The 144179-nt window shown below is 35.4% G+C and overlaps 5 protein-coding genes across 10 annotated transcripts; 2 read left to right on the top strand and 3 right to left on the bottom strand.

Moving 5' to 3' along the window:
• Positions 1–62378: 62378 nt before the first annotated feature.
• On the bottom strand, positions 62379–99314 carry cfap221 (cilia and flagella associated protein 221). The gene is made up of 24 exons (XM_030156432.1): positions 99163–99314; positions 98914–99014; positions 97570–97656; positions 97358–97453; positions 95769–95869; positions 95474–95577; positions 94706–94865; positions 90381–90510; positions 90199–90286; positions 89799–89910; positions 89620–89707; positions 87546–87635; positions 87152–87247; positions 83891–83978; positions 83517–83611; positions 80709–80792; positions 75536–75643; positions 75273–75455; positions 75093–75178; positions 74958–75024; positions 74698–74798; positions 68224–68316; positions 67979–68115; positions 62379–63541 (listed from the first exon to the last, which is right to left on the bottom strand). Exons 1-23 carry the CDS (start codon positions 99290–99292, stop codon positions 67986–67988), a joined length of 2418 nt encoding a protein of 805 aa, XP_030012292.1. The 5' UTR covers positions 99293–99314; the 3' UTR covers positions 62379–63541; positions 67979–67985.
• Positions 99315–100504: 1190 nt separating this feature from the next.
• LOC115436526 (secretin receptor-like) lies at positions 100505–110738 on the top strand. The gene is made up of 13 exons (XM_030159391.1): positions 100505–100546; positions 100629–100728; positions 101051–101146; positions 103187–103293; positions 104535–104644; positions 104744–104876; positions 106732–106885; positions 106971–107031; positions 107123–107192; positions 107282–107373; positions 110103–110241; positions 110335–110376; positions 110468–110738. The coding sequence occupies exons 1-13, from the start codon at positions 100505–100507 to the stop codon at positions 110648–110650; spliced, it is 1329 nt and encodes a 442-aa protein (XP_030015251.1). The 3' UTR covers positions 110651–110738.
• Positions 110739–112220: 1482 nt separating this feature from the next.
• On the bottom strand, positions 112221–114544 carry LOC115435001 (acyl-CoA-binding protein-like). Its single transcript, XM_030157170.1, has 4 exons — positions 114370–114544; positions 113949–114066; positions 113477–113539; positions 112221–112462 (listed from the first exon to the last, which is right to left on the bottom strand). Exons 1-4 carry the CDS (start codon positions 114373–114375, stop codon positions 112389–112391), a joined length of 261 nt encoding a protein of 86 aa, XP_030013030.1. The 5' UTR covers positions 114376–114544; the 3' UTR covers positions 112221–112388.
• Positions 114545–114899: 355 nt separating this feature from the next.
• LOC115434604 (metalloreductase STEAP3) lies at positions 114900–127618 on the bottom strand. 6 transcript variants are annotated; one of them, XM_030156643.1, is made up of 7 exons: positions 127540–127618; positions 126814–126876; positions 126414–126697; positions 125010–125276; positions 123315–123842; positions 121510–121674; positions 115851–116138 (listed from the first exon to the last, which is right to left on the bottom strand). In XM_030156643.1, the coding sequence occupies exons 3-7, from the start codon at positions 126639–126641 to the stop codon at positions 115851–115853; spliced, it is 1476 nt and encodes a 491-aa protein (XP_030012503.1). In that variant the 5' UTR covers positions 126642–126697; positions 126814–126876; positions 127540–127618. The 6 variants fall into 6 exon arrangements, with proteins under 6 accessions (XP_030012539.1, XP_030012503.1, XP_030012511.1 ...); XM_030156651.1 differs by having other exon boundaries at positions 126831–126876; positions 127540–127585; XM_030156658.1 differs by lacking the exon at positions 126814–126876 and having other exon boundaries at positions 127540–127598.
• Positions 127619–137610: 9992 nt separating this feature from the next.
• Positions 137611–140609, top strand: LOC115434940 (complement C1q-like protein 2). Its single transcript, XM_030157079.1, has 2 exons — positions 137611–138509; positions 140358–140609. The coding sequence occupies exons 1-2, from the start codon at positions 137910–137912 to the stop codon at positions 140535–140537; spliced, it is 780 nt and encodes a 259-aa protein (XP_030012939.1). The 5' UTR covers positions 137611–137909; the 3' UTR covers positions 140538–140609.
• The last annotated feature ends 3570 nt before the right edge of the window (positions 140610–144179 follow it).

Below are 144179 nucleotides of genomic sequence, written 5' to 3'. Positions count from 1 at the left end.
AAACCTACAGGTCAGTGCAACTGTAAAATACTGTAAAAACACAAACAGGCCATTTGATAGTGGTTTGTAATGAACAGCTACAACCTTTAACTGTGCTGCTGTTTATTGGACAAATCATGTTTAACCCTTTGATGCAAGAATTATGAGAACCTTAGTCAATTTTTTTTTTTTTTTTTTTCCTGAGTCTTTTTATTCCTCTTTTGGCATGAAAAAAAAAACAAAAAAACAATGTGATTGAAATTTCTTTAATGAACCTACCATAGCAGAAAATATCCAAAGTTCTATATACACTACAAACAGAAAGTTAAGGATATTTTACATTTTTGGGCTATTTTTTTCAGTTGGGATTCTTGCACAATGCTTTTTACTTTTTTGTGTGTGAACTGAAACACATTTTTTCAATGACCAGACATAGTTTTATTTACAAATGGCAAAAAAGACAAAAAAAAAAAAGACAAAAAAATAAAATAAAATAAAATAAATAAATAAAATATATATATATATATGAATCCTTAACTTTTTGTTTGTAGTGTATATGTATCCTGTCAACCATGGTGCACTGGGGTTCATCTCCAGCTTTAAAGCCTTCGCTAATCACAGCTTGTTTTATACTCGTGTTGAACTTGGCAGCTGCAAAATATGGGCATTTCTCTTTATGATAACTAATAAAGAGTCCTTCTGGTACTAATATCTGTGCTAATAACCAAGTGCAGAATGGTGAATAAGTGTACTTGTATAAAAAGTGTAACCAAAATGGTAATGATTTCGTCGATATCCACATCATAAAAGCTTTTGCGGCACGTTTGAAAACCCCCGTCAGCTCTGTTTTTACTTGGGAAATGTCCTCTCTTTTACAGGAAGTGATGCATTTTACATTTGGAGCTTGTTGGGAATAAATAAAACATAGAATAAAATGAAGCGTAACAGCAGCCAACACAAACAAGTACACAGATAAAGAGAAGCGGCCATCTGTTTACACTGATATCAGCAGTGATTTTTTTATTTTATTTTATTATTATTTTTTTATAAAGGCGTTCCTCTTTTTTTATCAGCTGGGATTTACTTTTGAAAGTATGCTGGAGTTGACAGGTTATAACTGTCTACTATGCCCTCACAGATAACATTTGTACAATGTTCCTCCTCTGTACTGTAGAGTCATACACATACACCCACAGGCTGAACCGCTGAGTAAATAACTAAATAAAAGAGACTGTTGAGCTGCTGATGATGTGCTTACTCAGTTTAGGCAAGAACTGCATCATAAAAAAACATCATCTGTTGCGTTTCGTTCGCTCATTCTGATTCCAACCAGTTCCAAGCTGCTGATCTATAGCCAAAGAACAACGCTGAACAGTCATCGCTTACATCTGAGCCTCGCATCTGCCCTTACAATCCAGTCAAAACTCAACATAGTACTCACACAATCAAAGTCTGCATTGTCTGAGTGTGTGTGTGTGTGTGTGTGTGTGTGCGTGTGTGTGTGTGTGTGTGTGTGTGTGTGTGTGTGTGTGTGTGTGTGTGTGAGAGAGAGAGACCCTGAAATGCAGCCAAAGCAAAAACTAACTTCGCAAAATATGTTCATCTATTTCTGGTGTCAAGTTATGGAACAATCCAAGTGAGGAATTCAAGCAAAGTCCAAATATTAACCAGTTGAAGAAAATGAACAAAAATATTTTATTCAGCAGTTATAATTGATCATTCTCATTACTGACTTTGTCATTTACTCATTGATATGGCATAGGGATTAGAGGCAGAGAAGCCGATGTGACTGTATATGTGTTTGTATGTAACAGTGTGTATATGTATTTGTACATGTATATGTAAGTGTATGTGCATGGGTATGTATATATGTACAGGGTGGGGAAGCAAAATTTACAATATTTTGAGGCAGGGATTGAAAGACAGTGTATGACCAATTAGTTTATTGAAAGTCATGAGAATTTAAATCTTCAAATCATATTTTACTGCATTTCTAACGGTCTTGTTGTCTACCTCAAGTTCAATTGCCATTTTTCTCATGGATTTGGTTGGATCCTTTAGGATTTTGGATTTGAGAGCTTTAATAAAAGCTTTGGTACGTTTTTTGTTGCTTCCTCCACTTCCAGACTTTCTCGTAATAGTTTTGCTCATAGTCATTCTCTTCTTTCCATTATAAACAGTCTTTATGGACACTCCAACTATTTTTGAAATCTCCTTTGGTGTGACGAGTGCATTCAGCAAATCACACACTCTTTGACGTTTGCTTTCCTGATTACTCATATGGGCAAAAGTTTCTGAAAAGGTATGGATAATAGTGTTAGGTATGATTATGACATCAATACATGTTTGGTTTCAAAACAACTGACGTAGTGCCTGCTGACAAAAAACAACTAAATGTTCATTGTAAATTTTGCTTCCCCACCCTGTATATATATGTATATGATGGTATACGTATACGTGTGTGTGTGTGTGTGTGTGTGTATATGTATGCGTAAACACGCAGCAAGCAGTAAATCTCAAAAACCACAATTTATTACGGTTAATGAACTACTGCCCCAGTTTCTTTAAACTACAAACCACCTCGGTATCAAAAATCTCTGGTTATCTGGACAAAAGGCTGCATGTTCTAAAGATTTTTAGACCAACGATGGCTCTGGACTACTCCATTTAGGCTGCTCACCAGAGGGGGGTTGTGTAAGTTAAATTAACTCACCAGTTACGTTTCGGATGGATGGACCAAACCAGGAGAAAATGAAGAACTCACCAAAAAAGAAGGTTTGAGGTTTTAAAACTTATAACAATAGCTTGATTTATTGCGTCAGGCAAAAATAGCAAAAGTTCCAAAAAGAATCTAGCATCAAACACACATTTCATCACAGAGAAAAAGAAAAAGCCCGCCAAAAAGAGCTTCCTTTATTACCTTTTTATAGTCTTTAATGACTGTTGGAGACTCCCATTATTCAATGACATCATTCATCGTTCACTTATTATTGGTTAATGGTAGTTACTGGGCAGAACATGTCAGTCACTCCATAAGCCAGTTCTAAAAAAAGCACATGCTTTTACATGTGCACAGCTTTTGCTTAACATTTACACTATTAGGCTAGCATTTCTTGACCACAAAATTTCCCCAGGCTCAAAATCTGTTTTTTCTGCTCGACTCTCTTTACCACAACTACTTTCTACAGCTATAAAATTAGATCTTTTAAGTAGAATATGACCTTTCCTCCAAGTTCAGCACAGACCGGTGTGAGTTCATCAAAACCACAAACACACACGAATCAAACCTGACACTGACTGTTCCGTGCAAACATGGATACATCTGCAAAAATAAAAGATTCTTCAAGCAAAACAACTTTGTAATGTGAAGATTAAGCAGACAACTTATAACATTACACTTCCTCTTCTTCTTTTCCATTTTGGTTCATGATGTATGATATTCATCCGACATTCTAGAACTAGTCAGAGTCACATTCATTCATCTTCCATTCAACACGATCCGTACCACATATGTATACATGTACAGTACATATGGTTGGTTTAGACAAAGGGGTCAGAGCTAATGAGCTATGCTTCTTCTCACTCCTTTTCGAACATGACTTCTTTTTTCTTTTTCTTTTTTGTGTGTATTATTATTTGTTGCTTCCTTGAATTTTCAGTTCTATATTACATTGTGCAAAGAAGTCAGTCAGTAGCAATCAGGAAGCTTGTATCATTACCATATTCGAAATAAATTAATAAAAAAAAAAATAACCAAAATAAAAATGAACGATTGTAAGAAAAACAGTTGCAATGCAAGGAATGGTTTGTTTTTTTGTCTAGAAGCAGCTTTCGGGCTGAACTCCCATCTATTCCCAGGTATATTTAGTAGATAAACAATATCACAGTACTGTGCACCTACAATGACACACTGATCATTCATAAAACAAGGAGGCAATAACTGTAGTGCTGTTTATCCAAAGCAGCTGCAATACTATCATATAAAGACTCACTGTCAGGTCCACTTGAAGATAATTGAGTAGGTGCTGCTGAATCCTCCGAACAATAATGTAGTATTGAAAAAAGCACGATGGCACGCAACTGTCGACTGGACAACATCTGTGTGGAAATAAATACGATGCAAACGGGGACGGTGTCTGAGAAAACACCAAACCAGGGACTAGTGTTGGGAATAAAGTGTTACAAAAGTAATGCATTACAGTAACTGATTACTTTTTGCTGTAATGCAGTGGTGCAAGGCATTACCAGTCAGTTTTCAGTAATATTTTACTCTGTACATGTTCAATAGCGCTTGCGTTACAACACACTTTTCACTCATGATTTAATGGCTCCAATGAAAAAAACAAAAACAGCAAGACCACGAGACCTTAAGCTTTTGTCGGACAAGTGACTATTTTTGGTAATTTCCACACACATTACAAGACAGTGACTGCAACAGTTCCAGTGAGGACAGTGAGTCAACAAACTCAGGTCCAAAGTGGTTTACAGGGTCTGTAAGGTCCACCTCTGTATGAAGTAATGGTACTAATGTAAGGAATGAAGTTCAAAAGGGTACTGTGGATGTGGACAGGGGTCTGGATCAGCACACATGTTGGTCTAATGTTCTAAAATACATCTTCCTTTCTCATTACATCTGTTTTTCTTGTATTTTTTTTTATATTTACTTCTTGGATTTTTTGTTTCTTTGTTTGCCACTTTCGGGCAAGGAACCAAATACGGTAACTTCAATAACCTTGATTTTCTACATGACAACAAAAAATTTAGGACAATTTCACAAAACTTATAGAGTCTTGTTATGTCCTGCAATAACACACTAAAAATGTAATTTTCAATTGTACAGTATTTCTAGGAGTACTCTATAAAGGGTTAAGGAATCAAAAATGCGTCTGTAAACTTCTGTTTCCTGTTGGTGTGCAGCCAATGGGTGAAGACGACAGAAGACAGTCCATTGTCCACATGGACGTATGTTCATTACTAACACTAACCCTGCTTTACAGAAGATAGTTAGCATGATCCCTGTGATCAGCAATGACAAGGTAAGCTAACGTTTCCATGATTAGTTAGAATTTTATTGATTGAATCGGGTTCTGCTGTGAGGTGCCTTTAAGGAACATTGTTTTTATACTTTTAGTACCTTTTTAAAATAATAATGTTTTATATGGATGTTCTTATCTAGTGTTTTATGGTTTTTGTTCTGACTTTAATCGTATTTTATGTATACTTTTTATGTATATTTTTAATATGGATGTATGGCTGTGATTTCTATTTTGTTTAACTTCTGCTGCTGCTGTCTTAGCCAGGACACTCTTTAAAAACAGATTTTTAATCTCAATGAGCTTTTTTCCTGGTTCAGTAAAGGTTATAATTCTTTTGCTATTGCAGATTTATCCACTGGCGTCCTCAGCACCACACCCCCTGGTCGAATGCATAAAACATTGAAAAAAATGTAAGCGTTCCTGCTGGGATTCAAACATCGTAAAGCGTAGCGTTACTTACTGAGCTATTTGTCTACATGTACTTTGGGGCGCAAATTTATGCGTCCCAAGGCTCTCCTATCTCTTGTATGGGGGGGGGGGGGGCGGGGGTCTGTTTGTAACTCTGTCCCTTTCATGCATGAATTTTGAGAACCTTAGTCAATATTTTTTTCTTGAGTGATTTTATTCCTCTTTAGGCATGAAAAAAACAGTGCAAATGATTTTTTTTTTTTTTTTAACCTATTTTTGATGGAGTTACAAAATGTATGCAAGTGTAAAATGTATGTAACTCTAAAGTCATACAGGAGTCATGTAATGCATTACAATTCTGAGATGGTAATATTGTAAGGTAAGATTTTTTTTTTTTTTTTTTTTTTTACAATTTTTTATTTATTTCTCATTTTTATTCCTGGTTAAATAAAAGTTATAATTCTTTATCGATTGCAGATTCATCTACCGGCAATTTTTATTTATTTATTTATTTATTTTTTTTAATACAAATTTTATTTACTTCTCATTTTTATCAGTATAACACAACCCAATTTCCTCGGGTTAAGGAGCAAGAAAAGAAACAAAAGAACAGAAAAACAAATGAAAAGAACAGCCTGTGTTTATGTTAGAACGTGTTTAGGTTCCTTAATAGACACATTTTCCCCTGAATGTCAGCCATTTCCCCCAGTTTTTTATAAAGACATTTTCTTAAGGTGAGGAAATACTTTTAAATAACAGTAATAAGTAACCTGTAATGTATTACAGTTTGGAAGTAACTTGCACAACACTGGCACGGACACACAGTCCAGTTCCTCTACTCTTCCTACTCGACTGCAGCGGACATGTATTGTCAGTTCTTGTCAAAAAAAAAATAATAATAAAATAGCATGAGGCCTGTTCCACTTCAGCCACCAGAAAAGCAAAATGTGGGAAGTAGTTTCTCAGCTCATTACGGAGCAACAGCCTGTCGTATAGGTGTCACAAAGCAACACCTTAACCCTTCACAGGGCACTAGAGAAATTCAACATTTCAACCTTAGTGTGTTACTGGAGGACACGATAAGACGTTATTACTTTCGTGAATTTTTTTTTTATTGTTATGTAGAAAATCAAAGTCAATGAAGTTACCATATTTGGTTCTATACCTTTATGTGGCAAAAAAATACAAGTAAATATAAAAAAATACAAGAAAGACACATGTGAGGTTAGTGTAGTTTTATTTTGAGCACATGTCAAAGAAATGTCAAAGAAAAGAAAACCGGACAGAAGACATGTCCTTAGGAGTCAAAGTGTAAGTTACTTCAACGGTATAGAACCGTAGAGGCTCAACAACACAGATACTGAATAAAAGACAATATTTAATGCCAAACAGGTACATTTTTTAAAAGTTATTTTACTTATTATTTTCATGTATTTCTATGGAAGAGAGCAACTGTTAAGAAAACACAAATAAAGAAAATTTGTGGGAAAAACACAATAAAACCTCTGATTCTAGATGTGATTTTATTCATATTTTTTTGGAATAAATTACATGTAATAGTTGGACGTAAAAGCCTTTTTTGCTCAGGCAGTAACTGTACCATCAAACTCTATGATCTTTTCTTTTTCTTTTTCTTTTTTTCTTTTTTTTTTTTTTACATTAAATCTTTATTAAGTGAGGTAGAGTATACAGACAATGTACACAACAAGAAAATAACAAGTTTGCCATGGGGAATACAATGTCCAAGTTGGAGCAAATACTGATGGTTTTTATAGCCTTTTGTTTCCAGATTTATTTAATAGTTTTAGATGAAGTTCAACATCTTTCAAAAAATAAATATTTGGTTTTGTGTTACAGAACTTGCATTTGTGAATGAAAAATTTAGCAAGTAAGAGAAATAAATTAATTATAAAAATGAATTTTTTTCCCTCCTTTTTAGGGTATCTTTAATAACAAAATAATACATTTTTCCACGATATGACAAAGTCTAAAACAGTTTGTCTTTTTTTGAATTTCAGCATGTAGTGGTGAAATTCAGACAAGACATAAACATAAACTGTTCTTTTTGTGGGGACCAACTTTAAGATCATTGTATCCTTTATCTGTTCATGTGTCATGCATCAACGTATTTATGTCTAGTGACAGACAGTAGAGAGGCAGGAGGAGGAAGAGGAGGAGGAGGAGGAAGAGGAGGAGGAAGAGGAGGAGGAAGAGGAGGAAAGGCTGGAAATCCACAGGTGAGGTTAAATAATGATGGTTATGTTCGTCATGAGAATAACTTTGCAGAATGCATTAAATTCTTGTATTCTCTTTAGATATTCAGATATGCATTATAAACATGTCAATTATTGAATTTTTTTTTCCTGACTATGTTTGCTTGTTTGATCAGCTCTACATGATGTGAAATCATGATTGCAAATGAAAAAAAAAAACCAAAAACAGGTAACACTTTACTTGAAGGTGTAGTTTATAATGCATTAAGTGCACATTCATAAGACATTATAACACACTTATAATGCATTATAAACGTCATTACAACAGTTTATGATCTTGTACAACAACTTATACCAAGGTTAATAAAGTATTACCAGTGTAGGCATAATGTGTTATAAATTCTGCTTTCATAATGTTTTACACCTCCATACCAAAGCAGTGTGAAGGAATTTATTTAGGTGGAGAACTTTTTTGAGGTTTTGTCACTGGTCCCTATACCCATCTATTTTAGGGATTTCATATTTATTAAAAAAAAAAAAAAAAGTATGTGTTTGAATTAACAAAGATTTAGAGCTGCCTCTTTATTTTTTATGTATGTATAAAGCAACATGTAACACTTCGATTTACTGTCTCTGTTCTTTTAATGTTTTGTTTTTGCAAAATAAAGAGTTATTAAGAACACTTGGATGTATAATTTTTGACCTTCACTTTACTTAAAGCCAAAACATACTGCTCATACGTCATCATACTTGTGTAATAATATCATACAATTGATAATGTGTTCTGTAACCCAGGACTTGAGATTCTTCCTACAAACACTTGTCACTTTGGTATGGATGTATAAAACATTATGAAAGCTGAATTTATAATACATTATGCCTACACTTATTATACTTTATTAACCTTGGTAAAAGCTGTTGTACATGATCATAAACTGTTGTAATGACTTTTGTAATGCATTATAAACGTATTATAATGTCTTATGAATGTGCGCTTAATGCATTATAAACTAGACCTTCAAGTAAAGTGTTACCCAAAAACATCAACTTTCAGGAGTGTGCCTTGGAGCCCTGTTGTGTCCCCACCAATGTCAAAATCAAACCCACTCCCTCGAGCGTGTCTCTGTGTGCAGCCTCAGTACAGTATTTGCGTAACCCAGTGTGTTTTCTTCTCTGCAGTTTATTTTCCCCCACACACAAATTGAGAACATTTAGTTTTGCTGCAATTAATTTTGCACCCGGCATGTGAGCGCACGAGCTCTAAATGTACACGTAACACAGCGCAAGGTCTCAGCAGGGTCTGTAAGGCGCAGAACAATTTGCAGCATTCTGACTAATACTGGTGCGCTATTAAAAAAAAAAAAAAAAGGTAATAATGTTGGTCCAAGTTTTAGCACTTGTTAACCAAAAATCTGGGGAAAGATCACAGTTCCAGTAATTAGAATGAAGTTCAGTGAGTCATGTCTGCGAGCGGTGACGTACTTTGTGGGTGTCGAGTAAACAGCACGTGGATAAACAACTCGTCTGTGGAATAAAAAAAGCAATAATGTGCTGACCGGTGTGAGCGGTTTACGTGGACGGGAATAGAATTGCTCGACACAACATGGCTGTTTTCATCAACAGTGGGTTTATAGATCATATTCTGAATCATGCATTTTTTTATTCTAGTTTTTAAGCTTCTATAATTTAAGGCTTTCCTCATAAAACATGAAAAAACTACATGTAAACTACACTTAAACTGATCCATTCATGAAAATAAAATTAAAATTATGAATGATAAAAAAGAAAGAATACACTGAGACTACAAACTACTGAGAATATTAAACTGAGTCGGTACTGACTAGTTGCCAAAAACTTAATATATGTTGTAAATATCTTCTATTTCTACTAGTTCTGTGGAATTTTACTTTTTTGTGGGCAGTACCTTGTGTCAGTGTTACCCATGATGCCCTTAAGCTCTATTTTTTTTTTTTTTTTTTTTCACAATTTTGCTGCTTTTTCCAATTTTTAATGCCATTTAAAATTTACATTTAACTAACTACACTTAAAATAACCCATTCATCAAAATATTATTTCATTTATGAGTGATAAAAAAGAAAGAATCCACTGAAATAAAACTACTGAGGATATTAAACTGAGTTAGCATAAAGTGGCAGTACTGACTAGCTGCTAAAAACATGCTAATATATGTTGTACACATCTTCTGTTTCTACTATTTCTGTGTATTTGTACTTTTTTGTGGAAGTTAGCCCCTGTCAATGTTAAACATAATGCCCTTAACCTCTATTTTTTTTGTTGTTGTTGTTGTTTTTTTACCTCCGCCAAGGAGGTTATGTTTTTGCCAGGGTTTGTTTGTTTGTCTGTCTGTCTGTCTGTTTGTTTGTTTGTTTGTCTGTCCGTTAGTGTGCAACATAACTCAAAAAGTTATGGACAGATTTGGATGAAATTTTCAGGGTTTGTTGGAAATGGGATAAGGAAGAAATGATTAAATTTTGGTGGTGATCGGGGGTAGGGGGGCCCACGGGGGGGGGGGGGGGGGGCACTGATCAGCCTTGGCGGAGGTCTGCGCTCTCCGAGTGCTTCTAGTTACTATTTTGCTGCTTCTACCATTTTTAATGCCATTTAAAATTATAAAACAAGAAAAAAACTGAATGTAAACTACACTTAAACTTATCCTTTTATCAAAATATAATTACATTAATGAATGATAAAAGAAAGAATCCACTGAAATAAAACTACTGAGAATATTAACCCTTTCATGCACGAATTATGAGAACCTTTTTTTTTTTTTTTCCCAGAGTGTTTTTATTCCTCTTTAGGCATGAAAAAAACAATGCGATTGAAAATTTTCTTATGAAAAAAAGAAAAAAAAAAAAAAGTCAAATACAATTTAAAAAAATCGTACTAATAATTTAAAAAAAAATCTTATGAACCTATTTTTCATGAAGTTGCAAAAATATCCACTCAGCTGGACACCATGCGTTTAATTTTTGAAGCGTAGAAACATGTATTTACTGATAAATTGCGTGAAAACTATAACTATTACACTCAGGGGAGATCTACACAATGTTACCAATTCATGTCAGAAAAAATATGTAATGTACTAAAACTTTAATAAAGATATGTGTTAAAACAAAAAAAAAAAAAAAAAAAAACATGTATATGCAAGAGAACAGCTGTAGAATAACTGCCCACTGTAGTGACCAGTATACATGAAAGGGTAAAACTGAGTTAGCATAAAGTGGCAGGACTGACTAGTTGCAAAAAACATGCTAATATATGTTGTACACAACTTCTCTTTCTACTATTTCTGTGTATTTGTACTTTTTTATGGGAGTTACCACTATGTCAGTGTTAGATACAATGGCCTTAACCTATTTATTTATTTATTTATTTTCATTTTGCTGCTCTTACCTTTTTATAATACCATTTAAGATGGATGCATGGAAAATTATGCTTCATTTTTGTCAATTTATTCATTTTAATGTGTTTTTCTGCTGCGTATTTTGAGTAAAATTATTCATTTTAATGTTTTTTTCTGCTGTAACATTGTTTTTTCTCCTCTTATTTGCTTTACCGACTTGTAGCCTATTGTTTGGTGTAAGGGGATGCAGGGCTATTTAAAGATAATATTTCATATAATAAAATGAAATAATAATTAATAGATTATCATGAATACATTATTAATTATTATGCTACAAATGTTCATAGAATAAAATGAAAATAATAGTTAATAGGTTATCATAATTATTATTCTACAAATCTCTCTCTCTCTCTCTCTCTCTCTCTCTCTCTCTCTCTCTCTCTCTCTCTCTCTCTCTCTCTCTCTCTCTCTCTCTCTCTCTCTCTCTCTCTCTCTCTCTCTCTCTCTCTCTCTCTCTCTCTCTCTCCTCTCTCTCTCTCTCTCTCTCTCTCTCTCTCTCTCTCTCTCTCTCTCTCTCTCTCTCTCTCTCTCTCTCTCTCTCGAAGCATGTAGATGAGTTATTTAGCTTAAACACAGAGCTTATTGAACAGGAAACGTGTCCCTGTGTCATCACCTGATCTGGCCCTATAGTCTGTAGAACAACTATTGATTACACTGGGTTACAAAAAAATGTTTTTTGCAAGTTGTCTAGGTTTTTTCAACTGAATTAGGACCATTTTGCACCGCTAAATCCAAAAATGACATCTGTTTTTCTCAATCAGGTCAGGTTTTTTGGCTAATTTGATTTAAAACAATTTGATCTTCTCACAAACTATAATAATTAATACCAAAATAAGATTGGTAAGCACACTTGATGAAACTTGTGACTTGATTCCTGTTAGGTACAATAGTGTATTCACCGCAGATGTAGCAGAATACGTCAGGCTTATTTTTACAAGATCTTCTAGTCGAAGCCATTTCATTCACCTGTAATATTAAAAAAAACCATTAATCATAAATTGGCAAAAGTAAAATCTTCAGAACTCGTTTATTGCAAGAAATATGAAAGAATTTTGTATCATATGATGTGAAAATGCCCATAAATGTAAGCAAAAATGTTAAAAAGCCAATATGTAGCATAGTTCAGAAAGTTGACCTGATTGAGCAAAATTAATGTGATTTTTGGATTCAGCACACCAAAATTATCCTAAATCAGCTCAAAAAACTTAATAAATTTGTTGTTGACCAGTGTTATTAAAGAGATGAGGACTCATTTGTAGTGGTAGAATACACAAATAAATGTTCGATTCTAACAAATATTCTGTCTACAAACATATACGCATGCATATTAAAACCTGTTTCGTTTGTGGTTCTGTGCTCGATATGTCTGATAATCCGTGAGAGCTGACGCCAACTTTAACGCTGCCAAATGACTCACTTATCTGGGTGAGTTTTCAGGTGGCGTTGTGTGAATTTCTTAGAGCTAAAGGTTATGATAAATGGCAGCTGCAGGTGTGCTCACCGGGGTGTTACTGCAGCGGCTTATAGTCGTCTGTAGACACAAGCAGGCGGAAGGTTCCACACGGTTATAAGGGAAGGAAATGTTCCATTTATCAGGCAGCTCCTTATGTTCATTTATAGTTCCTTATGTAGTTTATGTCACATCCGCATGACAACAACTTATAAAGACGTTGATGATAAATCAATCTTGTCGTATTTACCCGAAGAGATCAATATCCCTGTTGTGTAATGAATGGAAGTATTGAATTTGAGTTCTTAGGTTTGTGTTTTGTGTAAAGGGGCACGATTTATAACATGTTTCATCTATTTATTTATTATTTTATGGATTTTATTTTATCCCGGAAGAGGCTATTAAGGTAAAATCCATCTTTTTCCATTGATTTCGAGTTAAAGTAGCAACTAATAGTGTTGAATATGAGCTCTTACTTTTGTGTTTTGTGTAAAGGGGCAGGATTTATAACATGTTTTGTCTATTTATTTATTATTTTATGGATTTTATTTTATCCAGAAAGGGGTTGTTAAGGTAAAATACCTCTTTTTCCATTGATTTCAGGTTAAAGTAGCAACTAATAGTATTGAATTTGAGTTCTTAGGTTTTGTTTTGTGTAAAGGGGCAGGATTTATAACATGTTTTGTCTATTTATGTATTATTTTATGGATTTTATTGTATCCAGAAAGAGGCTTTTAAGGTAAAATACCTCTTTTTCCATTGATTTCTGGTTAAAGTAGCAACTAATAGTGTTGAATGTGAGCTCTTACTTTTGTGTTTTGTGTAAAGGGGCAGGATTTATAACATGCTTTGTCTATTTATTTATTATTTTATGGATTTTATTTTATCCAGAAAGAGGCTGTTAAGGTAAAATGCCTCTTTTTCCATTGATTTCAGGTTAAAGTAGCAACTAATAGTGTTGAATAGGAGCTCTTACTTTTGTGTTTTGTGTAAAGGGGCAGGATTTATAACATGTTTTGTCTATTTATTTATAATTTTATGTATCTTATTTTATCCCGGAAGAGGCTATTAAGGTAAAATACCTCTTTTTCCATTGATTTCAGGTTAAAGTAGCAGTAACTTATAGTTTCACATCAAAAATATCATCATTGTCGTCTCTGAATGGCTCAAGTTCTGCACAATTACCAGTTCACATCTGAATTTCAGGTTCTCGGTTTAGCTTACTTACAGAACTGGGTGAGTCTCAGCACAGCAGCAGGTTTGTTGTTCAAGTTCATGGAGGGTTCTTGAGCCAGATGCAGTGTCCAGCCTTTCTCCAGTGGCCTCATCTAGAAAACATAAGGAACATATGGAATTTAATAATGTTACTTGAGCATGTTGCCATCATTGTTGCAGGCCTAAAACCATTCTTACATAATCTATCTTTTAAAAAAGTGCAGCTAATACACAATTAAAAACTCAATTTTAAAAAACGTAAGATCATAAGCTATGATTTGCAGCCTTTTTGCTAAAATAAAATTGCATTGTTAGAAATAGTACTACCCAAATGCACCAAATGTTGCATTAGAGTAACAAAATGTGAAGTTCCTGTACAAATAATCATAAATGTTACACTACTGTAGCTACCTCATGGTAAAGTCAATATAGAGGGGCTCAAAACTAATATTTTTTTTTCTATTTTGGGTCAAAAAAGGCTAAATGTAAACATTTCCGACCACCGTTTTTTGTTTAATACCTGCTGATCCAGTAATTCTATCAATACATGTAAATAATTGGTGTAAAATACAGTTTGTCATCTTTTCACGGTGATCAGATATGACTCATTTGGACGTTCAGAGGCTCCGTAGTTACCATGGAAACACAGTCATCTTCTACAACATTGATTCACCAGTAAAACCCATGGAGTTGGATCAATGACAGTGGATGAGACATTTGGTTTATGTTCAATTAATGACAGATTTGCTGGAAAACTCACTTTTTCTTCAGTTTTCTCTGTTTTGCTATAATAACCTTTGAATTTACCAAGCTTTCATGAACATTTAAACAAAATATGGAAAATTGACTACAGGAAAATACATGATTTACAGTGAATATAAATATGAAAAATATGGAGTTTTTTTTTTAAACTACAACTTTATTTTCATTAAATAATGACTTTATTCTCAAAATATAATGACTTTATTCTCGTAGTGACAAGCATTTTTATTTTCTTATGTGGCCCTAATACGCCGTCGTAAATGTCAATAAAAAGAGTTTAACAAAAAAAAAAAAAACTAACACACTGAAGAGGAAGCCTGGCAGTGAATGCTAAAGTCCACTGTCTGTTGAGCTTATTTGGACCCAGGTTGCAGTGTTAACAGGGTTACTAGTCCAGGCATGATTGTCTGTCTGTCAGCTACCACCTCTAGCTAACCTCAGGGGGTTCCTAGATGCCCCGAGGCCAGATGGGAAATCCACCGGCAAACTTCGAATCAATAGCGTGCACAACACCTCCGACAGGTACCTGCTCTCCTAAGCGCAGGAATAATCTGGGCTGAAGCAGCGTTGGCTCAGCTCTCTCTGCTCACCGGTCTAGTCCAGTCCAGTGCAACATCCACATTAATGCAGACAATCCAACACAGAAGAAAAAAAAAAAAAAACAGAGGTGAAGGAACCTTAACTTCTGCCATATTTCTCCATATATTCTCAAACCTCTAGCCTGAAGGTGCAGGTCCACTTCACCTGCTCCAGTGCACATGGACGTTCATAACTTATCAGGCTAATGTCAATGAACTGGACTCTATCCAGACCTTTATACCGCAAAATGTCACAAACAGAAAGTAAGCTTCAGCTTTGCCAAGAAGAAAATACCCGGCTCCAGTAGGACACATGGAGCCAGTACTTTCACCTTTAACCCTATAACACCAAATGTCTCATATAAGATTCATGAGTTTTGAAGCCCTCTATATCAGTGGTGTCGAACTCATTTTAGTTCAAGGGCCCAATATGATCTCCAGTGGGCCGGACCAGTAAAATAATACCAGTGAAAAAAGTAAAATTACATTATGATAATATTTACATCTACATCATTTCCTTAAAAAATTGAATAACGTCAACAACTTGAAATGTCTTAAGAAAAACAAGTGCAGTTTTACCAATATTCAGCCTCAGTTAATCAGTTTAGCATTTACACATGTGCATTACAACTTACATTACAATTACAAATACACAAAGCATTCAGTAACAGGTGGAAAATTGATAAAATTACAGTTACTTTTCTCAAGACATTTCACGTTGTTCATATTTCTTCAGGTTATTCGCATTTTTTGTAAAAGGATTGTTTGTTAATGTAAACATTTTCATGTAATTTTACTTTTTTTCCACAACAAAGATACAAAGAGAAAGAAAGAAACAAAGATAAAATCTGCAATTTTCATTATTTATAGGTTATTATGACAGTATTTTTCTGGTCTGACCCAAATGAGATCAAATTAGTTTGTATGTGTATGTATGGAACCTGAAATAACATGATTTTTACACTATTGATTGTTATTATCTTCAGTGTAATTTTTGCATTTCACAAATTCATCGTATGGGCCAGATTGGACCCTTTGGCGGGCTGAATTTGGCCTGTTTGACACCTGTGCTCTACATGATCAGTGTGATTTTTTTTTCTTGAAAAACCTGATGTATACAATTAGATACATGCAATACACAGATAATCCACCAGGGGGGAGGAATTCGTTTACCAGAGGCCTTTCCAGTGACACTACAAAAAAACAAAATGAACCTGTGATAAATCACCAGCAGGGCTGAAAGATATATCGTTATCGTATCTATATCTAGATATGAACATTCAAGATATTAATATCGAAAAAGCAACGATATATCGAGATATCGATCCCACTGCTGCCATAGAAGCTGAGCTGAGCGCTTACATGCAGTCCTCCACAACTGACAACGAAGAGGACCCCCTCCTGTGGTGGACAACTCACAAAGTCAACTTTCCCCGGCTTAGCAACATGGCAAGAAAATCCTTGTGCATGCAGGCCACCAGCTCTCCCTCAGACAGAATCTTTAGCGCATCAGGACACAGTGTGAGTTGTAGGAGGTCCTGTCTGAAGCCAGACACGGTTAACAAGCTAGTGTTTCTGGCAAAGAATCTGTAGAAGTTGTGCTGTAACTACCTCTGTTCTGTGAGTAGCAAATGCATTTTCTGCAAACAGTTATGTTGTCTTTAGAAGAATAGAACATGTTGCATTTCAATGCACATTCAATGTTTCACCTTCCACCAGCTGCTGCATATATTTGATGACTGGCAGTGAGTTTGTATAAATAAAACTGCACTTTCCACATTCTTTTGTATTATGATGTTTGTATTTTTCCAAAAAATGCTTGGTTTTTATCAAACCCGTAGTCGTATCGTATCGATATCGAGATACAGGGTGGGGAAGCAAAATTTACAATATTTTGAGGCAGGATTGAAAGACAGTGTATGACTAATTAGTTTATTGAAAGTCATGAGAATTTATTTGCCACAAGAAAATTGACATAATAGAAAATGTTTGTATTCTATGTGTCCTCCTTCTTTCTCAATAACTGCCTTCACACGCTTCCTGAAACTTGCGCAAGTGTTCCTCAAATATTGGGGTGACAACTTCTCCCATTCTTCTTTAATAGTATCTTCCAGACTTTCTCGTAATAGTTTTGCTCATAGTCATTCTCTTCTTTCCATTATAAACAGTCTTTATGGACACTCCAACTATTTTTGAAATCTCCTTTGGTGTGACGAGTGCATTCAGCAAATCACACACTCTTTGACGTTTGCTTTCCTGATTACTCATATGGGCAAAAGTTTCTGAAAAGGTATGGATAATAGTGTTAGGTATGATTATGACATCAATATATGTTTGGTTTCAAAACAATTGACGTAGAGCCTGCTGAGAAAAAACAACTAAATGTTCATTGTAAATTTTGCTTCCCCACCCTGTATCTGGCATGAATTTCGAGATATGAAATTTTGTCCATGTCGTTCAGCCCTAGTCACCAGGAAGTGAATCATTTTAACTACGCGCTCCGTGTCTGTAAAGTACATAGTAGCTGTGATTTAGGTCTGTAAGGTCACACTTTTATTAGATGGGAGGGCAGTGTGTGTTGCCGTATGTGAATGTGTGCATCAGCGTGTGTGTGTTTGCGGCGGCGAAATCAATATTTCATCTCATCAGGTGTTTATCTGACTGAGCCGGGGCGTGCGGTAAATATGACTGATGGATGGGAGGGAAGATGCACATTACACTGGCAGGTCAAGGTCTTTCACACATATTATGTACCGACACATTCAGAGGAGAAGTGTGAGGAGAGGAAAGAGGAAGTGAGACCTGGAAAATGCACTAACTGGCAGGGTTTCTATTCTTGTGAGGACATGTGGATCCACTGCAGACACACACATGCATAGTGTAATAGTGGTGGGTAAAACCTAGTAATCCCCCAGCCTCCTCTGTCCCTCCCAAGCAGCTGGGGCACTCATCCCCTCTGCCTCCGAGTGATCGTGAGAGTGAGATCCCGAGGGATTCAACAGCAGCATAACTGACGGTGATGATAGCGGACGGATTATTACCAGTCACACACACACACACACACACACACACACACACACACACACACACACACAAGAGCTAAAGCAAATGACTGTGTGTAACCTCACTCCACTCAGATACAGAGGGTTCGCCTCAGTCTACACATCAGGGCTAGAATTCATTTTATGTGGTTTTCTGGCTGATTTGCCAATATTTCTGATGCATTAATGCTTTCAAGATAGTGGAAAAAAAAAAAAAAAAAAAAACACTTTACGAATTCACCCACAAAGACCCAGTGTGACTTTTGAGGTAGTTCCCAAATTACACTGAACAAAAATATAAACGCACCACTTTTGTTTTTGCTCCCATTTTTCATGAGCTGAACTCAAAGATCTAAAACTTTTTCTATGTACACAAAAGGCCTATTTCTCTCAAATATTGTTCATAAATTTGTCTAAATCTGTGTTAGTGAGCACTTCTCCTTTGTCCTTTGCTGAGATAATCCATCCACCTCACAGGTGTGGCATATCAAGATGCTGATTAGACAGCAGGATTATTGCACAGGTGTGACTTAGGCTGGCCACAATAAAAGGCCACTCTAAAATGTGCAGTTTTACTGTATTGGGTGGTCCAGGGGGGTCAGAAAACCAGTCAGTATTTGGTGTGACCACCATTTTCCTCGCACAGTCTTCTTCATGAATTCTCTGAAACAGCTTTGGAGATGGCTTATGGTAGAGAAATGAACATTCAATTCACAGGCAAAAGCTCTGGTGGAGATTCCTGAAGTCAGCATGCCCATTTCATATTCCCTCAAAACTTGTGACATCTGTGGTATTGTGCTGTGTGATAAAACTGCACATTTTGGAGTGGCTTTTTATTGTGGCCAGCCTAAGTCACACCTGTGCAATAATCCTGCTGTCTAATCAGCATCTTGATATGCCACACCTGTGAGGTGGATGGATTATCTCAGCAAAGAAGAAGTGTTCACTAACACAAATTTAGACAGATTTGTGAACAATATTTGAGAGAAATAAACCTTGTGTGTACACAGAAAAAGTTTTAGATCTTTGAGTTCAGCTCATGAAAAATGGGAGCAAAAACAAAAGTGGTGCATTTATATTTTTGTTCAGTGTAATATTTCTCTTTATTTAATCCAGTGGTTCCCAACTGTTTTTGGCTCGTGACCCCATTTTAACATAAATTTCTGGTGACCCCCGACATTCAAAACACAGACTTTTTTTTTCATAAAATTAATTTGTTTTTGATCATGTAATGTTTGCTCTACTATGTTGCAAATAAACGTTAATTTTAGATGACATTTAGTCTCTATAATTGTTAGAGCCATTTTTTGTGCTTCAGTTTAAAAACTCATATTTATATTTATATTTGATCTATTATTAATAATTTATGTATATTATATGAATGTTGAGTAATAATAGTATAAGTCTTGATGTCATTGTGTGATGCTATCCTATTGGCTGCTAAAATTATAAAAACGTAAAGAAAGAAAAGCGGAACTGGAAGCCTGAAGCCTGGAGCATCACAGTCTTTTGACCGTCATGTAATTTAATTTAGAAATTCGTCTTTTGTTTGTATCAATCTAAGTTTTAAGTAAAGACCGCAAACAGAAAAGTTGGATTCCAGACCCTTTGTTTTCCGATACATGTCGCGTACACAAGAACTCAGAGGTTCATGGCTAGTGAGTTATACGCCGCACTCACAATAATGTATATTATTATGGACGGAGGCAGAAAAGCCAGGTGTAGATTACTGCACAAAGTGAGAATTTGATTTTCCTTGGTCAGGATATGTACAGTCAGTCCAGCTTGGATTTACAAGGCTGAGAATTAATACTGAACAAACAAGAACTCAAACTATGAATTATGAAAGAGCTGCAGCATCTGAAACCGACCACAATGAACATTTGACAGATAAACAGAACCACAGTGCTTCAGTTTCAGCTTCAGAGTTTGTCATGTCTTTTTATTCGTAAGTTGTTGTTTTTTTTAATCAATTACTAGAAATTTCAGATGACCCCATTTGATTTCCAGGCGACCCCTCTTGAGGTCCCGAGCCCAAGGTTGAAAACCACTGACTTAACCTTTCCTAAGTGATTTTACACTGTTTATTATAATAAATGGTAGTTTGTGAATTGTCAGTGAAAACCAAGTATTTTATTAAATTTAACTCACTGTTCATGTAGGTGTTCATAAAATCTCAGATTAAAGTTGAGGGTTATTACATCTGAAACAAAGAAAATTGAAGAAAAACTGACTTTTCAGCAAAGACATCAATAACTTGACATAAACCGAGGCTACGTTCAGACTGCAGGCAACTGAGGCCCAAATCTGATTTTTTTTACCCATATGTGACCTGTATCCGATCTGTTAAAGACAGTTTGAACAACACAAATCTGACCCGGGCTATTTTCATATGTGGTCCCAAATCCAATACATATCTGATATTTTATGTACGACTTCAGTCTGAACAGCCAGGTCTCATTTATCCGACCTTTACGTCATTGAAATGCGACAAATGTCACAATTCTGCATCCCAGGAGCGTTACTTCCATAAACATATATGTATTACATCAGGACCTCTTTTGCGCATGTGGGTCACTTCAGGGTCGCATTCAGTTCATACTCAAAACTGATAGAAGTCGTATTTAATGTGTATTATGAATGAGCACACTAAAAATCGGATTTCACTAAAAAATCTGAATTGTGCGTAGAGACCTTCTGTCTGAATGTAGTACAAGTGTCTCCATCCTCTGTCATTTTAACCTCTGTTAAAGTAATTTATCACCATTTATTGTAATATTATCCTCTTTATTTTAAGTTTTCTCAGTGTAAATTATGTATTTTCCTATATTTGATTCACTGAACATATAGATCAGGGGTGTCAAACTCATTTTAGTTCAGGGGCCACATTCAGTCCAATTTGATCTCAAATGGGCCTGACCAGTAAAATAATAACAGTAAAAAAAGTAAAATTCTACTATGATCAGGTTTACGTCTAGAAAGTTTCCGTAAAAATCTGAATAACATGAACAACTTGAATTGTCTTAAGAAAAACAAGTGCAATTTTAACAATATTATGCCTCGGTTTATCAGTTTATCATTTACACATGTGCATTACAATCGCACAAAACATTTAGTAACAGGCAGACTATTGGTAAAATTGCATTTACTTTTCTTAAGACATTTCCGTTTGTTCATATTTGTTCAGGTTATTCACATTTTTTGTAAATGTATAGTTTGGTAATGTAAACATTTTCATGTAACTACTTTTTTTACACCAAAAAACAAAGAGAAAATTTGGGGTTGTCATTATTTATAGGTTATTATGATAATATTTTACTGATCTGACCCACTTGAAATCTAATTGGACTGTATGTGTCTGTATGCGGAACTTGAATTAAAATGATTTTGACACCTTTCATTGTTAATATCTTCAGTGTAATTTTTGCAGTTTTTCACAAATTCATACCACGGGCCGGATTGGACCCTTTGGCAGGCCGGATTTGGCCCCCGGGCCGCATGTTTGACACCTGTGATGTAGATATTCATTAAAGCTCAGGGTCAATTCAAATCTGACTCGATCAAATCAGAGAAAAAAAATTGGAAAAAGTGACTTTTTCAGCAAAAATATCATTAACTAAACAAAAAACGAAAAGTTTCCATCCACTGTCACTGATTAACCTCCATGGGTTTTACTGGTGAGTCAATGTTGTAGAAGATGACGGTTTTTCCACGCTAACTACGAAGCGTCTAAACGTCCAAATGGGTCATATCTGATGACCACGAAAAGACGACAAACTGTAATTATTTACATGTATTAATAGGATTAGTGGATGAACGGGTGTTGAACAGTTTAGATCAGTAGATGTTATTGGTCGACAGTGGATGTTTGGGTCTTCATGGGTTAAAATGAAACAGACTCAAACTGCAGCACTGCAATACATAATCTGTTTGTGAAAGAGTGCATGTGGATACGTCTAAGAACCAGCAACAGGATGTGGGTGGAATAAGAAAATGTGTCACAATGCAATATATACAGCATAGAATGTGTGGACATGTAGTGTAAGTGTTTAAGTGGGTCTGTGTACACACATCGAATATTTGTCTGAAGAATGCGTTAAAGGTCGGGTAAGGTCAACGGGTAAAAAGCTTGGTTTACAGAAAAATCATAGTTTCATATATAAAATGACAACTTTCCAAATGACCTTCAGCATTTAAGTCCCTTTCAAATGTTTCTGTGTCTGTGCAGAGAGTTTAAAAGCTTTCATTAGCTGAATTCACTTGCTATAAACGGAGTTTGGCTTTTTATTCAACTCAGAAAAGTAGTTTAAACGGCAGATCTACTAACGGGATTTACAACGATGCAAGTCTTTGTCAACTGTGATCGAGTGCAACACCTTAACAAGAGTAATCAGGAAATCTACATCATCAGTGCATGAAGATAAGGAAGAAATATCAGGTGTCCGACTGCATATTTTGAGTTTTTTTTTTTTTTACAGAAAGATAGAGGTGATGATGTCAATTTCATAATTTTTAATCTTGTAAGTTAATAAGATTTGTGGAAAAACCATATTAAACTCAAATTATTCATCAATGGAGGCTTTTTTTTATCATATCTCACTGAATGATTGAAGTGGCTTTTAAGTGTAAATCCCAATACATAATAATAACATTAAACACTAGAATATGCCATAAATTAATCCAACATGTGTTTCTAAGGACAAACTGTTTGAAGTTTTTAATTTTTTTTGAGTATCCTTTTTTTGTTTTTACACAAGGATCGAACAGAAGATGTCAGTTTAACTAATTTTAATCTTGTAAGTTAATGAGATTTGTGGAGAAAAAAAACATATTTAACTCAAATTAGTCATCAATGGAGGCTTTTTTTTTATCATATCTCATTGAATGATTGAAGGGGCTTTTTAACTGTAAATCCCAATACTCAATAACAACATTAAACACTAGAATATGATATAAATTAATCCAATATGTGTTTCTAAGGACAAACTGTTTAAAGTTTTTAATCTATTTTGAGTTTCCTTTTTTTGTTTTTACACAAGGATAGAAAAGATGTCAATTTAACAAGTTTTAATCTTGTAAATTAATGAGATTTGTGGAAAAAACATATTAAACTCAAATTATTCATCAATGGAAGCTATTCTTTTAAATTTTATTTCACTGAATGACTGAAGGGGCTCTTTAACTGTAAATCCCAATACATAATAATAATGCTAAACACTAGAATATGCCATAAATTAATCCAATATGTGTTTCTAAGGACAAACTGTTTAAAGTTTTAAATTTGTCTGTGAGAAAAATGGAAATTCAGAGGGGCAACATCTCAGTAATCACAGCTGAATTCATATCACTTACGCGTGACGTCATTACGTGCAACTTCCGGGAAGACTCCATCCACTGTCATTTGTTGAACTCCATGGGTTTTACTGGTGAATCAATGTTGTAGAAGATGACTGTGTTTCCACGGTAACTACGGAGCCTCTGAACGTCCAAATGAGTCATATCTGATGATCATGAAAAGATGACAAAGTGTATTTAACACCAATTATTGACATGGACTGGTAGGATTAGTGGATTAACAAGTATTTAACAGTTTATATCAGTAGATGGTTTGTGTCACTGGTGGCTGTTTGGGTCTTTATGGGTGAAACTTGGCCAAAAGTAAAAAATAAACTAAATTATATTTGTTCATATCTCACACACCAAAAAAGTTTTATTCCAATTCAATCTGAACAATGACAAATGACAGACAAAAAAAATCTTTCTTTTTCTATCTAAAACCCTGAACTTTAGACTCAAATGTCAGTAGAACTATACACATATAAACCAACAGGATAAAATTATTATAATAATTAATATAATTTAATGACAGAGATCATTTGCCCCCTGACTCGTTTGTGTCCCTTCCTTAGAAAGGAAGTTGAACTCTATTTAACCTTTCTGAAGCAATTTATTATAATATTATCTTTTATATTTTGTATTTTTCACTGCAAATCATTTATTTTCCTCTATTTAATTCCACATATTTAATTTAGATGTTCATGAAAGCTCAGTGAATTCAAAGGTTATTATATAAAAACACAGAAAACTGAAGAAAAAAATGAGTTTTCCAGCAAATATATCATTCATTGAACATAAACTAAGGTTATGTATTTTCCTATGTTTGATTCACTAATCATGTAGATGTTCAGTAAAGCTCAGGGTTAATTCAAAGGTTATTAGATCAAATCGGAAAAAAAAAAAAAAGAGAAAAAAAGTGACTTTTTCAGCAAAAATATCATTAACCAAACCTAAAACGACAAGTCTCCATCCACTGTCATTGATCCAACTCTGTGGGTTTTACCGATGAATCAATGTTGTAGAAGATGACGGTGTTTCCATGGTAACTACAGAGCCTCTGGACGTCCAAATGACTCATATCTGATGATCATAAAAAGATGACAAACTGCATTTTATACCAATCATTTACATGGATTGATAGAATTAGTGGATCAAAAGTTATTCAATATTTCAGATCAGTAAATGGGTTCATATTAAAAGTTGAAAAATGAGGCCATTTTGTAAAAGCTACACGACAAAGAAACAAAAATGCTCAAATCTATACACTTGACATGACATGAACCTATTGTGTTCTGAATATAGTTAATTTTCAGTCATATATGCGCATTTCAAAACAACAGAAGAAGAAAGAAATAATACAATTTGACTGAAAAAGGCTCAGGCAGAGGTAAAGCTGATTAATCCCAGCCTACTTTACAGCTTAAGCTACACAATACAAGGTGTCAAGTACAAAGAAATTATATTTATTTATTTATTTCCAATTACAAACTAACCTTTAACAACTTCTAGGAGAATCCCTGAACATATCATCCAAGCCTGGACTTTACAAACACACCATTAGCAAAGGTTTCCTCCACATGCAATAAAAGCCACCAGGTTATCCTGCACTGGAAGCCTGTTGAGTTCACATCCATCCAACCAGCAAATCTGTATAAGCTGCCAGGAAGTAGACCGTGACTAGGGAGCCAGAGGGTTCGAAAAAGTAGGCTTGTGACAAGACAATTGTTGGTCTAAAGCCCCAAGAGTGGCAGGGAGAACCTCTGCAGGTGAAGTGAATAAATAACAAAATGCAGACTGGGCAGCGGAGCATTACTGAGGTGCCTTTGAGCAAGGCAAACATTGGTTTAAGTTGGTAGCTTGTTTGGAACTTGGAAAAGAAAATAGAAATAAAACTTGTAATAAAGCTCTAAATCAAGGGTGCCAAACATGCGGCCCGGGGACCAAATCCGGCCCGTGGGATGAATTTGTGAAATACAAAAATGACACTGAAAATATTAACAATGAAGGATGTTAAAATAATTTTAGGTCAGTTAATTCTAAAGTGGATCAGAACAGTAAAATTCTATCATAATAAACTGTAAATAATGAAAACTGCAAATTTGTCTCTTTGTTTTAGTGTAAAAAAATGTTAAATTACACAAAAATGTTCACATTTTACCAAAAAAAATGTGAATATCTGAAATGTCTTAAGAGAAGTATGTGGAATTTTAATAATATTCTCCTGTTATTTAATGTTTTGTGTATTTGTAGATCCACTGTGATCTCTAAGTTGTGATTCACGTGTATAAATGATAAACTAAGGCTTAATATTGGTAACATTGCACTTATTTTACCAACAGATTTTCAGGTTGTTCATATTTGTTCATGTTATGTTTAAGTACAATTCGTAGATGTAAACATTTTAATTATAGAATTTTAAGTGTATTGTAGGATATTTAAGCATATTTAAGTGTATTTTTGCGTAGATTATAGGATTTTTGAACATAATTAAGTGTATTTTTGCGTGTATTGTAGGATATTTAAGCATAATTAAGTGTATTTTTGTGTGGATTGTAGGATTTTTGAGCATAATTATGTGCATTTTTGCGTGTATCGTAGGATAATTGAGCATATTTAAGTGTATTTTTTATTTTATGGAATTTACTTTTTTCACTCAAAAGTTCTTATCCTATTGTTTATATTATTTTACTGGTCCGGCCCACTTTAGATCATATTAGGCTGGATGTGGCCCCTGAACTGAAATGAGTTTGACACCCCTGCTCTAAATGATGAAAAAAGAATGCAAAGAAATTAAAGTTGACTTAAAACAACTACTTGCAGTGATGACAAAAAAAAAAAAAAAAAAAAACACAAAACTGACACTTTTTAAAGTATAAAAGCAGTTTTGTACTCACATTTGTCGTCCACTTTCCCAAAACAGACAGAAGAAAACATGAAGTTGCAGAGGTGATGTTGATCTGACCACTTGGATCCAAACCTGGAACACCTGAATCAGATAATCCCTTGATGGTGTTCCTTCTCAGAATTGACAGATGCAATACTGCCCCAAGTGGTTGGACCATAGAACTACAACCAATCAGATGAGTTACTGTTGAGATCTGATGGGGGAGGATTATGTGTAAAATGTATGTACTGAATGTTCGAAGTGGCTGAGTTATAAGGTGGTCTCACTGTCGTTACTATAGTTTTATTATATCTTTTGGTGTAAAAATCAATCAGTGCATGCAAACTGTATGATATATTTGACTCCAGTGCTTCTAATGCAGCTGCTTGGAAAGTTAAGAGCGAAAAAATTAATTTCATTATAAATTCTCCATCCTGTGTGCGAGTGTATTTTGGTCTGGGTCAAGGTTTGTTTTTGGTTGTTTTTTTGTTTTGTTTTTTTCTTTTGGTTCATTAATTTCCAGAACCAGGGCTGTACACTCCACAGTGCACACAAAGAACAGACAGTGAAACAGATTTGTGGTGAATTTGATAAAAAAAAAAAAAAAAAAAGTCAAATGCATTATAACCCCATTACTTTAGCTTTAATCAAGTTTTTTTTTTTTTTTTTTTTTTTTTTTCTATCCTTCTGTTCTAGTGGATTCTCCAGATTTGGTACATCATGACCTTACACGAATTTATGCACCTGTTATGTAAAAAAAAAAAAAAAAAAAAAAGTGACATTTTATATCCAAAAATTCAGCATAAAAGGTCAAATTTATTATGACATTATGTTTTATAAAACATTTTTCTGACCATTACTTAATACCAGACTCTTTGACATGTAGATTCATACATGACCTTTTATCCATTTTCCACTAAATATAGAAGGAAATTCTACCAGTTCTTGCTTATTTTGCAAATAAAAAGTTATGTAACGTGATATTTATTTTTAGTTTTGTTAGTTCTTCTGGAATTAAAAGTGTTATGTCATATTTAATTTTAGGTTTGATGCTACTGTAACGCTTCCAGCTGTGAGTGAGTGAATGTGTGAATCCCCCCCTGATGTTTCTGCACAAGCAGGAAGGAGAACGTGTTAATAAGGGTTAAATAAAGAGTCAGAGTTGACACCGTCTGAACTCTCAGTCACTTTAACTCCTCTCCTGTTTGTCAGTCAGTCAGTGTGAGAGAAAAGACGATGCTGTAAATCCTCACTTTTATCTTTTTCTGAATATGTTTCCTGTTACAGTATGTGATGGATGAAAGATGAGGATGATGATGATGATGATGATGAAATTCTTTATTTAGTCTTCACATAATACAACTACTGTCTACACTACAAACATTACCAATAGGTTAGTGACTGAAAAGGCACAGGCAGAAGTGTAATTTAATAACATACTGCATGTATTTGGATGAAAGTGATGTTGTTTTACATTGCATTTGTATATATAAGTTATTTATTACAAAAAGTGTTTGCTATAACTGTGTAACAGCACAACAGGAAAGAGGAAAACAAAGGATCAGGCTCTCAGGTTGTGTGACCCAATGCTCTGATTGGCTGATGTTCTGTGATTCTGTGCTCTCATTGGCTGGCGTTACGTGACGCTTTACTCTGATTGACTGACGTTCTGTGACGCTACGTTCTCATTGGCTGATGTTCTGTGACATTGCGCTCTCACTGGCTGGCGTTCCATGACACTGCGCTATGATTGGTTGACGTTCTGTGACGGTCCGCTCTGATTGGCTGACTTTCCGTGACGCTGCGCTCTGACTGGCTGGCGTTCCGTGATGCTGCGCTCTCATTGGCTGCTCAAAACAAATAAATGAATGTATGAAAAAAAGCCTGTTTTGTTTAAAATCATGGCTTCCTGGTGCTTTTTAAGGCTAAAAACTCAAAAAAGACTGTTCTAGGTAATTTGCAAATGCCCATCTTCCTGTGACTTTAATAAAAGGAGCCTCAAATCATCAAAACTTTCACCGCAATTTTTTGAAAAAGCTGCTGCCACAATAATTTTTTAAAAATCCTGCGAAATCCTGGAGGGACTGCATAATGCTTATATTTATGCCTGTCCTATAGAACAAACAAGTGTTCAGAGAACGCAAACCTCCGCCCAGCACCCCGAATGGTGTGCATGCGTGGATAGACTATTTCTTTTTAAATTAAACAGTTTCAACGTTGTTCCATACAGCAGAAACAGTTGAAGCTTGGTACCAGTCATGTGTATGTCAAATTATATTAAATTCCAATCAATATTTTTTTAGTTACAATGAAAAATGTGTGGTAAATGGGATTTTCAATGTTAAATGTAAATGTCCACAGAGTCCACATTCCACAGTGGATGTGGACAATTTTGTGTCACATACAAGATATTGTTATAAGCTATGGGTGGATCAAATTGGAGGCTAATCGGAGTCGGTTTGAATTTTTTACTAATTTTTGAAAATTGCTCAATGATGACAAATAGGAAAATTGGAGATTTTGTGACCTTGCTGTGACCTTGAACTTTGGCCTACTCGGCCCAAAATTTAATGGGTTGGTCCCAGGGTCTAGGCCTATCTGTGGGTAAAATTTGGTAAAGATGGTTGTAATAGTTTTCCGTAAAGTTACAAACAAACAAACACACACACAAAGCAAAGTGATCACAATACCTCCTGGCACAGGTAATTAAACTACCCAGTGTTCAATAAAGGAAAAAGACAAAACAAAAATGCAAACAACCAAACAAGCAAAAACATAAAAAAAGTGAAACTAAACCAGAAAACCAGAAAATATAATTTAACATAGAGTCGAAAATAAATTATTTACTTATTACTTATTAGATCTTAACAACTGTATCCTTCAAAAATTGCCCTATGTACCATTTTTTAAAGGATGTAAATTCTTTCATCGTGTAATTTTACTTTTTTCAGACTAAAACCAAGAGAAAATTTCAGAATTGACATTATTTCCATATTCTTATGTTGTTATTTTACTGGTCCGACCCACTTGAGATCATATTGGGAGGATGTGGCTCCTAAACTAAAATGAGTCTGACACCCCTGCAGTAGAATCTTGAATCACTGATATGCACCCATACTGTGAAGCCTTTCGTAGAAGTCCTAATCTGTATCTGAGATTAAAACTGTGCGATGGGCTTTAATCCCTCCCGGAGCAGACGCACACATGATGAAGCCTCGCTGCATAAATCCCACTTATGCAGCTCTAAAGCGGGCTTTAATTAAAGGCAATCCGTATATTTAAAAGGTGGCTGTCACACCGCAGCCTCCATCAGTGCAGTGTTTCCTTGGAGTTCTTTGCTCTTTATCCTGCTGTTTTTCTTTAGATCCACTCCGCCTCGCCCGAGGTCACCCCCTCTGCGCCCGAAGCGTCCACCCCGGCAGCGAAATGTACCATTAAGTGCGTAGCTTTACAAGACTGAGCTCGCCATCATCACCTGACGCCGCAGATTAGATGATAGTGAAATTGAGTGCCAGGGTTAAATCAAGTTGTAGGCTGGTTTGCCTTGTTTGTAGCCAGGCGACATCTGCCTCAGGACACCGAGATGGAGCTAGCGAGGAACAGCGGCTGTATCTTTAAATAAATCAGAAAACCGCCGAGAGCAGAGTAGGATTTAATAACAGATACACAACACGAAAATGGGCGTCACCGCTGGAAAAACAGCCTGACAGCAGAGATAGGTGTGTCATATTAGCATGAGTAGCATTTAGCGGCATGTGATAGTCCTATAAGAGGTGTGACAATCACGATCAACCAAGATAACACATTTATAATTAGTATAAACCGCAGCAAACCGATGTAATTAACACTGCTGGCGACTTCTTTTTTTCTGTTTTGACATGTAACTCTCCTATTAAACTTGTTTTGTTCATTTACTGCATGTTTGTATTGTGGCTACAGTACACATCAAAATAGATGCATTTTAAGGTACCATAGCATTTGCTGAATGTATAATTTCTGCCACTACGGGTCTCTGAGTCGTAAAAAAAAAAAAAAAAAAAAAAAATGTGATATTGTAAATTAGCATGGAAGTTTTTGCTGAAAATCTTTTAAAGTCAAACAGAATTCATGTTTACAAGTGAGAAAAAGTATGAAAGTTTATCCACTTTTCATTTAGTGACATATATTTACATTATGTCAGGCTCCGTAGTTACCATGGAAACACTGTCATCTTCTACAACAATGATCCACCAGTAAAATCCACTGAAAAAGTCACATTTTCTTCAATTTTTCTGTTATTGATATAATAATCCTCAACTTTAATCCGAGCTTTTATGAACATCTACATGATCAGTCAATTAATTATAAGAAAATACGATTTTTCACATAAAAATGCAAAATACAGAGGATAGTATTATAGTAAATAGAGATAAATTAATTTAGAAAAACAGCCTGACAGCAGAGATAGGTGTGTCATATTAGCATGAGTAGCATTTAGCGGCACGTGATAGTCCTATAAGAGGTGTGACAATCACGATCAACCAAGATAACGCATTTATAATTAGTATAAACCGCAGCAAACCGATGTAATTAACACTGCTGGCGACTTCTTTTTTTCTGTTTTGACATGTAACTCTCCTATTAAACTTGTTTTGTTCGTTTACTGCATGTTTGTATTGTAGCTACAGTACACATCAAAATAGATGCATTTTAAGGTACCATAGCATTTGCTGAATGTATAATTTCTGCCACTACGGGTCTCTGAGTTGTAAAAAAAAAAAAAAAAAAAAAAAATCCTATATTGTAAATTAGCATGGACGTTTTTGCTGAAAATCTTTTAAAGTCAAACAGAATTCATGTTTACAGGTGAGAAAAAGTATGAAAGTTTATCCGCTTTTCATTTAGTGAAATATATTTGCATTATGTCAGGCTCCGTAGTTACCGTGGAAACACTGTCATCTTCTACAACACTGATCCACCAGTAAAACCCACTGAAAAAGTCACATTTTCTTCAATTTTTCTGTTATTGATATAATAATCATCAACTTTAATCCGAGCTTTTATGAACATCTACACGATCAGTCAATTAAGTATCGGAAAATACCAGATTTTCACTTAAAAATGCAAAATACAGAGGATAATTTTATAATAAATAATGATAAATTCATTTAGAAAAACAGCCCGACAGCAGAGATAGGTGTGTTATATTAGCATGAGTAGCATTTAGCGACGTGATAGTCCTATAAGAGGTGTGACAATCACGATCAATCAAAGATAACACATTTATAATTAGTATAAACCGCAGCAAACGGATGTAATTAACACTGCTGGCGACTTCTTTTTTTCTGTTTTGACATATAACTCTCTGATCAAGCTTGTTTTGTTAATTTACTGTGTGTTTGTATTGTAGCTACACATCAAATTAGATCCATTTTAAAGCTGGGGGAGACTTTCGTCACCAATTTTTTTATCAAATCTGTAAAACCCCAGTCAGATATCACGAATCTGTAAGTCTTTTCGTGATTACTCATCTGAATCTCTTCCCTCATGGTGAATCATTTCGAAGTGTAAACAAACCATTTGCTTACAAACAGAGCCAGTAGGTAACTCGGACATCTTCGGAATTTTGTCGCGACGTGCACTGTGGGAAGCGGAGGTTCGCACAGGCACCTGGCAGCAGCAGCGGCAGTGACACCATTTAATAACATATGGCTGCAAAAAACACGATGCGGAAATGGCTGGAGCCTCGTGATTTTCTCTTGTTCGTTGCTTATTTTTCAATGTTGTTACCGGCGACTCACTCCAAACTGATTAAGAACGATTGTGATTGGTGGATCGCAGCGTGCAGTGTGTGTTAGGTACCCTTGAAATACGATGAGAACACGATGAGTTCATTTACCTCCTACATTGCAGGACCTGCGATGTGACTATTGCACACACGTACATCGTGATGTCGATGCTCAGACGATATATTGTGCAGCTCTAGGAAAGATAAAAACATGCTGATAGAATAGACTTGTACCTTCCATAGACATCTGAGCATGCTCAGTGCACTCCGCATTTCCTGAGTAATGAGGGGGCAAACCACAGAGTAGTGACTGAGACTGACTCGCTTTATAAATGGACGATTTGGGCTTCTTCTTCTTTTTTTTTTTTTTTTTTACACTATTTTTCTTGTCATTTTTTGTTTTTACCATCCTTTGAAGTGTTTTTGTAATTTTCCTTTATTTTTTTATTGTGTTTTTACTAAGTTTTGACCATGTAACTGCTTTTTGGAGTTCAACCAGGTGTCAAAAAGCAGCTGGACTGATTTAGAAAAAAAAAAAATACTGCGCCAAAATTCAAATACTTGTTCATGTTCTGTGTGTTCCAGTTCACAGTTCATGTTCAACATCCTAAATCTCTTATTGATGTACATTCTTGAGTGCCATCTTTAGTAAAAACCTGTCAAACTTCAATTCCCCTCTGTCTTTTTTCTGTTATTCCACCCTGTTTTGACCCTAAAACCCACAGTAAAGCTTTTATAACACTTCTACAGATGCAAATTCCCAACAGTCCGTTTCATTGAAATAATGTCTCAGGGGTTAAAGGGTTAAATAAGTTTCTCAAGAGCGAAATGTTACTATTGTGTCTCATTGTACTGTAAGATGGAGATGAGATCCATGTAGGCTTTTCTGCAGGGTTGGAGTGGATCTCAGGTGGTGCTATATACCAGGGGTGTCAAACTCATTTTGGTTCAGGGGTCATATTTAGCCCAATTTGATCTCAAGCAGGCCAGACCAGTAAAATAATGACTTAATAACCTATAAATAATGACAAATCCAGGTTTTTCCATTTTGTTTTATTTAAAAAAAAACAAACAAAAAAAAAAACTATTAAATTATGAAAATATTTACATTTTACAAAAAAGATGTGAATAATCTGAAAAAACAGAAATTTCATTTGAAAAATTAGTGCAATTTTAACAATGTTATGCCTCAACTTATTATTTATACATATACATTTACACACAGTGTTCCATAAATATTTGGTAACAGGCATAATATTGTTAAAATTTTGTAGTTTGGAACTAAAATTTGAACAGTTTCTACAATATTCCATCTCTTATTATTAACACAACTACAGATCACAGTGGATCCATGAATGCACAAAACATTTAGTAACAGGCAGATTATTGTTAAAATTGCACATTTCGGGTTGTTCATCTTTGTTTTTATTTTTGTATTTATTTGCATTTTATTGCGAAAGAATAATTTTGTAAATGTAAATATTGTCAGTGTAATGTTATTTTTTTCACTTCAATTTTTTCTACATAATTTTTCACAAATAACATGTGTAGTTGTCATTATTTATGGGTTATTGTGTTGTTATTTTTACTGGAGATCACATTGGTCTGTATGTGGAACCTGAACCAAAAGGATTCTTGACAACCTGGACTGTTCAGGTTAATTTTTGCACTTTCATCCTGCAGGGCCGGAACGGAACCTTTGGCGGGCCAGATTTGGCCCCCGGGCCGCATGTTTGACACCTGTGCTATACTGTAGACATGTAGAGTTTACCTGCTGTGGCACCATATGTGAAATGTCACAGCACAGGAGAGAGCTGCCATAATTTCAGTGACTTGGTAACCTTTTGGTATCTTCCTGTGAAAATGCACAAAGCGTAATTGTCACATAATTGTCCTTCATGATGGAATCAGTCAGACTGTAAAGGTTGGGTTATTCATTCACACCTCTGTCCTCTGCTCTGTTGTATTTCACACCTCTGTGGATTAGGTTTGACCACAGTGAGGATGTGATTTATAGAACTTCCTCCATGGGCTTTCCTTTAGCCCATAAGGACTGTGGCTTTTCCATTGGATATCTGCGCAAAACTTTACCGATATTTACTAAATGTCGAAAAAACAGAAGTGCGTAATGTCAGTTTTTCCCTTAAATCACAAAAGCAATGATTTGTTTATTTATTATCGCAAGATAACACTATAAGTCATTCTGTAAACATGGCGACGAACGTAAATATGGTGTTGATTTACACATATATTCGTTATTATCACATATTACCCCTCTATCTTGTACTAAATTCAAAAATGATTCGGTTTCCTTCTATGTCCACACATACCGTGCCATATTTGTTTTAAAAACTCTTCTTCGCTTGTTGTAACATCCATCAACAGCCGTTTTTTTTTTTTTTTGTTCACGTGACTTTTGTTGCACAAAAAGGTCTTTCCATTGCAGTTTTGCGTAATATACCATTTGTGCTATATGAATGCATTTCATATGTGTATGTGTGCGTTTTCATATGTGTATGTGTGCATTTTCATATGTGTGCATGAATGCATTTCATATGTGTGTGTGAATGGTAATTCTGAATAATGTCCCATATGGCCCCTCATACCTAAGGGTTAAAAAGGTTTATTTCTTTGAGTTCTGAAAAAACATCTCGAACTACTTGATCGACGGCACAAAGAGACAGTGAAATTGCTTCTGTGTGGAATTCCCATTCCCATAATGCACTTTGCGACAAAATTTCCGAAAAAGGCCCGAGTGACGTTTCGGTTTGTTATGATAACAAACAGCCTGTGCTTATGATGGAGTCATTTTCGAAGTTGTTCACCGTGAGGGAAGTGATTCAGGTACGTAACCACAGAAAGACTAACAGATTAGTGAGAATTAGGCTGTCACTGGGGTTTTAAAAATGTGGGAAAAAAAATTTGTGATGAAAGTCATACGCTGCTTTAACGTCCACACACTGGGTTTAATGAGAGTGGACGTGGAACAGACCTGATGAACTCAACACTGACGTTTGAATCAAGTGACTCATTGACTGTTTGATGATAAAAGCTGCTCTTAAACACAAGCCTTTCAACACACTCTTGTTTTGACAGCGCTCATTATTCCCATTGTTCTGATAATTGCACTTATTTAGCATCTAGTATGAAAGGATAGCGCACGCTGTTTAATGGACGAAGAGTAAACACAACAGCCTGTTAACTCCACCTCCATGCACTTATTATTTTGTCTCATTCAGAAAGTGTTTAGAGTAGATACTGCACGTTTACTGATGGGAAATAAAAAAAAAACAACACCACAATGGCCTGTTAACTCTGCGTAAAAGCCCTATTATTTAGTCTAATTTAGAGCATTTAAATGAGTATATACTGTTTTACTGATGAAGAAATCAAATTAGACAGTTGCACTTATTTGATCTCTTATTTTGATTTTTAGCATATGCATATTGTTTTCAACAACACAAACTAAAAAAGAATGGATAGTTTAAGATTATACTAGAAGGATGCCTTTGCTAAACTTCAGTTACAATAATACAGTCTGTGAATTAATCTTACCATATGACATGTAGATTAGGTTAGGTTAGGTTAGGTTAGATTAGTTTGATTACATTAGTTTAGGGTTATATTAGATTACATTACATTACATTGCATTACATTCGGTTAGATTGGATTAGATTAGATTAGATTAGATTAGAGTTATATTATATTATATTATATTATATTATATTATATTATATTATATTATATTATATTAGATAAGGGTTATATTAGATTAGATTAGATTAGATTAGATTAGATTAGGGTTATATTATATTATATTATATTATATTAGATAAGGGTTAGATTAGATTAGATTAGATTAGATTAGATTAGATTAGATTAGATTAGATTAGATTAAGGTTACATTATATTACATTACATTCGGTGAGGTTAGATTAAATTAGATTATATTAGTTTAGGATTAGATTAGATTAGATTAGATTAGATTAGATTAGATTAGTGTTATGTTATATTACATTACATAGGTTAGGTTGGGTTAGTTTAGGGTTAGATTAGATTACATTAGATTATATTAGGGTTAGATTAGATAGAATTTTATTGATCCTTTGAGAAATGAATGAGCTAATAATGAGAGGAGAGGCCACAGCCATACATAACATAATATGACATAATGACCAAAAAAAGATGCATAAAGACAAAAAAAAAAGAGCAAATGATGTAAGACACAACAAGATAAAAACATCTTCAGACATGTCACTCAGTCATGTGTCAGCTGGTGACGGTGTGTTCCTGTAGCTAACATTACTTGTGAGTGTTAAGGCGTCGACACACCCAGTGTGTTTTTTCGTACGTCAGGTTTTTATTCTTCAAACAGCTGTGAAAGTCGTGAATACTTAAACACATGTTGCAAATAAGGTCTGTTTTTCTGAGCTTTGGCTGCAAGAATAAGGCATCACTATCTTACTGTATTAGGATAGAGAATAGTGTGTGTAATGTGAACTTCATGGATCAGATACAGTTTGCAGTGTGTGTGTTTTTACCTGGACAGCAGATGTAGACCCAGAGGACCTGTGGACGGACGATCTGCAGACACAGCTCAGGGTGATGTTGAATCCATTGCTATTTCTAGCCTGAACGATGTTGACTCTTCTCTGCCTGGTTTTATAACAACAGTAAAGACATTCTTTTCTTTTACTGTAGATGCACAACTTGCAGATCTGAACATTTTTGATGTGAAATATTTGACAATTTTTGACAAAAATGTAGGTCCCAAGGTGAATAAGTTTAGGAACCCCTGCTGCAGATTGCTTCATTTAAGGTCTAGATTTCATACACTAGTTTTAATAATGCTGTACTTTAGAGATCATAATATGCGGGGCAGTGGAATGCTGGCATCTTCTAATTGCAGTGTAAGTCAGACAATAGTGTTATTGGAGAATAACCCATAAGGTGTGTTTACTGTACCCTTGGAATGACTAAAAAATGAGGACACTATGTTTGTTATTCTGCAAACTTTAGAATAGTCCACCACAGGGAGTCAGCAAAAACCCTTTAGAGTTTTAAAAAAAGGTGAAAAGTTATGTTTTTCCACTCTGTTTTTGGTTGAATTTGAAGAGTTCTGTTAAGTATGCTTTGGGATGTTTTCTTTTTTGTGTTTTTTCGTCTTAAGCACTTTGTAACATGGGTTGTAAAAGGTGCTATATAAATATACAAACTTTTAACTGATATCTTTCCTCTTTTAGATTCAGTTTAATGTCATCTTGGGAAGAATCCTGAACCTGGTCCATAACATAAAACATGTAGAGTGCACATAAGCGACCAATTTTCAGCAGTAATGTAAGTAATGGGTTATAAAAGTAATGCATTACTGGGAAAAGTAGCGGCATATGAAAGAATGTCATATAGGATGCAGGACAAGACAGAAAAATATCTTTTGAAATGGCAATGATCACATACCTTATGTATGTATGTATGTATGTGTGTATATTAAGATTAGATGCCTCTGTGTAGATACTTATAGTGTATGTATATATTATATCATGGATACTCAGAGTTGATGTGAATGGGATAAAAAGCCACTATATCGATCTGAAGACCCCTTCTGGTTATGGGTGGGTAATTTACCAATGGTTTAATGTTAGTATCTGATGTGTGATGATGCGATATGTTTGGAAAAAAGAAATAAAAAATGCAAGTCATAAAAAAAAGTAATGCATTACAGTAACAGATTACTTTTTGCTGTAACACAGTAGTGTAAGGCATTACTAATCAATTTTCAGTGATATTGTACTTGTTACTTGTTCAATAGCGCTTGTGTTCGCATGAAAAACAAAACAAAACAAAACAAAACAGCATGACCGTGAGACCTTAAGGAATCAAAAGTGCATCTGTCAAGTTCTATTTCCTGTTGGTGTTCAGCCAATGAGTGAAGACGACAGAAGACAGTCCATTGTCTACATGGACATATGCTGATTACTCACCCTAACCCTGCTTTACAGAAGATAGTTAGTGTGATCCCTGTGATCAGCAATGACAAGGTAAGCTAACGTTTCTATGACTAGTTACAATTCTGTATCGATTTATCTACCGGCATCCATGAAGATATAAAATGTTGAAAAAAATGCAAGCGTTCCTGCTGGGATTCAAACATCAGAGACGGTAGTGTAACTTACCGAGCTATGCATCAACATGTACTTCAGGGTGAACACGTACCATTTATGATGAGTCTGTATGTAACTCAAAAGTACAGGAGACATGTAACAGATTACATTTCTGAGACAGTAATATACAGTATGTAAGGTAAAGAATTACTTTTAAATAACAGTAACAAGTAATCTGTGATACATTAGAGTATGGAAGTAACTTGCACAACACTGCTTTTCAGAGGTGGAGTCATTCATGCCATTTCTACATGCCTGCATACAGGTAAGACCCCCACCCTTCACTGGCCCAGGTCAGTCCACGCTACCATTCAACAGAAGTATTAAGAGTCTGCACATAAACCACTGTCCACAAACTCCACTACATGTCCTTGCTTTCTTCTCGCCTACGCCGAACCTTGTGTATGAGAACATATTTCATTTAGAGTACGGGAGAAGTGATTAATCCTGGGTACAATAAATGGATATGTACCAAGGTATGGATGGATGCTTATAGCATTTGTGTGATCATGAAAGTGTTTATGGGAATCTATTGAGCAAGAACTGCAGCCTGTTGAGTCATCCATTGGAGTCCTATGTTCATTTTCTTCTACAGAAAGCCTGAAGGACGTTAAACTGAACTGCTATTGCAATAGAACTCTATTTAGTAGATTTTATATATTGTAGGCCTGGTGTGTAAATCATACAAAGTGGCTGAAATGTAACCGAAACATATCGTATCGTATTGTATCATCAGGATGTTTAGTCCAAATTTGTGTGTACTGTTTATGTGTATGATCATATTTTTTCATTTATTTTAGGTCTAGTGAAAACAGCCTTTACATTCTTATATACCATATATATACTATTTTAGCAAACATGCCACAAATGTACCATACTTGCATATAATACTGAAATAATTGACTTAACAGTAAGATTCTAAACTGTGTATCATTGGCCTCATGACATAATTGTCGAAGTCATACACTATGTGGACAAAAGTATTGGGACAAGTTGAATTCAGGTGTTTCTTTTCTAACAGGAGTCTGGGATACAAAACAATAATTACAAATGTCCTAATATAGTTTACAATGTGATAAATATCATTGCATTGGTTATTTATTACTACTCTTATTATTATTTTTAACCCTTTCATGCATGAATTATGAGAACCTTAGTTGAGTTTTTTGTTTTTTGTTTTTTTTCCTGAGTGTTTTTATTCCTCTTTAGGCATGAAAAAAACAATGCGATTGAAATTTTTTTATGAACCTATTTTTCATGGACTTACAAAAATGTCCACTCAGATGGACACCAATTTTTGAAGCAAAAAAAAAAAAAACATATTTAAAACCCATCATCAGAAAGTGATAAACTGTGTGAAAACTATGAAAAAAAAGCTAATCTGATGTTTTCTCACATTTTAACATACTCTAATACTAGTTGTTACTAACTTCATGCAGACAATATGCAAAAAAAATCCTTTTTGATTAAGAAAACTGTTGATTACAGTCTAATAACAATTACCAATTGATTTAACACGTCACTGCAGATCAGGTTTATCAACCTGATCTGCAAAGTTACAGTAATGGTATGAATTACAAGTATTATGGGATGATGCATAAGTGCCCACTGTGTTGGCTGATATGGAACTAAAACAGCAAAACCCATGAATATATAAGAGTAGAGCTGGAGAATAACTGTCCACTGTAGTGACCAGTATGCATGAAAAGGGCAATTATCTTTGCTTCCAAAATGCCTCAAAAATGGATTTTACTGAACTTCTCTCAACCTCGAGTTAGTTTTTTTTTTTTTTTTTTTAATCCATGACTATGATTTTAAATGTTATACCTCTAAATTTCAAAAACATTTTTCATGCTCTGACTGTAAATAATAATTTTCTACCTCAACGAACCATCAACTTTGTTCACGTCTCATTTAGCGAGAAAAACTCCAATTAAACTTAAAAAAAAAATTATTGATGTTTATAAACTATGTAGACAAAAATATTAGGACACATCATGGCTACAGCTCATAAGATCTCCTGTTCATGCTGATTTGAGATATAAACATCAATATTAATAATCAATATGATATTTATCACAATATAAAACTATATTATGACATTTGTAATTAGTGTTTTGTATTCTAGACCCGTTAGAAAAGAAATACCTAAATTCAATGTGCCAATACTTTTGTCCATATAGTGTGTGACTTATATGAATAATACTATGAAGCTAACGATATGTAAGTCCAGAAAAGAGAAGAATAACAGTAAGATATAATAGTTTCAGAGAGCTCCAGTCTGATGATTTTAGAACAAATGTTTCTACACTTGTTGTTGTACTTGTTGTTAAGAGTCAAAGCCAACCTTCTCACACATAGGTACAATAATGGTACAAAAATGATACTGTGATCTGAGATTACAGCAGGACGCCCAGCGCATAACAGGATCCAAATAGAATATGGCTGTAGAAAGAAAAAAAAAGTGTGACACCGTGGAAAAAGCCAGACAAAATCGACAACAGACAGCTAATAGCCATTTTAGAAGCAGAATGACTACTGGGCCTGGGTCGACAAGGGTTTATTTTCACATAATCATTATAAGGTTCAGTGATCGCAATGACATCTATCACTGCGAGGGATTTGACCTTGTGTATTCTCGACAATGGTGCATTGAATTAATTTGGGGAATCTGACTGTTTCACACAGGTTGGGGGAATATATTAGCATCATAATACTTTAATAAAACTTCAGCAAAACGTGTAGTTTTCATCAATATTCTATGTGTGTTGCACGGGTACTGAAGCATATAAACAGAACTATTTTGTGCATGTTGATCACTAAATGACTTGTTTTCTATCAAACACTTGGCCTTAATTTCCTTTTTCAATTTGGAAAGAAAAAAAGGCAGTCAAACAAATAAAGAAATGTTTAAATAATTCACTGTGAATGATTAATATGATTGTGTATGGGTCTGTGGGTAATCCTGAAATTACATTTATAAGCAGCCTAATTCCATGTCCTGTTGCATTTTGTAATAAACAAACTGCTGCCAGGTATGAACATCATTTGTGCCTTTAATCCAACAGAGTGAAAGTGCTGCTGGGTCTTTTTCTTGGTGATTATTCACAGGTGCTCTTTGGAAACTTGTGGTGTGTTTGGCTATTCAGAGTCAAAAAAAGATCCGCATTAGCATGCTAGATTTAAAAAAATATTCCCAAGGCACACTGTAGGATTTGTGTAAAAATAAAATGCCTTTATGGCAATCTTTTAAAATACAGCCAACGCATTGTGACCTCTGGTCTTCATGATGAAGGCATTTTATTTTTACACAAATCCTACAGTGTGCCTTGGGAATATTTTTTTGAAATCTAGCATGCTAATGCAGATTTTTTTTTGTTTTTGTTTTTATCTCTAAATAGCCAAATCATTTGTACCTTTGTTGATTTTCTGTTTCATCAGTGGGAAAAAAAAGTTTGGATTGCATCGCCACCAAAGAAAACTGTAGATTAAACACAACTAAAGATAATGTGAGTAATTTTTCAATACATTGTTCAATTATATCAAACCAAGCTGTGACATAGTTGCATAACTCATGCAGTGCATTCATTACCTATTCCTGTCTGTCCATCCGTCCGTCCGTCCGTCCAACCAACCTGCAAACTCCACATGCTAGACATTCGATGAAATGAAACATCCTCCCTATGGAACTGACATTTATCATCATCTGTTCATCATTATGATTAACTTTTACTTTAGTTCACAATATGTAAATGTATTTAAGGCTCTTCTTGAGTTGGGTCCATCATACCTATCTTCTCTTCTTCAAAGAACCATTATGCCCTACGGGCTTGTGATATTTATTATCTGTACATTCCCCAGGATTCAAACTGAAATGGGGAAGCAAGTCTTCAGTTTTGACCCCCCCCTTCTGCCTGGAATACTCTTCAGCTGAAGCTGAAAACACCAGATCTCATTTCACTACAAGCTTTTTGTTCTGTCTTACACAGCGAGATTCCTTTAGACAGTGCCTGTGTTTTTAATTGTTTTTTATTACCTCCGCCAAGGAGGTTATGTTATTGCCAGCGTTGGTCTGTCTGTCTGTCCATCCATCCATTTTCTTCCGCTTATCTGGGGCCGGGTCACGGGGGTAACAGTCTAAGCAGGGATGCCCAGACTTCCCTCTCCCCAGACACCTCTTCCAGCTCTTCCGGGGGGACCCCGAGGCGTTCCCAGGCCAGCCGAGAGACATAGTCTCTCCAACTTGTCCTGGGTCTTCCCCGAGGTCTCCTCCCGGGGAAGACCCTGTCTGTCCATGTGCAAGATAACTCAAAAAGTTATGGACGGATTTGGATGAAAATTTCAGGAAATGTTGATACTGGGACAAGGAACAAATGATAAAATTTTGGTGGTGATCGGGGGTGGGTGGGGCACTGATCTGCCTTGGCGGAGGTCCGCGCTCTCCAAGTGCTTTTCTAGTTTTATTTTATTGGTTTATTTAATAGGGACCATGCACATTTATGAACATTGCTGTGTAAAAAAATACACCTATGGGTCAAAACATGGTATTCGAAATCTCTCTGATGGGACATTTTAGAGACAATTTGACAGATTAGTGTTGCTAAATCACCCATATTTTTATTTTTAAATTCATTTTTGCTTTACCATAAGGGATTATCCAAAACAAGGAGCTACTTTATATTGAAATAAATATTGGAATGGCAATCAATTAAAGTTCGGTCTCTGACAGGACATTTTTGGCCCCTGGTATTTTAGGCTAAAACTGTAAATATGCCAGAATTAGTAAAAATAACTACTTTTCATCTGCATTCCCTAGGCAGGTGACGGAAACAAAACATAAAACAGCCAACATTAATACATCACTCATTCACTATAAATTAAAAAATACAAATAATGATGACATAGGCATCATCAAAACAAACAAACAAATAAACAAAAAACAAATAGACATAGTATGATCACAAAAACATTAGCACATACATTCACCTCTATACTTACATACAACTAAACTTGTTTGCAGACCTCGATCAAATCTCACACTTTAAAAATTTGCCGGCAACCTAAACTACACCACACTTTAAAAATGTTGTCAAACTTCTGTTATTACCAAATTATCATCTGTTTTTAATTTATCTTTTAACCTGTTTTTCATGATGGTGTATGCTGCAGACCTCTTGGCCCCTTGTAAAACAGATCTCGATCTATACATAAATATATAGATTTAGATTGAAGAAAACTCCACATTAAACTCCTGCTGTGGTTTACATAATCCACACGTGTCACGCCTCTTGTCCATGTCACCGGTTGGATCACTGACAGCACGGCAACAAGGCTATAGGCTATGTCCTCGATGTGCATTTTAGGGAATGGAGACATCCTTCAAGATGGTGCCTCAAGACTGATTTCCTGGTCATAATTTAACGTCGTGGAATCAAGGAGGTGAAAAATAGGGAAATGAGAAGAGCCTCAGGTGGCGTCCAAAGTGAATCTGACTTGCGGTCGCTAAGCAGAGCTGTCAGTCATGTATTTAACACCCCTACTTGTCTTAAACTGACTGTGATGAGATAAAAATCTACGTCCCAGGGTAGATCTTCTACAGCTTGAAAACACAAGCAAGAGGTAGATATAGAAGTGTCATGTCCTCACAGAACACTTAAATTCTATTCCAATAATATGTTATAACATCAGTATGAATTGTGTGTCCAGTAATGTTAAAAAACGATCCAAGATTTAATGTAAGACAAACAAAAATTCCATATTAGATGGAAAACAATGAGGAAAATTAAAGTGTTAGATAATGGCTAGATGATCCAGAGCAATGGTTCATCTGGGATGCAATGTCTTTTGGACTAAATACCTCTTATGTCTGTCAGCTTCTTAATCCACAACTCAAAACAGAGCATGATTTTATTAACTCCTTAAACCCTTAGCCTAAAATGATCTGTCTGGAGTTTTTTTCTTATTTTGACTATAAAAAGGTTAGTCCTTGTAGTGCCGCATCATGTAATAATGGTGCAATATGTAATAATGTAATAATTTTTCACCTCATTATGTAACACGCCGCATTTTGAAATAAAATTCTTGAATGCATTTTGTTATAAAATTTGGCGCATTTTATAGTAACTTATACATATCGTGTCTTCCAAAATTTCAGTGTACCTTTAAGTGTCTTGTCAGTAATACTTAATTAGTGCTGCTTTTGTCTGTAGCTTCTCCATTATAATGAATACAGTTACATTTGATTTAGATTTTAACCAATGAAACATCTTATTAGTTTTTAAAAATGAATTCTAATTAAGCTGGAATGCTTACTGTTGTTTTGCTGATATGATGGTTTTTCCAATCAAAGCATCGATCTTGATGGTTTATTTCATAATGTACAAAATTATTGCATTTTCTTTTAGAAAAAAAAGTACTACACTCGTGTTTTGTAATAACTGTTGCAATATGTAATAAGTAGGGATGCACCAATACCAATTTTTTCCAGACCAAGTACAAGTACTTACATTTGAGTACTTGCTGATACCGGGTACCGATATGAGTACTTAATAATACCATTACAGTTCTTAGTTACTTTTGAAAATGTGCTTTATTGACGTTGTCATTAGTCTGACTGGAACAAAGTGCTGCTACTGGCACTTAATGTGTTGGAATGAGCGTTTCTCAATCAATCCACCAGAGGGCGCCGCTCTAAATTACCAATAGTGGCCGAATAGCATGAAGAAAAGTAAAGTTTTTTGAGAAGAAAAAAGTCAGTAATACTAAACATGGAGACGACAGAGGTAACACTAATGTAGATATTGATGAGGGTAGTTGTCATAAATTTGTCAGTAGTTTTTCTCTAACTCACAGTCGCTCTTTGAACAGATCCTCTACCTCCACAGTTCCCAGTGGTATTCTCCATCTGGGTATGCATTCGCCAGCACCTGGAAAACGGATGGAATGTACGCAGAGGACGGACAGAACGCTCTGTCCGTATCTGTGTCTTTAACGTTACTTGCAGTCAGTGTTACTTTGTCACCGTCATTTATTTAGTTAAATCTCCACACTGCTGACATCACTCCTCAGCCATGTCCCTGTTGCACTTAACTGTGAATGTCATGCTGCCATAAGTGGTATCGGTGCGGTTGTATCGGAGTAGTTTTATGAGCATGAGTACACACACTGAGTATTGGACCCGATACCCGATACTGGTATCAGTATCGGTGCATCCCTAGTAATAAATTATTATAAAATGTGTCCAAGCATTTTATTATAAAATGCAGAATGTTATTATAAAATGTGGTGTTATTACATAATGAGGTGAAAAATTATTACATTATTACACAATTCACCGTTATTACATAATGTGGCTCTATACTCCTTTTGCCCATTTTTCTAGAGCACTTAGATCTTTCAAAATCTAGCAGTCATTTACAATTTACTGAATTTACTGAATTCTGCTAAAACAGCTTCTTCTCCAGCTTCTAGTACAGGCATGAGTGAAATGACCATGACGACCCAATAAAACCTATGAAGTGCAACATCTCACGTTTCAGAAACCACTGGAATTTTTCCAATCGTACAAACAGTGAAAGAGTTACAGCCATCCAAACTGCATATGTACAGGGTGTGTCAGCAATGACACGTCAGGTTTTAAAGAGTTAAATACTAAATCTAACATGTAATCTTTAAACCATGTCAATGACAATGGGTGCATAACACAAAGCGGATGTAAAAAAGCATCGATTTGCATTTTCAGATGATCTATAAACCCACTTATTGGCTCTGTCCTTGAAACTGGACCATTCAGCTTTTCATATACTGAAAAGTAGCTGAGATTCATCTACTTGTCTTCATCATTCATGTCAGTATGTACTATTTCGTAATATCTGGCTCCAATCACATGCAAAAAAAAAAGTTCTATCTTTTGTTGTTGCTTTTACAACAGACAGTATGTGTAACCTAGTGTAGCCTCCTTCATTTATAATGGTTCAGACCATAATGGCTACTTAAGGCAGACTTGCAGAGCCCCATTTAAAACATCTACACAATGATTACTCTCAAATGGAAACTGAAGATGAATAAACACTATGGCAGTATAAGCTGTAAAGCACAATTTAATTGAAAGGATTCCACAGATAACACGGCAATATTTATGTTAAGAAGAGAAAAGACGCTGGAATGGGAAGGACACGCAACCTTCATACAACATAATAGAAGTAAAATGAAAATGAAGTGTACATACAATACAAGTGTACATACACTACAATGTTCTTTACTTTCTCAGCAATCGGAAAGATTGCTTAAAGCCTGCGCTGCCTAGTTGATGGTTTTTCCAGGGGTTACGAAACTAATTAGTGGTGAAAAAGCGGTGGGTAACTATCGTTCAGATTTATTTTTCCTTCTGCCGTTTAGCGTTTTACATAAAGAGCATGTTCTACAGCGCTCATCCAATGGTAACCAAAGCAATGCTCCTTTGTAGAGGCTTTAAACAGGGAATAATATGAGTCCTTAAGTGATGGTAACTCTTCAGGATATTGACGTCAACATGTGCGAACATTCATGTCTTACTCCCCACCCGTGTTCAGTTACTGTGGTTTTGCTTTAATTGAAAGAACTCCTCTAATGTTGAGACCACTTAGTGCTTTTAATTATCTTCCACTGAAAGTAACATTTTCACACCACATGTAATAGTAGCAATATATATATATATATATATATATATATATATATATATTTTTTTTTTTTTTTTTTATTTCTCCTGTCATTATTTAAAGGATTAAAGTTTGCCAGTGGGGCATGTTTTGTGGCGAGATGCTGGCGTTCAAGCCTTTCTAATGACCCTAATTAAATAAGAACTACGAAGGATTTACAGAACTATGACACTCTACCACCGAAGGACAAAAACAGACTACACTGTATCCTTTTAGCTGTGTTTTTCAAAGTGGATTATTATTACAAGGCCTATTTTTTTCAGGATATTACTTGTGCTTTGTTTTATTGTTCATCTGCATTTTCTCATTTCTACATTGAACATAAAAGCCATTACTTTATTTTCTCCTTCTTATTATTATTTCTTATAATTTACAATAGAACACTGCAAAAATCAAAATCTTACCAAGTGTATTTTTCTCACTTCTAGTCAAAATATCTCTTCACACTTAAAATAAAACATAATCACCTAAAGAGTAACGTTTCAGTGAGATATAAGAACTTATTTTTAGACACTAGATCTTGAAAATCTTATTTCAAGAAATCTCACCAAGATAATTTTCACTTGTTCCATTGACAGATTTTTTGCTTAATTCAAGATTTTTTTTGCTTAATTCAAGCTATACTGTATACTTATACTCTAAAATTGCTTATAAAAAAAAAACAAAACATGTTTCTTTACCTAAAATCTATGTCCTATGTTTTATCATAATCATAATTGACTAATTAAAGGCAAAATCACAAAATTATCAATGATCATGACATTTCAAGTAAAAAGTATCAGTATCAGTATCGGTACCTGCAATACTTATACATGATGTTTTGAAATAGCTAGCAGTGAAAATTCACTACAGGTACCCTTTAAAATAGATCGACTCTGCAGTGTTTCTTGACAATACAATGATGTGAAGGCTTCGTAGGGTTCATAGGTAAACTGAAATCTACACCTAAATGCAAAGCATCGGCCTCAGGGGATGAAAAATCTGCAGTAAGTCTGTAATATCTTGAATGTCCACTAGGGGGCTAGCTCCAAAAGCGACTCTAATGTTATTATGACCAATGAACATGTTAATAACTTGAAACAAAAACAGTTTTGGTCTCTATAGTTAATTTCAGTCCATATTAGTAGTCAATCTTGGTATAAATCACTGGTTTAGATTATCTATGTTTTCCACGCTGTTAGTACTTTGCTCCCAAAAGGTCGGCTACGTTTGCACATTCAGATTTCTTGTTTACTGAATAAAACATTTTTCCTGAAGTTGTGTTTAGGGGCTCCATGTTTTCAGTATATTTCAGTTTTATCCCTCACTCTTCCCGATCTCCATGCGCTTGTTTCAATGAAATAATATATAAATATATATTATTTATATATTATAAATATAACATGCGCATAAATATTTGCCTAATGAAAGAATTTTGCCAATTTCGCCAAAACTCTCATTTTTCGATGAAAAGTTTTAGCGCTGGCAAGAGGTGGTTTTTCAGGCGTAGCAAAATTGGCATAACACGCAAAACTGCAATGGAAAGACTTTTTCCCGCAACTAGAGTCACATGAATGAAAAAAAAAAAAAACAGATGTTGACGGATGTCACAACAAGCGAACAAGAAGAGTTTTAAAGGAACCATGGTGCGGTATGTGTGAAAATACCAGAAAACCAAATGATTTTTTACATTATTTACTGGATAGAGGGGTAATATATAGTAATAATAATGAATATACCTGTAAATCAACACGATAATTATGTTCGTCACCATGTTTATAGAAGGACTTCTCATGTCATCTCGCAATAATAAATAAACAAATCATCGCATTTGTGATTTAATGGAAAAACCGACATTATGCACTTCTGTTTTTTTGACATTTAGTAAATATCGGTAAAGTTTTGCGCAGATGTCCAATGGAAAAGCGACTAATGTAGCATTGGTTTTTTAACTTATTCAGTCAAAGTTACTCTCTTCTTTTAATTCACACATGCAATTTTTCATCAAATCTCACTTATTTCAATTTTCTTTTTATCGGTGTACTATAAACCTCACCCATCTGAAACATTTTTGAGTGCCATTGTCCCTCCTATTGTTTATTTATATGCACAAACTGAAAATGTGAATAAAAACTGTTTTTTTCCACATTTAGTAAATATCGGTTAAGTTTTGCGCAGATATCCAATGGAAAAGCGACTAATGTAGCATTTGCTTTTTAACTTATTCAGTCAAAGTTACTCTCTCCTTTGAATCCACACATGCAATTTTTCATCAAATCTCACTGATTTCAATTTTCTTTTTATCAGTGCACTAAAAACCTCACCTATCTGAAGCCTTTTTCTGAGTGTCATTGTCCCTACTATTGTTTTTCATATGCACATACTGAAAATGTGAAGAAAAACTGTTTTTTTTTTTTTTCCGACATTTAGTAAATATCGGTAAAGTTTTGCGCAGATGTCCAATGGAAAAGCCACTATTGAGGCTACAGATGTACAGTGCACAACCACACTTTGGTTTGTTGACTTTCCTGCTGAAATGAACTTGTATTCATTTTTCGGCACCTATTTACTTGTTTTTATGGTGTTTATGCTTTGTTTTTTCCTTTACACACTCTATGTAACCAACTGCAAAGCAATTACATAAAGTTAGTTCTAAATCTACTGTTGTACTGTGTGTAGCTGCTGCCTTTTTTCCTTATTCTCCTCCTCTCTTCATCCTTGTCCCTCTCCTCACTGTCTTAATAATGTGTTTACAGGCCAGTACAAGGCTGACTCTGCATCACAATCACTTCATTTGTCAAGTATAAGAAATGGATTGTAAATTTTCTCAGAAGCGTGAAGAGCACATTTAATGGCAAAAAAAAAAAAGCATATTGCAAGGCTACAGACACATATGATACAAAAGGGACCAGACATCCGATAAACAAGGTTACGAGACCTTCTCCACATACCTGCAAGTAGCTCTGATTTGGGTCCTGACCCCAAATCTTATAAAGCTCCACCTTAAATAGAAAGTATGCAGGAAAATACACTCGCAATGAAATAGCTCCTCCAACATATGCTTTGATGCACACGTAGCTGAGATGAGGCTGACAGATGTTTAATGAACGTCCTATCTTTGACCATGAGGGACAGACAGAGCTTGAGTGTTCAGAAATATGAACATGAATTGAAAGAGGGCCATTTTTAACCGTGAAATCAAGTGCTACAACCTTGAGAGCTGCAGCCATCCTCAACTCAGTCGCTGTTTTGATTCCAGCTCCCAGAAATACCCAATCCTAGGAAAGGCCTGCCCACTCTCCTTGACGATAAAAAAAAAAAAAAAGGGGTTTATTTTTTATTTGCCGATTGTTTTCTCCCCTTCCGTAAAAAAATAAACATTTGTATTTCCGTCCGCAGAAATGTCAGGGGGATTTATGTGGTCCCTGTTTTGTGTTGGTGGCCTATTTAATGCTACAGTGCACTCCCCTCACGTTGGGAAATGAAAGCATGCTCTTTATGTAGCAGCCTGTATTCACTGCTGGGTAAACTGACAAGGATGCCCAATGCAGATTCCTGGATTGTGCATCTTTGGAAATGTTTTCCCAGGTATTGATATAAATCACATTTCCGGTCTGTCGTAGTCTGGAATTAGACACGCTAAAGAACAACAACAGGGTAGAGATGCAAAATGAAACTCCTCACCTGTACAGTCAATAGTTTTGGGGCTTGTAGTGCCACTTGGTGGACAGTGTGTAAGCTTATATTTAAGAGCACTCAATAGTAGTGTTTTGTTTTTGTTTTTTCTTTTGAGCTGTGCTTCAGAGACACAACCACAAAGTTCTAGCTCAAGGACAATTACACAGAAATAAACATCTAATTTTTTTATAGGAATAAAAGCTGAGACCTAGACTTCTAAGTGGGCTCAGATGGCCTCAGTTTGGCTCTTGTCTCTGAAATCTGAGAATAAATAGAAGGTTTCTGAGCAAATCCTCGTTGTTTCAAGACTCAAGGTACCTTCATTATCCCCAAGGGGCAACTTCATTTATAACCAGTAGTAAATACATGAACAAACAGCAACTAACATCAGTCATCCAGCAACAAATACAGACAGGATTCCAAGTTATAGTGTGTTATTTAAGGCTGATAGTGGAAGAAACAAGGTTATAATAGTTTTGGATTTGTCATTATAATTTAGTTTCATTTAGTTTAGACTTTTTTTTCTCTAATTCACTTAGTTTTAATTAGGTATTAGAGCAGTTTTGCTAGTTTTTATTAGTTTTAGTTTTTTCTAAATGCTTAGTTTTAGATTTTTCATATGTTTTTACCGTCATATTCAAATAAAATCCATACGTGACTCTGCTGCTTTTTCTCAACTTTATTTTCCATGTTTCCAGGTAGAGTGGGGATGAGAAGACGACTCTAAACGACAAGTGACGAAAAGTGAGACTGTGAAGTGCTATATGGTGGTTCAGCTAAAATTGTCTGAGCAAAATAAATCGATTTCATATCAATCCGACGTTGACAAAGATGAAAACGAAGGGAATTTTATCCATAATTTCTATACGCTTTAGTTAGTTTTGTAAGCACACAATACAGTTTTAGTTATGTATCGTTTTTTCTTTTAATTATAGTTTTTATTTATTTCAGTTAACAAAAATGTTTTTTCGTCATTTCATTAGTTTTCATTAACAATACTAACCATAGGAAGAAATGAACCTGTTTATAGACTGTTCACTGTTTCATTTGCCAGGTTCATGTAGATTTCTGAAAATCCTCTCCTGTAGCTCAGATCTGTTCAGCAGAAACATCAGTAGAATGTACATTTATTCAAGTCTCATATATAAATACTGTCCTTTTAACATTTGTTTACTGGTCCGACAGCTTCAGCTAACGTTCTGGTTATTATTATTTTTCATCTCCCTCCTGTTGACTAACACGAACTTTCTAAAAATGTGTTAATTTTCAGTATTTTGTAACAAAGTGAATGATTAGGCGTTACAGGGAGGTTACAGTGTTTCCTGTGGAATTGATCTCTTGGTTTGGTGTGGGAGTGTGTCATCCGGAGGGGGGGGGGGGGGGGGGGGGCAAAGATTACACTGAACATATTAAAGATCATTTAAGTTCAGGTTCCATATTCTAGAATTTCCCCTCTTATCTTATCTTATATTGATCCCAATTTGATCTCAAGTGGGTCGGACCAGTAAAATACCATCATAATAACTATAAATAATGACAACTCCAAATTCTTCTCTTTGTTTTAGTGTAAAAAAAAAAAAAAAGCAAAATTACATGAAACTGTTTACATTTTCAAACTGTCTTTAAAAAAAAAAAAGAATATATGTATTTTAATGTGCATTTGTAGATCCACTGTGATCTGTAAGTTGTAATGCACGTGTAAATGATAACCTGAGGCAGAATATTGTTAAAATTGCACTTATTTTTCTTATTATTTTTTCACAGTTGTTCATGTTATTCACAATTTTTTTTTAAAGTATTGTTTATAGATGTAAACAATTTCATCATTTAATTTTACTTTTTTTCACACTAAAACCAAGAGAAAATTTTGGAATTGACATTATTTATATATTATTATGTTATTATTTTACTGGTCCGGCCCACTTCAGATCATACTAGGAGGATGTGGCCCCCTGAACTAAAATGAGTTTGACACCCCTGATGTACATGATTGCCAAATTAAATAAGGGAAAATACCTGATTTTAACTGAAAAAATGCAAAATGAAGAATATAATATTAAAAAAATGTGATAAAGCACTTAGAAGGGGTTAAGTAGGAGGAAAAAAATGATATTTTTACATGTAAATCCTTGTTCCACCATTATACACATGAGTAGTCTAATCAGGGATAAGTTTTAATCAGTCTTTTAGGATACTGAATTAAACATTTGATATTGTCTTTTCTCAGTTTTCACTCTCATCTCGACTCAGTGAAGAATTTGTTCCTTCACACCTTTGTCTTTCTGCCTGAAGACCATGAAACCAGCGAGTCAGGGGGAATATCCCTTGATGTGAGATGCAGATTTGTTGATGTGATGGATAAAAGGCTACACAGAGCGACTACTGGTTTCAGCTCAGCAAGATCCACTAAAGAAGAAAGCTTTCATTTATTGAATCATTTCTGCAAACAAAGTGAAAGAGCATCCCTTCTTGTATTCTACCAAGTTACTTGAGGCTTTGATGTGTTTGTCAGACTGATGCCATTTAGTAGAGGCTAAGAGTACAAATCAATAATTTCATGACGCTAACCGAGAGTGATAGCATCACACGTATTACAATCTCACCGCTCACAGATGAGTCAGAATACAGCAATTTTGCATTGCTCTAGGCTGTGTCAAGGGTTACAGAGCACTGACATTTTGCAAAACGGCATATTAACACCGCAGACTCTAAACTGTCAGTGATAAAGGTTATTAAGACAGTTTTCTCTTTTGTTAAAAAAAAGAAAGAATGTGCACTAATCAAGAGTGCGATAAGTAATTTATTCCGATGTAGAAAATTAAGCAGACAGCTCTTCTAAAAGACGGCGCATGTGTAACTAGATGAAAATACTTGATGAGTGAAATGTTCGAGCAAATGGTGACATTTAAGAAACAGTAGAGCGCCTATGACAAAGACTAACGTCATTCACATAACCCGTGCATTTACTTTGATCTTAAGTACGTCAATGAAAGAGACAACAAATTTAAAGGTGACTCATAAGTTTCCAACATTATGAAAAAGGCTGCGGGCTATAAGGGGGATGACAACTCTGGCATTTCAAGAAAAAGAAAAAGGGCTTTTCGCATCACAATGATAAGTTCGAGTGAGAAAGTGAATTGTCGTTTTTCAAAATCACACAGCACTCCGGTTAATATGCTGAGCAACCTGAAGAAGACAGAAGGCTCTGAAATTGAATATCGCAATTGAAAAAACTACAGCGTACTAAGCAACAATGAATAATTAACCCTTTTAAAACTGGCTGTCTAGGTGTCTTCATGTTGTCTCTGCAATAAAAGTGTCAGAAAATGTCTTTTTTGCCAATTCTTTCACACCTTTGTTTTCAGGAAGAACTTAAGTTTCAATATCTGGACATTAATTATCATTATTATAAATAATAAATTATTAAAAGTGTGTTTTAGTGAAAAAATTAAAAAAAAAAAAAAAAACATATGTGGTATTTATTATCAGAAACAACTGTAAATGTCTATAACAAAACTTTTTGAGATTGCAGAAATAAACTTTCAACTATTTTACATCTACTCAAGCATGCTTTTTGGACTTGAACATTCAGCATTCATATATTTTTTATTTCCTGGCGTTTTTTTTTAGCCTGTGTGGAACAGTTCCTTTCCACTTGTGTTAGGACCTGAAGGTTGTAAAATATTTTACAGAGGACACAGGCAACAAAAGGGTTCAAATTGCAAAATTCTTTATTTTTAATTAAAGTTAGGTGTTAATTTGTTTTTGATTTAACCCCTTCCCGTGCCCTAAACAAAAAAATAAACCCCTAAAGTTTCAAAAGAAAAAAAAGGACCAATATATACAATAAAGTCCCACACTGCTGCCATAAAGTGTTATATAGTGTCAGAAAAAAGCTCAGGATCTCAGCTTTCTGATGCCATTTGAATTTTGTAGAAAGAACAAACGGTTCAGGTGTTAGAAAAATTTGAATCCTGTAAAGTGCAAAATGTAGCGTCGGAGAGATTGCCATTGGTAAAGGGTTAAAACTGTGCAGATTTTAAAATAAATAAATAAATAAATATACATATATATATGTATATATATATATATATATATATATATATATATATATATATATATATATATATATATATACATATATATATATATATATATATATATATATATATATACACATACATATATATATATATATATATATATATATATATATATATATATATATATATATATATATATATACAGCTCTGAAAAAAATTAAGAGACCACTGCAATTTCCTCTGAAATCAGCATGTGTGCATGTATGACAGCCATTCCATTCCTGTGTGTGTTGGATTCCAACACAATCACACCTTATTCTACTGAATAAACACCTGACTCATGTCTTATTCAAGAAAGAGAAGGATAAAAACCACTACTGTGGCCATCACTATCTTCTTACAATAGGCAAAAACAGTGCTATTAGTACCGCAAAAGTAATTGGAATCAAAAAATAACTATTAAAAACTACTGGACTTCTGCTCTGACAATGTTCCCAAACTCTGAGGACTGGTTCATCTATCAGGACAATGCTCCTGGCCTCAGCTAGGTCAATAAAGGTGTGGATGACGGACCACCAGATGAAGACCCTGTCATGGCCAGCCCAATCTGCAGACCTGAACCCACTTTGAAAACTTCTGGAGGAAGATGGATGGTCACAAGCCATGGAACTTTACTGAGCTTCTTGAATTTCTCTAAAGTCATCCAACAGCAACGGTGGAGAGAAAAGACACGTGAAAGCCATCACTGAAAATCAGGGACATTCCACCAAATATTGATGTGTGAACTTTTCCAAAGTTACAACATTAGTATTGTGCTGTTCAGAAATGAATATGAACTGGTTTTCTTTGCATTATTTATCCTCTGAAAACACTGCATCTGTTTGTTATTTTGATCATATGTCGTGTTCTGCAAATACATGCTCTATATAACAACATTTTTATTTGAAATTTGGGAGAAATGTTGTCGGTAGTTTAGAGAAAAAAACAAAAACGTTCATTTTACTCAAACACATACCTATAAATGGTAAAATCAGAGAAAGTGGTAATTCTGCAGCGGTCTTTTATTTTTCTCCAGAGCTGTATATCCCTTTCAACTTCTTCTACTTCCTCATTAATTCATAGTGTTGATTGGTGGTTTGCTGTGTTGTGGATTCATAACAGCCCCTATTTGATCCAAGAGAAGATAAATAAATGAAAGAGATTAAGAAGAAATCTGCAAAACACCTTATTCTGAGAAAGTGTAAGCACAGACTCCCTTCACGCTCTTGTTGCTATTCTGATCTGCTTCCATTATACTTGATAGGGCAGATCCCAGACACAACGGTGCAGTTCAGGTCTCAGTTCTTCCTCCCACTTAAATGCACTCGATTTTGACAGATGAAAAAGAGCACCGTCGCTTCATTTAGAGGCACCTCTCGGCGACTTGGCTCTGGAAAATGACTCGGGGCACCTTGCCATCATCATAACCACTTTGCCCTTTGTTCATCAAAGAGAAGACGCCACATGACCCTCATATGGAGTTCAGGGAAGATGTCAAGTACATCATTTCTGGAGAGGTTGTTAATGGTGGATAAACAGCTGGCATGGCATGAAGGCTGGGCAGATTTGATGTTTTTCTGGATCTCTGGCTAATACTCAGTCTGTCAGAGAAGTTTCCAAATTTTATAAGCCACTCACTCCCTATTTCATCTCTATCTGTGTCGCTTTTTAAATCAGGAAATACTTAAAAAAAAATTAGAACCCAAACCATTCCTCCTTAGACTCTAATGACCTCAATTGCCATTTATATTTGGGGAAAATAAACTAAAGTATATCTCACTTCGTAAAGGTGTAACTTGAAGTCACTCCACAGACTTTGTTCAAAGTTAAACTCAAACTGAACGGTTACAGAGATTTCTGGGCTTTTAGAAAAAGAATTTCAGCGAAAGCTTCCTATCTCTGAGGGTCCATTACTCTGAGGTGAAAACCTTCCAAAACTGCAACTCAATTTTTCACCCACACAGCATTGGAGAGCGTTTCAGACTCGTGTGTTAAATGATGAGGGGCCGACACAAGCTGGGAAGGAGTGTTTAAAAGAAGTAGAAGAAAAGGGTGCAGTCCGACGCCTGCTAAAGATTATTGTCAGTTTGTCCCAAGAGTTGTAGATACTAGAACTGCACTATATATCATTTGAGCATCATCATTGCAATGTATGTTTGTACAATATTCACATCGCAGGTCCTGCAATGAAGGAGGAAAATTAAGTCAATGTGTTCTCATCTAATTTCAAGGGTATGTGATGCACAGTGCGAGTAGCAATCCACCAGTCACAGTCCTTCGTTATCAGTTTGGAGTGAGTCGCTGGTAACAACATTGAAAAATGAGCAACGAACAAGAAAAAAATCACCATGAACGAAGACTTGGTGCCAAAAAGAAAAGTAACATCAATTACCTGGAAATGTTTTGGCTACAAGAAGGATAATACTGAAACATGTGTTCTGTGTTGACAGTGCCTTAATGCACCTGTTGCCACAACGAGAGGTAACACAACTAATTTGTTTGACCATTTACGTTGGCACTAAACAGCTATTATATACAGGGTGGGGAAGCAAAATTTACAATGAACATTTAGTTGTTTTTTTCTCAGCAGGCACTACGTCAATTGTTTTGAAACCAAACATATATTGATGTCATAATCATACCTAACACTATTATCCATACCTTTTCAGAAACTTTTGCCCATATGAGTAATCAGGAAAGCAAACGTCAAAGAGTGTGTGATTTGCTGAATGCACTCATCACACCAAAGGAGATTTCAAAAATAGTTGGCGTGTCCATAAAGACTGTTTATAATGGAAAGAAGAGAATGATTATGAGCAAAACTATTACGAGAAAGTCTGGAAGATACTATTAAAGAAGAATGGGAGAAGTTGTCACCCGAATATTTGAGGAATACTTGCGCAAGTTTCAGGAAGCGTGTGAAGGCAGTTATTGAGAAAGAAGGAGGACACATAGAATAAAAACATTTTCTATTATGTAAATTTTCTTGTGGCAAATAAATTCTCATGACTTTCAATAAACTAACTGGTCATACACTGTCTTTCAACCCCTGCCTCAAAATATTGTAAATTTTGCTTCCCCACCCTGTACTCCTCAGTATTTTTTCATATCACAGTATATATTGCAGGGTTAAAAAAAATTGCAATGTCAGTTTTTTCCAATATCTTGCAGCTTGTAGATAATGATCAGCAGAGAAAGCAATAGTGTCGTAAAAACCCTTGCTTACCTTAAAGTGTACCTGTGCTGGTCATACTTACGACATTAATTGTGCTTTCTGCGTTAATTATAAGCAAGAGAGGTGCAAATTCAGGTAAAAATCACCATAAATGCACCACATTGGACCTCTTTATTACGTGAATTATACACAGAACCTATGGGGAGCAGCCAGTGCCGGCCAGAAGTGACGAACCATCGTTGATTCCAGATGATTGAGTGCGAGTAAGCAAGCGGCAGTCAGTGAGCAAGATTGAGCCGTAAGCTTTGCACACTGCCATCGTCGTAGAGATGCGACCCAACACCGGCCGATAATGTGTCGTCTTAGACTGGTGTCTGCCGCACGGGGTCAGTGACCAGTCCATCGTAGCCCAGGTAATCGGACAAAACAATGTTACTACATCGCTACAGATGCTGGAACAGAAAATATGTCACTGATCATGACTGACTGATTGAGCCGTGACTTTGTACTCTTGCGTCCTCGACAACGGGCTATGACGTAAGTTACCTGATAGAACCGCTAGTATTATACGTGATCTTTTGAAATAGCTATAAATGAAAATTAACTACAGATACCCTTTAATTCTTTCCAATTTTTGAGACGTTCAAACTTGGTCAGGTCACTGAGGAGATTGTGCCAATTAACGTCACTGTTGTTGCCATGGGATGCTGTGGAGATGAAGCCCAACCGTTCTTGTTTGCACTGTTGTATCTAACAGGACGTCTATCAAAGGGGTGAACGCTTCATGGTGCACTGCTCTGGTTGAGGGAGATATCGTATTATATAGTGGATATCCCAGATGCTGACTGGTGGGTGAATAAATTATACAAAGTGTTCAGGAGCCTGCTGCTCCATCTTCTCTTTCTCTGTCTTCACACACATTATGCACAGCCTGTCTCTCTCACACACTTTGTTACTATTATTACACCGTCTATTACTTATTTAGTCTATATCATTGCCGGGCCGTTAATTAAACATGTAGCTATAGTGTCATGCATTTTTGAAGCATATAGCTGAGGTCGGAAGTTTACATACAGTACATCTCGCCTGAAATGTGCAGATGCTTGTATAGTTGTATAGAGTCAGGTTTGCGGGTCTCAGTTCAGTCCACACATTTGCTGTTAAATTAAGGTCACTGCTCTGTGATGACCACTTCGGAATGTTTACTCTGTTGAGATGAAAGTCATGCTGTTGCGATTTTGGGAGTATGCTTGGAATCATAGTCCTGGTCAAAGTGTCCAGGCTTTGACTCATGTCTTCAGATGAAGTTTCACAGAAATTCCCCCATAATTGTCCTTTGTCATGACACTAGTCGCTTTTCCATTGGACATCTGCGGAAAACTTTACTGATATTTACTAAAAATCTGTTGAGTCAAAATCTGTATCAGCCAAAACAGCATCAGCCAAAACCTGCCATCTATAGGAGGAGAGAGGCAGTGACCTTCCTCTGTGGTCTGGCTCCAGCAGATGAGCTGAATGGAAAACACCTGCTGCAGATTGGGAGGAAGAGGTCACACAGTTTCAGTCTGGCTGCAGACATCGAAGGAGAAACAACAGACTGTTCAGCTGAACAAACCTTGAAAGGCTACTGGCACGAGTGTTTAAATCATGTTAATGAAGATTGTGTGTTTGACAGCTTTGCACCTTAAAAAGTTAAATTAATATTAACATACTTTGAATAATACAGGGTGTCCCATAAGTCTCCATACATAGGAGACATAATACATTCCATACATATATGGTTCTAACATGTATTTCTTTATATTTCTTCTTTATAGTTCTTCAGCAGACACGCATTGAAATGTGTTCCAGACAAAATGGCAGTCATATAGAGCATATTATATAAATAAAAATGGTTTATGTCAAGAAACGTTTATTTTTCCTATGTATGGAGACTTATGGGACACCCTGTAAAATACTTTAAAAACTTTAAGTTAAAATGTTTGAGTAAAAAGTACTTGAAAATGTTAAGTTAAAATGAGACCATGTGAATAATATGTTACTTCAAAAAAGTTACGTTAAAGTTAAAATATTTGTTAAATGAAGGACTTTGACATGTCTAAAAACAATTTAAAAGCATGTGACATTGTTTTGTGTAAAAATAATTTGAGGATTTGTGATGTTTGTATATTTCTGTTTTGTTTAAAGGTTTTCAACGTATTATTCCACTTAATAAAAACTAAAAGGAAGAGGAGTTGAACCGTTTCATCTTTCATGGTTTGCCAGGCCTTTTTCAAGTTGAACACTATAAAAACTGCATAACTTGACTATGTCGAAAAAACAGAAATGTGTAATGTTGGTTTTTCCATTAAATCACAAATGCGATGATTTGTTTATTTATTGCGAGATGACACAAGAAGTCATTCCATAAGCATGGCGATGAATGTAAATATGGTGTTGATTTACAGATATAGTCATTATTATTATATATTACCCCTCAATCTCGTACTAAATTAAAAAATGATTGGGTTTCCTGTTGTGTCCACACATACCGACACGTTTCTTCTTCTTCGCTTGTAATGTACGTCAACATCCTGACTCTAGTTATGAAAATAGTTCTTTCCATTGCAGTTTTGCATGTTATACCATTTGCACTACACCTGAAAAACCACCTCTTGCCGGGACAAAAACTTTTAATTGAAAAATGAGACTTTTGGCAAAATGGTTGTTTTTCCACCAGGGAAATTTTTATGCACAAGTTATATTTGCGCATTTTGAGGGTCAATGGAAAAGCGACTACTGTCAGTTTTACAATATACACCAGTGCAGCAGGAGAGCTTCATAACATGATGCTCTACCTCTTTGCTTCACGGATAGAAGATAAAATAGTGTTCTTTGGATTACAGTACAGAATGTCGATGGATATGTTGAAGTTGTTTTTTCTGTAGTTTTCTTCTTCCTTAGGGGTCTGCCATTTAGGCTGTGAAAATATAGCAGTCTCTTGTGTGTCACTGTAATAATAGATGTCATCCAATTATCAGTGTGTCTGATTACTGAAAACTGCAATTTTTCAATTATCAGTACAGTCTTTTTCTAGCTGACATGTGATGAAATTCATTTGCAATTTAAAAACATGCCACTGTGGCTCTGAGGTTTGAGTCCGTTATCTCAGTCTGTCTGAACTCGACACTGGTCCCAATGTAACGCCCACAATGGTTATCGACATTGAAATAAGAGGGATGGATGGATGGACGGACGGACGGATGGATGTTAAGTTTCAAACTGACTGCCAAATCAAAGTTAGATAAGAATATGATTTTCATTTTTTCTACAAACTTACATTAGTCTGAATGTTTATTATTGTCTTTGTTGACACTAATAACAGACATCTGTCATTGGTTTAACTATATATATATATATATATATATATATATATATATATATATATATATATATATATATATATATATATACTGATTTTTGTACAGATTTTACAAAAATTTAATTAAAAGTGTGTTTTTTTGGGACAGTCTTAGCTGCTTTTTTCAATTTTCCCCTAATGACAAGCATGGACACAAGGACAAAAACTAAAATACAGTCAAAAGAACACCTTCAAAAAATCACTACTAATGAAAATGAGGCAAGTTTCAGAAGTCATGACCATGAATTCACAACTTGGTAAAACTGATTTTTCTATTTATGCACAATGGGCATGGAACGGTCATCATTTCACTTCAAGAATTCTCTTTTTAAGTACCTGCAGAGGGATTTTACAAACTGGCATGACAGAAATGTTGTGCTTTATGGACATTTCTGTAGAAGGTTGTGAGATATTACTGGTGTGGTTTATATGTGCCCTGTTTGCTCTCTTCTTGCGTTTTATTCTTCTCTTACTCTCTTTCTTACATTGTATTTTTATGTGTTGTCTATGTGAAACTGTTACTGCCATTTTAACTGGGAGTTTCTTGATCAAATAAAGAAGGAATTAATAAATTACATGAGTATCTTGTTCTACCTCCCAGTATTTTTATTATTACTATTTTACTGATACAGTTCTCTATTTTACAAATGTGTATTTGTGTCTGTCTGTGCAATAACTGTTTTATGTTTTAACTGTGTTTATGTTTTCTTTCTGTTTTTGTTCATGCCTTTTTTTAACTCCATGATTCAGGGAAACGCACAAGAATTCCAATGTACCCATACTGCGATGTATCTGTTTCAAATGGCAAATAAAGTCTATTCTATTCTATTCTATTCTATTCTATTCTATTCTATTCTATTCTATTCTATTCTATTCCATTTGGAAGCTTCCATACTGTTTGCAGACAGTGTATGTAAAGCTTTCACCCTCTTAGAATGTAATCACATGAATAAATACCCAAGTTTGAAATTTTCTAAACTAATAAAGGCATAAAATATTGTAAATATACATTGAAAATTATGAATATATTTAGCCAAGGTCTATCACACTTAGACAAAGAAGCAAAAAAACGGCATGAACATCACTAATATATGCTTTTTTTTTTTTTTTTTAATTTCAGAGTTGCAGTCGTAGCAAAACCCTTGTCCTTTAAAATCCTCTACTGTCATTTCAGTGTATTCTAACAGTAAATCAGTTTGGCTATAGGCCCCAGTCCAGCCCCATGTCTAAACAATGTGACCTTCATTATAAGAACTGGATGTGTTTGACTGTCTGACCAGAGAGCCACTTCTGTATCTGTGAAAGCCATTCAAAAAGCCACTGTACTTGCACTGTATTTTTCTAAAGCACACTGTCATTAAGTGAATCCACACACACTCAGTGAAGGACAAACAAACATGGAGTCGTACTAATAGCAGAGTTAGAGCTCCCTCTAGGGGTGAAAGCGAATGGATCGTGGATTCTGTGCCAGTATGGGTACAGGCTGCCGTCTCTGATGAAAATAAAATCCTGGCTGTAGCAGCGTTCTCGCAGTCAAAGAGCCAATCACATGTGACACATCAGAGCAGTTTGACAGCTTATGAACTCAAACACTACATCTCATGTTGACATTAAAAAATCCGATCACTGTTATGTGAAGAGATTTCTTAAGAGCCCCCTCTGAATGCAAATTAGGAAGGTCTAATTATCAACACCAGCAAATATTAACTATGGCACAGACTGTACAGTATAATGCAATATAATCAATCATACTATACACAACTCACTTGCACAGTAGCTTATACACATACAGTATAAAAATGCAGAATGAATTATCATATTTAATTGAAAGCTGCTGTACCATGTGATGTGGTTCTTAGAATAAAACTGTGCATATATACGGATCTGAGTGGGCGCAAGGATAACAAATTTCCAGGCTTTGCAAGAGCAAAGAAGGGGAGCTTATTGGTATTTTTGAGTGGGTGGGAGGGAAGCTTAAAGGTGGGTGGGAAAGTAACCCTATTTTTTTTTTTACAATATAGAAGTAGCAGGACAGACAGCACAGAGTTTTGTATTGGTGACTGGGACACGTGCAGTGGAATGCTTATTTGTACTCGAGTGCTTTTGTGCAGACACTATTTGAAGTTAGTTTTTTTTCCATGTAGGAGCGATGGGATGTGTTTACGTGAGGTACGATCATCCACATTTCTTTTCTGACTCAGTTTGGACATCACTCTCGTCCCATCTGGCTGAGTTCAGACCTGGTGCTGGCCTCTGTCTGACGCTCCATCTGGTACCTTTGACAGAACAGACATAACGTTAGCAAGTGGAAGGGTATTTGTTAGAGTGTGTATCTCCACCAGGGCTGCACAGGCCTTATGGTGCAAAATTAGAACAAACACAGGCTCCAGTTTTGATGTCCCTGCTCCAAATAGACATATTCCTTCCTAAGGCAGATAACATGCAGGTGTAACTTGTATTACTGGTTCATTTGAGTGACAAGGGCAAAGACACTGAACAAAGCTAAAGTTAAATACAAGTTTGTTTTTCTAGGTTAACACTCCTGATGAACAAATAAACAGAACACTTGCAACTACACTGGTGGAAGTATTGATAAGTATAAAAGAATAAGCAATAGTCCAGCAGCCAGTAATACAGTGGTTTAGCTATCAACTGGTACGTCTCAATATACTGATGAAAGAAAAATGTAAATTATACTAACCCTGTAAAGCCTGAACCATTAAATCATTGACACAAAATTCCAGTTCTTTGAAACTGGAGCCCTTATTGGTCCTTCTGAACAACCCAAACATTTTTTTTTTCAAATATCATAATAAATAATATCAATTTCCATGTATGAGTTTCAATTTTGTATCATATTTGATACATCGGGTCTCAATGCTCAAATATTATCATTTTGAACAAACAAAAACATAATATAACACAAACATGTCTAACAAATTGGTAATTCCTTTTCAAAATTTGCAAAGTTCTGCCTCCTTCATCATTAATGACAGTCTTGTAGCGTCACTGGAAAGGCCTCTGGTGAGCGAATTCCTCCCCCCTGGTGGATTATCCGTGTATTGCATGTATCTAATTGTATCCATCAGGTTTTTCAAGAAAAAAAAAAAAATCACACTGATCATGTATCAAATATGATACACTTGGCGTTATAGGGTTAAAGCAGACAATGACAGTTACAATTAACATTAGTGTTTGATGATCAGAAGATATTGTCTGTTTACATTAATTCAATATAACAGTAGTCAGTATGATAATACTTTTAAGACAAGATAAGATAAGATAAGATAAGATAAGATAAGATAAGATAAGATAAGATAAGATAAGATATTTCCTTGTTTTTGGTTGTTGCTTGTTTTGGATATTCAAACAAAAAAATTCAATAAAAATAAAATAATATCTAGTATAAAGTTCACTTTGAATTTAAAGGCGGTCTAAGAGAACATGAGAGTCGTGCTTCTACTCTTGCTTAAAAAAATCTACTCTGTTACATTTTTTTTTTTCTAATCACAGGCATTTTCAGACTGGTAGGAGGGTTGAATACATGATTGACAGCTGTAATTAATAGCTGATCAGATGTGGTGACTGTGGGCTAACATCATCAGGTTCTATCTTTACATTTAGTGTTCTTATTTGGACTGGGATTAGAGATCTGCAGAGGGAAGGTGTGTGTATTAAAATTCTCCACCGATTTCAGCTCCTGCAGGTTTACATGGCATGAATTTGCATAGGTTAACTCCACACTACAAAATGTTAAACACCTGAAAGTCACACTAACCTCATTCATTCTAGATGAATTTTCTCTGATTCTGTCAAAACTGATGTATTCATTGTTTGATATAATTTTAAATATTTACCTCATTTAAAATAATTAACGTACCTGTGTGTTTTTAATTCCTGTGTCAGCTGAAATATGATCAGTAAAAAGCATTATTAGTTGAACTTCATTTCAATGTACACTCTTGAGTTACAATAAGGAGCCTCTAGGGGGCAGTATTACAAGAGAGGCGATAACTACCGGTAATTCCAAACTAACAGAACCAATGCTTGAAATGTTTAACTACAATTAATTGTTTTGCCCAAATCTTATAAGAATCCTGAACATTTTAGTTTATTACGGCCTTTTTCGATTTCCTTGCCTTATAGCTGAAGTCTTTCCTGATAAAATTAATACGGATCAAACCAGATTTACTCAAAGTAGATCCTCAACTGACAATAAAACATGTTTTTTATATAATCCAGAGCTCCAAATCTGACCAAACCCTTGTGTTGTTGACACACTTGATGCAGAGAAAGCGATATATATATATATCGCTTTCTCTTCATGTGTGTATGTATATGTGTACATACGTATATGTGTATATGTACAAAGGGGTGAGAGCTAATAAGTAAATGTGATTCTTTTTTTCTTTTTCTTTTTTGTGTGTATTATCATTTTTTGCTTCCTTGAACTTTCAGTTCTATATTATGTTGTGCAAAGAAGTCAGTTAATCAGGAAGCTTGTATCATTTCCATATTCGAAAGTAATCAATAAAAAAAGTCCATAAAAAAATGAAAATTAAATGAGTATTAAATTCATCAGCTCAGTTAAATTACTGTATAGATGCCCAACAGCGCAAATACAAACAAACAAAATGTAGCACTACACATGGCTGCTATCTGTCAAATTTACTCTTCGCGCTAGCCATTGAACAACAGGCATCAGGTCTGAGGTCTGATTCAATCAATCATTTTATTACAAAATTATTACAAAAAGTTAAACTTGACAATTCATTTACAAGATACACCCTAGAAGCCGTCCTCATCTGATAAATGGGGCCATTAAACATGTGATAAGAGACACAATTTACATTATAATCTTTAAAAAATTCAAATGTTCTAAATAACTACAAACATATTTTAAAATATTTGCCTATCTACCTAACGATGATTCATTTCCTTTTCCAGAGTCCTCTTATAGCCAGCATATTTCAATATTCTCAGATAATTTAATAGTCAGACATGGGGCTTTATCCACATAAATAAAGAGTTTACATGATTTGTATTTCAGCCATGCAGGGTTTTTGGTCAGCGCTTGATGCTTTTAATCAAAACCTGTGCCCAGGAGGGAACTGGTGTTTAAAGAGGACCTATTATGCTACTAGAATAGATCCGTTCTGGTTTCCAGGGGTGACTGCCACTCATGGGTGTGTTGTAATTGATGCCGAGAGTACACTTTGGTCTTTTATTCTGTAATGGACCTACGTCATTGGGTCCTATGAATTCAGAGTTATAGAAGCGTTTCACAGATTGCCTTCTTTGGGGAAAGAATTGCTCCCTGGTGTGCACTGTCGACTATGAAAGTTTTTCTGACCTTATACGTGACATATACACCTTATACACTAATGGAAACCCATAAAGACCCAGTGCTACTTTTGTGGCAACTCCCAAAAGCATTTTTCTCTCTATTTAACCTTTAAGTGATTTATCGCTATTTACTGTAATATTTTTTGTCTTTATTTTGCTTATTTTCAGTGTAAATCATTTATTTTCCTATATCTAATTTACAGATCATGTAGATGTTCATAAAAGCTCATATAAATTGAGGATTATTATATCAAAAACAGAAAGAACTGACAAAAAAGTGCCTTTTTTCAGCAAAGACATCAATAACTTATCAGAAAAACAAATGTGTCCATCCATTATCATTGATCCAACTCCATGGGTTTTACTTGTGAATCAATGTTGTAGAAGATGACGGTGTTTCCACGTTCACAGTCATATCTGATGACCGTGAAAAGATGACAAACATAACTGTCAACTGGAAGGATCCAAAACCACCAACGATAACTCAGTGGGTACAGAGAGTGACAAGGGTCTACACTATGGAGCGAATGAACGCAAGTTTACAACGAAAGATGGACACTTTTGAACAAAGATGGAACTGTACTACTCGGTATTTGGGTGACTGATGAAGGAATGGGAGCTATTATAAGATTGTTATGTCTCTCTATGACTGATACTGTACTACTGTAATTTTCTTTGGCAAAAACAAATAATTTATTTTCCATGTGATTTCCCCTTATGCTATTTTCATTGTATTCCATTAACTTGTGTCTTAATTCTTAGGGTCCTATGTCAGAGAATGTTCTGTTTTGTGGAAAAATTGAAAATATCTAAATAAAAAGACAACAAACTGTATTTTACATCAGTTATTTACATGGATTGATAGAATAAGTGGCTCAACAGGTATTAAACATTTTAAATCAGTGGATGCTTTTGGTCAATGGTGGACGTTTGGGTCTTTATGGGTTAATTTAATCAGACTTATTTTGTGTTGATTCTGCTTTTAGCCAAGTGATGAATCACAGAAACCGTGTGATTAATTAATCACGTTTTTAATTATCATCACTTCCACAGGTATGGCTGCAAATTAAACCTTTAACGCCTTAATTTTACAGCACTTGAAAATGTGTCATCATGTGTGAAGAAGCTCTCAGGAAGATTTAGCTGGGAAAAAAAAAAAAAAAACTCCAACTGCACATTTCTTTGTTAAAGCACAAAAGGACAACATGTTTATTCCCCACTTCTCACGTCTGTAATACATGTCTAGATGCCTGAACCTCAGCGATTCCTTTCATGCGAAGTGCCTTCTTTGTGCAGAGAATAATCCATTGTGAAGAGCAACTCTAAATGGAAACTTCTGCCTTTATTCATTAAGTTACTAGACTTACCTTGCTGTCATTCCTTTTTTTTCTTTTTTCTGGCTGTCATTCCTGCAGCCAGGTTGCTATTGGAAACTGGAGCTTCCTCAGACAAAAATTCAGCTCTTATCATGTCGGGTGTCGGTTGAAGGGCTGATTCTTCAGACCTGCGCACATGCACAAAAACACACATATTCTGAGCATGTGTATTTGAAACGCTTTACAAAAACCTCCCACAAAAGATCAATCATGTCAATAGAAGCATATGTGCTTACGGTTTGTCCATTAGCACTGGCAGGTCATCAGGAGGAGCAGTGAGAAGAGGGGGCACTTTAAGTGGAAGTATATCTGCGCTGTAGTCGACGGACCTATAGGAGATACACATATTGCTTTTAGCCTCAAGAGCAAGGATACGCATTACAGAGATAATGGACTGATATCTGCATCTTAACTTAGATGAAAGGCCTGCTTAGGGTTGTTTGAGCAGGAATGTTACAAGTGCTCCTGGGTGAAAGCTGATACCACTCACAAGCAAAATCAAGTTGAGGAGAATTAAAACAGTGACAAGGCAAAAAAAAACAAAAAAAACAAGGCAGTTTTGTCTGTAACGCCACCTTGATCCAGTGCTACTTTTGTGACAGTTTCCTAATTATTTTTTCCTTTATATTTAATCTTTCTGAAGTCATTTATCCCCATTTACTGTGGTATTATCTTCTGTGTTTTGCTTCTTTTTTTTTGTGTGAAAAACTGGTATTTTCCTGTATTTAATTTAGTGATCATGTAGATGTTCATAAAAGCTTACATTAAAGACCTTTTGCTACTTTGTGGCAGCTTCTAAATTAGTTATTTTATCTCTATTTAGCATTTCTTAAGTGATTTGTCACAATTTGTTCTAATATTATCCTAATATATTTGACATTTTTCACTGTAAATCAAGTATTTTCCTATGTAATTTCCTATATTTAATTTAGATGTTCATGAAAACTCAGAGTTAATTGAAAGGTTGTTATATCAAAACAGAGAGAACTTAAGAAAAAGTGACTTTTAAAGCAAAATTTAACACTAACTGAACATAAACCAAGCGTCTCCATCCACTGTCACTGATCCAGCTCCATGGGTTTTACTGGTGAATCAATGTTGTAGAAGATGACGGTGTTTCCATGCTCACTAAGGAACCTCTGAACATCCAAATGGGTCATATCTGATGACCATGAAAAGATGAGGAACTGCATTTTACCCCAATTATTTACACGTATTGATAGGATTAGTGGATCAACAGGTATTAAACAGTTTACATCAGTAGATTGTTTTGGTTGACGGTGGATGTTTGGGTCTTTATGGGTTAAATGATGGGAAAAAAGTGGGGCTATAAGTGACCAATACAAACCTTGCATTATGCTAAATAGTGTTATTTGGGTGCTTCTGTGCAACTGGATACATTTTGGTATCTGGCACTTTGCCAGCTTTTTTAGACACCCCCCCCCCCCCCCAAAAACAAGAGAAATTAACACATATTTCCCCCCAGGACGTACCTAATGATGACCTCAGATAAATGCAAAAAAATTATACTCTTGCTCTGAACTATCCCAAAATTAAAGAATTTTTAATAAAATATTGGGGCCAAAAATAGGACCAAAATTGGGACATGAAAAGCTACCTAGGTGTCAGTGTGTTTAATCTGGAAAACGTGGCTGTAAATGGTATTATATAGCGCTATAAATAAAGGCACTGTGTTAAATTTGATGATCCTAGTGGTTTTTCTAATCCAGACATGTGGGTTTTTCATGAATCTCAGTCTCATTCCAGGTTTTGTATATACTCCATTGTGTCCACTTGTGTTACATGCAGAACCTGCCCAGTTAAACGCATATAAATCTCAAATGATTTTGTAACAGTAGTCATTTTTGTGAAACACTCTGCCTTGCATAATTAGTTAAATTCCCAAAATGTACCTTTGAGAGAATAAAAAGATATTTAAAAAAATAGTAGTGTGTCATTTTCGTGTTGTTTTGACTTTGCTTCATACAGATTTTTGTATTAAATATAATGTAAAATAAATGTAAAAATGTGTTTTATCTGAAAAATAGCTTTTTTTTTTTTTTATCTCAGTAAGTATTTATTTTTAAAATAGACCCAAAGTGCTTCCAAACTTGCTTCATAACATTAGTCTACATCTGGTTTGAATTTTTAGCCCCCATGTTCTGTTTCATAGAAGCACCCATTTGCAAAACCTGTAGAAACGACTACAGATGACCTCAGGACAAGTTCTATACTTAGATATCCCATTTATCTGTGTGTAACAGAACTACCTTTGTTCCTGTGTTGAAGAAAAATACTCCTGCCTATGTGTTTGTGAGGCTGTGGATTTAACTTCCATAATCATAAAAAGCCTTGGAAAACTCCTCTCATCTATCAACTGCTGCATCCCCACCAAAAAAGAACCTCCACAGTTTGAACTACAGTGTCTGAACATTTGAACAGGAGGAAGAGAGCACCTACACGAGCCAGACTACAACATATTTTACAACCACACCAAACCAAACTGGTGATTTGGCTTATCTGTTTGTCACAGTTCTATTCATTATCTTTCTAAACAGAATTTCTAGGGTGTCCGGTTTAGTGGCCTCATGATCACATCTCTGGTTTTTGTAGATGGTGTGGTCATGTTGGCTTCATTAACCCATAAAGACCCAAACAGCCACTGGTGAACAAAAGCATCTACTGATCTAAACTGTTTAATACCTGTTGATCCACTCATCCTATCAATACATGTAAATAATTGGTGTAAAATACAGTTACTTGTCTTTTCATGGTCATCAGATATGACCCATTTGGACGTTCAGAGGCTCCGTAGTGAATGTGGACACAGTGTCATCTTCTACAACACTGATTCACCAGGTAAACCGATGGAGTTGGATCAATGACAGTGGATGGAAATTCTTCTTTTATGTTCAAATAATGATATATTTTGATTAAAAAGTCACTTTTCTTCAGTTTTCTCGGTTTCTGATATAAAACACAACTTTAATCTGAGCTTTCACAAACATCTACATGATCAGTGAATTAAATATGGGAAAATACATGATTTACACTGAAAAAACACAAAATACAGATGATAATATTATAATAAATGGGGACAAATCAATTAAGAATGATTAAATTGATAGAAAAATTAATTTGGGAAGTGCTGGGTCTTTATGGGTTATACTGTAACCTCCCGCTTTCACTGGGCTGGTTTCAGCCAAATGTCAAGCATCTAGAATGAAGACCACCTCCTCCAAGTCTGAGGCCATGGTTTTCTCTCAGAAAAGGGAGGGGATTCCCCACCAGGCTGGGGATGACTTACTGCCTCAACTGGAGGCGTTTAACCCTTTAACCCCTGACGTGTCTGTGGCATTCGTCCTGAATGTATGATTTATTTTAAATATTCATAGAAATTCAACTGTTTGCTCAATAAGAAAAGTTTCAAAATGTGCTGATAGAATAGACCTTGTTCTTTCTATAGATATCTGAGCATGCTCAGTGGACCCCCCCACCAACTGTGGAATGTGGGGGGCAGAGCAGTGAGTGAGACCAACTCACTACAAAAATCGATGGTTTGGGTTTTTCTTTTTTTTTTTTTCTTTTTTTTTTTTACATCGCTTTCCTTGTGTTTTTTTGTTTTTGCTGTCATTTGCAGTGTTGTGGTGATATTCCTTATTTTTTTTTAACTGTGTTTTCACCAAGTTTTAACCATGTGACTGCTTTTTGGAGTTCAACTAGGTGCAAAAAGTAGCTGGACTGATTTAGAAAAAAACAAAAACTACTAGAAGTAGAATTTCCTAACAATACCAGAGTAATAGACCTGCTTCAACAAGAGCAACCTAAGTTGATTGAGATTGTCAAAATCGTCAAAACAGTGAGACATTTCTGTGGGTCCAGCTCTAAGACACCCTCACACTCTGAACAGAACCAGTATTCTCAATGGTTTTGGTGCCTGAGTAATGGACTGACACAAATTTCTACCATTGCCTGAGCAGAGGCATCCTGTATGGTAATTAGAATGCACAGGAGGTAAAGAAAATATTGCAAAAACTACATCCAGGATCAATGGATCTGGAAATTTTCTCCACGAGTCCCCGCTGAAGAGTGCAGTGTGTGTTAAGGTGGATGCCAATGATCCAGCACAAGGACTTTTTCCATAGCTGTCATCATTAAAAGGCTGATAATACAGGAGTTTCTCCACCCATACCACCCACTTTGGAGACAGTTTCCACCCACACGCTGTCAGATTAATGAAATACTATGTGGAACATTAGTACTGTTCATTGATCCACTGCTAATACATGGAGCTGCTGACCACAGAACACCACCACACCAACCTATTACCTCCAAAGAAACTACATTTGAACCACTATTCTATCGTACAACATATCTTATGCAGGTTTTATTTTTTTCCTTTTATTCAGTAAATTTTATCTTGAACTGGATGTAACCCCTAAGAGCGACAGTGATAGAATTGATACGTTTGAGAATGACAGCTCATCTCTTGCACAAAGAAGAGAACACATCTTCAATTATTTTACACATCGATGGTGACAGGCATCTGATTATGTAACACAGAGAAGGTGTGACAGGAGATAGAATGGCTATGAGAGAAATACAGTAGAGGAATAATAATCTCTGATTTCAACACAGACTTTCATGGTACATCATGTGAGCAACTGGTTGCCTGTATTACCTCAGCCTCTCATCAAATTAACACTTGTCATGGTTTCAGATGCCTCTGGGAATTCTGCTTCATTAGCTCTGCAACTTTCAATTTGGTACCTAAACAAGCTTAGTGCAATGAGTTTGACTGAGTCATGCAAGGGGCCATGAACTGTACGGTTTCTTGAAAAGAGTCGGAAACAGAAATTGCTTTGAACACCTGAGTAATATTGGTTGAGACAGCGCAGATAGTAAAGGAAGAATACAGGTATCTACAAATAGAACAGAACAGCCACATGCTGTGTCTGCTAATACAGTACATCGAAACATCATAACTTATTTAATGTCCATTTAGTTTAAAGACTGAATAAATCATTACACTGTGAAAGTGAAGATAGTCCATCTATGTGTCCTAGATACTGCAAGAAAGCATACCAAGTAACCTGGTATATTTTTACAAACAACTACGATTTTATGGATTGTTTCTACTTTCAGATGTGTTTTATTTTTGACTTCATATCAGATAATGACTGGAAATGCAGTTGCTTAATTCACATATTATGAACCATGTAATGCGGTGGGCCAGACCAATGAAATATTAGCAGAATAGCCTATAAATAATGACAACTCCAAAATGTCTCTTTGTTTTAGTGCAAAAAATAACATTGCCTTTACAAACTATCCAAACAAAAAAGATGTGAATAACCTGAAAAAACTGAAATTTCTTCAGAAAAATAAATGCAATTTTAACAATATTATGCCTCAACATATCTACAAAGGTACAAAACATTTATGAACAAGCAGAATATTGTTAAAATTGCACTACATTTTCTTTAGACATTGCAGGTTGTTCATATTTGTTCAGGTTATTCACATTTTAAAGTTAAAAGACAGTTTGTGAATGTATATATTTTCATAATTTAATGTTATTTTTTCGCACTAAAACATAGAGGAAAAAAATGGAGTTACCATTATTTATAGGCATAATGTTTTGTTTTTTTTCACATTAAACTAAGAAGAAAATTTTGAGACAATATTTACCTCCGCCAAGGAGGTTATGTTTTTGCCAGGGTTTGTTTGTCTGTTTGTTTGTTTGTCTGTCCGTTAGTGTGCAACATAACTCAAAAAGTTATGGACAGATTTGGATGAAATTTTCAGGGTTTTTTGGAAATGGGATAAGGAAGAAATGATTAAATTTTGGTGGTGATCAGGGGTGGGGGGGCCCACGGGGGGGGGGGGGGGGGGGGGGCACTGATCGTTAGTGTGCAACATAACTCAAAAAGTTATGGACAGATTTGGATGAAATTTTCAGGGTTTTTTGGAAATGGGATAAGGAAGAGATGATTAAATTTTGGTGGTGATCGGGGGTAGGGGGGCCCACAGGGGGGGCCACTGATCAGCCTTGGCGGAGGTCTGCGCTCTCCGAGTGCTTCTAGTTATAGGTTATTATATTATTTTACTTGAGATCACAACTGGGCTGAATGTGGAACCTGAACTAAAACGAGTTCTCCACCCTTGACTGTTAATATTGCCAGTGTAATTCTTGCACTTTTAATTCATCCCACGGGCCGGATCGGAACCTTTGGCGGGCCGGTTTTGGCCTGCGAGCCACATGTTTGACACCCCAGATATAAGGATAATAAATGAATACCAGGAAGAGAAAAAAAAAATCTGTTTTTTTTTGTCAGGGGGTTCATAGAGTACACAGAAATAAATGAGCATGCCATTATATGAAGAGGTTCGAGGAAGTGAACAACATGCACTTTATTCTATCTAAACAAGTCCTGTAAACAAATACTGGTGCTCTGTGAGCCTCATATACTCCAATTTAAGCTTCCCAGTGACCATCTACAGAAGGCTGCTCTACATGGGAAATTATGGGTGAATATAATTCTCTACGGCAACCTCTGGATGGTCATTTTATGAGTGGCTTGGTTTATTTTGTTCAGTGAAAACAAGGGATAATGTGGCAAAGTCAAGCTGCTCATCATTAATTTATGTTATCTCATGTCATAGACTAAGACTGAACACAGCGGACGTCCACTAAACACTGTCCATACCTCCATGGAGCAGAGTCACTGGTGAGAGCGGGCTGACTGGACAGACAATTCAAGGTGATCGAATCAAAACGCTTCCATTTCATGACTCCTTTGATTACTTCCTGTTGTTGGTTTAGAAAAAAAGGAAATTCAGACATGCATGTATCTATTGCAACAATCAGACAACAATCACAGAAAACTCACTAAAAAGTACAGCTTATATGTGAAAAAAGCTGCCAATCCTAGTCTAGATAAACATCTGTCGGATCCAGAAAAAGTACCTCGTGGTCCAGGAACTGTTTCTGAGTGTGGGGAGTTTCACACAGGTTGCCATCAGGAAGTGTATACCTGCACATAAACAGCCTCATTAAAGTATCTGAGAGCATAAACATTAACTTAGAGAACACTATGGTTACCTAGGCAACGGGCAGAGGTGGGACTCCAAATCACTCTCCAAGTATTTCGGGGTCGGTTTGTAGGTCTGCAGGCCTGGTGCTGGATTCTAAAGGAGGAAGTGCCTTAAATACATAATCATATTCGCATAAGGGAAAACACTTGGATTAATGAGAATTTAAAAAAAAAAAAAAAGGTCTTACAAAGATTCTGAGTGGGTTTGCTGGAACAGGTTTGAACAGGGATTCAGGTGCACTGAAGGTGAGACTACAATCCCAACTTGACTCGGTGTCTTTGTTTTGGTTTTTATTCAGCTCATCCTCCTCTGTCTCACCCTCCAAAGGTCTGGGGGACAGAGGTCCTGGCGTCTGCAGTAAAACCCCTTCCTACAACACGATAAAACAGGAGTGGTAACATTACACAAGTGAATAAATGTGTGTATTATAGTCTAGGTGTGTTTATTTACCGTCGGTTCAGAGCGCAGTGGCCTGGGCAGAGTAGCGGGGATGTAGGAGGTAAATGCCTCCCAGGTGGAAACAGGCTTGTACCCCATAAGCTTATAATGTTGGGGAACCTGTGGCAAAAACAAAGTATTACGATTATTTTGTTAGTTATGCGCTAAAACAATGAAAATGGAGAATATTACTATAAGAGCTTCCAGTTTTATTTGATTTCTGTGTTTTCTAATTATTAGAGACATGCAAAGTCAACACATTTATGCAGTTTTCACCAAAAACAAGTTATCTGAATAGTAAATAAAGCGGTTAGGCAAAGATATGGAACAATATAATAAAGTAGAAATCGAAATTAGCACAAAATGAAACTAAAGTAAAGAATAGAGGTCTAAAATTGGTGCTTAAGTATTTAATTGCATTCAACTCCAAACTAAAATGAAGGCTGAACACACAAATTAGGAAGTAATGTTTTTCTTTTTTTTTTTTTTTTATTTATTTGAGTTTGTTTGCTGGTGTTTGTCTTAAGTGCATATTTGAAAACCAGACAGTGGATGATGTTTATGTCTTCTATTTTGTGATGATGGCATATGTTGTATTGTCTGTCAAAATATCAATTAAAAAAAAAAAACAAAAAAAAAATTAGGAAGTACCCTGGGATTTATTTTGAGTCTTCACTTTCAATCTTTTGAAAAAAATTTGAAAATTGTGCAAAAAATAAATAAATAAATAAATAAATAAATAAATAAAATAAAAAACTTAGAGAAAGTCACATGCAAAGAACGTGTGTGAAATTTGAAAAGAATCAGATGAATAGTGTCTGAGTTGGACAAATGTTCTAAGTTGAAATTTTCCAAAAATGGAAATTCAACCATCAAACTGAGCACTGCATCTCTCCTAAAGGTAACGAACATGTGTGTGAAATTTAGAAAGAATCGGGTGAATAGTGTCCAAGAAATCGGTTGGACAAAAATCTTGGGTGGGTGTAATAATCAATTATTAATAACTAATAACTGGAGTGTCCTGTTTAAATTGGTAATTTACTTTGTCTACTTTTGTTCAAAATAAAGTCTGTCTGTCTGTCTGTCTGTCTGTCTGTCTGTCTGTCTGTCTGTCTGTATACCGTTCAGGCCATGAAGTCAAGCTCAGCCCACATATCAGTAGATGATTGACAGCAGATCTCAATGCCAGCCTGCATTAGATGACTCTATTCTGGCTAATCTCATTCAGGACGGCATATTTAAAGTACTAGGCTGTCACTGCTGCTTTAGCTGCACCTCTTCACAACCCACCTCCACCTTTTCATTCTGTATCTGATTTAATCCATGTCATTTGTTGCCACTCATGCCTGTTCGGTTCCCTTTCAGGGGTCTGTTGCTGCTCTCACAGAAGCAGCTGTTCCGTACAGAACGGAACGGAACGGAACGGAATGGAACAGCCAAATATAACGTGTTCAGACAAAATACACTATTTGACAAATATGTATGTAATTTTATGAGAAAGTATATGTGATCATAAATGGAGACTATGTTTTACTGTAGGAAAGAGTTGGATAAAAAGGTGTTTAATCACTTTGACTCATATTTGATGTTGACATACAGTATATAGTCAAATGGGTTCCTACAGGTTTCTAAAAGTTAAATTTAAGACTTTTTAAGACGTTTTTAAGACTACTTAGAACAGAATTTAATGCCCATTTAACAGCCATACTGGCAAACATTTGTGACTTTCTGTACTGGGTTGAATGTTCTGTGATCATTTCTGCAAAGTTGGCAATAATTGCTTCATAATTTCAATACAAATTGTCAGGTTGGAACAGGTGGAACAGAGTCGGCAACGTTTCTTTCTTTGCAGTTTGGATACTTCCCAGACACATTTAAACACAATACAGCAAACAGGTTTATGGCAACATAACTTAAGACCTACCATATCAGATTTAATACCTTTTAAAGACTTATTAAGGTATTAAATGCAGATTTGGGAATTCAAGACTTTAAAGACTTTTGAAGACCCCGTCGGAACCCTGATTCAACTTTGTGTTTACATCAAGCAATGTATGAACAGCTCTTGATAAACCAAATAACGCTAGCATACTACCAACGAAAGAGCAAAAACCAACTAATATTAATATACACTTGAAAATTCACTCCCCATGTATGTGTTTCATGCGGCATATAAGTTTTTCACTCATATTTACTGATATTATTCCCTATTTCTGATGTCAAGGCTCATCACTTACAGACAAAAATGTACCTTACCATTTCTGTCATGGAGGTCATCCATCTCATCATCTTTTGATATTACTCCCATTCCTAACGGATTTAAGTTTCAGTGAATATCTGTTATATTGTAACATAATCCTACTATATTTCCACCTAAAAGATTTGCTGTAATCATCTCCAGCCAGCCTCCATAGTCTTCAACGAGGAGATAAGCTGAATAAAGCGCTGGCAGGAGCAAAAATTGTTTCGAATCACACCAAATTACAGAAATACCAATTCACATAGGGCTAATACTACCACAGGACGTCTGTGTTTGCTGAAATAGGGCACGTAATTCACAAACATGGCAGATTTGCACAGAATTAAGATGACAGAACACCTCCGCAATGATTACAAGTTGCCAGAGGTCCACAGGTCGAACTAGTTCTGTGTGAAATGGGCCGAAGTTGATCATCATATGCTAAGTCAAGAGGAAGAATTATGAAGGTTACCTGTGTGAAAAAAGCAATCACTCACTATGTACAAGAGAAACTGAAATTACTACTGAAAAAAGTACTGCAAGGTGAGAGTGTTGGTTCTTCCGTCGTTTCTAAAGCTGCACTGTGATGTGAATTTAAGCGTAAATGAGACCAGGGGTGTCAAACTCATTTTAGTTCAGCTCCACATTCAGCCCGATACGATCTGAAGTGGGTCAGACCAGTAAAATAATAACAGAGAAAAAATAAAATGACATTACATTTACAAAGTTTCCGTAAAAATGTGAGTAATATTAACAACCTGAAACTTTTAAAGAAAAATAAGTGCAATTTAACAATATCATGCCTCAATTTATCATTTATGGTGGATCTACAAATATATAAAACATTTAATAATAGGCAGGTTATTGTTAAAATTACACTTACTTCTCCTAAGAGATTTCAGGATGTTCATATTTGTTCAGGTTATTCGCATTTTGTGTTAAAGTATAGTTTGTAAATATCAACATTTTCATGTAATTTTAGTTTTGCACTAAAACAAAGAGACAAATATTGGAGTTGTCATTATTTATGTTATTATGTTAGTATTTTACTGGTGTGATCCACTTTAGATCATATTGGTCTGTATGTGGAGCCTGAACTAAAACAATTTTAACACTATTGATTGTTAATATCTTCAGTGTAACTGTAAATTCATCCCATGGGCCAGATTGGACCCTTTGGCGGAGAGATTTTGGCCCATGGGATGTGTGTTTGACACCTGTGAACTAGAGGATGGACAAACACATAGATGAGCTGCTGAAAAACCTCTTAACAGCTGCAGATTTTACTCAAAGAGACAATGAGTCTGATAACATGATCATAAAAGTCCTATAACTGGGAGTAATCAGATAATTGTAATAATCAGATCTGATGCTTTTATATGTACTTAAGAAATGCGATAATTGATAAACACTGGTTTAGACGCTCCAGTCCATTATCAGATTTCTTTCGGAGCACATAGGTAGGTAGTGATGGTAGACTTAAACTTCCTGTTATTGAGCCGGTTTACATGCACACCAATACTCTGATCATTATCCAATTTCTGGAGTTATCAGATTATTCAAGCGATCATGCAAACAGGATAATCTGCTTTAACCAATAACGGCAGTTATCTGATTATGACAAATTGGATTAACACACCTAGATTTCTCCCCAATACTCTTATGTCTTCATGCATGTATACAAATTAATCTGATTTCTTTTGTTTTTTTTACATCTGCGCATGTATAAAAAAAAAAACAAAAAAAAACGCAGTAACAACGTGAGCCTAAGGAAAAAGGTAAACAAACAATGAAATGAAATGAAGGATAGCAGCAACATGTGACCTATTTTTTAGTCTTATTAGCTCCCACATTAGGAGAGCTAATGCTGACACTGTAGGCGTTGTCATGGTCAACAAGACAATACTGGATGTTTTGAAAATGACGGGACGAGTACTCCAAAAGAAATTAAATAATGGACTAAAACATGCAAGTCAGTATTTTTCGATTATCGCATTTCTAATGTGCATGGAAATGTGTCCAATCTGATTACAGCAATTATCGGATTACTCCCAGTTATCGGATTTTTATGGTCATGTAAACAGGCTAATTGACGTCCGCTGACATTTGTCTACTTGACTTCCGTTTTCTACAATTTCAATCGTGTTTTAACCATGCGCAGAAGTAAAAGAATGAAACAAATCAGATTAACCTGTATGCATGCAGAAAACATCGGAGTATTGAGGGAGAAATCCAGGTGTGTTAATCTGATGTCTCATAATCAGATTATTGTTGTTATCGGATTGTACTGTTTATATGATCACTTGAATAATCCGATAACTCCAGAAATCGTATTATGATTGGAGTATTGGTGTGTGTGTAAACAGGCTCAGTGTTACATTTACAGATAGAACACATTTGACCACAGCCTCCATCTATCAACAGATCAACAGACTCAGCTCCAAGCTCCTCAGAAACATTTTTCTAATATTATAGTATTATATAACTACCATTATACGATGCATACTGTATATTCTGTTTACATCATTAGTGCACCATCTAGGTTTTAGAACTCGCACCATAATATGGAGCTTATTTTTGCACCGTAGACATCTTTAAATCCAGGTTAAAAACATTTCTATTTGCATGTGCTTATAATGCATCATATTTGCAATTTAAATCTCTTGTTTTAATTGTTTTTAGTAACTTTTACACTGTATTTTGTTTTATTGTAATTGAATGAACCTTCTTTTAATTATATTTGTAAAAATGTCTAATCTTATATTGTTTAAAGACTGTTTTATTTTCCTCTGGATTTCACTTGATTTATACAAATTGAATTGTTTGTGTGTGAAATGTGCAATATAAATAAATAGTCATAATCCATATGCATATTATTTTTATTTTCAGGTTTAATGATGCCTGTTATATAACATGTAATGATTATGAGATGCAGTGAGAACCTACTTGGAGCTTGAAGAAAGGAACATGTGTTGTCACAGTCACATCAATAGGATCCACAGGCAGCGTGGTGATCAGATTACTGGCAGCCTACAAATATCAAGGAGACAAATGGCATTATTTGCTGAATTGAACTCCAACTGGGGCACCAGTAGAGGGAAAGATTTAATCAAAGTGGTGGAAATGTGGTTCTTTGATTCCACGCTGATTCCTCTTTTATTAAATCAAAGACGTCTTTGAGGGGGGGATAATGAATGGGAAAGGTTTTATGTGCATGCCAATAACCAGCAATCTCTTTCCACTGGGTTTTCACCTTCAGTATGTCATTTAGGTAGTTGGGGGTTCACATATAAAAATGTTTTAACAAGAGAAACTGATTGGCAAAGATGGAATCAAAGTGTCTTGCTAAAAGGCTACTGATTACACTATTTAACATTAATGTGCCAGTATACTTGAAACATTATTGGCAACTTTAATCTGCAGGAGGAATAAAAAAAAAAAAAAAACGGGTCACCTTAATTGGACTGTCTAAGGCACAGGAAGTGAACATACAGCCCGTGGGCCAAAACCGGCCGAGCAAAGGGTCCAATCTGGCCCACGGGATGAATTTGTAAAATGCAAACGTTACACTGAAGATATTAACAATCAAAAGTGTGAAAATCTTTTTAGTTCAGGTTCCACACACAGAACAATATGATCTAAAGTGGGTTAGACCAGTAAAATGCTTCCAGAATAAACGTAGTGAAATATTACCATGTGTGAGTCACTGATGAAGAAAAATCAAGTCAAAAATGCAGGTTGGCTGAAGTTTCCAAGATACAGTCTTGGGTCAAAATGCGAAATTCAAGAATTAACAAGAGAATGGGTTTAACTCAAAAGGAATATTTGTCTCAGAGCTACCAGATCTACTTCAAAACACTGTCTGCACATTACAATAAATTCACTTTACAGGTTCTATTTAGTGGAAGATTTATAAATCAATTCTATAAATGTACAAAAACCAACATCTATGTGTAATAACACTTTATCATAACATCAACAAATCAGCACTTTTGTCATTTGTTTTCCAATTAATCTTATTAAAATACATTACATTTAGCACATTTAATCTCTGAGGCAGATCATTCCTAAAACATTGTAGACCAGTGTTATCATAATATCCTGTAAATAATGACAACTCCAAAGCTTTCTCTTTGTTTTAGTGCAAAAATGTATAAATGTATAAATATATAAATAGTCTGCATATTTTTTTTTATTACTATTATTATTTCATATTTTATATTGTTTGTTTTTTGCACTATCTTCCTGCATGAACACTTTTTTCTTGCACTGTATTCTGTTGCTGCCTTGCCCAGCTCTGGGATCAATAAAGTCTAATCTAATGTAATCTAATGTAAATGGTAAAATTACATAAAAATGTTGACATTTACAAACTACACTTCAACACAAAATGTGAATAACCTGAACAAATATGAACAACCTGAAATGTCTTAAGAGAAGTTAGTGTAATTTTAACAATATTCTGCCTGTTACTAAATGTTCTGTGTATTTGTAGATCCACTGCGATCTGTAAATTGTAATGCACATATGTAAATGATAATCTGAGGCATAATATTGTAAAAAAAATGCTCTTATTTTTCTTAAGACTTTTTCTTATATATATATATATATATATATATATACTTTATTTTTATTTGTTTTATCAACATACAATACAACACAGAAACTAGGGATCACTGGTTCAACACAAAATATTTATATGACTCCATGTACAATTTTAAACATAAATATTGCCATTTGATGCATCGTACCAGAGTTAGCCTTTAGCTAATTTACATCTACAGTTTTCTAGCAGGGCACAATAAAAAAGAAAAGACATACAGACAAATAACAGATAGTACTTACAGACAAATACCCCCTCCACACACACACACAAACACACACACACTCACAAACACATTTTGTCAGCACCATGAGAGAAGACAAAAATAAAGTTAAATACAGAGTAAAGTCAATGATTACAGATTTGAGTGGTTTTCAGATAAGTTTTTAGTCGGGATTTGAAACCATTTATGGAACTGCAGCTCCTTACATCATCTGTTATTGCATTCCACTGTGTAGTGGCTTCGAAAGAAAAAGCAGATTGTCCAAAGGTTGTGTGGCAAAAAGTTTGATTACAGTTATAAATAGAAGCTATTCTGGTGGATCTTATAGAACTAGCAGAGTGATAGCAGACAAAATCCAATAGGTTTTTCAGGTTTTTCGTGTCATTCACATTTTTAACTCTTTAAAAGCTGACGTGTCATCGCTGACACACCCTGTGCATATGCAGTTCGGATGGCTGTAACTCTTTCACTGTTTGTGCGATTGGAAGAATTCCAACTGTTTCTGAAACCTGAGACATTGTGCTTTATAGGTTTTATTGGGTCATTACCGTAATTTCACTCATGTCTGTACAAGAAGCTGGAGAAGAAGCCATTTTAACAGAATTCCAACCTGCAGTTACTTGTAAATGACTGCTAGATTTTGAAAGTTCTAAGTGCTCTGGAAAAATGGGCAAAAAGGACTCACTCAGCATATGTTCTAACCTTTTTTTAGTCAAAATAAGAAAGAAAAAAGTCTAGATGGACCATTTTAGGCCTAGGGTTTAAAGGGTTAAGGAAACGTTGTAGATGTAAACACTATCATCATATAATTTGACTTTTTTCACTGTTATTATTTTACTGGTCTGGCCCACTTCAGATCATATTGGGCTGAACTAAACTGAGTTTGACATTCCCGGTCTAAGTGAAGGCATTTATTAAATGTACTCACCAGGGGGTCATCCTCTTCAGAGAAAGAAGGGAATGAAAATGGAAAGACTTTATCAGGAGAGATCTTCAGACCACATGGCTTCACCTCTATGTCATCTAAGGCCAAAATATAAAGGTCAGAACATATTAAAAAAAAAATCTCATATTCAGATACTAATTTCTAAGGGTCAATAGGAAATGCTGCAATAATAAATGTACAACAAAATATAAACAGAACCAGAAATAGCCCTGTTTGTGAGGTATCCAGGAACCTCATAATAACCTGAGGGGATTTCAATTCAATTCTACCTTTAGCAATAAATCAATTAAGCGTGCATTATTCCATTGGCATAATGAGGTTATTTCTGATTCAGGAAATCATCGGATAATCAGGACCTTTCTGTGCAGAGGGGGGCTTCTTCATATTGTCAGACAGTTTCCTCAAACACGTCAGCCTTCGCTTCACGCGGCACCGGATTACAACCTGAAGGGGAAAAGAGAAGGTGATGCTGCACAGTCCAAACCACCAGTCATTTTCACCTTTTCTGAGGTAATAACAGTAACGCTTCTTATTTCAACTGTAGTTTGAACATTTTCAACTATATTTGCTTTGCTGGAGAAACACATATTGTCGGTTAAACGAAGACCTATTGTTTAGTAGAATAATTTAAGTTAAAAGATAACAGGAAACAATGAAACAGCTGCATTTAGGAGCAACTTTTAATCCAAAATGGCAGAAACGTAGCTCTGTATGGTGATATATTAGCTTTAAGTCAGTTTATTGACTTGGCACTGTGCCTTTACACTTGATTGATTGATTTTTGATGTAGTGATTTATTCCGAACATGCAATGAAATTTAACAATATATATGAACGAGCAAAACATAAATAATAATATAAAAATCAACAATCAAGACAATCTTAGACAGAAGAAAAGCACAAAAGTTTAATTTACATGCCTGAAAAGGGGTGGGAAGAAGTGTAACTATTTAATCTCACCCCCTCTCCATAAAATATTATTAACAATATATATTTATCTCCCTTTTCCTTTTACATTACTCTTTTTTATTTATATATCTATTCACACACATATACTCACTTCACCACACACTTCATCCACATCACGTATTCAATAATTACAATTACACATCTTTGCAACCTAAATAATAGGAAAACATGTTAAAACACAATATTTGTCCTGTATACATAATGAAGATAAATAAGCGGTTGGAAGATGGATCGATAGTATAACAATCTCGGGGGGAGTCAAGGCACTCAATGGTTTATCCACATGTAAAAATACAAGAATGACTAAATAATAGTTCAATAATGAGGCCGAATAACCAAGAAAAGAACTAACACAAGACCAAGAGATAGTAATAATCATCCTGATAATGAAGAATATCTAATAGTTATTATTAAATGAATGAACCCAGTCGAAGGATCTGGGGTCAAATCAAACCTAGTTCATTTGCTGTCTGTCGTCGCCTACCTACCCGCCTTTTCTTGCCCATCTTTACACTCTGACTATCCAAATAAAGCAGGGATATTAAACTCATTTTAGTTCAGGAGCCACATACAGCTGATGTGATGTCAAGTGGGCCGGACCAGTAAAATAATAAAGATGAAAAAAAGTTAAATTACATTATGAAAGTGTTTATGTCTACAAAGTTTCCTTAAAAATGTCAATAACATGAACAAGTTAAAATGTCTTGAGAAAAATAAGTGCAATTTTAACAATATTATGCCTCAGTTCATCATTTACACATGTGTATTACAACTTACATATACAGATCACAGTGGATCTACAAATACACAACATTTAGTAACAGGCAGAATATTGTTAAAATTGTACTTCTATTAAGATATTGTAGGTTGTTCATATTTATTCAGGTTATTCACATTTTTTGTTGAAGGATAATCTGTAATTGTAAACATTTTCATGCTGAATGTAAGCCCAATGTGCAGTAAAAGGAGACTGCGTTATTCCATGCAGGAAGAGTGCATTTGGTCAGTCATCTTTTGCATTTAAACATGCTCATGAGTGGAACGCAGTACCTGTAAATATCAGGGAAATGACCACATATAACGTATTTAAAGCTCATTTAAGAAAATGGCTTTGGAACAATCAGACCTGCAATTATCAGTCCCTGTAGTCTGGAGTTGCCCCTGCTCCTAAAAATGCAATGACACCTTACTGCACCATATTGCCTAATTGTTTTCTAAATGTATATTGTACAGTTTTATAATTGTAATAATTTATAGTTTTATGAATGTGATTTATACAGTTCTATGAATGTGATTTATATTGTATTGATGTTGATGTATCCTGTTTTTAGGGTGACTCTCTAACATCTGTCCAGGGACACACAGATGAAAAATAGCCATTAGACCAGTGCTTTTCAACCTTGGGCTCTTTCATAATTCATAGTTTGAGTTATTGTTTGTTCAGTATTGATTTGCAGCCTTGTAAGTACAAGCTGGACTGACTGTACATATCCCGACCAAGGAAAATAAAATTTTCACTTTGTGCAGTAATCTACACCTGGCTTTTCTGCCTCCGTCCATAATAATATACATTATATAGACTAAATGTCATCTAAAATTACTGTTTATTTACAACATAGTATAACAAACTATTACATGATCTAAAACAAATAAATTTTAGCAAAAAATAATCTCCGTTTTGAAGAAATTTGTGATGTTAAAATGGGGTCACGAGCCAAAAAAGGTTGGGAACCACTACTCTAAAGGATCTTTGTCATATAGGATTTAATCTGTATTGACTGTAAATAATGGCACAAAAGCAAAGTATTTAAGGAGATGTTTAACCCATAAAGACCCAAACATCCACCGTCTATGACAAGCATCTACTGATCTAGACTGTTTAATACCTGTTGATCCACTAATTCTGTCAATACATGAAAATAATTGGTCTAAAATGCAGTTTTTCATCTGATTGTCTGGGATCACCAGAAATTTGTGGTGTTAAAACGGGGTCACAAGCCAAAAAAGGTTGGGAACCACTGCTTTAGGCTAACTCTGGTACATTTACTGTAATGTTGATGAATGCACATTGTCCCTGTCAAATAAACAAATAAATTAAATTAAATGTGGAACATGAACTAAAATTATTTATGTCTTCAGTGTAATTTTTTGCATTTCACAAATTCCTCCTACATCAGATTGGATTGGACCCTTTTGGAGCATATGTTTCACACACATGGCATAACTGATCAAATAACATACTGTTTTATTTAAAAATTTAACTACATTGTGATCCCAAGACGTCTTTGCAACTGTAATATTTTTGTAAAGACTAGGAATAGAAACTGTACATTTACGTAGAATGATATCATGAGAAAAAGTACATATATGCTGTTCATTTAAAATGGCCACATGAGAATATTGAGCTTTTACTGGAATGCACCATCCCCTGGAAAATGGACCATACTGTACAGAATATTATACATTTAGTGCAGGGGATTTACACATGGCTGCACTGAAGGGGCAACACCAGAGGGACTACATTGTCGTCCTGAGGGAGGAGGAGCGTGTGTGGTTGTGTGTTTATGTGACTTGTTTGTAGATCTAAGCAAATATTCATGCATGTGTGCGTTTTTATCTCGGTGGCTTCACGGTACATGCGGACTATACCTTGCGTGCTGCCTGCTGGAAGCGTTTGAGGGCTCTTTCTCTCACCTCCCACTGAAAACTAGGATAAAACTGGAAAGACGGGGCTCCCTCAGGGGCCTGGAAGAAGTTAAAAAGACATTTATCGCTTGCTTTCACACACTCATTTAGCAACATTACTCTGAGTGCTTATATATATATATATAAAAAAAAAAAAAAAAAACAGACAATTTAGAAAGGTCTCAGCTTAGAGTACTTACAGTGGGAGTGTAAAAATGAATTTGAGATTTAATTGAATTGGTTTTAGACTTGTGTGTTTGTGTTTCATTTTATTACAAAGACAGGCCTACGTGAAATGTAAAACTTTTAAGCTTATCGGGGAAACTTACAAACTGAATTTTGGAAACCAGACTCTTACCTGTCCTGCTTCATAAATCACCCGCTTGGAGAAAAGTTTAGTTTTATCAGAGGCAAACTCTTCTTCCAGCCTTTCTTCTCCTGTTTTAACCTTTAAAAGGAACAAAAATGCATATATAAAATGCCTGTGCATGGTCTGCAAAGAGCTGATGTTAAAAATAAACCCGATGATATTCATTAAATAAAACTATGACGGAACAAAGTACTGACAAAAGCATATATGAGTATAATTACCCGGTACCAAGGGTTCTTACTGTATCCTATAATAAGTGTGACTAATAACAATTAATCTCTGTAGTAGGTGTCATTTTCTGTGCCTTTCTTCCCACAGAGATGAGATTAGCTCAAGCAGGGGTTAAGTGCTTTGCACATGGATAGATCAGTGGGGCTAATGCATGCTAATGTGTGTTTCGAACATGGTCCTTTGTTGAAAGAATTACATTATTACCTTTCAACTAAAGGAATAAAACCACAGTTATTATTTAAATTATTAAAAATGGATGCTATAGGACCAGCAGAGGAGAAACTTTTCAATATGTTTGTAACTTAGGAAGTAGCATAACCTTAATGACATGGTAAAACGTGGAATATGTGCCCTTCATTCTGTGCAACACTGACATTTATAATAGAGTCATGTACAAAGAGGTCACAAATTCATTTGACATACTATATTTTTTGACATAATATGACAAGTTCATGTCACAAGCCCAGCTCATCCTACCATAAAAGCAACAGGGCTCCATAAAATAGCCAACTGTGGTGATACGACGCGAGGTTGTAAATGGAAAGTGTATGGCACAGAATGAGTTTGTGTGCAGATTATAAACAGTGCAGGTGGAAAGGAGATGGTGGAGGAAGTACTGCTGAGTGTCTGGAGTCCTGTCAACTATTTAAATAACTTTTCTGAGAAAACACACACACTCCCATTTCAAAACTGACATTACTTTGGCTGAGTGTGCACATCTCCTCTGCGACTCCCAATAAATCCAGACATAAACCCAGTGTTTTTTTAAAGATGCAATACAAATCACAGTGCAGTTTCAATTCTGCTAAAACTGTAACATTGCATACGTTGATAACATATACATACATACACTATAGGTGAAGAGGAAGGAGGAATAATTCCTAAATGTCCCATTACACAAATGGAGAATGTTGGATCTATTTTTATTATTATTTACTTTAATTCAGTTTTATGGATTTTGACCAACTTAAAAAAATAAATAAACTATTTGATTATTCATTATTAATGATTGGGTCTATATCATTTTTAGTAGGAGTAGTTACATTTTATCTTATTTTATTTTCGACAATAGATGAAAATACTTTCAACAAATACTTAATTCCACTCTTTCAAGGATCTTTGTCATATAGGATTTAATCTGTATTGACTTTAAATAATGACACAAAAGCAAAGTATTTAAAGAGATGTTTAACCCATAAAGACCCAAACATCCACCATCTACCAAAAGCATCGACTGGTCTAAACTGTTTAATACCTGTTGATCCACTAATTCTATCAATACATGTAAATAATTGGTGTAAAATACAGTTTTTCATCTTTTTACGGTCATCAGATATGACCCATTTGGACGTTCAGAGGCTCCGTAATGAATGTGGAAACACTGTCATCTTCTACAACATTGATTCACCAGTAAAACCCATGGAGTTTGATAAATAACAGTGGATGGAGACACTTGGTTTATGTTCAGTTTATGATATATTTGCTGAAAAAGTCACTTTTTCTTCAGTTTTCTCTGTTTTTGATCTAATAAACTTCACCTTTACTCTGAGCTTTTACAAACATCTATGTGATTAGTAAATTAAATGTAGGAAAATACCTGATTTTCACTGAAAAAATGCAAAATACACAAGATAATATTGCAAGGAAGGATAAATATAGAGAAAAAAAATTATTTGGGAACTGACACAAAAGTAACACTGGGTCCTTATGGGTTAAAACAGAAAAATCATGAATAAAATCGCAATGTTTTGCCTAAAATGTGCTAAATCACAAAATATATTGATAGAAATGTGACGAATATTTCACAATGTTCATAATAAGAACACCTTACCATGTATTCATGCAGTGCAGTCTCTCTCTCCTCCAGGATCTGTCTCCTACTTTGCTCTGACATGGGGTGTTTACCCAGATGAACTTGCCTTCAAAGTGAGTGACAAGGATTTGAAAAATAAATGCATAACTCAATTTTAAAAAAAAAAGGGATGCCTGAGGAAAACAAATTTAAGTTACCATCTGAGACGGTTGGCCTTTTCTTCCTCCATATTCTGTTGAACCTTTTTCATAAAGAGAGTTTCCTTCATTTGCCTGTTCTGCAGAACTTCTGCGCCGCCAAGAGATATGGCTAAAATTAATAAAATACCAGACATGAGTGTTTCACAAAGTTGCTGGTTCTGGGTCTATTTGAACAAAAATCATTTGAATAATGGCGTTAAACATGGACTATTTGTGTAGTATAATCTACTTTTTTTTTTTTTTACAACGATTGGAAATCACTTTGATGGCAGTGTAATAGCTGCATTCAGACTGTAAAAGACCCAAGGACTTTATAAAACAACTCATTCAAAGGGACATGCATGTAATAAAACTTGATTATAAAAAATGAAGGTTGCGCTTAATGGGTTGCATGTACCTTCCCTCAGGGCTTTAGCGCTGAGTTTATTGGCGTCTTTGATCAACATCTTTGCCACTCCTGCAGGGGTACAGACGTCCACAGGAGGCTTCGAACAGGACACGTGGATTAAATGTCAAATGAATTGACTGAATAAAAACTGTGCATCAAACTGATTCTAAACCAGGCAGTGTCTTGCGTACCTTAGGTTTGTTTGCTTCCTTGGTTGGCCTGTATTTGTGTTTACTTCGAGAAAGTACTCGTGTGGTAGATGCCAGTCCTTTGCGTTCTGCAGACAAGACATCTCTGTGACCTGACGAGCTCTCCAGATGACTGAAAACACCATAGTTTAAGTCACTGGTAGTTCTGCTATTAGTAAACTGTCTCTATTTATTTATAGTGTGCATAGTATAATATAACATTATTACATTTTTATTATTATTTATCATTATTCCCACTTTATTACTGCTGCCAAGGAACAGCAGAGGTTATGTTTTCATCAGGGTTTGTTTGTTTGTTTGTCTGTTAGCAAGATAACTCAAAAAGTTATGGACCGATTTGGATGAAATTTTCAGGAAATGCTGATAGTGGCACAAAATCCTTCCATAACTTCTTGAGTTATCCCATCCCCCCATCACCACCAAAATTTTATCATCTGTTCCATGTGCCAGTATCAACATTTCCTGAAAATTTCCTGAAAATCTTTCCATAACTTTTTGAGTTATCTTGCTAACAGACAAACAAACAAACCGACAAACCCCAATGAAAACACAAAAATGGGTAAAAGAGGCAAAAATGTTAAATGTTAAATGAAGAGAAAAAATGATTTGGGAACTAACACAAAAGTAGCGCTGGGTCTTTATGGGTTAATAAAATTCTATCCAATCTAATGTAATCTAATGTAATCTAATCTAATCATGACAGAATTTGTTAAATAGCATTTGTAAAAATAGTTTAATCAATTTACATAAAAGACATATTCTAGCGACAAATTGATGTAAAAATAAAATTACTGGACAAAAATGACAGTCTTTTGTTCAGTTTTCGTTCACTTTCTTTTCCATCAGGGGGAGGACAAAATAACTGAGCCATTTTTGTGATGAAATCCTATTTTTCGAGGAATCTCAAATGGCTCTTCACTGAGTGTTTACATAATCTAATGATACACAGCACAGACATCACCTCTCCATTGCGTAATATCTTCACTAACTACAGCCTCTAAACGACCACAGTGTTGACTTAACACCTTACTGACACTTTGTAAACGAGGCCTTAATGTTATAAAGCACAAGATTTACTGCAGGATTTATTTTATTAGGGAGCATCAGATTGATTAAATTACTGGAAATGCGACGCAGGCAGTGTCATTTACAAATTAAAATGAACATCTGTTTATTTAATATCAGTATCTCTGCCAGATAAGTCATTCAGGGGACAGTGGAAACAACTCTGCTCAGCTGAAGCAGGAAAACACAGACTCTATTGTATATTTCTTAATATTTCATTTGGAAATTCTGTATCTCATATTTTATTTGATTCCACTGCAGGCAACAACAAACACAAAGAGAATGTTTTATATGCTAAACATCTATCAGGAAGCATATCTATCTTGATATCTGTGAGCCAGCTACTTTCATGAATTATTAACTTTTGGCCAAGATAACACCAAGACAGTGCAGTGGATGGAGCTTCTGCTATGTGATGGATAGCACCGTGTTTCTCATGGGAAAAGTATTCAACATTAGGCTTTTGCCGGCTTGAAAACAAAGGGGAGTTAGCACGTAAACAGCACCAAGGCCATGTTCAGCAGGAGTCCAGTGAGTGCATGTTTTCACCCCTAAAGAGGCTGCAAGATGGACTGATAATGTAACAATCTCAGGGGGAATCAAGGCACTCAATGGTTTAAACACAAGTAAAAATACAAGAATAACTAAATAATAGTTTACCCATAAAGACCCAAATATCCACTGTGTGTCCAATCCTATCAATCTGTGTAAATAATTGTTGTTAAATACAGTTTGTCATCTTTTCATGGTCATCAGATATGACCCATTTGGACGTTCAGAGGCTCCAACATTGATGAAACCCACAACAGTGGATGGAGTCACTTGTTTTATATTCAGTTATTTATATCTTTGCTGAAAAAGTCACTTTTTCTTCAGTTTTCTCTGTTTTTGATTTAATAACCCTCGACTTTAATCTGCTTTAATGAACATTTACATGATTAGTGAATTAAATATAGGAAAAGACATGATTTTCACTGAAAAAACACAAAGTGAAGAAGATAATACTACAATAAATGGTGATAAATCACTAAGGAAAGGTTAAATATAGAGAAATAATCATTTGGGAACTATCATCAAAGTAGCACTGGGTCTTTATGGGTTAAAAAATGAGGCCGAAGAGATAGACCAAGACCAAGAGATAGTAATAATCATCCTGATAATGAAGAACGCCTAATAATTATACAATGAATGAATCCAGTTGAAGAGTCTGGGTTCAAATCAAACCTAATTCATTTGCTGTCTGTCATCTCCTACCTACCCCCTGCCTTTTCTTGCCCATCTTTACACTCTGATCATCCAAATGAAGCATAAATGCCTCAGAACAACAAGTAGCCAAGTAATGGTAATAACTTCCTCAACAGAGTGAATATACTGTAATGAAAAATACATTTAGTTTGCTAGTGAAAGAACCTAAATGGTGCTTCTAGATAAATTGCGATACCCTCACTTGTATAACTCTAATACACACCTTTGATGAAGTTAGTTTGCTTTTTAGCTGCAACTTTGGGAGTTTTGGGGATTATTACCACTTCCTGTCAGCACGTACATGTGTTATGTCCCCCTGTATACATGGGTGTGGCCCTGACACTGGCCTAATGTTCATTTTTGACTTCCTCTGTTTATTACCCCATCCCTCAAAGGGGAGGCAAGGGGTATTGTTTTTGGTTCAGTTTGTTTCTTTGTTTGTTTGTTAACACTTTATCAGCAAAACTATTGGTTGAATTCATACCAAATTGGGTTTCTAGATTGCCAGTGACCCAGAATAGATGTGATTACATTTAGGGAAAAGTAGGTCAAAGACAAAATATTTTAACCCATAAAGACCCAGTGCTACTTTTGTGCCATTTCCCATATTAATTTGTCTCTCTATTTAACCTTTCTTAAGTGATTTATCACCATTTATTTCTATATTATCCTCTGTATTTTGCATTTCTTCAATAAAAATCAGGTATTTTCACATATTTCATTTACTGGTCATGTAGATGTTCATTAAAGTTCAGATTAAATGTAATTGTCATAATATCAGAAACAAAGAAAAATAAAGAAAACTTGACTTTTTCAACAAAATGTATCATTAACTGAACATAAAACAAGTGTCTCCATGCACTGTCATTGATCCAACTCCATGGGTTTTACTGGTGAATCAATGTTGTAGAAGATGATGGTGTTTCTACGTTCACTACGGAGCCTCTGAACGCCCAAACGGGTCATATCTGATGAGCATGAAAAGACGACAAACTGTATTTTACACCAATTATTTACGTATATTGAAAAGATTAATGGATCAGAAGTTATTAAACATTTTCTATTGGCAGATGATTTTGGTCACCAGTGGTTGTTTGGGTCTTCATGGGTTAAATGTTTTTTTTTCCCCATTTACTTATAATGGCCGAAATTTGTCCACGCTGTCTATGTCTACGCTGACATCAGCCCACACATATAGACATGATGACATCAGCTGGATCAATGCCAAAATAAGATTAAATATGTGCGAGAGGTGGGGTTTGTTGTGCCTGGTACCACTTGATTTTCTTTTTTTTGGATGTGTATCATCTTATGCAGCTTTCTGTGACTGAAAGTCATCTAAGCCAAGCATTCCACTATGTAAACACTCTGAAACATGCAAAAGTTTGACTGTTTGGTCTGTACTGTGGTCCAGAGGATGTTGGGTTCAGATCAAACCGGTGCGAAAGTCTAAACTACATAACACAGGTGTATTTTGAAAGGAAGTCTAAGTGCCTTTGTGGCCAGAATTCCATGTTTTAACAACTACCCGCATGGTGAAAAAACATCTACTGTCAAATCAAACCTGTAGACATAATGTAATGTGATGTAAACATGTTTAGAGTGTGTGTGACAGACTGCAGTGGGACATAAGAGTGAATGGTTGGATGGGAATGAATATTTTATATAGATGGAGTTATAAATATGCATTTTTTACTGTTCTTTAATGTTTTACTTTTTATTAATGTCTGTTTTTTTAATGATATACAGATGGAGTTATAAATGTGCTTTTTTTTTTTTTTTTTTTTTTACTGTTTTTAAAGGTTTTAGTTTTAATTAATGTCTGTTTTTTTAATAATAACATCAGCCTGCCCAGGGACTACAGGTGGAAATTAGCACTAGTGCTAGAACCTGGCACACTACATCTCTGCTTTTTAAGGTTAATGTATATTGTGCGTTGTCCCTGTCTAAATAAATAAATAAAATGAAAAAAAAAAAAAATCAATTAGTTTACATACCTAATGCCTAAATAAGGGGCGGAGCTCCCAGTGATGGTGCAGAGGAAGGGTTTGGTGTTAAACTGTGAGACGACGATCTGAATGGTGACCTGAGACGTCTCATACTGTACTGGAGTGAAGGTCACCATAATGTTTACCTCACCACAGGCTGGTATCACACCTGTAACCACAAAATAAATGAGACCATAGAGAATAAAGTTTAGATTCACCAACTGTGGTAGAACAATCTGTTTGACTCTGGAGTTATAATTAGAGTAATTGCCTCATAAGTATAAAGAATTGCCAAGATGCAGCTGATATAAAAATAATGAAAAACCATCTGTGAAGATTACTTATCTTCATTTATAAATCTACACAGTTAATGAGTTAAATGTCCTTAAACAATGCAACTACAGAGAGTATTTCCAAAATAAGAAGCTCAGTTGTATCTTGTACTGAGTGGAGGCTTTAACTCAAATAACAAGTGCTAGTTCCGTCATGTGTTATGATGTTTCCCAGACCATGAATGCTGTTTAGTGTCAGCGTGGGGAAATGTGTGGAAACTCGAGGCACACTTCTAGTTCTGTGGGGAGTTATTTCATACACAGCACATGCCGTTCTGAGTTTGGAGAAAACACAGTGTGCCTGCTCTCTTGATGGGTTACGTTTTAACTCCAACAGCAAAAAGACAATCACTGAATAATATCATTTTTACATGTATACTGCATTATAGTTAAGACAAGAGAAAAAAATAGTGTAATAAATTATTTTAATAAATGAAGTTCCCACCTATGAGAGGGTGGATGGAGAAGGCCTCACTGGGCTGGATAACAAACACCTGGAACTCAAAGTCAATGGGGCAGCTGCATCTCAGAGGAATAGCATGACTAACACTGCAAACCGTAGATGGAAAAAAAAAAACAAAAAACACGAGATTATTTTTTTATGATTTGACACCAAAAGGTGAATGGAAGCATGGTCAGTTGCATGGAAGAATACAAAGAGACAGACAAGCCCTTGGGCGGATATGAGGTCAAAAACCAATCCATCACGGATCTCAATGCACACACACACACACACACACCTTTGTCCAAGTGGTATGGCTGGGAGGTCGATATGAGGAGGGATGTGCAGGTCATCGATGACAGGGTAAGCATGAACTGGAATTAACAGGTTCTCCTCTCCCTTGGAAGTGGTGTAGGTGGGTCGAATGAGCAAGACAAAGAGAAAAAAGCATGAGACAGAAGATAAGAAAGAGGAAGTAACAGCGATAAAAGCGTTTTCCAAGCAAACACAAGAAAGCGCCACAATCGGCAAAAGAGATACGTTACAGCAGCTCAGAAGTGTTCTGTGACGTTTGACAGCTTGCTGAAGTGAACGATCAGTCACTTAAACATGGCAGTAGCTTCCACAAATGATCTAGAATGAGGACTTTAATTACATGGATGGAAAGATTATTTTAACCCATAAAGACCCAGTGCTACTTTTGTGACTGTTCCCAAATGAATGTTTCTGTAGATTTAACCTTTCTTAAGGGATTTATCACCATTCCTTATAAAATTATCCTCTGTATTGTGCATTTTTCAGTAAAAATCATGTATTTTCTGATATTTAATTTACTGATCATGTGGGTGTTCATAAAATTACAGAGTAAATTCAAAGGTTATTAAACAGGAAACAGAAAACTGAAGAAAAAGTGACCCTTTTCAGTAAAGGTATCAATAACTGAACATAAAAACAAGCCTCTCCATCCACTGTCATTTATTAAACTCCATGGGTTTTACTGGTGAATCAATGTTGTAGAAGACAGTGTTTCCACGGTAACTACGGACTCTCAACGTCCAAATGGGTCATATCTGATGACCATGAATTAAGATGACAAACTGCATTTTACACAAATTATTTACATGTATTGATAGGATTAGTGGATCAGAACTTATTAAACATTTTAGATCAGTAGATGATTTTGGCCGCCAGTGGCTGTTTGGGTCTTTATGGGTTAACTGCCCAATAAGCAAAAGTGAAGAAACTAAAAGTGATATTTTTGTCGAAGGATTTGAGGAATTTTTCAGCCAAATCCAGCAGATTGAGTTTAACCCATAAGGACCCAGTTCTACTTTTGTGGCAGTACCCAAATGATTTTTTCTCTGTATGTAACCATCCTTAAGTGATTTATCACCATTTATTGTAATACTATCTTCCGTATTTTGTCTTTTTTTTTTTTCAACGAAAATCAGGTATTTTCTACTATTTTATTATTTTTCCTATTTAATTTACTGATCATGTAAATATTCATAAAAATTCAGAGAAAAGTTGAGGGTTATTATATCAAAAATAGAGAAAACTGAAGAAAAAGTTACTTTTTTCAGTAAAATCTATCAATAACTGAACACAAACCCAATGTGTCCATCCATTGTCTTTGATCCAACTTCATGGATTTTACTGGTGAATCAATGTTGTAGAAGATGACAGTGTTTCCACGGTAACTACAGAGCCTCTGAACATCCAAATGGGTCATATCTGATGACCGTGAAAACATGACAAACTGTATTTTTACACAAATTATTTACATGTATTGATAGGATTAGTGAATCAGCAGTTATTTAACTTCTTATATCAGTGAATGGTTTTGGTCATTTGGGTCTTTATGGGTTGAAAACATTGGCTCCTCACCTTGCAGTGAACCCGAATGCAGTCATAGAAGTACCGCCACTCATCAGGACAGAATTGGACCTTGACTGTATAGGCAAGACCTGGAATAAGTCGATACTTGAGAGAAAACAGATAGAAAAGGGTTGAATCGTCCGAAATAACAACAATTAAACCAAAGAGAAGAAGAACTGTAAACTTCATTTGGGTCAGCAATTTGTAATGAAAAAAAGTACCTTTTTGGTATAAGATGTCTGGAAGTGCTTGGTTTGAGTGGGAATGATGTGAATATTCATTACTTCAGATGAGATGTTGATTAGTTTCTGAGGGAGAGGAAGAGACGAAAAAGGAATAATTCATTTCCATCCAATCATGTGCACTTGAGAAAAAAAATATTTCCATGCTTCATCAAGCATATAGTGGCTGAAATCACCGCCCATTCAAACTAATTCAGTCAAGTACACAGGGAAAATCATGCCCAAAGCATTACCATTCTGTGTCTGTGTGCACAGGATGGATTACAAATGACTAAGCGCTGAAAGCATAAGGTCTGGCCCTAAATGCTAACAGTTGAAGAATTATGAGAAGCATAGCTCAAACCCTGTAAAGTTCAATTCTATTAAGGCAGCGCATCAAATGGCCTTTACAGCTATCTTACCTTACCGTTAGTTCAGTTATTTTTCAATGCAATACTCACCCAAACCCAGTACAATAATTACAATCATGCACCTTGTTTGTAATTTTATCTTGTATATTTCCTTTTATTACCTATATATATCCTTATATTTTATACACATTTCTTATCTGTAGTATAGAGTTAGCTTTTTGTATATTTTCATAGTAATTAGTAGTATTTTAACAGTATTTGTACATTTAATGTTTTATCTCTGTAGTTTTTGTATATTGCCAATGTTTCTCAATATTTTTACAGCACCCCCTGAAGGGGAGGCAAAGGTTGTTGTTTTTGGTTCAGTTTGTTTGTTTCTTTCTTAACACTTTTTAGCAGCAAAACTATTGGTTGAATTCATACCAAGTTGGGTTTATAGATTGCCAGTGACCCAGAATAGATGTCATTATATTTCGGGAAAAGTAGGTCAAAGTTCAAATTTTTAATTAATTTTTAAAATCTTTTTTTTCCCCCATCTACTTATAATAGGTGAAATTTCATATGTCTATTAAAACTTCAATTTTGTTTCAATTTACTTCAAACTTGGCACATATATAGAGGCAATTAATATGCTGACATCAGCACATGCATAGACATGATGACATCAGCGGGATCGATGTGAAAATAAGCTACAATGTGTGCGAGGGGTGGGGTTTGCTGTGCCTGGCACCACTTGTTATTCAGTCTTTTTGCACTTTAAGTGTTTGCTGATAAACAGATTTCCATTTTTCCTGTAACAATGACAACAAATACTGTATCTATTCTATTCTATTCTAATATAGACACCATAAATATAGAGTGAATAGGTTTTTATTGTGTAGAATGGTACTGATAGTGAATTTGGGAGGGACTGCCGTGTATAAAAGATAAAAAGTAAATTAAAAGTGCTAATATTCAAAACTGCAATGCTTACCAACATCTTAAGGTAGTCCTTGTCCAGCTCAAACCCACTGAAGTGCACTTCTGCAGGCTCTGCTTGGATCAAGCTGTTGCTTTTCAATTTGGCATAGACCTCTATAAGAAAAAAAAAGCATTAACTAAACAAACTCATCATACTCAAGAGTGTTTATTGAAATGAGGCTGTGCTGACAGTAAAAAAAAAAAAAAAAAGACAGTACTAATGAATTCTATTGGAAGGCTTCAGAGTTTCTAGTTAACATACTTGATTCCAGTAGATGATTGGGGACGTTGGCTCTGCTCCTGTTTTCCTCTACCAGTGGGTTCAGGGGCAGAGGAGTCCCCCTCCTGTGGGGCTCTGTAAACATCTGCGGGGCAGAGCAGGTCACCTCCATCTTGGCAAAGAGTCAGCTCTGGCCCCCCCTGAGAGAAATGACAGAAGGGTGGAGAACATTTAAGGGGAAAGCAACATTTTGACAAATATTGACTGTTAACCCCAGACTGTAAATCACAATAGAAGAGCAAGGATATAGAAAAGGCTGTAATTGTTATTTGTGCCATTTACTCAGTGCATTTAATTTACATAATTTACAGTGATATAATACAAGTAATTCACTTTACTTGTGAAACACTGAGCCAGCCACATCCCATTCATGAAGTAATTAGTGTATATTTTTATAGTTTCATATATATATATGACAACAACTAGTTCATAAAGTACTTCTATATCTAAAAACTGCAGTACATCATCATTTTGCAGTAATACATGTAGCTCTATGCTAATCATTAAGTGTGTAACAAAAGCTATCAGTAGTACTATGTAGCTTAGCCACGGGAACTCCATTGTTTAGTCCATTTACGTTAGCTACACTGCGTAAACTGTATCGTCTTCGTCGTGAAAACCTCGTGAACAATAAAATGACTTACTTATGGAATGTCAGCTTGTTGTCTTAAACTTTATACATAACTCAGCTGTGCTTTATCTTTTCTGTCGTAAAAGCACTGACACTGAACATTGCTTCTCGCTGTCGCTGTAAAGACATCACCATCAAACACTGTCGTTACTATAGCGACGCCGGTGCTCTCAATGGGCGGGATAAAGACTTGTAGCACAAGCACAATTGGGTAGCTCCGACGTCAATTAAACTATGTGAAGTTCCTGAAAATGAAGTCGACAACTGGCTGCTTACCCTTCAAAATAAAACGTCTCTCTGCAAAGGTGCTAATTATGTTATTTCACACTAAATATTTACAGGTTTTCAGTGCGCATACTCTGATAAATTTGCTTCTTTACTTCCTTTAGATTTGTAAGTATGTTGAATTAACAGAAAAATCACCTTTTTTTAAGTGTGCCCAAAATTAAATATCTTATTTTGAAAGTCCCAAAAGGAAGTTTAACATATTAATGCCACCTTGATATGGACGCTCTTCAAGTGTCCTGATAAGTACTGTGCGTACTTTATCAGCATTGGGGACAGGCCAATGTTTGATTTTCAGACTTCATAAATTTGCTGCATGACAGCATGCTTCCTTTTCATTCAAACCACATATGTGACCGGAGGCTTGAATCTACTAATCTTTAAAGAAAACGGAATTTGTCTGACAAAATGAAAAAGGCTGGACTTATTGGAATGCTTCTATTACCCCAGGTGAGAAAAGAAATGTATGTTTTCTATAAATCAGAAGGAAAAGGTTCCTTATTGCTTCCCTTTTTTGCTTGTTTTTTTGCAGGTAAAATCGTCAACAGGTTGTCATCCTCATGTAGATCTGGTGAAAGAGGAAGAGAGATGCATGAAAGAACAACTTCTTTTGAATACGGATAAAGCAACAAGTGAGTTAATGTTACATTTAAATTGTTTTTCAGGGCATATGTTTTCTGATCATTACTCAAACTGTATAAAAAATAGTTAATTCTTGCTAAATTAAAAAAGAACTTTGAGTTAATTTCTAAAGTGCCTGGGATAAGACAACTTGAAACTTTATAAAACTGTAAGGTAATGATCTGGTGACATCTACTGGATATAAATAGTAAAGCAGCATAAAATGTCAGGAGCACAACTGTAAAGATTTGCATATTAGGTTCTATTTCTGCAATGGAACTGTTATGGAATCTGAATTTTTTTGCTTGTTTATTCTATTGAAAATGGATCCAGACTGTACAGGATGGTGGGATGACCTCAATTGCTGGCCTCCTGCTTTTCCTGGAGAAACTATCTCTCAGCCGTGTCCAGACTTTTTCAATTCAGACGGTAAGAGAACACACACATTTACAATGACGCATGTATACCATCACACTCCCATTATCTACACTGTGTTATACTGGTTAATTATTTGCCTGGTGGCTAATTTGTTTTCATGGGGAACAGAGAAAGTGTCTATTTATCCAAACAAAGCGCCATAAAATCCTTGTGTACATAGACACAGAGGAACACAGTGGAGTGTGAAGTTTATGTTAGGAGATGGAACTGTTAGGTTTATAACAAATTAACCAATCAGAACCCAGTGTGACATTTATGTCAGTTTCCAATATTAAGTGATTTATCGCCTTTTATTGTAATATTATCCTCTGTATTTTGTGTTTTGTTTTGTTTTTTCGGAGTAAATCATGTATTTCCCTATATTTAATTTACTAATCATGTAAATGTACATAAAAGCTCAGAGTAAAATTGAGGATTATTACATAAAAAAATAGAGAAAACTGAAGAAAATGTGACTTTCACAGCAAAATGTATCATTAACTGAACATAAACCAAATGTCTCCATCTACAAACTCCACTGGTTTTACTGGTGAATCAGTGTTGTAGATCAGAAGTTCCCAAAGTGGGGTACTTGAAATTTTTTGGAAAAAATACATTAAATGAGTCATCATGTACTGAATACAAAATAATAAGAATTAATGCAGAAATATAAAACACAATAAATACATTCATATAATAAAATTCATTTCAATATTTTTTATATTATTATTATTGTCTGTCATTTTGTTTAAACTTTGGTAACATTTTAAGAATATTTCTATTTTATATTATTCAAGATGAGTTTATTTGAGTAGTTATTTTTTGTTGATGAAAGCTTCGTTTATTCATTCATGACCATTTCATTTATTTTTCTTAGCAATGAAAAGAGGGCACTTTTCAGTTTATATTTTGCATAAGATTTGTTATTTTTAATATATTAAAGTAAAATATATGTTGTTTGTTTACAAAGTTTTGAAAATAAAACAGACACCTTTGGCACAGGAGCAAATTTTGCCTCATTTTTCCAATCAAAATTGCTGAAGCGAGAGTTGGGGGTACTAAATCAAAGTTAAAGACTTTTTTTTTTTTTTTTTTTTTACAGCTGCCCTTGATTAGAGTAGTTTTTAAACTCACAATTTTAACTGTCTTGATTGATTTAACATTAAATTCTACATTTTAATCAAGAACAATTTTAGCTTTTGTTTAAACGGTCTCTTATTCCTGTTTTAATGTCCTTTACCTTTTCTTCCCTTTCCTTTTGTTTAATGTTTTATTTTTAATGTAATTTTATGCCTTTGTATAGCACTTTGAATTGCCTTGTGTATGAATGATGCTACATAAATAAATTTACCTTGGATAAAAATATATTTCAGGGGGTACTCCACTGTAAAAAGTTTGAGAACCAACCATGGGTCAAATCTGATGACCATGAAAAGATGAAAAACTGCATTTTACACCAATTATTTACATGAGTATTAGTTGATCAACTGGGATTAAACAGTTTATATCAGTAGATGATTTTGGTAGATGATGGATATTTGGGTCTTTATGGGTTAAATAAAGTACAAGTACATTTTTAATTAAACTGTATCTCTATTTGTTTTGTATTTATTGCAGTTATTGTGTATTTATCTATTCATTTACTTTTATTTATCTATTTTCTAGCTGGCATATTCTTCTATTTTGTTACTTATTTATTTTATTTTGTCTTATTTGGACTTATTTATTGGTTGATTTATTGTTTTTTATCCTGCCTCTGGTGTTTCCTCACTTATGCTATCCTCAGCTCTCGTCTTTTTTTATGAAGGCTGTTCTTATGCTAGTCTTTACCACTACAAAGTCATTCCTTACGTGTGCATGCATGTGTTTTATTGTGATTATTGTGTTACAATCTGCATGAAAAGTACTATATAAATAAAGTTTGATTGATTGATTGATGTGGTTTATTGACGTACCTGAAAAGAAAAGGTAATTCTCTTCACATATTTCATTAATGTATAATTTCCTGCAAGATGTATATTTGAGGCTGAGATTTTTATTGTTATTTCGCAGGCAGAGTGCATCGCAACTGCACAACCGACGGCTGGACAGACCTGCTGGTACCGCACGAAGATGCATGCGGTTACACATTTAATGAGACACTCCACTTCCTGGGAGAGGTTAGTGATGTCTGTGTGTAGCTCATTCGAGTGAGTAGCCAGCCATGACACAATTGATTTTTTTTTTTTTAAGTCAGTAATAACTCAAGCCAATAATTACCCAAAACACTTTTGGCATTTAATAAGCTGTAGGTTGTGAAATGAATTTATGCATGATCCCACGAAACCTGCATCTAAACCCTGTGGATGGTACTTTCTTACGGCTAGATTTCTTACTTAATTGCTTGAGTTGGAGCCAGGCTGAAATATAAAGCCTGGTAGAAATATTGTCAGCGATTTAACCCTTTCATGCATAGTGGTCACTGCAGTGGACAGATATTCCACAGCTGTTCTCTTGTATATTCATGGGTTTTGTCGTTTTAGTTTTATATCAACCAACACAATACACTGCAACTGATAACATTACTGTAACTTTGGTGTTCTTGAAAAACCTGATCTTATTTGTTTGAGTGTAAATCAATTCCTTGTCATTGTTATTAGACTGTAATTAACCTTTTTTGTTTTTTGTTTTGGCTTATTGTCTCTTTGTCTCCATGAAGTGAGTAATGACTAGTATTACAGTACACTACAAACAAAAAAGTTAAGTTTTTTTTTTTTTTTTGGTCATTTTTTTGGTCATTTTTGCCATTTGTAAATAAAACCATGTCTGGTCATTAAAAAATGTGTTTCAATTCAATTCACACACAAAAAGTAAAAAGCGTTGTGCAAGAATCCCAACTGAAAAAAATAGCCCAAAAATTTAAAATATCTGTAACTTTTTGTTTGTAGTGTATGTTAAAATGTGAGAAAACATCAAATTAGCAGCTTTTAATGTTTTTATTTCATAGTTTTCACAGAGTATATCAGTAAATACATGTTTCTTTGCTCCAAAAATTAAATGCATGGTGTCCAGCTGAGTGGACATTTTTGCAAGTCCATGAAAAATATTTTCATGTATATGTATATATATATATATATATATATATATATATATATATATATATATATATATATATATATATATATATATATATATATAATTGCATTGTTTTTTTTAAAGCCAAAAGAGGAATAAAATCACTCAAGAAAAAAAAAAAATCTTCATGAACATTCTCATAAATCATGCATGAAAGGGTTAAATTAAACTAAATCATTTTACAGTGCTACTCTGTTTAACACCTTTCCTCTGGGGTTGTCAAGATGTCAAATGACTTTCTATGGTATGTTAAGTAATAAATTATTGTTCTTTTTCATTCATTCAGCCGTCAGAATCCCATTTGTATTTCTCTTATGTGAAGACTATGTACACGGTGGGATACACCCTCTCACTCATCTCTCTCACCATCGCCATCACTATATTCTGTCTATTTAGGTGAGAAATAACGTAAATGTAATACTCATAATGAAGTGGACAGTCTCTTAAACGTTAACACTGGCACATTAAAGCATGAATGTGTGACTTTAACTCTAGGAAGCTGCACTGTACAAGGAACTATATTCATATCCAGCTGTTCATCTCCTTCATCCTGAGAGCCATTTTCATCTTCATCAGGGACTCACTGCTGTTTACTAATGAAGACCTCTACCACTGTGACTACTATCCGGTAGGAAAAAGAAAAAAAGTTTAACATCTTGATGGAATTAACCTGTAAAATCAGGCAGAGATGCAAAAGATTTACTACACGAATACATCTGAGAGCCAATAATAATAATAATAATAATGATGATGATGATGATGATGATGATGATGATGATGATGATAATAATAATAATAATAATAATAATAATAATAATGATGATGATGATGATGATGATGATGATGATAATAATAATAATAATAATAATAATAATAATAATAATAATAATAATAATAGTGTTAAAGCTGGTCAAAAAGTCATCAATGGCAGATACACTATATGGACAAAAGTATTGGGACACACTGGATTCAGGTGTTTCTTTTCTAACAGGGATCTGGGCTATAAAATAATAATGATAAATGCCATAATATAGTTTTATATTGGGATAAATATCATTACATTGCCTAGTTTGGTTTAAATTGTTATCTTTGTTTCCAAAATGAATGAATGGTTTATTTTTGGCTTGCACAGTAATCACCGCACTCAGTACAACAACCACAATAAACACAAAAACCAAAAAAAGGAATAAGCTAGAAGCAAAAGCTTATTTTTTGCCTATCCTTTTCACCTGACACACCGCTTACATTAAATTAAATGTGTACATCATCGAGGATTTGCATTATAACAAAAGAATCAATAACAACAAAAACACATCTATCATCTCCAAAATATATCAGAGATGGTTTTTACTTCATTTCTCTCAACATTAATTTGTTTTGATTTTTTTTTAATCCATGACTGATTTGAAATGTTCTGCCTCTAAATTTTTTAAATATTTTTCATGCTCTGACTTTAAATAATAATTTTCTACCGCAACTAACCATCTACTTTCTTCACCTCTCATTTAAGAATAAAATTTCCCTTTAAACCTTAAGCAAATATGATGTTTATATCTCATACAAGGTTATTTTCGTTGACAAAAACTAACGAAATGATGAAAACTAGAATCGTAAAAACATTTTTGTTAACTGAAATAAATAAAAACTATAATTAAAAGAAAAAAATGATAACTAACTGAAACTGTATTGTGTGTTTACAAAACTAACTAAAACGCATAAAAATTATGAATAAGATTCCTTTTGTTTTTGTCTTTGTCAGTGTTGGATTGATATGAAATCGATTTATTTCCCTCAAGCAATTTTAGCTGCTGGCACCATATGATACTTAACGGTCCGTCACTTCTTGTCACTTGTCGTTTATAGTCGTCTTCTCTTCCCCACTCTACCTGGAAACATGGAAACTAAAGTTGGGAGAAAGCAGCAGAGTCCTGTCTGGGATTTATTTTAATTTGACAGCGAAGAAGATAAAAGATGTAAAGAAACTAAAACTAAAACTAAATATTTAGAAATAACAAAAACTAATAAAAACTAGCAAACCTACTCTAAAAACTAATTAAAACGAACTGAATTAGAGAAAAAAAAAGTCAAAACTAAACTATAATGAAAATCCAAAACTATTATCACCTTGATCTCAAATCACCTTGAACAGGACATCTTACAAACTGTAGCCATGATGTGTCCCAATACTTTTGTCCATATAATTTATAAACATCAATATTTTTTTTTTTTTTTTTCGTGGATTAGGAATGTATTTTAAGCAAATTGACATATAATGGTTTAATATTACACTGTGACTCTGGCTTTTTATAATATTTTCTGGAAATATTCTTCACATAAACACAAAGAACTGCTGTTTCTAAGAACATGTGTTGAAATGAACGTTACTAAGCAGGTGTTTTGCCACTAGATGGCACCGATTACTGTGGATAAACATACTTTTACTCGAATATGCTTCAGTATTTCTCGTCTCTTACATACGGCAGGTGGCCTGTAAAGTCGTACTGATGTTTTCCAACTACTCCATCCTGGCCAACTACAGCTGGCTACTGGCCGAGGGTCACTTCCTGTTCACCCTGGTGAGCCGCTCCTTCTTCTCCCTGAAGAAACACCTCGCCTGGTACATCATCCTGAGCTGGGGTAAACCAATCACCTGTTTAGAAAAGCCTTTTAAAGCATTTTCAGACAAATGTGTGTGAATGAACAGAAAAGATGCCATTAACAGGACTGCCGCTGGTTGTCATCATCTCCTGGGGATGTGCCAAGTATTTTTATGAGGATGAAGGGTAACGGAATAATCCTCCTTTTATTCAGTCATAAATGTGAGGCTTTGACATATAAGTTATAGAGTGTTTTTTTTTTTTTTTTATACTGAAGATGTTGGGAAACCAGAGGACATGAATGGATTTGGTGGATCCTTCGGGTGCCAGTGCTTCTGACCATAACTGTAATAAATGTCATTTACTTTTAATAAAACATCTGCATCTGAACAAACTGTCAAAAATCTAAAGTATTCTCATGTTTTAACCATTTCAGATTAATCTCATATTCTTCCTGGGTATTATGAAGATTCTGGTGAGTAAACTCAGGATGCCAGACGCTCAGAGGAATGAGTTCAAGCAGTACAAGTAAGTATTACATTGATCATGTTTTGGTATTATTCAGTTATTATGTAGAAATGGGGCTGGTGTCAGATAGAAAAGTGACCCACCCCCAATAAATCACCAAATTTGTGAAAAAAAATAAAAAATAAAATAATTTAAGGTATATATAAACACGAAACATGTTATGAAAAGCACAAAACATATATTGCACAAATGTACAAGCACATGATATTACAAATATATTTGTGATTAACACCTGTTATTGATTCAAATCTCATAACCTTTACTGCAATCTGCATTCAGTGTTACATAGTTTTTGTTACAAATATTACTAAATTAATACATATATTAGAAAATAAATACATAAAACCTTTTTTTTTTTCATAATTTAGGGTAGATTTCATGTCATGTCTCATGTTCAGAAACTCAAAAATGAACACATTATTTACTTCAGTGGCTATATGAATGAATGCATTTAATAGTTTCTGGTGAAAATTTCATGTTATGTATATTTAAGCTTATTATGATATAGAAATGTATTAGAACATATTTAGTAACTCTTTAAAACCTGACACGTCATATGCAGTTTGGATGGCTGTAACTCTTCAACTATTTGCAACTGGAAAAATTTCAACAGTTTCTGAAACCTGAGATGTTTATAGGTTTTATTGGGTTATTATAGTAATTTCACTCACACCTGTACTAGAAGCTGGAGAAGAAGCTGTTTTAGCAGAATTATAACATGCAGGGAATGATTTTTTTTTTTTATCTTGCTTTGGACAAGACAAATTTTGAGAAATATGGATCTTTTTCTACAATTTTCTTGGAAATAATAATATATCTGTTGATGGCTGGATGGACGAGATAAATTGATATATATTCTGATTTATTTGATGTTTTTTTCTGTAAAATTATTATTAGTTGTTTCTTTCTTGTGTGTGTATTTTGCAATTTTATTTACATATATGCGCCTTGTTGTTTGTTAGTAACTTGTTGTATTGGTTAAAAGAAAAAAATGTTTTTTGTTTTTTTTTATTTATTAAGTATTATAACAGAATTATAACATGCAGTAAATTATAAATGACCGCTACATTTTGAAAGTTCTAAGTGCTCTGGGAAAATGGGCAAAAGACCTCACCCACAGCATATTTTTTAATTGTTTTATAGTCAAAATATTAAAAATTCAAAATGTCCAGACGGACCATTTTAAGCTCAGGGTTTAAAGGGTTAACAGTTCATAAAAGGGGTCACAATTCTATGGCGTGGGTCAGTTTTCCATGCTAGAAAAGTAACCCGGGGGTCAGAATTCCATGGGGTCAGAATTCTGTATGACACCGGTACTTGTTTATCTAAGCAAAAGTGGTGTGTTTGAGAAGTAGACCAAATTATTTGCTTAGTCAAAAAAAGAAGATTATTTGCTTTGTACATAAAAAACGAACAGGAACTAGCAGAAGGCCAGTATTTGCACATTCTTGCACATTATTTGCTTTTCTTGTTCGAACTTGTTTTTTATTAGGAAAAGTGTGTGGCGTTTTAATTATAATGAAATATATATTGAATCACAAAAACTATTTTTTATTAGTAATTTTTTTTTTTTTTTCATCAATTACTAGAAACTTCAGGTGACGCCATTTGAATTCTAGGTGACCCCACGTGGAGTTACGACCCCAGGGTTGAAAAACACCGGCTTATACCATGGAAATGGTTAGAGACATCAATATAGTTACTTTTGAGCACTGATAGGAAGTCATATAAGGACTTTCATTTAATTAGTTGAGTTCTCCTCCAGTGAAAGTACCACCCACTTCTATTGAGAGATGTATCTCCTGCATCAAGACCACAGGACTCTAACATAGCAGCAGAACCTGACGACCTCTCAAATTCTATTGATTCTTCATAGAACATGCCAGTGAGATACAAGATCATTGGTCCTAGTTTTCAAGTTGTAGTCAAAGATGCGACACCAGTTTGATTGATGCATCCTTTATAACAGGGGTGTCAAACTCATTTTCTTTTAGGGGCCACATTCAGCCCAATTTGATCTCCAGTGGGCCGGACCAGTCAACTAATAGCATAATAACCTATAAATAATGACAACTCCAAATTTTTTAGTGCAAAAAATAACATTAAATGATGAAACTATTTCTATCCAATACAAAAAAAGATATGAATAACTGGAAAAAATGGACATTTCTGAAGAAAAATAAGTGCAGTTTTATCAATATTGTGCCTCAGCTTATGATTTAAACATGTGCATTATAGATCGGTTCTACCAAGATACAAAACAGGCAGAATTTTGTTAAAATTGCACTTATTTTTCTTTAGACATTCCAGGTTGTTCATATTGGTTGAGGTTATTGACATTTTCTTGTTAAAGGATATCATAATTTAATGTTCTTTGCAATAAATCAAAGAGAAAAAATTGGTGTTGCCATTATTTATAGGCATAATATCATATTATTTTTCTCACATTAAACCAAGAAGAACATTTGGAGTCATTATTTCTAGGTTATTATGCTGTTATTTTTGAGTTTGATGCCCTTGACTGTTAATATCTTCAGGGTAATTTTTGCATTTTGCACTTTGTAAATTCATCTCGCGGGCCGGATTGGAACCTTTGGCAGGCTGGTTTTGGCCCCCGGGCCACATGTTTGACACCTGTGCTTTATAATGTCACAGCTAATAAACACTAATTATTATTATTATTAATTTTAATGAGGGTATAATGAGGTTTCTGTCTTTCCTCTCTCCAGGAAGCTGATTAAATCTACATTTTTCCTGGTGGCTTTGTTTGGTCTGCAGTACATCGTGTTTGTTTTCTTACCAGTCTCCGTCAGCAGTTCAGTGTTTAGGATTTGGACCTTTGCAGAACTGGCTCTGTCATCCACACAGGTAAACTGGTATTGTGTACAAGACTCTGTATATTATTAGCAAATACAGTTGCACTCACTGATGTGTGCACTATTTCTCTCTCTTTCACGGAAGGGTTTTGTGGTTGCAGTCCTCTACTGTTTCATGAATGGAGAGGTTAGAACTGCTCAGACAATTCAAAATGTCAATATGAATTTTAAAGCTGTGGATCTGTGTTTGAGTGTCATCCCACCTCCTGCCGACCCAGGTACAGCATGAGCTTCAGAGGAGGTGGAGACGGTGGAGGATGACACAGCACCTCCCGAGTCGGCCGAGGCAGTACCGCGGCTCCATCAGTCAAAGTGGATCTCCTCATACCCAGGTCTCCCTGCTGCCTTGGTCTCCATCTGGTCCGACAAGTGGACTCCCTGTGGATACCATCCAGATCTGATTCAAGCCTCATTGTTCTCTCTACATCAGCACATGGAGCATATATTTGACCAGACTTTTTATCCAGCAGCTTAACTGTTCAATCCATAAAGACCCAAACATCTAACAGTGACAAAATCATTTACTGATATAAAAAGTTAAATAACTCTTAATCCACTAATTCTATCAATACATGTAAATAATTGGTGTAAAGTGCAGTTTGTCATCAGATATGACCCATTTGGACGCTGAGAGGCTCCGTAGTTACCACGGAAACACCATCATCTTCTACAACATTGATTCACAAGTAAAATCCACAGGGTTTGATCAATGACAGCGGATTGTTTTAAACGCTCAATTATTGATATGTTAGCTGAAAAAGTCACTTTTTCTTCAGTTTTCTCTCGTTCTGATGTAATAACCTTTGAGTTTACTCTGAGCTTCTATGACCATCTACATGATCAGAGAATTAAATATAAGAAAATACCGGGTTTTCACTTAAAAATGCAAAATACAGAGCATAAGATTAAAATACAATGTTACAAGTCACTTAAGAAAGGTTAAAAAAATGACAAAAAAATTCACTTAGAAACTGCCACAAAAGGAGCACTGGGTCTTTATGGGTTAATCACATGACATTATCAACACTGTGCACATTTTTCTTTCTAGTATTTCCATATAATGACACGAGGGACATTTGAGGGATGTCTAGATCAGAAAGCTGCTGGTCCTCCTCAGCTCATCAACAATAAAAACGTCCTGAATTTTATTTAAAGCAGTGCTGCATTAAATAAAATTGCTCACAAATGCTTAAATAATACTTCTCTACCTGTATCAGTGACAAAAGAATGTGTGAACAAATACTTTAAAAGAAAAAAAAAACAAAAAAAACACAAAATGATGTTCAGATATTACATATTATATTATAACATATTAACTGCTACATTTTTAAAGTGGCCGACCAAAAAAAAAAGTCCCACTTTATTATTTCATTGGACTGTCGTTAACTTCAACTTTAACTGTTGCATAATTTAAATAAAGCTTAAACAATGCCACAACATTTATTTCTGTCATTTTTAAACACATAACATTACCGAACCTAGACCTGAACAACTGAATGAACCCCAGATCATAACACTACCCCCTCGGCTTGTACTATAGGCACTAGGCATGATGGGTAATCACTTTATACTTAGACCATATGACCTTTTTTCCTATGAAACACAGTCCAATCTTTATGCTCTATATCAAACTCAGGAACTGTTGAAATGAGAAGTGTTTAAATGTAGCCTTAATGGGCTCCAAATATCCCAAAATATCCAGGAAAACACCTCAAATCTTTTACTTGATTTATAATCTAACAAGACAGTTTTCGATGATGCTTCACACACGATGAATTCCCAAGAGAAGGAGAAACTGCATAAATTGTGAGACTGATCTAAACGGCACTGATTCAGCCATCTGTGCTGAACATCTGTGGGTTCAGAGTGTTTCCTCTGCAGATGAAAGTCAAAACTATTGGCAGGGGATGGAATCGTTGGATTTTAGTTTCAAGTGTGATTCATAGCGGACAAAAGAAACTAAATACAGAATCCGGAAAAAGTATTTAATAGTCACTCCTATGGTTCAAAATGATCAAGCAGCATTTATAAGACTCTTATTTTACCGTAAATGGGAAAAAAATTGCTTAGCATAACTGTTTAGGACTTAGCACTTTAGCACTTTCATGAAAATATGTATCAGTTCAAAATAAACAGACTCTAAATGCCATATTTTATCTTCAGTTTCTCCACCAGTTCAATGTAGCTGACCATCGCTTCATCCTGGGACAAACCTGTACAAATAAAAACAGAAAAACATGCTTATCTTTGTTGTTTTCATCAGGTTAACGATCAAAAACATGACAGAGAAAAGTAGAAATACAACTGTACAGGCTTCAAACCGGGCTTTGATCTTCCTTGAAATCTGGATTTTAGACTTTTTTTTTTTTTTTAAAAAGCAGGAATAATACCACTGAGATTAAAAACCTCTTTTTTAAGAGTGTCCTAACCACAGCAGCAGCAGAAGTAACACAAAATAGAAATCACAGCCATATATCCACACTAAAAATACACATAAAACACTAAAGTAAGAACATACATATAAAAAATCATCAATAATTTAAAAGGTACTAAAAGTTTAACAACAACGTTCCTTACATACGCGATTCCATCAATTAGAAAAACATCTACATCCGGGTTTATCCTTTTCCCATTGATTTAGAATGACTTTGAATGTATTTAACCCTTTCATGCACGAATTATGAGAACCTTAGTCAAGATTTTGTTCTTCAGTGTTTAGCCATGAAAAAAACAATGCGATCGAGGTTTTTTTTTTTTCTATGGAGTTACAAAAATATCCATGCATTTAATTTTTGAAGTAAAGAAACGTGTTTAAAACCCAATATCAGAACGTGATATGAAAACAATGAAATAAAAACATTTTTAATGCTGCTAATCTGATGTCTTCTCACATTTTAACATATTCTAATGCTAGTAATTACTCACTTCATGGAGATAATATGCAAAAAAAAAAACCTTCTTGTCTAACAAATAACAATTGATTTACACTCAAACATGTTAGTGCAGATCAGGTTTATCAAGAACAGCAAAGTTACAGTAATGATCTGAATTACAGTGTATGGGATGGTGCATAAGTGTCCACTGTGTTGGCTGATATGGAACTAAAACAAAACCCATTAATATACAAGAGAACAGCTGGAGAAGAACTGTCCACTGGAGTGGACAGTGCATGAAAGGGTTAAAGAGACAATGAATGTTTTACAGGATTTGAAATGTTATAATCTGACCTTTCCTTGCATTCCACGCATCCCATTTCCCTCGTCCTGTGAAGTCGAGAATACCAGGGCGATCTGTTGATACAGTTTTAACAGATAAGTATGTCAAAGAGCAAAACCAGACTGTGACTTTGACTCTTATACAGACATATCACATCATAAACTAAGGTTTCAACCAAAACAAATTCAATACATTTCTACTCTTATCGAATACATGTGACATTTAAATACACAATTATGGTCACAATGTCCTTTTTTCTCTATTAGTCTTGACAAGAATGAACAAGATAAAAAAAAAAAAAAGCTTAAGTCTTGACATCATTTTCAGAATGACACCAAACTGGCTAGGCCTCATTTTTTTGTCCCCTCAGTCTCCACCCAAGTGGAAACCGTTTCCCTGGTGAGTCACCCCCAACAGAACAGGACAAGAAAGAGCATGAGGCTAGTGTGGAATCTACAGCACAAGAAATCCACATTGACTTACCAATGTTCACGTCTCCAACTGTGGCTTGTTTATATAAACCGTATAATGCAGATAATTCATCTTTATCTGGTTTCTGGAGCAGAACCTTTGCCTCTTCCGCTGCTTTTTGAAAGGACTCCTGGTAAGATGAGAAAACAAAACCCGACACAGCAGAGCAGCATGAGATTTATGTCGGTACCTGGAAACCTTTAGATCCACAGTGTGTAGTTTAACACAAAAAAAGAGAAAAGGGTACAACAAAATTTGCAGCTTCTCACAACAATCAATCAAATGTATCTTCACACAGGTACTTAAACACAACTTTTGCTACATAACATCTAATGACAATGTAGTCAGAGGCCCTGTCAATGTATGTATAAATATATATGTTCATAATTTTACAAAACTTATGTAACACCTGAGGAAAATTGGAAATACTCACAGTCATGATGACAGGGAGAGACGCCTCGTTGCTGCTATGATCTGAGTTTTCAGCACTTTGTCACTTGTCCAACTCGTCCTGCAATTCTAGTTTTTGACTGTTTGTAAAATGGGAGGTACTTCAACAGGAAGAGCTCAAACAGTGCATTAGCAGAATAAGAGCATGCAATTCAGTAGGTTGATTATAAATATTGATATGTTGAATTTAAAAAAGAAACTATTTTTTTACATTACACATTACTATTTCCGCACATATTTGTATTATTCATTGCAACTGAATTAATTTACACATTAAACACTTGTGTAGGACAAAGTACTGTGAAACTAAAAGCTTTCCTTGTCAGAGAAGTAGGGATAAGAAAGTAATTCCTGATATATTTTTTTCCTTTTGTTCAGCTTTTTTTTTTAAGTTTGTTTCTTCACCACAAGGAGGCAGCATCTACCCATTCAATGAACTACAAACTAACAGGGATGATTGGCTTCACTAGAGATAAAAAAAAAACAAACAAACAACAAAGTACAAAAAAAGCGTTATTTATAGAAAAAATGCTTTATTCTATATAACAGAAATTTCAGTTTGCAATTTTTACAATTGTACCTTTGTGGGATGACACTTACAGTTATCTTTCAGATAACAAAACTTATCTTTGGCAAAAACATGTAAAAGTGAGAAAATAAAACTGACATGAAGTGTAACAACAATACTGTACAAATCTCAACAAGTTTTGATTTTATCTTAAAGCTTAGAAAGTTCTCTAACAACTAATTAGATTGTTTTATGTCAACAGTTTACTGATAGGTCCTCCAATGTCTACAGCAAATAGTGAAAATGTGTTAACTATAAAAAGGAAAAATACCACATATTATTTTCTTAAATGTCATACTGACTAGTCTAGAAATTTAATACATGTCGGTGACATTAAGGGAGTGTAGCAGCCTTTCATTCTCATCTGGCATATTAGAGTTAATTTTTTTTGTAAATCAAGGCACTTCAACCAAAATGAAGCATCAAAAAGAAACTGTAACACTGACGGAACATCATCGAGAAACTTCAGTACTAACATATAAGCTACTCTTATCGAACGATGTTAGATTTAAAGATATATAAAGGACTGTGCTGGAAGTTACAGGCTTGAAATAAAGAAATTAAACTAAAAATTAATATCTTTGAATGACAGGAATGCAGAAACCAAGGAAAGGCCAAGTCTACTTCTAATACTAATACTAGTACTTATACTTTCAAAACAAATACAGCAGGTAAAATATTAATAAATTAAAACGCAGAAGGACAAACTAGAGTATTGTCATATAATGATAGTGCAATAAGCTCAAGGACCATCGCCCTGTATGGCCAAGTATTTCTAAAAATTAGACTTTTCTTCTATTTTACTTCCAGTTTTGACCTTATCGAAAAACCCTCATCCCAAGGGTGTGCTCATCATTCATCTCCAGTGAGTGTGCGATCATCTAACAGTGTGTTCGTTACACATTACTGACATCTTCAAGCCCGTTCCGGCAGTCTTCGTCTGGGAGGGTGAAGCGGATATGACGGCTCTTCTCCCAACCACGGCGGATCTTCCGGAGCCGCAGGGCCACACAGGGCAGGACCAGAGCCAGGCGGCCCAGTAGAACCATGAGAGGAACGATGAGGACCAGCAGAAAGGTGGGAGGGAGGTTGAAGCGGTACTGGGCTGGATCAAAGGCACGATTCCAGCCGTAAAGGACAGTGTGGAGGGTGGCCATGGACAAGGCACAGTAACCTATGGTGGACTAGAAAAGAACACACTTTTACAGCCTCTAACCACATGACCGCATTAGCTCATTGTAGTAGTGACTGATGAAAACCCACAGGAAACACACTGAACTGTCACTTATGACCTTAATGAACATTACCAAGTATATATGACTGTAATTACTGTGCCCTGGAGGCGTGGAATACTCACACACACTTCTCAAGGGGGTTTCACAAACAGCATTTTGCTTAAGCGCATTCAACTCTAGACTCAGTTCAATGTGATATTAAGTGGGCTGCACCAGTAAAATAAAAGCATAATATTCTATAAATAATTTCAATCCTAAACATTTTTCTGTTTTAGGGTGAAAAAATGTAAAATTACATTCTGAAAATGTTTACATCTATGAACAACCTGAAATTTCTTAAGTAAAATAAGTGCAATTAGAACAATATTATGTCTCAGTTTAGCATTTACACGTGTGCATTACAACTTTGAGAAATCTGAGAAACATGAACACAATTTAAGGACGAAAAAAAAAAACAATATATATGAACAAAATAAAGAATAACAAGAAAAGAAACTGGAACAAAAACTTGAGAAACATGAAGAAAATTAACGGAAATAGACAAATAAATAAAATAAAAGCCAACCCACGTGATCAAATTAACCAATAACAAAGCAAGCACAAAAATGAATAAAAACTTGAGAAAAATTAACAATATGAACAGAAATACACAAATAAATACAACAAAAGCCAATCAATATGATCAAATTAACCAATACCAAGAACAAAACATGCACAAAAATGAACAAAAACTTGAAAAAGATTAACCAAATAATGGTAAAATGGCACTCATTTTTCTTTGGATATTTCAGATTATTCATATTTTTTGCAACCGTATAGGCTTAGTTCATAACTGTAAACATCGTCATGTAACTGTATGATAGTATTGTACTGGTCTGACCCACTTGATATCAGATTTGTCTGTATGTCCTGAACTAAAATGATTTTGACAACCTCGACTGTAAATATCTTCAGTCTAATTCTCCCACAGACTGGATTGGACTCTGTGGTGGGCCAGTTTTGGAAGCCCCTGCTCTATACTGTAGGGTTTATCCAGTTAGCCTAGCTCCTTAATGCTGATTACAGAATAATATTAGAGCGAATAATCATAAAAAAACATGCATGTGAGGTTAATTCTCCTGTAATATGCTTTAGTGGTTTGGGTCCCCAGGTGCATGTTCCTGTTGTATGAGGGTCAAATCCAGAGCTTGAATCTTCCTTCAGGGCCCATAAAGTGAAAAAAAGGAATATGTAAATTCAACTTTTATTACATCCAGCAGTAGATAGGCTAAATTAAGTCACAGAGGGAACATACAGTATATCTATATTACATGTTTGGAAGTGTGAGCTGAATGCACTTAGCCAAGGTCAATGTATTTTATTTGATAACTGAGCAGGAAAAACAAAGATGGTCACACTGTCGAATGATTTAATTCGACCTCAATCCGCTTAAAGATAATGCCTTACATTAACTGCATAGTTTGATCTCACCTACAGAAACACAGATAAAAAGCTGTATTATAAGGGATTAATTCTAGTGTTGAACAGATGTAGGATTAGACTTTTGGGCTAATCTGTGACACATTTTTGTCATCTCTCGAGTAAAACATGTCAGGTGATTAAAAGATGGTTAAATGTTTAGTGTTCAAATCCTTAAGTCATGCACGAGATGCACCATGAATTTCTGTTACTCACTGTTGTTTTATATCTGATGTCAGCCACCTTAACCAAAAAAATATATATTTATATGTACCTGAAGCTATAAAAATATTTGGGCCCTTTAACACAAGTACCACAGCTTATGTATTCTAAATTGAAACATCAACTTTAACCAACTAATAGGTTTACATACTGTAAATGTTTAGTTATGTTTTAAATATGGTGGCTAGGAATATTTTTAACATGGCCTTATTCAAAATGTTTCTAGAATAATACATTGTTTAGTGATTTTTTTTTGCTTCCAGATCTACAATTAAGAAACCATTTGACATGATTATCTTTGTTGTTATATTCATTTCACGTGTTTGTGTAAAATAACATGTACTCTACTTATTAAAATAAATACTATATTGGTATTGGGGCTGATAGCTTTTGGGGTGTATAATTCACATTTTAGTTCATGAAATGTTCAAACTGTTATTTGGGTACAAGTGATTTAAGGACAATTACAACAATAACATTTTTTAAAACTATGTGTTGTTCATTTCCAGATTTATTTATTCTGAAAAAGTCACAGTAAGCACTGGAAGCTGTAGGTTGTCGACTCTTGCTTTATTTTATTTCGCATATACTTGATTATCAATTAAAGTGTAACTGTTCACATATGTATGTGAAGTGTAGTTCAAGTTCATCCGTATAACAGAAAATCACAAGACATTTATGCGGAACCATGAGGCTCTGAAGGGTTAGTTTGAGTTCTTGTTCTCTTCTACCACCTAATAAACACCCTAAAAATCTATTTATGTGTATGCTACATTTAGAATACTCTTGCCGCTTTTTCTTCCTTCCCCACAAGGAATGAAAGCCCCGAAGTGCTCTTATACTTATATATTAGTCAGCCAACACAAACTGCACCTCTGCAGGCTGTGCTGTTTTGTCAGTGTTGTGTTTTAATACATGATACTGGATTCAAAATGACAAAGAAATTAGCTTTGTGTGAGTCTGATGTTTGAGAAATGAGTGATATAAAGGCTTCGGTTCGACCCATCAGAAAATAAATGAGATTACAATTAAAAGTGGTAACTTTGGCTTTTTTAAAACAAATATCATGACGTAGAGTTGTACTAAGACAACACTGTAAGTACGACTCTACTTTAACATTTAGGTGAAGATTTTCAAACAAGAAAAAGAAAGTTGAGCTGTTTTGACCTACAAAAAAAGCATGATTTTAACATATAACTGATGCTTTTCATTATAATTTACACATATGATGCCGTTTATTGTTTGGTAACACTTGAAACAATGTGCATGTAAAGGGAGTTTTGTTTCATCATAAATTTAAGTAGCGAACGACACATGAGACATGAAGCTTTAAAACAGAAACAAGATGGAAGGAAATCAAGCTATTTTGGTGACGTCAAAGAATGTATAAAGTAACTGAAACAGCAATCCTTAACTCATGATAAAGTGATCATTAGTTCATAGCGAGTAATAGAAGCCCCACTTTTTGCATTCATTTCATGCATTAAATCATGAATAAAGTGTAACTTAACTATATGATTTGTACCATATTTAGCATTTTAATCGCTCAAAAAATAATCTGTATATAAATGTATGTCATACAGTCATTATGCTGTTGTTTTGGTGGATGCTTCAGTTTCACTAAAATCAATACATTAATCAAAACATGAACTACCAAATCAGTGTGTTAGATTCACAGGAATATTCCCTGTTTTCAGAGATTTAGGCTTGGTGCAGATCCGGATATTGAATTTCAACTATTTTAACAAGGACAGAAAGGACACCATCCCGCCTGGAGGCAGTCTGGGTCTAGTGTGTTACTGATAAAAACACACTAAAGTCGAGTAAATGTGACATAGAAGATGGAACTATACACACACACAGACATGCACAAAATGACAGTGATATGCAGGCACTCACAGTGTACTTAAGTACATACGTAAACACACTGTCCTGAGGCTGTGGGCAACAAGTCTAAATGTAGTGGCCAGCACGTTGGCTTTCATCGCGCTGGCTGTCGGCACATGACTAATCTGACGGCCACCGGATTAGTTTAACCGAAAGATGAAAGGGAAGTAGCAGAGCAGAGGAGCCGCTGTGTGGAAGGAGAGGAGAGGGGAGGAGAGGGGAGGAGAGGGGGAGGAAGTATGTGCCATGTGTTGTGTACTGAGTCACAACCTTCCTGATGGCTTTGTCACAGCCCAAGTTTAACGCTAAAATCTGGGGCATCTGCAGGAGTCGCAGTGTCTGTACGTGTCTGGGTGTAAGGCCATGTGAGGATAGAAGGAAAAAAAAAGTGCCTAAATCTGTCTGCGGCGATCTTCGTGAATGTTTATGTCAAAATGTCACACCTGTCAGCCAGCGTTTTGTATTAATCTAATGTGTCTTTTAACATCTGCATGAATAGAAAACTACTCTTTTGACATAACTGGGAGTAATCAGGTAATTGTAATAATCAGATCTGACACGTTTACATGGATTTAACAAATGCGAAAATAGTAAACCCTGGTTTAGATGCTCCAGTCCATTATCGGATCTCTTTTGGAGTACGTACATAGTGAGCCTGTTTACATTCACACCAGTACTGCATGTAAACAGGTTAGTCGGATTTATTTAATTCTTTTACGTTTGCGCATCTGTACACGCAATTAAAATCGTAGAAAACGGAAGTTATGTAGTCAAATGTGAGTGGATGACAGTAACAGGAAGTTTGATTGTATTATCATTATATAGAGTTGCGGAAAAAATTATTAGACCATCGAAAGCCATCAAAAACAATGGTTATGCAATCAAGTAATAACTCCTGTGTATCATGTGACTAAAACAGACAGACATTATATTTGTCCAAACAAATGTACCTTTAGTTGTACCAGGCGCTAAAATTAAAAAGAAACTGAAGAAAGCAAGGGTGGTCTAATAATTTTTTTTGCGACTGTATGAACAAAAGAAATCCAATAATGGACTGGAGCATCTAAACCAGGGTTTTTCAATTATCACATTTTTTAATTGCATGTAAACACATCAGATCTGATTATTACAATTATCCGATTACTCCCAGTTATCGGACTTTTATGGTCATGTAAACAGGCTCACTGATGGCAGGATCAAACTTCCTGTTACTGTCTTCCACTCACATTTGACTACATAACTTCCATTTTCCACGATTTTAATCGTGTTTACACATTCGCAGACGTAAAAGAACTAAATAAATCAGATTAACCTGTATACATGCAGGAAAACATCAGAGTATTCGGGAGCAATCAGATTACTGCTGTTATCAGATTATACTGTTCACATGATCACTTGAATAATCTGATAAATCCAGAAATCGCATAATGATTAGAGTATTAGTATGTATGTAAATGAATGCATTGACTGATTGAAATCCTTATATCGACCTGAGACCCAGCAATGTATTTTTGTCCTCAATGAGGGACAAAAGTTTCACAGTTTTACTTAAAAAATGATGTCCACTGCACAGGGCATTACATTAAAAAATAAATAAACAAATAAATAAACAAATAAAAATAATTTCAAAAATGTATCTGAAACTGTTGCATTATACAGTTTCCAATCAAGACAATTGTTTAATGAAAAAAAGCTAAAACTTTTACTTTCCTGGGTCTCAGGAGGATATGGGAGCTGCTGTTTGGCTGTTTACCTGGATGAAGCTGAACTCCCTCCAGTTGACAGTGTTCGCGACTGAGGGAAGCGAAGTGACAGCCAGAAGAGAGAGCAGTCCCAGGGCCATGATGCCCACAGAAAGGTACAGTTCCATCCTCCATACATCCTCTTCGATCCATGCATCCTGCACTCCGTCCTTGACCTGGAAATCACAAGAACTGCTTTGAAAAAGAGGAAAAACCCCTGGATTGTTTGCATTTTATTGCACATTCAGTCTCTGTGATTCTATATGTAATGGTACATACACCCATAGCCCATTGACTTCACATACATAGATGAGGGATTATACTGTGTTGCAATCGTTTGCCACCAAAAGGAAATGGATAAACATATGGCCCGTGGGCCAAAACAGAACCGCCAAAGGGTTCAACTGGCCCATGAGCGCAAAAATTACACTGAAGATATGGAAAAAATGATTAGACCATCAAAAGTCATCAATAACAATGGTTATGCAATCAAGTACTAACTCCAGTGTGTATCATGTGACTAAAACAGACAGAAAAGAAAATATGGAATGCCTAAAAGCACTGTTTTTGGCAGCACAATGCCACAGCTACTAGAATAGAATAGACTTTATTTTGCCATTTGCACAAATACATCGCAGTATAGGCACATTGGAATTCTTGTGAATTTCTCTGAGTTACAGAGTTTAAAAAAGACACAAACAAAAAACAACACATAAACACAGCTAAAACATATAAAAACAGTTACTACACAGACAGACAAATACACACTGTAAAATAGAGTGCTGTATCAAAGTAATAATAATAATAATAAAAGTACTGGGAGGTAGAACAAGTTATTGCGCATTCGATTAAAGTGGCTGTGGTGCGTATTTAGGAGAATATTCTTCTTATCAAGGGAGAATAGTTTCCAGTATGGTATTATTGATGTAAGAACTTAAGTGATTTTGGTTATTATCAAGAAAACCATGGAAAATGGCTAGATATCAGCTCTTAAGTTAAAGCTGCGGGAGACTTTCGTCACCAGTTTTTCATCAAATCTGTAAAACCCCATTCATATCCTCAGTATCACGAATCAGTAAGTCTTTCTGTGATTACTCACCTGAATCTCTTGCATCACGGTGAACAATTTCGAAGTGCCATCCACCATAAACAAACCATTTGTTTACAATCAGAGCTGGTAGGGTAACTTGGGCATCTTCGGAATTTTGTCACGATGTGCATTGTGGGAGGCGAAGGTTCGCGCTGCTGCCGCAGTGCAACTGCCACAACACGGAAACGGCTGGAGGGAAGCGGAGCTCCAGCCGTTTCCGCATTGTGTTAGTTGCAGCTGCTGCTGCCAGGCGGAGCTCCGTTTCACTCCAGCCGTTTCCACATTTCAGTGGTTGCGCTGCCGCTGCTAGGCGGCTGCACGAACCTTTGCTTCCCACAATGCACGTCACAACAAAATTCCGAAGATGCCAGAGTTACCTACCGGCTCTGATTGTAAACAAATGGTTTGTTTATGGTGGATGGCACTTCAAAATTGTTCACTGTGATGCAAGATATTCAGGTGAGCAATCACAGAAAGACTTACGGATTCGTGATACTGAGGATATGACTGGGGTTTGACAGATTTGATGAAAAATTGGTGATGAAAGTCTCCTGCACCGTTAAACTCTAATGAGCTATTTTTGTAGCTATTATATTTGTCCAAACAAATGTACCTTTAGTTGCACATTAGTTGTGCATTAAAATGAACAAGAAATTGAAGAAAACAAGGGTGGTCTAATAATTTTTTCTGCGACTGTACAGACATTACTCTACCTCCTTCTCTTACCTGTTTAAAAGCAGCGTTGAGCAGTTTGTAGCGGGCTGACTTCCTCAAAGGCAGACACAGGCTGTATATCACATGCAAAGCTGCACAGAGAAAGCTACACAGCCCGAACTGCTTCCTCCTGCTTAGCCATCCATCCAACCAGTTTGGGAACCGGTTGTACTTGGTTCCCCACCACAGCTGCTGGAAAGCAGCGAACAAACCAGGCAAGTAGACCAGCGCCAACATCACCAGAGCCACGCTGGGAAGAGTGACGTTTACAATCTCAATGGGCATTTTATAGAAAGTGTTTTTTCCAGCTGTGATGTAAGGTTGTAAGACATCTCGGGTGAAGTTATACACATAGAAGAAGATGAATAGCAGCAATGTGCAGAGGATGGGGATGCGCCATGAGGGAAACAGATATAAGGGGATGTTTTCAATCTCCAAAGAGGAAGAGAGGCGACCCATATCAACGGGGATGAAGCCCATTCTACGACAGAGCTGCATGACTGAGCTCTTGGCCTTGCTGTTGTCACTGCACAGCAAAACCTACAAAAGGAAGAAGATACAAAGGAGAGAGACTTCAGAAATCCTACCTTCAGTCTAGGTCATTTCACTTGAACTGTTACTCATTTTCTCTCAATAATTCTGTAACTTTCAAATTAAATTTCAGATTTATTAAAAATATTACCAATCTAATTAACCCATACAGATCCAAACCTCCACTGCTCTAAACCCTTTAATACCTGTTTCTCCACTAATCCTGTCAATATAAGTAAATAATTGGTGTGAAATACAGTTTGTTGTCTTTTCATGGTCATCAGATATGACCCGTTTGGATGTTCAGAGACTTCATAGTTACCATAGAAACAGTCATCTTTCTACTACATTGATTCACCAGTAAAACCCATGGAGTTGGATCAATGACAGCGGATAGAGGCACTTGTTTTATGTTCAGTTGATGATAAGATTTTACTGAAAAGATCACTTTTTCTTCAGTTTTCTGTTTTGATACAATAACCTCTTAATTAACCCTAAGTTTTCATGAACATCTAAATAAAATATAGGAAGTTTCATATAGGAAAATATGTGAGTTACAGTAAAAAATGCCAAACATATAGGATGATATTAGAACAAACTGTAATAAATCACTTAAGAAAAGTTAAATAGAGAGAGAAAAATATTCAGAAGCTGCCATAAAAGTAGCTCAGGGTCTTAATGGGTTAAAAATATGAAGGAAAATTAAAGTCAGACTTTTCCAATATAAATACGGAATTACATTTCATGTTAGTAGGCGTGTACTGGTGGGTTTATCTTTTACTCATTTCCTAAGTGGCTCCCATGTCTTTATACAGCAAGTTTCTAATTTATCAAGCACAAAGTGCAGCAGGTTTAGGATTAAAGATTCTCAACAGGCTTCAGCCAAGCATATGGAGTGATTTCAAGCCAAATCTCACTGAACTTGGTCCAATATGTTTACGCATTTGGCAGACGCTTTCCAAATATAAACAGGTTCCCATATTTAAAAGTGAGACAGAGGTGACAACTAGAAAATAAAAATAAACTTCACAGTATATTCACATTTATGAAACCTGATCGTTATAAAGACATTTTAACACCTAAAATGTACATAATTGAATTTTACACATTTTAAGACCCAAAGAAACTCACTGTTTCAAAGTAAAATCAACACCAAGGGGTTGTAGTGTATCCTACCTGCCTGCTTCCATCGCGAGGCCCCATCTGGAGTGTCCAGGCTGATATAGTGTTAAAACCTTTGACTACAGAACTCTCCGGAAAGAAATCAGCCAGCTGCTCAGCATTTGAGGGTCCGTCGTGGCTGATTCGCAAACCATTGCTAACATCCACCAGTGTTTTTCCAGCTAGTGCCGGCTTTAATTCCATCAGTGTGGAGTAGTGTTCAGGAAACACAGCGATAAAGAGTAGATCAGCTTGGTTTGCTGCCTCCATCTGGGATGTCACCTGGAAAAGTAAAAATTGTGATGTGATATATGTATATAAATAGCCACGCCACAACACATGCATCTTGTTTTTCTTGTTTCTTGTTTTTCTTCATCTACCTTGTACATATCCTATAGCACCTGTATATATTTGTTGCACATATCTCTCATCATAGTTAGCTTTGTATATTTTAGTAGTTCTAGTAGTACTTCAGTAGCATATGAGTATTTAATATTTTATTCTGGAACTTTTGCACATGCCTATATTTCTTTCTTTTGTATTTGTGTGATATTTTTATGGCAATGGCTACTGCGGCATGAAATATTGGTTTGTCTATTGCCACAGACCCAATCAAATCATCTGACTTCTGCACTCTGAACACTGTCCCAGTAGCTGATTTATATTCATCAAAAACCCGGGCAAATTCCTCATATGATGCAAAACAGTCACCACCTTTCATGTTGTTTTCCTGCATGCTGAAACTGAAAGTGTGAGTAGGTGTATAAACCAGCTTCCGTTAACTGCCACCCTAGCCATTTCCTGTAACCACATAGGCACATGGCATGTGCGATGCGTATTACCACAGTACTGTGGTAGCTGGGTGACAGGTTACAGGTTACCAGTTTACACATGATATAATGAGGGCCCAGATTGGCTCTGTGGTAATAGACAAATGAGAAAGTAGTCCCACAGTACTGTGCCAATAGCCACTTCCTACTTTTTTTTTTTTAATACAGTCCTTTTTGCACTAAGTGTTTTTGATGCTAAACTGATTTTCATTGTTCCTGTGACAGTAACAATAACAGTCTATTCTATTCTGTTCTATTCTATTCTATTCTATTCTATTCTATTCTATGTATATAAGGTCAGTAATCCAAAGAGTGGTTTTAGATAGCAGAACACTATATATAAATCCTGGTTACTAAACTGCTTCTCCTTGAAACAGACAGATGAACTGCATTATGATATTCACATTCAGCTCCATGATGATCTACAGCATCCTTTCAGGATAATGACAACATCAATTAGCCTTCGTGGGAAAGTCACAGTAAACATGTAATTATCAACATGGGAAGAGAAACAAAAACACCAGTTGCCCATTGAGTGTGAATGTGGGTGTCAGACAGAGACAAAAGTGAGACATGCTGTTAATGTCACCTCAGCTTCATCAGGAAACAGAGACGCAGAGCGTTTAGGGGTTCGGCTCCCCACCACCACTTGGTAGCCAGAGGCTGAGAGCCGTCTGGCCAGTGAGCGTGAGAAGTCACCCGTGCCCAGGATGCCAATCACTGGACTGCCATGCTCAGCCACAGAGGCTTCCAGATGTCTGGAGGCTCCACCTTCACCCCTGACTCGGATTAAAGGCCTTGACATGTTATCAGGCATAATGCACTTGCAAATCTACAGAAAAGACCAAAGGATTCCTGAGAGGCACCAGCAGTCTGTGAATGGAAAAAGCACAAAAAACAACATAAATTCACTATTACTTACGCACTTATAAATGTTGATAATCGTATTATCATGTAATAACACACAATCACATTTGCTTTGTATGTACTTCAACTGTGGCTTGACCTTGGAGTTTGATCTAAGAGGATAGCCTTTTCATCAAGAACAGGACCTACAATAAAAATAAAAGCACAGTCAGGTTTATTTCTACTGGGAGGTTAAAGTAGGACTGTGCAAAACTAGGATTTCCATTCTCTGTGTCTCTATCGACATGTCCTAGATCAGTACATTAATAAAGCAGAAGGTGCCAATCCAATAATAGCAAATGGATATGGGCATCCTTATAGCTGAAAATGAATAATATGACTTCATTTCTAACTTTGTCATTCACCACTAACTCTGTTTTTTTCTATGAACATATTCAACGTAGTTCGTAGTAGTTTTCATTGTACACACTTCAACAACTATAAAACATGTATATTTGACTGAAAATAACATGGAGCAGCGGGCCGAATTTACTAACAAATCATAAACAATCACACGTAATTTCAAGAAACGTTACTTTATTTGTGTACGGTGTAAATTTCTTACTGTAACCTTAAATTGTCTGAAATCTAAATGACGTTCGTCTCCAAACAAACGCGCTTTGCGGTTTACTGCCACCTGGATTCTCCTCTTGGTTGAACTCGGGCTAACTTGAACTCGGGATAAAGTTACTTTATTTACGCACAAAGGAGTACTCGGTTACATATAGAGGTCCCTAATGGTAAAGAACGTCGTATTAAGTGAAATAGTTAAGGTTCTGTGCGTACTTTCAGTGAAATATTTTACTTACTGCGCCTTTGCGGTGTTCACCTCGCTGTCAAGGGCTCAGGCTGCGCGTGTCTTCCTGATAACATGACGCAACGGAGAAACACCGCCCTAACCCCGCCCCCACGTGTGTGACCAAGATAAAGCAGCAAAAAACGTCCTTGATTATAACAAAAAAATAAAAATAAAAAATAAAAATAACTGGTAATAAATAGAGGTTTTCAAGATCTTTAATTCACCATCCGGTATCCGGGTGCGCCTTTTAGGCACACTTTGCACTTGATGTTAAAAAACTTAATTTTATTTTTCACAATTTAACCCTTTCATGCATAGTGGTCACTACAGTGGACAGCTGATCAAAGGTGTTTTCTTGTATATTTGTGGATTTGTTTTTTTTGTGCATCAACCCCATACACTGCAATTCAAACCATTACTGTAACTTTGCTGTTCTAGATAAACCTGATCTGCACTAACATGTTTGGATGTAAACAAAAAAACAAACAAAAAAAAAAAACAAACTGCCAATTATTATTATTTTTTGCTTTTTTAAAATAAAAAATAGTTGGTTTCTTTTTTTTTTTCATATTATGTCCATGAAGTAATTAAAAACTAGTATTAGAGTTTGTTAAAATGTGAGAAAACATCAGATTTGCAGCATTAAGCATGTTTTTATTTCATAGTTTTTGCACAATATGTCAATAAATACATGTTTCTTTGCTTCTAAAATTAAACACATGGTGTCCAACTATGTGGATATTTTTGTGACTCCATGAAAAATAGGTTCATAAAAAATTCACTTGCATAGTTTTTTTGTTTGTTTGTTTTTTTCATGCTGAGAGAGGGATAAAAACCACTCTGGACAAAAAAATTTGATTAATATTCTCATAATTCATGCGTGAAAGGGTTAAATAAGGTTAGAATTCAAAAGTTGTTCATTTTTGCACGATCTTTAAAATTCTGGCCACCAACTAAAATGTGCACATTGCAAACAAAAGAAAATTACAAGACTAGCATCTGTCTCCCAAGTGTGCCTAAAACACACTATTTCTTCCATTTGATATGTATGATTAGGGCTGAACTTGATTTACAAAAATAAAATAAAAAAATTAGAGCAGAAAAATGAATCAGTAAATAATATTTAATAGTTTGATTTATAGGTGGGCATTTTTGGCACACTAGGTGACAGATGCTAGTATTTTTTAACATTTCACCTAGCACTAAAAATAATAATGCAAATTAACCGATGTTTGAGTTAATCATTGACATATGCCAGGATGAAAAAAATCAAATAATATGTGATCCACTTTTTATGTAGTATATTGAAAAAATAATAATTTTTTGTGGTTTTTGCATCCAAAAACATGGTTTGTTTACATTACAAAGATGGCATTTAAAGGGTTAAAAAATGTGTCAAATATTGAGTATTTAGTATTTTTATTTACAGCTCAAGTTGATGAAATAGAAAAAAGTGTAAAAGAATTAAAAACAAATTGTATGAAATTTTTTTTTGACATTATTCCACAAGTGCGCCAAAAAGGCACACTTGGTGCTTAGTAAAGACCTTGCTGGACAGGATACCAGAGGGTTAAATAAAACGTAAAATATAAAAATAAGCATAAAAATAGCCACTGTGACTGTTTTTTTCTTTTTTTTTTTTTATTATTATCTATGTTTCTGGATTTACATTACTGCTGCATTACTGTATACATAACATTTTACTATTATAGATGTTATTCTGCAACATTTTATCATATTCTATAACTGCCTTTCCCAAACTCAGAACCTTGAATCAAAATGGGTTTTCAGCTGTCATAGTAAAATCTATAATAATATGATACATGAGGTAATTTTCCTTATTAAAATTGTTCACTGGATGCATTTCCAAATGTTGACACATGGGTGTAAGAAAGGTAAGAAGTGTAACACAGCAACATTAAAAAATGCAACAACATTAAAATGAAGTAAATTATGCAACGGGAGAATAAGGGAGATAATGTAAAGAAAAAATAAGAGGAAAATATTGTAACAAGATGCCAAAGATGGAAGAAAGCAGCTCTGATTAGTTTAAAAAAAACTGTTAATAAATAGAGATAGAAGAAGTTTTCAAGTTCCTTACTTATATCAATTGTGAAAATTGCAAAAAGTATAAAAATAAGCATAAAAGTAGTCACTGTGAATGTTTTTCTATTATCTGTGATTCATATTACTGCTATTATGTGACATTTTAAAACTACAAATGTTGAGTTTGAGCTCATTTAACCACTTTAAAATACATAACAATATGACATGTGAATTCATTTTCCTCATCAAGATAGTATGATACTGTTGATTGGAAGACTTTTTAAATGTTGGCTTGTGATGAAAATGAAGGAAATGATGCAACACATAGAGAATGATGTAAAAGATGCAAAATGATGTCAAAGACAAAACAAGAGGAAAATGTTGCAACATAATGTTAAAGATGCAACAAACTCAACAAGAAGACACAAGACTCAACATATGCATCCTTGTGATTTGGTATTACCCTGATATTAAAAATTAAAAAATCCCCAAATTCTGCATTGATATCTAATCAAGCATAGGGTCAGGTTTGTTTTGTTTGCTTTTTTATTTATTTCTTTTTTTTATTTGACATCCCAGTAGGATTAAAATTACACCTCCATACATGACTGGTCTAAACGATTATAGGTTTGGAACAAAGAACATGCAACAAACAGAAATGAGCAATTATCCACATCTTCTAAAACAGTTTAGTTCAGGGGCTACATACAGATTAATTTAATCTCAATCAGGCCGGATCAGTAAAACAATAGCATAATAAGGTATAAATAATGACAACTCCAAATTTTGTCGCTGTTTTAGTGCAAAAAAGGTAAAATTATATCATGAACATGTTTACATTTACAAACTATCCTTTCACAAAACATGTGAATATCCTGAACATCAATGAATAACGTGAAATTTCTAAAGAAAAAGTGCAATTTTAACAATATTATGCCTCAGTTTATCATTTACACACGCGCATTACAACTTACAGATCACAATGAATCTACAAATACACAAAATATTTACTAAATAATGCATCTAGAACTGAAAACTACAGTATTTAATTTTATGATCATAACAAATGGTTAAGACTCAGTGACACTCTTGACTGTCATCGTCTTCTGTGTAATATTTGAACTTTGCAAATTCATCCCATGGGACAGACTTGAATTTGGTCGTGGTTTTGGCCTGCAGGTCGTATATTTGACACCCCTGATCTACGAAGTCCAATCAAATACTCAGCATTAAATGTACAAACAATCACAACTTTGGTTATAGTGAGTTATTCAATTATGCATCTAGAATACAGGTGTCAAACATGTGACCCATGGGCCAAAACTGTCCCGCCAAATGGTCCAGTCTGGCCCATGGGATGAATTTGTGAAATGCGAAAATTATACCGAAGACAATAACAGTCAATGGTATAAAAATCATTTTAGTTCTCATACAGACTAATTATATTTCAAGTGGGTCAGACCAGAAAAATATCATCATAATAACCTATAAACAATGAAAACCGCAATTATTTTCTCTTTGTTTTACTGCAAAAAAAAAAATGTAATTATATGAAAATGTTTAAATTTACTCACAAAAAATGTGAATAACCTGAATAAATATCAACAACCTGAAATGTCTTAAGAGAAGTAAGTGTAATTTTATCAATATTCTGCCTGTTACTAAATGTTCTGTGTATTTGTGGATCCGCTGTGATCTTTAAGTTGTAACGCACATGTGTTAATGATAAACTGAGGCAAAATATTGTTAAAATTGCACTTACTTTTCTTAAGAAATTTCAGGTTATTCATGTTATTCAGCTTTTTATGGAAACTTTGTAGATGTAAACATTTTCATAATGTAATTTTTTTTTTTTTTTATTATTATTTTATTGTTCCGGCACATTTGAGTTTATATTGGGCTGTATGTGTCCCCTGAATTAAAATGAGTTTGACACCCCTGATTTAGAATATAGCAAATATGGAGGTGAATCTATTAGCCTGTGCCAACAATGGAGGACTTTCACTAGGCCTGATGTGTTTTTTTTTTTTTAAAGGTGTGTCCTGATGGGTCAGACCTGGTCCCGCCTCTGCCAGGAAGTGTAATTTCCAATGGCAGTGATAAATGTGTGTGAATTGATCCATCATCTGACACAACCCAAAGTTTTTAACATCTAACCTGTTTACTTCAGCTATGACCTCCTATCATGATGAGTATTATAAGTTATTAGTTGCACCCCCCCATATCAAATCCTAAATCTCTCTACATACAGAAGAGGACATAAATAGGTAATAACGTCATGTTTTTTTGTCACTGTGGTTTCCCCGGTGTTCACCCTGTCTGCTGTTGTTGAACTCGTATATTTGATAAACTAGCTTTAGGATTAGGATAAAACAGCAAAAGCAAAATCGTGTTAAAAAGAAGTCTGACCGCAGGTTACACACTGTCAACATGACTTCATCATGTCTGCCTTTGCCACTTGCAAAAGGTTGAATGCCCCCGGCACACAGCGCTACATCAGTGTCACACACACACACACACACACACACACACACACACACACACACACACACACACACATACACACTCTCCTTCTGTTGTTGGCTTTCCATTGGCTGTGGCCTCGTGTTTGTTTACATCACTTAGGGTCACTTTCTTTGACATACATATCTAATTTTAAGGTCTTTTCATTCATATGTATTGATTATTGATGTTTCCCAGAATGGTGATCTATTAGTCATTCAAGGCGGATCAGTTATCTACACCCGACCTTCAACACATTTTATCTTCACACAAAAACAAAGAAAGAATTTGCAATATTTAATGTGTGTAGTAAGATTTGTGTCAATTTATGAAACATATAAGGCAAGGATCAATAGGGTATCCACATCTATTAATCAGTCAATAATCAACAAAGAAGATATTTTACTCTATAATTAACATGTATTCAGTTAATGCAGAGGATTGAGTAAATGTAATAATGATTGACAGTAGGGGTGTCAAACTCATTTTCTTTCTTTCAACCCAATATGATCTCAAGTGGGCCAGTAAAATAATAACATAATGGCATCTAAACAATGACAACTCCGAATTTTTCTCTTTGTTTTAGTGCAAAAAAAATAACATTAAATATTATATATGTATATATAGTGACCTTTTTGTGGAGGATATTTACATTTACAGGAAGTATCCAAACAAAAAAGATGTGAATAACTTAAGAAAACAGAAATTTCTTTAGAAAAATAGGTAAAATTTTTAACAATATTATGCCTCAACTTATCATTTATACATGTGTAATACAGATCGGATCTACGAAGGCACAAAATATTTAGTAACAGGCAGAATATTGTAAAAAATTGCGCTTAATTTCTTTTGACATTTCAGGTTGTTGATATTTGTTCAGGTTATTCACTCTTTTTTGTTAAAGGCTAGTTTGTAAATGTCAGTATTTTCATAAATTACTGGGTTTTTTGCACTAAAACAAAAAGAAAAATTTGGAGTTATCAGTATTTATAGGGATAATGTAATTTTTTTTTTTTTCACATTAACCAATAAAGACCCAAACAACCACCACCGAACAAAACCATCCACTGATCTAAAATGTTTAATACCTGTTGATCCACTAATCCTATCAATCCATGTAAATAATTGATGTAAAATACAGTTTGTCATCTTTTCATGGTCATCAGATATGACCCATTTGGACATTCAGAGGCTCAGTAGTTACCATGGAAACACCGTCATCTTCTACAACATCGATTCACCAGTAAAACACATGGAGTTGGATCAGTGACAGTGGATGAAAATGTTTGGTTTATATTAATTTAATGACAAATCTGACTGAAAATGTCACTTTTTCTTAATTTTTGTCTGTTTTGATATTATAACCTTTGAATTTTCTCTGAGTTTTCCTGAACATCCAAATTAAGTATAGGCGTTACTTTTGTGTCAGTTCCTGAATGAATTTTTTTTTGCTATATTTAACCTTCCTTAAGTAATTTATTACCATTTATTGTAATATTATCTTCTGTATTTGTGTTTTGTCAGTGGAAATCAGGTATGTTCCTACATTTAATTCATTGATCATGTTGATGTTTATTAAAGATCAGATTAAAGTTGAGGGTTATTATATCAGAAACAGAGAAAACTGAAGAAGAAGTGACTTTTTCAACAAAATATATCACTAAATAACCTTAAACCCAGTGTCTCAATCCACTATCATTGATCCAACTCCATGGGTTTTACTGGTGTATCAATGTTGTAGAAGATGACAATGTTTCCACGTTCACTACGGAGCCTCTGAACGTCCAAATGGGTCATATCTGATGACCATGAAAAGATGATAAACTGCACTACACTACAATTAATTCAATTCATCACCATTTATTAAAATATCATCCTCTGTATTTTGCCTTTGTTCAATACAAATCAGGTATTTTCCTTTATTTAATTCCGTGATCATGTAGATGTTCATAAAAGATCAAATTAAAATTAATTGTCATAATATCAGAAACAGAGAAAAATGAAGAAAATGTGACTTTTTAAACAACATTTATCATTAACTGAAGATAAAACAAATGTCTCCATCCACTGTCATTGATCCAACTCCATGAGTTTTACTGGTGAATCAATGTTGTAGAAGATGACGGTGTTTCCACAGTAACTACAGAGCCTCTGAATGTCCAAATGAGTCATATCTGGTGACCATGAAAAAACGACAAACTGCATTTTACACCAATTATTTTACATGGATTGATAAGATTAATGGATCAGAATTTATTAAACATTTTATATTAATAGATGATTTTGGTCGCCAGTGGTTGTTTGGGTTAAAATACTTGGTGATAAATCACTAAAAGGTTAAATAGAGAGAAAAAATCATTTGGGAACTGACATAAAATTATCATTGGTTAAACCAAGCAGTACATGAGTCATTATTTATAGATTATTATGCTATTATTTTACTTGAGATCACATTGGTCTGTATGTGGAACCTGAACTAAAACGAGTTCAACACCCCTGACTGTTAATATCTTCTGTGTAATTTCTGCACTTTGCAAATCCATCCTCCAGGCCAGATCGGACCCTTTGGCGAGTCAGTTTTGGCCCACGGACCACATGTTTGACACCCCTGATATACAGTGTGTAATTGGAAATATAGAAGTACCATAGACAGTGTCAGGAGCAGTTACCTTAAAGTGGATTGGCACAGCTGTGGGAACACATGACGGGGACTTCAGTGTCAAAACGCTGCATCTAGGAAGGCATCTGCTTCTGTGCTTTCCAGGGCCGAGGTGTCTTCAGTTCCCCTCATCAGGGATTAGGGTCACATATTGAGACAGGAGCTGATGCTGCAACTTGTCACCGCTGTCATGTCATTGTTCTGTTAAGATTTACCATAATACCTTTTGACAATTTATTCCAGATAAACCTTTCTTAATGCTTAAATTATGATTCATCTTGTAATAAGTTGGATAAGTGTGTTTATTTTATATATTTATTTCTTTTGAGGGATGTCAGCTCTTTTAGACATCACACAAAAAAGATCCTTCAAACAGTCTGAATGTTGGATTTTATTATTATTATTATTATTTATTTATTTTTTTTACCACATTCCAAACAGTTTAAGTCTAAATTCAGCTAATGATGGCTGATTCACATGTCTTAGCGTAGGGTTTGTGTGTGACACAGCGGTCCACTAACATGCTGTGTGATTAGAAGCATGGCAGTGCCACAGGGCGACATAAGCTCAGCAGCTTCCCTGCATAATGTGGACAGTGTGCCGTGTGTGCTTCACCATAGCCTTAAGATACAGTTAACTGTACTAATCCTGAGTAAAGGTCATTTCCTCAGTCATGTTGCAGAGTCAGGAAGCATAATGAGTGCTTTTACCGAGAGTTATTTTTAAGGATTTGCTTTGGATATTGCTGTCACCACTTAATATATGCATGATTAAAGCAAAAAACAAATCCAAATCTGTCTTTTTTAATTGTTTGGCATCTTGAATTTTATACTCAGCCTTATTTTTGACCCACCATTTCTCACCTTCAGACATGAGCAGCCCAGTTGGAGCCATGTTCTGGGGGAGTTAAAGCTGAGCTGAGCATAAGTTGAAATTGCTAAGGGCTCTATGGGGCTTTTGCAGTGTGACCATGGGGCTTCAGCTCTAAGCCTCGTCCCCAGCCTCTGAAGATTTCCTCACATTGCCTTGAGCCCTAAAGCCTCTGTTGTGGATATGGGACCGCCGCTCCAATTCCAGGTGCTTATAATTCCCAGCCTGCATTTTTAAGATTTAAGATCCTTTTTGACAATTTTTGAGCCAAAGGACAAAATTGATAGGTGCTTTTATTTTCAATTAGCAAAGCTTCTCTTTATGGAGTATCTAAAAATGCTCATGTGCTCTATGGAAATAGCTACTAAAAGGGCTTAGTAATAGTCTTATTCAGCTGAAGTGCTCATAAACCACAGGGTTAGAACAAGTGGCCTCAATGGAAATGGAAACAAAAGAGGCTAAAGAGGCGCTGAAGACAAATCTGTATGCAATAGAGTAATGATCGCCTGTGCACTGCCCGAATTTTAATTTGTCAAAGAATCTAAATTCATGGACTGTGGCTCTGCACCTCGTGAAACAAGACATCAAATATGTTTCTGCAGCAGGGGAGCTTGGAGTTGAGGTGTCGACAGTCATCAGACATCCCTGGACCATTTCGTGCACACATTGTATCTATCTGCTTCCCTTCTGCACTTGGTCAGACCCTCTATGTGTGTGTGTGTGTGTGTGTGTGTGTGTGCGTGTGTGTGTGTGTGTGTGTGTGGAATGAGCAGCACAGTTGGTCATTTTATGACACCACTGTAAACCAGCCCCTCAGCATTTTTGCAATGACTTTCAAAGTACCCTCGTCTGGACAGAGTCAAATATATACTCAAACATTCAGCTGCATATTGTAATTTAAGTCCAGGCTATATTCACTTTAACTCATTTAGAATCTATATAATTATCAGAAATGAATTAGTTTCTTTGTTACAGTGTAATAAGTAGGGATCCCTCTAAAGATCTGATGAATAAATATATAATTGTGCAAGTGGATATGTTTCAGGTCCAGTTATTTCATGTAGTGACCTTTTGTTTGGGTTATATTTAGCTGAAATCAATTTGGAATGATAATTACTGGGCAGGCTCAAACTTTACGCACTGGCTTTTTCTGGTTCTCATCCTGTCAAGTCAGCCAAACCTAAATAGAGGACTTCCTGCCAGACATTTAAAATTAAAATCCTGGTAATAAACGATGTGATTGTGAATAACACGATTAAAGCAATAATTCCACTGGTCTACAAGGAAAATGCTTCCAGAATAAAAGTAATGAAATTTTATCACATGAGAGTCACTGATAAAGAAAAATCAAGTCAAAAATGCTAGTTGGCTGAACTTTCCAAGATACAGCCTTGGGTCAAAATGTGAAATTCAAGAATTAACGAGAGAATGGGTTTGACTCTAAAGGAATATTTGTCTCAGAGCTACAAGATCTACTTCAAAACACTGTCTGCGCATTAGAATACATTCACTTTACAGGTTCTATTTAGTGGAAGATTTCTAAAACTATTATATAAATGTACACAAACCAATATATATGTGTAATAACACTTAATCATATACTTTGAAAACATCACCAAACCGGCACTTTTGTCATTTATTTTCCAATTAATCTTATTAAAATACGTAACATATAGCACATTTAATGTCTGAAGCAAATCATTTCTAAAAAAAAAAATGTAGACCAGTGTTATGAGGGTATAGGGACCAAATATAAACATGTCTAATGGGTGGAACTGTGACGTCGAATTCTGATCCAAGGGTGTAGAATCCGATGTAAAGTCAGAGAAATGAGCTGCAGTTTTGGCGCAGACCCGCACTGAGTATGTAGACCCCACAGTCCTGATCGTGGGTCTTACTGGATTTAAATAAATACTGATTTCTGACTTTGACATAATTCCAATCCCTACGCTTTAATCTGAAGGTCTCATGTCTTGTCTTCCGGTTTTATCCACGTTAAATTCTACATCTGGCGCAGCTCCTCTGGCCGCGCGTCTCCATCCATCCCTCCATCCATCCAATGCGCGCACTCGCCGCCCGGTGCCATCCGCAGCCTTAGGGGCTTCCACACACCAATTAGCGCAGTTGGACCGAGAGATGCGCACTTCATTAACTTAGATCTTTTCTTTTTCGTCGCTCTGATATCCACTCTTTTGCCTGTCACGATTCCCCCCCAGAGAGGCTCAGCGGACTTTCTGTCGTCCATCTGCCCCCGAACCGAGCGGAGGAAGTGGTCGGTGGTCTTTCTGGTCACCGCCGTCGCCATGGTTTTGTTGGCTCTGGCTGTTGCCATCCCCTTGCTCTTGGTGCGCCCCTCTGAGACCTCCGCTCATTATTACGAGATGATGGGAACCTGTCGGATGGTTTGCGACCCGTACAGCCCCAAACCGGGAGGCGCCACGGCCATGGAGGTGATCCAGAACGTCAACGGCGTCGCCCCGCAGCCTCCAATGGCGCAAGGGACCCGCGGGGAGCCCGGACGACCTGGTAAACCGGGACCTAGGGGGCCCCCAGGTGAACCAGGACCCCCGGGTCCGAGGGGGCCACCGGGAGAACGCGGTAAGAGTAAAGTCGCCTTCCCTGCGGTAACGGGAACGACTGGGGAAGACATTAGTGAACCGGATGGAGTCAACTCCTCTACTAATAGTTTAAGGATCGCTTTTTACGTCGGTCTGAAGAATCCGCATGAGGGATATGAGGTGTTAAAGTTTGACGACGTGATTACAAACTTGGGGAACAACTACGATCCGAGCACCGGAAAATTCACCTGCCATGTGTCGGGGATCTATTTCTTTACCTATCATGTACTGATGCGGGGAGGAGACGGAACCAGCATGTGGGCCGACCTGTGCAAAAACGGACAGGTACACAACTGACCAGAGCATGTCCAGTTCAGACCACTGCACTTTATTTAACAAAACCATACACTCCAGCTTTGTTCCATTATGACACACGCAGTGGCCTTCTATCCTACTACTGCAAATACAAGTAAACAATGCTGTCATCGTTCAATTAATTCAACTTATGCATGAAGATGAATCAAAAACTGTGATATTTCAATGTTTTTGTTTGTAAATGTGTGTCAAATTCTTGCAATATTCAACAGAAAACGCACTTTACGCACCAAAAGCGCACGACATCGCCCGAAGCTTGACCCCCTCTGTTTTTATTCACCTTAAAGCAACTTATGTAACTACATTATCTTAGTCATAGACTGAATAAATTCTTGGCAACGTGAGTGACATATTTTTTCTAAGCCCAGTATGGACGCATGCTCTGTTTGATGGTGACGTTTTTGCGTAAAATCCAGCTTGGGCGTTTTGCTTGCGGTCCTTTTGGTGCAGAATTAGTGGCCAAATGACTGTGACATTATGGTTTGCTCACTGTATTGTGCCTTGGACTTACCTGCCAACACAGGTAAAGTATATGTTCGTAAATGTGTGTCAAATTCTTGCAATACTTAACAGAAAACGCACTTTACGCACCAAAAGCGCACGACGTAGCCCGAGGTTTGACCCCTTCTGTTTTTATTCACCTTAACACAACTTATGTAACTGCATTATCTTAGACATGAACTAAATAAATTCTTGGCAACGTGAGTGACATTTTTTTTAAGCCCAGTATGGACGCATGCTCTGTTTGATGGTGACGTTTTTGCGTAAAATCCAGCTTGGGCGTTTTGCTTGCGGTCCTCCGGTGCAGAATTAGTGGCCTAACGAGTGTGACATTATGGTTTGCTCACTGTATCGTGCCTTGGACTTACCTGCCTTCACAGGTAATGCATATGTTTGTGGATTTGTGTCAAATCCTTGCAATATTTAACAGAAAACGCACTTTACGCACCAAAAGCGCACGACGTAGCCCGAGGTTTGACCCCTTCTGTTTTTATTCACCTTAACACAACTTATGTAACTACATTATCTTAGTCATAGACTGAATAAATTCTTTGCAACGTGAGTGACATATTTTTTTTAAGCCCAGTATGGACGCATGCTCTGTTTTGTGGTGACGTTTTTGCGTAAAATCCAGGTTGGGCGTTTTGCTTGCGGTCCTTTAATGCACAATTAGTGGCCAAACGAGTGTGACACTATGGTTTGCTTATTATATCTTGCCTTGGACTTACCTGCCTACATAGGTAATGTATATGTTTGGGAATTTGTGTCAAATCCTTGCAATATTTAACAGAAAACGCACTTTACGCACCAAAAGCGCACGACACTTGACCCCTTCTGCTTTTATTCACCCACAATTTATGTAACGGCATTATCTTAGTCATAGACTGAATAAGTTCTTGCCAATGTGAGTGACATATTTGGTCAAAGCCCAGCATGGCTGCATACTCTGTTTGGTGGTGACGTTTTTGCGTAAAATCCAGCTTGGGCGTTTTGCTTGCGGTCGTTTGGTGCCAAATTAGTGGCCAAACGAGTGTGACATTATGGGTGTTTCCTATATCTTGCCAGTGACTTACCTGCCAACACAGGTAATGTAAATGTTGCGTAAATTCTAGTTTTTGCTCTGCTTTTAGCCTCCTGTACCCAGAAATCTCCAACTTTGTCCTTAGACTCTGATAAAATATCCATAAATCCATATTTTTATGACTCTGTCAGTGCTGTTTGATTTACCTCTCGTATATTAATTCACTTCTAAAATCTACAACTGTTCTATCTGTTTTAACCCAAATCCTAACACCAGTTTCATCCTTTCCACTGTAGGTGCGGGCCAGTGCCATAGCTCAGGATGCAGACCAGAACTACGACTATGCCAGTAACAGTGCCGTGCTGCACTTGGACTCTGGAGACGAGGTTTACGTCAAATTAGACGGTGGTAAAGCTCATGGAGGCAACAACAACAAGTACAGCACCTTCTCCGGCTTCATCTTATATCCTGACTAAACCCCACGGCAGTTCCATGGACAGCAGTTACACTAATAATCAAAGATATTTTCAGTTTTGTTCCTCTCCTTTGAAAAATCGCCACAGTATACCTTCTACTGTATGTTTTAGTTATTCAGTGAAAGATCTTTTTATATGTATATGGTTCAATTATACTGAAACTGGAAGTTGTCAAAGAGGAGCGTCTATTAACTACTGTGAAACGTAAAGAGGAAAACTCACTGAGCTATAGACACAAAACTCCATGAGGTTGTTTAACCCATAAAGACCCAAACATCCACCGTCGACCAAAAGCATCTACTGATCTAAACTGTTCATCCATTAATTCTATCAATGCATGTAAATAATTGGTGTAAAATACAGTTTGTCATCTTTTCCTGGTCATCAGACATTCCAAATTTTTTTTTTTTTTTTTTTTTTTTACCCATAAAGACCCAAACAGCCACCAGCAACCAAAACCATTTACTGAAATTAAATGTTTAATACCTGTTAATCCATTAATCTTAGCAATATATGTGAATAATTTGGGTAAAATGCAATTTTGTTACTACATGCTATATTATATTCACTTTAAAAGCTATTTTATGTTACTTTTAACCCATAAAGACCCAAACATCGACCAGCGACTAAAACCATCTACTGATCTAAACTATTTAATACCTGTTGATCCAATAATTCTATCAATACATGTAAATAATTAGCGTAAAATGCAGTTTGTCATCTTTTCATGGTCATCAGATATGACCCATTTGGATGTTCATAGGCTCCGTAGTTGCTATGGAAACACCATCATCTTCTACAACATTGATTCACCAGTAAAACCCATGGAGTTTGATTGATGAGTTGGTTTATGTCCAGTTGATGATAAATTTAACTGGAAAAGTTACCTTTTTCTTATTTTAATAGAATAACATTTGACTTTACGCTGAGTTTTTATGAACATTTACTTGATTAGCCAATTAAACATTGTAAAAAATAGATGATTTTCCCTAGAAAACTTGCAAAATCCAGATGATAATATTATAATGAATGGTGATGAATCACTTAGGAAATGTTAAATACAAAAGATTTTTTGGGAACTGCCACAAATGTAGCACTGGGTCCTTATGGGTTGAGATCCTCTGATTCATTTCTATAGTGTTTTCATGGAAATGAGTAATGTCTGCTCATATGGGGTCTTTGTGTGTATCAATGATATGATGATGACCAGCCTCAAATAACAAAACAATGTTAAATTCTTAGCCCCCTTTTTTCTTTTAGTTTATTTCCTACTGTTGTTCTTTCCAAATGTGAGCACATCATCAGTATTTATGATAAACTGGATCTTAAACAGGCATATATACTGTAAAATACAACCACTTTGCCATGGTTCACCTGTCATGCACTTTAACTGGAAAAGCTGGACCTATTTTTGGGGCGAAGTCACACAAAGGAAAAGGGCTAAAGCAGATGCAGAGTTCATTAGCAGATACGTTAGGTGTGAAATGCATCCAGTTTTAACCTCGTACAGGTCATCTTGATTGCTTTCCATAAGCAAAATCATGGTGCTTTGAATGGTGTTCAGTGTTTCATACAGTAACCAATAAATAAACATGAACGATGCAATGAACGTCTTGGTTCTCACACTGTACATGCCAATAAATATTGTTTGACAAAAAAAGTCTGTAGTGAGTGAACGTCTCTTACCGACATGCTGTGATTCAGAATGTGCTTAGAAAAGCTGTGTGTCCTGGCTGCAGGATACGTCCAGGTGTCCTTTACTCCACCGTGGCTTGCGGACACGGTTGGTCAGCGAGCTTGCTTAAATGTGTCGCGCTCCCCCACGGCCAGGGCAGCATCTCGTCCCCCCCTTCGTCCAGTCAGGCGGGGCCACGTTTCGAGCTGCGAACCATATTTATTCATAAAGGTCACACTGAGGTTTTCACAGCTAAACCTTAATTTAATTATATCATGTGTCAGACTGAAGAATTTTGCCCCATTTTGGTTATTTTCTGTCTTAAAACTTCATTTTAATTGGAGTAAAATTAGGGAATAACCTTGATAAAGAATTAAAAACATGCACATCAGTCACTCCATTTAAAAGGATAAAACTTAGGTATTCTATAAGTATAGAATATTAAGATAAAGTAAGCCAATTATCAGCATAAATCTAAGATTTTGCTTAGATTATATTATTTGTTTTATTCATATTATGGTTTAAAACCATGCCAACTTGTTATCTTGTTTTGTTTCTGCAACTTTCCTTTTTGTAAATAGTGTAGGAACGCCTTTTCACCCATGTTTAATATAGAAATCCAAACTGTACATATGTATATATAATATACTATTAAATAGGCAAGTAAATTACAACTAAAAAATACAAAACTAAACTAATTAACCCATAGAGACCCAAACAGCCACCGGTGACACAATACCTGTTGATCCACTAATCCTATCAATACATGTCAATAATTGGTGTTAAATACAGTTTGTCGTCTTTTCATGGTCATCAGATATGACCCATTTGGACGTTCAGAGGCTCCATCGTTACCGTGGAAACACCGTCATCTTCTACAACATTGATTCACCAGTAAAACCCATGGAGTTGGATCAATGACAGTGGATGGAGACACTTGGTTTATGTTCAGTTAATGACAGATTTTCTTTTCTTACTCTGTTTTGATATAATAATCATTGAATTTATACAGAATTTTCACGAACATCTAAATTAAATATAGGAAAATACATTATTCACAGTGAAAAACACAAATATAGAGATGGCGATAAAGGTTAAATTGAGAGGAAAATTCTTCTTCTACAACATTGATTCACCAGTAAAGCCCATGGAGTTGGATGGACACACTGGGTTTATGTTCAGTTAGGAATATCTTTACTCTAAAAGTCACTTTTGATATAATTAAATTTGAATTACTCTGAGTTTTCATGAACATCTACGTGATCTGTGAATTAAATATCAGAAAATACATGATTCACACCCAAAAGATACAAAACACAGAGGATTATGTTCTAAAAATTGGTGATGAATCAGTTAGGAAAGGTAGAAATAGTCTTTATGGGTTAATTTTTCCATGGTCTGACTTTCCAGACATCATTTGTATAGCTCTGAGGTTAGTGCAGCTCAGACACTGCAGAGAAGATTAATAAAATGACACTGTAAAAGACTGACATAAAATATATTAAAGAGAAAAATACAGTTGCCTATAAAGTTGGAATTATTTTGTTTTCAGACACATTCCTGAGGTAATACCTGTTACACTTTATCAAGAATAAACCAATTTAATGGGCAATAGTTTACATAATGAAATAAAGAAAAAAAAAAAAATCATACAATTATATACCAAAGAAACCCAACTACTATAATAAACAGTGCAACATAAATTCAATATGTGAATAAAAGGTGTTAAATAATGCCTATAAACCATACAACTCTTATCCACTTTGATAAAGCAGACAATTTGCTGATTATTTTTCCTCATTTTCATTCATGCCAAGCTGAAGAAGTGACTCTTAAGTTGACTTTCCTGACTTACTCTTAATATAACTCCTCAGACTCTCTATGTCAGGTCCATTTGCACTAGTACTACAGCAGAAAGTGGCTCATATACGACATAAATGACTAAACGAGGGAAGCGAGGCCCCAGA

The sequence above is a fragment of the Sphaeramia orbicularis genome, chromosome 2 (assembly GCF_902148855.1).
Source record: "Sphaeramia orbicularis chromosome 2, fSphaOr1.1, whole genome shotgun sequence".
Taxonomy (NCBI): Eukaryota; Metazoa; Chordata; class Actinopteri; order Kurtiformes; family Apogonidae; genus Sphaeramia; species Sphaeramia orbicularis.
The sequence above is the reverse complement of the archived record's forward strand: the minus strand, read 5'-3'. Positions and strand labels throughout refer to the sequence as shown.

What these genes read in the sequence shown, in the direction of transcription:
- cfap221 (XM_030156432.1), bottom strand. Translation starts at nt 99,292, where the DNA reads ATGGAGGTGACCTGCTCTGCCCCGCAGATGTTTACAGAGCCCCACAGG. An exon ending in GCATTCGGGTTCACTGCAAG is followed by an intron (nt 95,870 to 97,357) that starts GTGAGGAGCCAA and finishes ACCACTTCCAAG; the next exon opens with GGAGAGGAGAACCTGTTAAT. An exon ending in CGCTAAAGCCCTGAGGGAAG is followed by an intron (nt 89,911 to 90,198) that starts GTACATGCAACC and finishes TATTAATTTTAG; the next exon opens with CCATATCTCTTGGCGGCGCA.
- LOC115436526 (XM_030159391.1), top strand. Translation starts at nt 100,505, where the DNA reads ATGAAAAAGGCTGGACTTATTGGAATGCTTCTATTACCCCAG. An exon ending in GAATGCTTCTATTACCCCAG is followed by an intron (nt 100,547 to 100,628) that starts GTGAGAAAAGAA and finishes GTTTTTTTGCAG; the next exon opens with GTAAAATCGTCAACAGGTTG. An exon ending in TGGCTCTGTCATCCACACAG is followed by an intron (nt 110,242 to 110,334) that starts GTAAACTGGTAT and finishes CTTTCACGGAAG; the next exon opens with GGTTTTGTGGTTGCAGTCCT.
- LOC115435001 (XM_030157170.1), bottom strand. An exon ending in AGTTGGAGACGTGAACATTG is followed by an intron (nt 113,540 to 113,948) that starts GTAAGTCAATGT and finishes CTGTATCAACAG; the next exon opens with ATCGCCCTGGTATTCTCGAC. An exon ending in TGCGTGGAATGCAAGGAAAG is followed by an intron (nt 112,463 to 113,476) that starts GTCAGATTATAA and finishes TTATTTGTACAG; the next exon opens with GTTTGTCCCAGGATGAAGCG.
- LOC115434604 (XM_030156643.1), bottom strand. Translation starts at nt 126,641, where the DNA reads ATGCCTGATAACATGTCAAGGCCTTTAATCCGAGTCAGGGGTGAAGGT. An exon ending in CTCGCGATGGAAGCAGGCAG is followed by an intron (nt 123,843 to 125,009) that starts GTAGGATACACT and finishes TTCCTTTTGTAG; the next exon opens with GTTTTGCTGTGCAGTGACAA. An exon ending in GGGAGTTCAGCTTCATCCAG is followed by an intron (nt 116,139 to 121,509) that starts GTAAACAGCCAA and finishes GTTCTTTTCTAG; the next exon opens with TCCACCATAGGTTACTGTGC.
- LOC115434940 (XM_030157079.1), top strand. Translation starts at nt 137,910, where the DNA reads ATGGTTTTGTTGGCTCTGGCTGTTGCCATCCCCTTGCTCTTGGTGCGC. An exon ending in ACCTGTGCAAAAACGGACAG is followed by an intron (nt 138,510 to 140,357) that starts GTACACAACTGA and finishes TTTCCACTGTAG; the next exon opens with GTGCGGGCCAGTGCCATAGC.